Raw genomic sequence first — 140,468 nt, forward strand, 5'->3', positions numbered from 1 at the left:
AGACATTTAATCATCTCCTACAAATAAGTAGATCTAATTTCAACCAATTTAAAATTAATCTACCAACCAATCTCCGTTATCATGCTGTCTAATATAGCTAATATCTATAAATGATATGTTTTAAGGTGATATGGAACTGGCAGTACAATACAGCACCATAATAACATATTGCTGTAGGCTTTAGGCTGCCGATATGAAGGGGTAACCTGATAAGGGCACTTTATGAAGGGTCTTGTGTCCACTCCCACCTTCTCCCCTTGCAGATGGCTGGATGAGGGTCTTCAGGACTGGCATTGGGCTCTGGATGATGTGGAGGATGTTGATGATTTTATTGACAGTGCATTTGATTTCTGAGGAGCCCGTAGGCTTGTAATCAGGGTAAAGGCTCTCTAACAGTGTTTGTGTGTCGTGTGTGTGCTGTGGGTTTGCTTAGCATGCTGGTTGGCTTACATTGGAGTGGAGAACTACCTCTTTCAACCAGATCTTTCAATGAATGATCCAGGTCATTGCATTGCAAGGAAATTTAATAAAATATCTCTTTAAGTACTGACACTCTTTGCCAGACTGGTGAGTATTGTTGTCGGTTGATGATGAGTGTTGGCATCTATTTGCACAATTCTTTTCCATCCTTGTGAGCTATCTGAATTGTGTGGTATCTCTACACTGTTTTCTCAGTCTTTGTGTGTCTTGTGTTGTTGTGGTATTTACCGACCTGTTGTTAAAGATAAGGTGTCTCTGTCTCTGGGTGCCCCCTATAAATGGGTTTCACCAATATAGTTCTGTTCTGGAGACAGGCAAGACCATATACAACGGGAAAGATTGTACCTTAAGTTAGATTGCCTCAACGGTTCATCACTTTCAGTTAGAGCACTACAATGGTAAAATGTCCAAATCAAGTGAAGTATGGGATTGACTGGGAGACACAGGAGACATGCTTTGGAGAGATTAGCCTTTGGTCAGACTCAGAGCTGGAGAGCAGACACCGTGGCCTTTCCTTCCTTTCCTGACGTCACTGACCTTTTTCACCCCAGCCCACCTAGAGCGGATGCTCCCAAGATGGGGCAAGACATCTCTTTCAGTGGCCAGCCCAACAACTCATGACTGCCTTAGTTCATTTGCTTTGTTTTGTTTACAAGAAATACGTATCTACAACACAGTATTTTTATGTTAAAATGACAGTATGTTCCTTGTCCAATGTTTTGTATTGATTTATTTCACAATAAAACATGACTTTGACTTGTGGAAAAAAGTGCAATGACTTACGACTGAAGTTGGGTGCATGACCTATTGGGTGGTGTATGTATTAGAGCTTGCTCTGTAGTTCTGTCTACTTAGATGCTTAGATGTGTTTGGGTAGAAGTTGAATACTGTGTTGGGAACGGAAACTAACTCCATCTTTCTCTTGTCTTTTCTTCCTTCTCTCTGTTTTTTTTTCTCCCGCTGTAGTTAACCTCACTTGGGATTGTGGTGAAACTACATGGTGATTTTGGTGTTTCCTCTTTTTTCCACCATCATGAACGCTGAAAGATGTAGTGAGACAGAAAAAAATGCAAAACTGCTTTTTTTCTAACAAGCTGTTGTAGAGGGACCTCTTCTCCTCGCTGGGCATGCAGAGCTTTTTGCTTCCTCATTGAGCACCTGTTGGCCCGCAAGACGTCATTATTTTCGGGCTGCCATTTTCCAGCACGCACTCCCATTGCTTCAAAGTAGTTGAGCTGAGAAATGGTAGCTTGGATGCAAAGGGTTTGCTGAAGGCTGTGGCCCATCTGCTGGTGCAAAGAGTATACTGTATCTGTATCCCATGGATGAGAGCAGGACTTTCATGGAGCTTCTCCCAACCAACTTGCCAGTGATCGATCAGAGAGTTCCAAAGCACTTAAAACCTGGATTATGTCCTGGGGGAAATCACCAAAGGAACCCAAAGAGGGACCATAAGCATCAGGGACTAGGAAATGACCCCCATGACCAGTCACCAGGAGGCTCTGCTCAAGGAAGTGTGGTTCTCTTAAGAACATTATTGGTACCTAACACTACACCACCCCAGCACTACAGACACATGATGTGGATGCAAGGTCACCTCGTAGGTTTATTGTTGTTGTACTAAACACAGATTTTTTTTAAAAATGTCATTCAGGGCTTTGGTAGTTCACTATAGACACTAGTTATTGAAAGTAACACTCTTAAGTCTGGATTGCGGAGTGCCAGTATTGACCTCATGCTCACCCTTATAGTAATGCCTTAAATGTATGCATCACAGATCATTCCGGAAGGGCAATGTTTACGGCACCGTTTCAAACGCAGTCAGTGCACCACAGAGCATTTTCTGCTGCTGTATTCTTTTTGTTGAATGTATACCTTAGAGGATGGACATCTGTGTGTTGTATAAAAAAAAAAAGAAATATGGAAATGCTGTACGTTTCACAGTACGTGAAGAACTCCCATAGCGACTCATGTCGAGTCTTTGTTGGTTGAAAAATCCTCTGTGTAAGCTAGCATGTGTGCGATTTGATGCTGTGGGTTTAAGGAAGTAACGTGGCTTTGTATTCGGGGTAGTTCACTCCCATATATGAATGTGCTCTTATATTATTCTTAAGAGAGGGAAAGAGAGATCAAAAGTATGAAGTTTTTCAAAAGATATATATTTACATATTTTTTATTTTTTACAGGGAGAAGATATACAAATTGTTTGTATGTAACCCAAATTGCTTAAGAATATTTCACTGCAGATATGAGAGAAGGCTGATTTTGTTTTTTATGTTAGTCCAGGTCAGCTGATGGTGTGACTACCTTCCAGTTTGTTGGGAGTACTGTAGTGATGTGCTGTGAACTTTTCCCCTCAAGTCCCTATTGAGTTTGGATGAAGCATGATCTATATAAATATACACAGTATATTTTAAGATGGCATCATACAGAACACCTTGTATTATTTATACTGGCCTGTGCACTTTGTATTTTAAAGCGCTACGTCCAGATTGCATGTTTTATATTGCTACGTTGAACCGAACGATAACCTGTTTGACAATAAAACAAAACTGTCTTTAACTGTTGAGCTTTACAGATTTTGAAATAACAAAACATTTGTATTGTTCTTTTGTAAAGTCATGTGTTCTTGCTTTACACAGAGCCTATATAAGCGTCCTGTGGAGCAAAAGGAGAAACGACTATGGGACTGTAGATGCTTTTTATTGAGGTATTTATTGCAGGTGATCTACAATGTTCACTATGAAAAGACAAACTAATTAAATAGCAAAAGTATTCATTTAAAAAGTTATTTCAATCCCAACACTGTAGACATACCAGTTTGCTTAAGTACCTGAAAACCTGAAAGTTTCCCTGGACTGATACAAACCAGGGAAGAAAACTAAGAACACATTTTGTGTTTCACAGTTTGAGAAAGTATTTTATAAAACCTCAGGAATGTAATGGAAGTGTGTGCACATCTGACCTAATCAATATGACTTAGAGGAGCAAACAATAACTCTTTAAGTACTGCTACAAGACAGAGTTTGAGATTAAGGGAATGTTTTACAAAGGTTTGTGGTCATACATACAATATTTGATATGTAACCGTTTGTTAAATATAGTTCCAACTTTCTACAAATACTGTACGAAATTGTGAAAGATTATTCAACACATATTGTTGCATAGTTATTGCACTTAGAAAAAAAGTTTTGGTCAATCATTTAGACCCATTTAACCAATATATGAAATAGCATCATAATCGTCCAATAATACTTCAGAGCTGAAATTGTAATGTCATCAGTTTTCCAGAGTAAACTATTAGCTTAATCCAGGTTTAGAATGTAAACCAGAACAGCATCTGATTATTTTTCCAGTGTGTAAATTCCTGACCTTTTACTTTAGGTAAAGGGGGGTATTTGACATGACCTGAGCCGAGGCCTGGGGTTGAGAGTGAGGCAGTCCCTGCTGCCATGCACTGTAAACTCTCGACGCCTCAGTCTTGCTTCTTGGAGCCCTTGGGCCTGTAGTACAATACTGTCGCCAGGACCCAAATGTTCAGAAGTGTCATCACGATAAACCTGATGAGAACTTTTGACAGGAAGGCAGAGCTATGTAAGTTCCCAGGAATATGCAAGCAATCAAGAGAACCAAAAGAAGACACTCCAAACTAAAATAAACTAAAATGATTCACTTAAAGGATAAAGTCTGATACTATAAATGCTCAAATATGAACACTCACCCTGAGTATCTCCAGTTGTCACAAGCGTGGTGAAAATCCTTGCTGGAAGAGATGCAACAACAAACATGTAAACAGTCATTATACATCATGTTCACTCTGAATAGGATCACTAAAGGATCCCCTTAACCTCAGCCCATTATTAACAAAACCACAGGCAAGGAGTGTACATGCAAATACTCTAAGCATAGTGAACTGCATAAATATTTTAGTAAAAGTTAACGTCAAACTAAATAATTGCTATATAACACAGACTGGTGGCGTGTGTGTGAGAGAGGGAGAGAGAGAGGGCACTGAAGAGACCTCAGTATAGTCTTACCCATGCAGGTGTAGGTTGCCATGGCCCAGGTGAGGGTGCTGACCTGACCTGAGTCTTTGGACGCCCACAGACACTGGAGCTGAGCAAACTTGCTGCCAGCGCTGATAAAAGTGCACAGGCTCTGATGGTGAGAGGCCACAGACAGAGGACAAGCAGAGTACAGTTTGAGCCAGCAGAAAATAAAGGGTGAGCTACACCTCCGTAGTCATTGTGTAATAAATGGGGTAGTAAAACTTTGCGTGGTAAGAGGCCTCATACTGTATATAGATTGGGTCTGGTGCAGACCTAACAAACTATAACCTCCAGTAACATCTGGTTTGTCAAGCACAGTTTATGGGTTATAAACAGAGAAATGGAAATCTGAAAGGTTATGTGGAGGAACATTTTTCTTTGAGGTTGCTGAAGGTTGACGTTTCACGGTTACACCAAACAAATTCTAGACGAGGCTTTGTTGCAATTCAGTACAAAAAGCACAAAAAATGTGATGATACATTTCATCAACGCATAGCAGACAAACTGTATTCAAACAGATTTCTCTTCCAGAGTTTCCACTGTAAACTCAGACTTTAGCTGACAGTGAAATAAAATGTCCTTGAGAACAGCATGTACTCACCATAGCAAGATCAATAACCCACTTCTGCACAATGAGAAGGTGCCAGGTGCCCACAAACCTGTTCAACTCAAGTCAAGGGGCAGCACAGAACAAGAAAATCAAAACCTGGCATGCAGTTCATGTGTCTCTGCTTGGATTGTAAATGTAACCTGATACTTTTGTGATCAATGGGTATATTAAACTTAAAATCAATACTGTTTAAACAGTTATTTTATTCAACTTGTTGACTCATGAGTGATTTGCTCATAAAATGCATGCCCCCTGTGGTCTGGCCTTATCAACATACTGTATGGACCCTGAGGTAGACAACATTCGGAGCGCTGAGATACTATATCTCTTGTTGTAGAACATGAGAGGGGATCATTGCACAATGTGAGTGTAGGTCAAAGACGTCGCCGAGTAAGGATACACAAGTGCATATAGCAGTCCTTGCTTCAGGTTACCATTGTAATGGAGAATCAGCAGCAACAGCATCACATCTTAGGGAGAGAGAGAGAGAGAGAGAGAGAAGCGGAGATCTGATAGTTGTAATTGTGTGGCACTGCACACAGGACACACATGGCACTGTGACAGTGAGGTCATCATGCAGTCCAGCTTTGAACCAGGGTCCGGCTGAATCACACATACTTATGTGGTTCATCAGAATGACGAGCTAGATTTTGCATTAGTTAAAGTAGGCCTGGGGCAATATCTGATTAACTATACTCCGCTGATTAACTGTGTTTCTGGAAAAATGCTTAGTTAGACTATGCTTCGGGAACATGCATCAAATATTACTTGATGTTATGGTCCTGAACATGACCAAGGTTATGGTGGTGAACTCACCTTGGGCAATCAGAATGGGATACTCCAGGTAGGTAGGAGGTGGGTAATCATAGTACATTTGGTAGCGGACAAACACAATGAACCTTGAAAAACAATGAACAATGCCATGGTTAAGCAAAACAAGTCCAGTGAGCAAGCGTTGCTTAGATTTTGTTTGTGTTGGGAGGCGTGTTCATTCCAGTTTCACAACTGATAGCAGAGAAGATATACAATGACTAACAATTATTATGCAACAAACCACCCAAAAACATTATGTAGGCTACTAATATGACCATAGCAATCCGATTGAAAGGAGTTAAATGGAGCGTTGATTTTATAGTAGCATTGAGTTGCGGAAAACAACTCTCCCTTTCTGTATTTGGGCAGAGTAGCCTATACATTCTGCCCCAAATAAACACAGCAGGGCGATGCCAGAGTGTCTATTCAGTGAGAAGACAAACTGTGATACAACTGTCTCATGAGGGATGTACTGCTACAAGACAGACAATTATGACCTATCCTTATTCGTAATATGCCCTTTGTAAGGGCGTGGACCAATACATCCCCTCCAAATTCATCTGTATGAGTATGAAAGCACTGATTTGCACGAGACTTAGAAGTAGCCTATGTGTGTTGAAGATGATGGTTATAAACCCAATGGCAGCAACATTCGTAATGAATATCCAGATGCTACAGCCAACAACCTAACGTAAGCATATCACAGCAACTATGGTGCGTCTGCCATCTCGCTATAGGCTACCAGAAAGTTTATATAGTGAAATGTCTAGGGAAGACGCTTCGGGAATTTGAGTGTTTGTTTTGAATCGCTGACTAACGTTAATTCGACATAAATGACCGCCATTTCCATTCTAAATCAGGAAGATGCTTCTGCAACGCATCTGGAACACTCTGATGACAATGGAATCGAAATAATCACTGATCTTAAAATAATTGTTTTGAGATCAGTGAATGTAACATTCAGTTAGGCTTTAACATAGTAGCCTATTTCTGTTTTATTTTTTTGTAGCTATCTATTTCATCACAAAGCTACATTGTAGCCTATGGTCTTACCCGGTAAGTTCCAAGAGCAAACTGTTCAAGCTCACACCGGTGGTTGATTTCGCTCTCATCAGCACAAATATTTGTGGAAACTTGAGAACCATGCACAGGACTAGTGTGCTAAAGTTCGCGAAATGCAATAGCGTATCGTCCTCCATCGTGTGAGATGGTGATGCGTGGACCTCTTGGTAAACCCCGACTGAAATTTTGGCACTGATGAAAGACGATAACCGTCCAAATTTGGAGAACAGCGCACTTCCGCACACATCACCCACACTATTTCTGACCCTGCGTGGCATCCGTAGTTTCTTTTTTAAAATGTGCTTTTAATGTCAATGTGCTGCAGCAGCTTTGCAGTCACAAATCTGATGCCTGTTAGTAACTGAAGTGATAATGAATATTTAAATAATTATGTCTTAATTATTTAAGACATTAACAAAATCTATTAAATTAAAATAACGCAATGTAATCATAGTAGCGTATGCCCTATGCAATAACAAAACAGCCCAGTAAACGTTTCTGTAAAGCATACAATAACTTTATTTATAATTTACAGAGCATGAACAAAACAAAACATTGCTTTGGCATTATGCTGTTATCCATTTGGACAGTATGGAGCCTAGTAGGAGCCTACCAACAATCGCTAGGAGTAGCCGAATTTAAACAAATCAATGAAATGAAAAGACGTACATCAGTTACAGAAAAAAAATCAGTGAGTAAACATATAAAACGTTCAGCCTAGTCCTACATAAAATCTGTCATGCATGTGCTTTCAGTTTAAGCCACCTAACTTGCAGCCTGTGCACAAGGGAAGTGGCGCACACTGGCAATCGAGGATGCATAGCCTAATATCAATTCAGGGACTTCATCGATGAATTCATCATAATGTGCGAGTTAAAAGTTTCAGCAGGGCTGCATTTCTGGACCCTGCTTCGTTTTGCCATGAGTGCCGGTCAGTATTAGCAATTTGTCCATCCGAATGAGTTCCTTGCCGAGCTCCGTGCGCAAGCGACTCCCAAACATTTGGTTTGTGGTGTTGGGCAGACAATCCGAGTACACAGGCACATAGCTGGGGAGGGTAGACTGTGTCCTCGGGCGACCCTGCAAGCATGGGTGCACTTACTTAAGGCACTAACACTTTTTTGATGGCGGAACATTCATAACCAAAACATTTTGTTTGTTGTGTGAATAGGGACAAGCAGTATATTATATATTGACAACAGGGCAAAACAGAAATGATTGACATCTAACACCAGATAAATAATGCATATTTGGTCCAGTCAATTTGTTTTAAACATTGAACATAATGTAGGCCTATCTGGCACATATTAACTGCCTTACCAGCTGGTCAAAGTTCTTGAGAAAGCTCCAGTTCTTTTCCCTAAAGAGAGATATTTGGTTAGGCATTATATGAGTCATGTATTTGAAATGTTAGGCATAAAAAACAACGTCATTCAACTAGCTACTGCCCTACTGTTGTAGTCTATTTAAAATTCATGTTAATCTCATAATTTGGAAAGGATTATTGGATGAATGGGAGAGGGTTTTGTGTACAGTATCCACGGCTAACTGAAAGAATAGGCGACTTCATCCGTGTAAACGAAACTACCGAACTCTATAGTAAACTATACCATCCGGGGGGCATTCGGTCAAATGCAATCCACTCCTATCAAATATCGGTTGAACAACGGATCGTTTAACTGGCATCCGCGCTGAGGAGAAAACAAGGGCACTTATGTCTATTTTAAGCAGTTGTACAAGAGAGAGTGATATAAAAGTAACGAATAATCTCATTACCACTCTTTCACCCCCATCCTCTCCGCGCGCACATATTCTCGCCATATTTGATCCTGTTTGACCGGGTCTCGAGTGTCAGAGTCTTGTGCCGGTGTCTCAACGCCTCCGGTGTTTCGTGTCCTATCCGGTTGGTGTCTGTATATAGACACAGATGACTGTGATGTTAAAGCAACGCTGGGTCGCTCCACTAACCGGTATCCAGCTGAAGTTGCGCGCCTTAAGTTGCCTTTCCTATCCATCTTTAGAAAACGCTCACAAATGTTTTGATTTTGATAAATCCATTGGTACTTTCTCTAATAAAACTGTTGTAAACGCCTTTTAATTTGTGGTAAGCAAAACCCACGACGTGTTGGGCGACATTCCCACGGGCGGAAGGGTGGCACAATACCAATCAGTACACAAGCGCCTCTGGCGCTCCCGGGCGAGCCACACAGGGCTCCACTCACTTGTTTGTGGGCTTGGTCTCCCTTAGAAACAGCCGGGATATGCGGCGGTACCCACAGACCATTGTTGATTTACTGGAGGCGACACATCCGCTGGGCTCAAAGGACTTGTCTAGCTTTTGTTGAGAGAAAGTTTCTGGGGGAATATTGAATAGCATTCATGCACGAAAATAAGAATAAAAACTTGCTAGTTTAGCCTTTATCAATTTATTAGATCTGGATTTATTTCAAACACCTGCACTCTAAGTTTTGACATGTAGAAGACATACAATTAGCAAATTGGCTGAATACTGAATATTACATGTTATCTGCACTGATTCCATTTCTTCAGTTTACTCGAGTTTGACATTTGCATTACTAATCACTATAAATTCGTTTTTTCTTTGATTCACTAGATGGCAGTATGTACTAATATATCCGGATTGAGAACCATAAAGATGGACAAAAGCTTAGTGCATGTTTGTAAAAGTGATGAAATACAACCTGAATTATCTTATTGTCACAGCCTTTCACTTTGTGAAATCAGATGTGTCCTTCAAGTTAAGGTCTGTTGGCTATTTGCTCTTTGAATTCAGAGTCTATCAAGCAAAGGTACACACACACACACACAAACACACACAAACAAACACACACACACACAAACAAACACACACACAAACAATATATATGTTACATTGCAGTTATTCAGTAAAGTTGGTTGGTTGGCAGATGGCTGAGAGGAAGTCTGATTCATTCCTTAGGGACTGCATTACACAGAGAGACCCTACATGTATTCAGTAGCTTTCCCAGGGTGTCCTCTACTAAACTGTATTTGTCACCTAGATTGTCCCCTACCATTATGATGGTGCAGCTAAGGGCATGTCGTAGAGTGTGTTTATGAGAAATCGCCACAGCTGGTTTTATAGGTCAGTAATGTGCGCTTTAAGGTGAGGTGGAAATAAGGCATTAAACCATTTGTCTGCACTGGCAATTGTAAGAATGAGGATCAATGAACTGAAAAACCTATTAGAAGTAGAGATTGCCTGCACAGGTGTACCATATTGTATTTTCATTTGCTTTCTCCACATCAGAAAGACTACATCATATTTTAAGTTAACGATCTGACTGACTTATGGTCATGTAAACTGTATAAGGTGCCAAGATATGTGCTCCGTGAACAGAGAGAGTTCAGCTAGTCAATGAGTAGCAACTCATTTCACATGCATAAAGGAATTGGATCGAAGTATACAACGCATGAAGTTTCTCATGTAGGCTACATTACATCATGCAGGGTAGTGGATATGGGTAGTTTCACAGTCAGGGGTAGTGCTTGGCATTATGTGTACATGTATGTATGTATGTATGTTAAAATATGTGGTTATGTTATGATATTTTTTTTTTTTTTTCAGATTTCCGCTTCAACACACCTTTACCATTGCAAGTATACGTATCCAAGAATTGTCAATGGCCAGTTGGCATGAAACATTTTTTATCCTTCAAGGGATGTAGAGTTAACAACATAAATAATATTTCAAGGTTACATTTTTAGGACTTGTGAAACAAAGCTCTTACCCCAATTTCAAGCTACCCATATAGACAGACAGTGCATGTTTGGTAATAGCTCAAAGACATTGTTTACAGCTCTCCAAGGGGAGGGCTGTTGTTTGGGGTTGTGAAGCATCGCAAGTGCATGTGAGATGTTGACAGTTCAATCCTGTCTTGGAGTTCAGACCCATATTCTAGTCATCGCTGTGACATAAATAATGCAGTAGCTGTGTGTGTCTTAAGTCCTGGCCAAATGGCCTGTCACACAAGCATGGAGCTTATCTGTTCTATGGCCATCAGTGATTTAGTTGTTAGCTTTTGTTTGTATGTGGTATCTCATAACAACGTGAACGACTCCATCTGCAATGTGTCTGTGAGGAAGGATGAAAGAACTTGCAGAAACACACTGAGTCTATGGAGACCGTGTTGAGGGTTGAGACGCTGGAATATACAAAAACTGATTCAAAAATACAGTACTCAGCATGGGTAAGATACAGTTTCGACAGTTTTTGCGCTGCTGTTGACGGGAGACAGAAAATAGAAAACAGTCATGTAGAGAAAATAAAATAAGCTCATGCACAGTCAAAATTGTGCTAGAATGGAGACCAACATTGAATCAAAGCAATGACAAAGACATTCCAATTGTTTTGATTTGTCACCACAACTGACACAAACACATGTTTCATGTTTTTCTTATCAAGGTTTCAGCCTATAGCATAATACATATTCATATCTCTAAGTTAATTATTTTCTTGTAACCTCCTCAGATATGTCCCTGCTTCATTTCCAGTTTGGTCACACTATTTTCACTTCTATCATTTCCATTACATCTCTGCCTTTGCTGTTCTTGTCAATTTGGCATTACAATATTGACTGACTTCTCCATTCTTACTCATCTAGCAGCAATCCTCAAAGGAACTGTGGAGGAAGCTCTTTTCAGGAATCTGTATTCAGTCAATTAAGTACTCAACCAGTGAATGTAATCCCCTTTCATGACTATAAGACATTTTATACTACTTCACTCTTTTGCAAACATCATTATTTCAAGGTGACATATCAAGCATTGTATCCTTATCTCCCCCTCCTTCTATCTCACTCGCTTTCACTAGCACTTTGCATTCTTCTGTTCCTGCATCCTTTGATGGGGCCAATGCTTGCATTGATTTAAATGGACAGAAAATCCCCATGATACTTAGTGGTCTTTCAAACTACTTTGAATGTGGCTTACTCACAGAATTCCCATTAGCATTTTTCACTATAAAAGCATTTAGGTAGATGACCACCACCACCACCACCACCTCCCTGTGTGCAGACCTCCACTTTTCACCACTTTGGCGCCTACCGCCCACACTTAACCCTCCATCCACCTCACAAAGGGTGGAACTGATTTTCGTGTGGAAAGGGACAATGAGAAAGGGAGCAAAAAAGAGGCCAGGTTTAAGTATAAGTATAAACTCTTTTGATCCCGTTTCCTGCCAGTTTCTCTTCTCTTAGTAGTTATAAATGAGCATGTGGCTTTTGCAACTAACATCAGATGATGAAGATTTGATCAGTAAATAAATTAACTTAAACAGGTGCTAAATATTTTGAGACAGATGTATATCTTTAGTATGTCTATATATTATCATTATATATTTTCCAAATTTGTACCTTATGGAGGAACCAAGTGCAAGAGTGATGGAGCCAAACTGCTGTTAGCCAAACTGTTATTTGCTTCAGCATGTTTACTCTACTTTACCCCTTTTATAATGCACAATATAGTCATGTTTGTTCATTACAGGCATATTGCAGACATTACAGTAGGCCTATGGGGTACATAACAGTGAAAACCGAGCCAGCCGAGAAGAGCTCAGAGTATTCCCTCTTGTCCAGCTTCATAATGCAAACCAATAAAATTCAAACAATAATATTACAATAAAACCATGACCTCCCAGTAAGGGGAGCCGTCATACTGCTTGGGTTTGTTAACATTTGTTTAGACTCCTGAGCCCAGCTGCTGCACTTGGGTGGGTGTGTGCCGTGTACAGTATTTTTTATTTTAATTTTTTATTTGTGTGTGTGTGTGTGTGTGTGTAATGTGACGGGCAGCGAGATAGCCAGAGCATGATGAAACAAGGCAAGGTGATTAAAAGAGAGTGTGTACGAGGGCCTCTGTGTTTTTGGTGTGTGTGTTGTACTCCAGGAGGGCAGTAGTATAGTGTGTGTGCGCGTGCAAGCGGCGTGTTGACCCTTGGTGTGTGTGTTGTACTCCGGGAGGGCAGTAGTATAGTGTGTGTGCTCGCGGCGTGTTGACCCCCTCAGGCTTCAGGCTCACACCTCCAGTGGCCACATGTGGACCCATGTGCTCAGATCTTTTTTGACAGCTGTCAGCCACCTCTCTGGACATCTGCCTGACAAATACACAGCACTGACCCAAGAAAACAAACTACAGCTGCCTTCCATGGCTTTCATTCAGTCTCTAACTGTAAGTTTTGATACTGTAGATGTAATGAGCTCCATCATTAAGTCTCTTACCCCATTAGTCTCTTACCCCTACAGCAATAGTATGTTTCTCTGTTGTATTTCTGCTGATTTAATAGAATAACAGCACCATAAATACAATTAAAGATAGTCATTACAGTAAGTGCTTCCTTTAAAGAGCAGATCCATCACGGTGCAGCCAGAAATAAATGCTATTTCATACTATAGACCCTTTCAAGAGAGTTCCATTATTAGCATCATAGTTGGCCCCACAAGACTTCCTTTTTAACATTCCATATGTTATCTTAATGCAGGAAGTAGATTGGGGCCCAAATAGAATGTTCAAGCATTGTTTTTCCATAGACCCTTACAACAATAAACAAATAAACATATGGAATGTTAAAAAGGAAGTCTTGTGGGGCCAATTATGATGCTGATAATGGAACTCTCTTGAAAGGGTCTATAGAAAGCATATTATGAAGAATCAGTGTCCTTACCAACTGTAACTTTCACATGAGTGTGTATGTAGTTGACATTAGCATGTTAACTGGAATCCATTCATGTTTGGCTAAATTCCTGAGAACTGCTGAGAAGCCTCATTGATGCTGTGATTGTCTGTAATGGGAAGAGGATAGTAATTAAGAACCCTCTGAGGATTAATTAGTGTTCTGTGAGTTTGACAAAGGCGTGAAATAATCACTGCTTCTGCGGTTAAACCTGCATGACAAAGTGTCTATTTTAGGACAAGGTCAGAAGGCTGTTGATCAATGCGGACGTTCACGTGTGCAACGCTGACTGACCACAGAGAAACATGAAAAACAAGGTCTAAAAGTGGTGCATGGTGCAGTGAAATGGTCTCCTGTCGAGGAGCCCTCTCGTGTCATCCATCATTATAGGGTAATTACAGAGCCCTTATCTCTGTGTGATGGGCCGGATAACAGCACCGCTCCAGCAAGTGCACTTTGAATGTCAGCAGCTCTGGCTTTAAATAAGTCTTGTTGCAGGCTTTTTCTACCTAAAAGGAATGTCTGTGTAGCATGTTATCTGAAATGGCTGATGTGTTGGACACTGGGGCTTGTCTAGCACATACATGGACCCTGAACTACATCCCCCTACACAAACACACACAGACAGACACACACACACACACCGGTCCCTTACTTGGGAAGTCCATGTGGTCATTGAACTTCAAAAAGTTTGGAGATGAAGTGGAAGTTCCCTAAGGCTGTTCACATGTTCACTTTTGAACTTGCTTTTATGTTCATGCTTTTATGCTTTTATGAACTGATGCTTTTATGGTGAGTACTTCAGAGACTTGACGACATGTCATTTTAACATATTATCCAAATGTCAGGGGAGCGAGAGATATTAATTATGTGACTTTGGATGTCTGGAGTGGCAGCTTTAAATTGTTCACAGTTCTCTCAGCATGTCAGGCAAGCAGGAGGGAAAGAAATGACATTCCAACGTGACCGGCAGTGACCTCAAGAGAGCATTTATAGAACTTTTTATCTGTCTCCGTCTCTGTAAGCCGCATTGTCTTCCGCTGCGAACACACACAGTTAGCGGCTGCAGTGGCGACCGCAGTGCTTATGTAATCTGTATTATTTTTTTACCGCCAGCGACGGCAGAGGGATGATGATGATGGTAATTATCCCTTCCTTGCCAGGCGATGGTGGACCTGAGTTGCCAGCCTCCACCACTTCTGCAAGGAGCATGCACATCTCGGATGGGGCACCAGCTCTTGTGGGTTTCAGGTTATTCCGACGGACAGGTGCCCTGCTGTTTTGTCCTCCTCTCTGACTGGGCTCAGACATCTGTTCCTAAGGCCCTTTAAGTCAAAAGATTAGACTGTTATTCTCTGGGGATGGTATTCATCATGCGCTTATCCTCCCTGTGGAGTGGCATTGTTTCTGGCCTCCCGCTCCATCATATCTAGAAGAGACAGTTAATAGCTTGCATAATTGCATGCCCCTGTGTTTCCTATTTGCTTGTATGGGCCATTATTAGAGTTGATGGTGGGCCATTATTAGTTGATGGTGATTATACACTATTCTTTGACTGTGTGTGTGTGTGAGAGTGTGTGTGTGTGTGAGTGTGTTTGGAGGGGGTGGCTGCATGGTTAATGGATTGGATTTATTTGCATGTGATGGAGACAATGATGTCAGATGTCAAGCTTCTCATCCACTGACTTCTTGCTTGTCACCTCCACTGAATGTGCTTTCAATTTTTGTTTTTCACCATTGCTGCCTTAGCTGTCTTGAGGCGACAGGGGGCTTCAACATACTGGTTGGTAACTAGGCAACGAAGTACCAACCAAGCTCTAAAATTAGGAAAGTGATGACGTCAAATGAGCTCAAACAAAATCAGTGGAACATTGAAAAATCATATTATAACTATAAGAAGAAAAAGCGATGGAAAAGGAAATACAAAGGTTGTTTTTCCTTCAGGTCAGGTCTGGCAGAGAGCCCATAGTAACACTTCCATGTGCTGACATACCACAGGGAGACATGTAAACATGTAGAGGCCATTGTCATGGCTAACGTCAGACAGTCGTCTCTGTTTATCACAGACGCCATTCACAGACATTTATGGCCCTCTTTAAAGCTATTGGGTGTCACCAACAGCAAGGAGTGTTCCATAGTGTCTGTAGCACTACAAATTTTATAAAGTGGTAGTCATGACAAACATACATAAACATACCGCGCACTGTCTTTTGACATATACAAATGTATATTGTGGGTTTACAATGCTGTAAAGAACCTTTACAAAAAATGCAAAAAATAACAAAGCTGTGAGTAAAAAAAAAAACAATAGCAGTTGAAGCTGACAGGTTGAGATCACTGATGGAGCATAGAACTAACAGTCATGATTGTAATTCAATTTTATTAAACCAGTATGAACAACAGTTTTGTATAACATGACCAATGTGTTATATATATATAACATGACCAATGTGTTATATAACAACTACCTATTCTCAGAGTAAGATACCAGTTCAAATTAATTAATGCAAATATTCAACTCATTATCTCTGCACCTGTTTGAATTATTGTAAGCTGTCCATTCATTCAAGATGTGATATTCATAATTAATCTTTATTAAAATCTGTGAGTTGAATCTAGCAGATTAGTCATTAATTAAGTAACTCCAAAATGCCCTCCATTTAAATTAAAGCCCTCCAAAATGCTATCTCTATTTGGAATTATCATTGAGTAGAGTCACTGGACTGAATGGTCAGTGCCTCAAACAAAGCCTGGGCATCGTTTCAGTCCTTCTCAATTCATCGCCACTCCTTGTTCTGCATTGAAGTATATAACTTGTCCGTTAACAGTTTGGAGTTGGAGTTGTTTACTGTCCTTTGAAATAAACAAAGTTGTGCAAGCTGGCCAGCAGACTTTGTCCTTGACATGTGTCATGCTTGTGCCTTCGGGGCCAGAGGACTGGGTCTCACAAGACACTCTCTCTTTGGTTTTCTCTGCAGTTAATCCCTTTAGAGTTATCACGTCCTTGCCAGGCGCAACCTCGCTCCTGCACCAAGAACCTCAGCATGAGAGAATCCCTGTGTGTGTGTGTGTGTGTGTGTGTGTGTGTGTGTGTGTGTGTGTGTGTGTGTGTGTGTGTGTGTGTGTGTGTGTGTGTGTGTGTGTGTGTGTGTGTGTGTGTGTGTGTGTGTGTGTGTGTGTGTGTGTGTGTGTGTGTGTGTGTGTGTGTGTGTGTGTGTGTGTGTGTGTGTGTGTGTAGCGTAATCCAGGAATGAAATACACAGGAGGTGAGAACAGAGGCCTGCTTTTGATGCGCTGTGTACAGATCACACATCAGCCAGTCTTGGAGGACAACATCAGCCGTGTTCCTGTCAAGGCTCTCGGTTGCGATTCATGTAAAGAGATGCGTTGTGAAATATCGCTACAAGGGAGGTTCAAAGCCACAAAGACTATTCATGAGTTGCGGCTCTCTTTTTTGTCAAGATACAGACTCAATCACTCTTGGCTTTTTTTACACCCATAGCAGCCTCCTTTAAAAGATCTAGTTTAGATATCTCACTTTATCCACACATTTTCTCAGACTCAGTTTAGTCTGCTTCTATCATGTGATGTTTGTTGTTTTGTTTTTGTAAGCGAGCCTCTGATCTTATTCTATTCTATTCTATTCTATTCTCACTCTGCTATGGCAAATGTTACATTTCTTATGAATTTCTTAAGATATATTTTGAGAAAATATATTTTGACATTTAAAACAAGAGCATGATTTACTTCAAATGAACAGATGATGAGTGCACATTTAGTAAAATTAGCTTATATGTTTTAGTTAAATGAGTGCAGGTTTTAGTAAAACCTTCTCTCGATAAAAAAAAAAATCTGCAATGACCGCTCCCGGGCTCCATAAGTCCATGTCTGAGGATGTTTCACATATTAATACACAAATGTTAGAAAGGAATTTTTTTTAATTTGGTCTCCCAAAAATGCTTATATAGCCTATAGGCACCATTGTCTCTTCAGCTGTTAGGGTGTACAGTATAATCCTATTTGTTCAAAAGATAACTTTTATGTATGATGCAAGGCTTTGGCTTGAAAAGAGCTTTTTTCTGTGTTCCCCTCAGGCCTGTGTAGTCCCCCCCCCCCTCTCTCCAAAAGTAGGAGAATAATGGCACTAATCGGGCTGCAGACCAGACTAAATGGCGTTGTCCTAGCAACCTCAACCTCCAACTTTTACTGTGATGCCAAGAGGGTCCCTTTCCTTTACAGACAGTTTAAAGCTAGAATTAAGGAGACAAGGGTTTGGACATGCAACACATTTAGCTAGAGGGGTTGGTAGATTACAGTGTATAGAAATGTTACACAAAAGGTTATCAGAAATGATACACAAAAGGTTATCAGAGGACTCTGGGTTTAAAAAAATAGAGGCGCATAGTTTAAACTTCAGAAATGAAACCAAATACTGTATCGTTATGCTACGGATGACTGCTTTGTTAACTGTGTACTCTGAATAGATGTGAGTGCAACACTCTGTTGTTGACTGTGTTAGAAGAACAAAATGGAGACCAGACCAGATAAAAGTATGGGTAATGCAAGATCCTCAACACTGTAAACAGGTAAGCAGAACTCGGCTTTATCTCAAATATGTACATTAACTGTACGGTAAACTACAAAAACAAAAACTGTACGGTAAAGCAAATGGTCACACATTCAGCAAAAGTACAGAAAACAGGTGTCAAGTAAATGAGACAGTTTGAGCCTGTCTAAAACCAAGGAACTGATGGTAGACTTCAGAAGTGAGAAGCAGAGGTTCCATCACTATGGGAATTTAATTTAAGGGGTAGCAGCTATGTATACTTATAAGCCCCTGTATTTTAAGGAAAAACCTCATTCCTCCTTTGTTTAATTAAGGCATTAAGATCAATTTCCAAAAGATGATTTTATTCCTCTTTTTAGTCAACTTTAGCATGTGTATGTTCAGGGTGTGTATATGTATGAGTGCAACTGTATTTTTATTTACCCTTATTTTTTTATTTTATTATTTATTTTATTATTTTATTATTATTTATTGTTTTTTATTTCTTGCTTTTCTACTTTTTCTACCCCCCCCCCCCCCCTTCACTTTTTGTTTCTGTGCAAATAGACAAATAAATCTCTTGAGTCTTGAATCATTATTTTACTCAACATCATTTATTCTATACCTTTAGCTTATAATAGGAAATTAAATCTGTATAATGCAGTGTAACAAAATGCTTCATGTATATTGTATATGCCACCATTTCCAATTAGTAGGTTCTAGTTAGATGAGTTCTGCTGCAGCCTGAAACCTCTAGCCACAGTCAACCTTTTGGCCACCTTCACCTCCCATATGAGATGAAAAAGAGGGCATCCCTTTCTTTTCTGTTTAATTGTCCCTCCTGGGGAAATGGAAGATTTCCAACATCGAGTTTGCACAAACAAATCTGACCCTTAAAAAAGACAGTTCTGTTATGCCAGTTGTCCAATGTCCAATGTGGTTCAAAATTCTTTTAAAACAATGAATCACTGTTTTTAAAAGGATTCCCTGAGGGCCTCTTGAGTTTTCCTCTGGAGCTTTTCCAAAAGTAATGTTGGGGGGGGGGGGGGGGGGGCAACCAATCAAGAGTGAGCTGCAATTCAACTGACCCTGTGTATGCATTCTGGACCCTATGTACAGCATCTCTTATCATATGATATAGATGCAAAAGTTTTTTTTTTCAGCCCTACACATGTTCTGTGGTCAAATGACTGAGAGCTTTATTTGAGCTGTCTTTGACATTTGTCCAGATAGGATCATTTTTATCTCATTGACAGCTGAGAAAAATGATCTTTATACTCTCTGTGATATTGACCTGAGAATCTGTTCGAAGCAGAGCGCATCCAACAGCCAGGTCTTGATTGTGTCCTTGCCTTTGTGTGCCTGTGGAAGTCAATCGCCCATGGAGCCCACAGGAAATCCTTAATCACTTTCATGGGAGCTTTTCAATTGATTGCCTGCTGTGAGAACTTACTCATCTAGGGATGGAATCTATATCGATAAGACTGTACAGGGAAGGACCGATTATTCCATGACATTCGGTGTATGAAAATTTGTATTTTATCAAATCAACAACACATTTTCCTCAACAGATGTGAAATATCATTATTGCAAATAACCAAAACATTAATATGGCAGAGAAGACATTTTCTGACGGAATTGATGTATATTTTATGGTGGTCATAGAAGTCTGGATTTGTAGTCATTTTAATTATTTGATACTTTGAATTAAACAGTTACTGCGTTGAAACAAAAATAATTGTAGGCCCTATGTTATTTTTATGAACATTTTCATTTTAAATTATAGGAAGAAAATCTGACAGAGTTGACATCTGACGGTGTTGATGAATGTTTGGACTTTCCTCCATTCATAAAATTGAGGAGAATAATTGTGTTATTCTTTTCATTCATCACATGTCAAATAAAACAGATGTAAATTATTAAAATGCATAGCTATTGCTAGCCTAGAAATCTAGACGCACCCTAGCGGCAGCAAATTACATTTGCTTCCAGGGCTAGTCTAGCAACTCTCCGTTGGCTTGAGAGCTCGAAAAATTAAACTTCTATCAGGCCAATCAAATCGTGTATAGAGTCGTTAGGCGGGCTTAACATAATGATTGATGGCAGAGTTGCAATGGGTTGGCTTGAATTTCCTGCTACTTGAAAACAAAGAAGATGGATGTTGCTGTTGGCCAACAGTGTGACACGAGTTAAGCTTGTTTTAAGATGGCAAAAGTTTGAACTAGCCAACTAGCTCCGCTGGTGGGAAAACGCATGGGACTCAGCGCTGTCCTATTGCGTGCAGAGGGAATTTGAAAGACAACCAATTATCCCGCCCCTCGGACTGAGTACTGCGAACGGTGAATGCCCAGACCCTACATTTTAATGTGGGTCTGGCTCGTCAGGCTAAGCTGTTGCAATAGGTAGGCATGTTTTTCGATGTCTCAAGTATGACCTATGTATTTTAAGGTCACAAATGACGAGAAATTCATCTTATGCTCTGCTGTGGTTGACTGGAACAACTTGACAGGTTAATAGCACCATAGTTTACAGATTTGCCTCTTATTTGCACTCCATCTTTGTCTCTTTCTTCTCTGCTGTCCTTTGAGTTCTGCTTGGGGCCAGAGTAAAATATTAACATGGTCTTTATCCTAAGCTTGCAGACATGCAACAAAAGTAGACAAATGTCTTCAAGGAGAACAGATTCAATACATTTTTAATACCTCTGCCTTTCAGTCCCCCGCCAAATTCTTATGCCTCCAGGAAAATGTCATCTTTTTGAGCTTACGGCACGCTGCAAAGAAAGCGTCCCTACAGCAGCATTATTTATGACTATAGTGAGTGCACAATGCTTTCCATGACACCTTTGTCATGGTGCCCACTCCACTCCATTGTCGCCATCTGTCATAAGAGTTCCCTGTCTCTTTGTGTTACATCCACAGCAGATCCCTACTCTCTGTCAGGTGGCAGACACTGTATCACTAATCAGCTGTCATCCAGTTTGGTCGCACACCAAAATAAAAACCAGCATCCATGCCTGTGTTTGCTAACATATCCTGTCAATATGACAAGATCTGCAGCACAACATGTCAGATCCATAATGGTCAAAAACACACATAGACACTATGGCAATGTGATGCTCCAGGAGTTACATTTGTGCTGTTCCATGGACATGAAGCCCCCCCCCCCCCCACTCATATGCATGTACAATTGTGTTTTAACGAACAGAGGTCCATCAACTTACACTATGCAGGTTTAGGTATTCTTGGTGACTGTAGAGCTCCTTCTAGAGTCGCGATATATTTATATTTTACTCTGCTGTTGTACAGTAAATAGCAAACTTCTCATGACTTATCCCCCCTGTACACAATGCAAACGCTTTTGTTGTGGAGGTGAAGGATAAACAACAGGCGAAAACTATCTCCAAAAAGCTATATCTATACTGACTGAAGGTAATGTTTCACAATTATCGCGATCAAGTTGCATGGCTGGTTTTATAGCTGTATAGCTATGCTAGGTGAACAATTTGCCTATCACAAGTTCATTTACCATCAAATTGGCTTCGTAAAGGTGAAACACTTGCATTAACCTGAAACCACTCTGCTGCACCTGTTTCACCGTTTTGCTATATAGCATTTGTTAGACATGGATTGACATCTAGTGTTTGTATTGGAATGTGTCTGTCCTCCCACAATTGAATGACATCACAGGCTCAAGCTTTTCAATGACTGGTTGGGGTGCAAGATGTCCCTGGTACAACCAATGTAGGACCAAATGTAATACCAGCGACAACTGTTCAACAAGAAATCAGAGTGACAGCATCCAGATAGTGTATCATGAGGGCCTTTTGCTGCTACTCTATATCTCTGCCCTCCAATAGGCTATGAGGAAGTTATTAATAACTGAAGCAGTAGAGGTGAGGGCCTTTTGAGAAACCTGAGATTAATGAAAAGGTGGGGGGTGGGTGTGAATAATTTAAATCCTCTTCTTTATTCATGTATTACCAGCCTGGACTGCAGTCCCATATTAAGCCAGGGCTGCTAATGTCAAGCACATGTCAGTCATACCCATTGACCCCATCAAACTGATGTCATTTACCACATGACATGTATAGCCATGCTGAATTTCTATTGTGCTTTCTGCAAACAGAGTGGGCTGCTTCAATGTCAGAAGTTCCATTGCCACAGAACACATGTAACATGATCTGAAATATTTCTTCTGACTGTATGTTGCTTTAGACGAGAGTTCAGGCCACAGTTTCCTCATCATGGAGCACTGACAGAAATCTATGGGCTGCAGACACTTTGAGTTGAGTAAGCTTATACGAACTGCTTTGATGGCAATGGCCCTGGCCCAATGGCAATAGCCATTCAGCACCTTGCATATAGTCAGTCATTCAGTCACAAAAGTATGTAGGATTTGCATGTAGAAGTCAATGGTGATGGCAATGATGATTGTTGTTGGTGTGGATGTTGGTGTCCTTTGGTGTTGTCGTAGCTCTTCAGTTTTCATGCTGATGGTAGAGTATCTGGTAATAAATCTGTCAGACTCAGAGATGTGTGACCCTTCACGGTCCACGTCACAGAAAAGGTGTGCGCATGTCGGGATCAGAAAGCTTTCCATCCCATTGAATTGTGTGTGTGAATTGACTGAAACATCAAAGAAGCATCAAGAAAAATGCCTACTTGTACTACTTTTTTCATATATACACGCTGGGCTTGTCAACCAGATAGCCATATATGTTGGGCTAATGAATCTCTGGCCACTTGCTAAAGTCGTCTACCCATTCTGTTATCAGCTCAAGGTCAGGCGGACAATCGGCATTAGCTAAGACTAATTTATTAAGGTACGGTTCACGGCCCTTGAGTAACAATGACAGTGCATACCTTGACAGCTCAACATGCTGGTTTATTAGCTGCACCATTTTTCTGATCCCATGCTGCGCGCACCTAACCTAGGCTCTGGATGATTACAAACATTGAAGGGCCTATAGCCCAGAGGCAGCTCTGGTATAGAGGCACTGAGGGCACTTCCATTCAGTAAGCAACACTGGTGCTGATGATTCTTTACATGTTCATCCTCCACCTCTTCATAAGAATGTAATGAAAACTCTGATAATGTAGAGTAAAATAATTATTATAATTATACTATATTATACTATATAATTATAATAGTTATGTGTAATAAAGTGGAATGGCACAGGAAAAAAGTATTGAACACGCTAAGAAAAAGCAGTAAACCAAGGCAAGGAACGAGCTGGAATCTATAAGTAGGCCCTTTCACACTGCCAAAATCCCCATGATTTTATGTACTAGAATTGCAGTAGTTAGAGAGTAATTATACCTCCTATCTGTGCAAATTAATATAAGCTGGGTTAGTACATATTGATGGGCTATAAAAAGGTTTTTGTTACCAAGGTGTCACACAAGAAACATTTCATGATGGATAAAAGCAAAGAGCTCTCCCAAGACCTTTGCAACCTTATTGTTGCAAAACATATCAATGGAACTGGCTACAGATGTATTTCAAAACTTCAGAATCTTCCAGTAAGCAGCACTGGGGCCATAGACCTCTGAAGTTCGCCTACAAGTATGCAGAGCCTGACAGTAACGGAGTACATTTACTTGAGTACAGTACTTGAGTACAATTCTGAGGGATCTGTACTTTACTCGAGTATCATTTTTGGGGAGTACTCATGGCTTTACTCAAGGACATTTGAGAGGCAAATATTGTACTCTTTACTCCACTACATTTCTATCCATAACCGTGAGTACCCGTTACCTAAAAAAATAAGGAAAAAAGAAAAATCTCGGAAACCCTCAATTTGTTATTTCCCTCTCAAACGTGATTGAATTGTGCAGGCGCCACTGATTGGGACAGCCTATCAGCAATCACCTTCAGCTTTCCGCCAAAGTCAACTCTATGGTCAGATTTAGATAAGAGACAAAACCATGGACGAAACAATGGATGAAGACGCAGCAGGTCCATCCCGGGAATGTGTCAACCTGTGGCCCCACCTCGCTAGACTATTTTAATTTTCTGAACAAGTTAATGATAGTTTTCGCTTCAAGTGTTTTAATTACAAAATAGTATTTTGTATTTAAAACATGTATTTTAAATACATGTATTAGCAATACTGCCCATCCCTGGCAACATGGTAAAAAGATGAATAAGAAGATTACTTGATTTTACTTTCAATTCCTTTTACATTCTCCAAGGTATTAACATTAACATTTTTCATAACTCCATGTAGGACGATTCTGTACATAAATGTAAGCACTGTGGCAGTAGTAATGCAATATTTAGAAAATGTAGGCTACTCTTGTACTCTTGATACTCAAGTACTTTTAAAAACAAGTACTTCAGTACTTTTACTTAAGTAGACATCTGACTGTTGTACTTTTACTTGTACTTGAGTAAAATTTAGCAAAGGGTATCTGTACTTTTACTCAAGTAATGAAGCTGTGTACTCTGTCCGCCTCTGCAAGTATGTTCTACCAGTCTGTTGTTGCCAGCGTCCTCTTCTATGCAGTAGTATGTTGGGGAGGAAGCACAAGGAAGAAGGATGCGGGGCGAATTGACAGGCTGGTAAGGAAAGCTGGCTCTGTAGTGGGAGCTGAACTGGAGTGCATCACTTCACTATCTGACAAAAGGACCCTGAACAAACTGATCAACATCTTGGACAATGAGTGTCACCCACTCAGAGCCTGATCAGCTGGAGACTTCGCTCACTGCCTTGCACAACAGACAGACTGAGAAAGTCATTTGTCCCCAGGGCCATTGAACTGTTCAATGCTTCACTTAAGGGAAGAGGAGAGATAGACTTCTCTGCATAGTCTGTCTGCCTCTTCACCCCCTCCATGTTTGGATACTGTCTGTCCACTAGCGACTTTTACCACTGTCTTCTGCCTCACTGTTTGCGTGCTATATTAGCACATTAGCACATATGCAACCCCTCCCTCCATGCCAAAGCCGAACTGTGGCCACACTTATACCTTTTCTTAAAATAGTTAAATATATAGATATATAGACTTTACTTTACTTTATTTCTGCATTGTTGCACTGTTGGACTTACTCATTTGCACTATGACCATGACCACTATCACCATTGCACTATCACCATGACACTCATTCACACAGAGCACCTTACCTTACCTTACTATGCACAGAGAATCGCAGGCTCAGTCCCTGCAGTCATTGCAAGCGCCTCTGATTGATTAATCACCACTATGTGGATACTGTTTTTTAGAATTGATTTAGATTAAGTGTTAGTATAATTTGTATTTTAGTATATTTAGCATATTCTTTATCTTCTACTGTCCTTATTGCTTAGTTGTGGTTTTATATTATATACTTTAATTACTCTTTCTGCTGTTAAAGAATGTGTTTGTGTTGTCTGTATGCTGCTGAGACCCTGAATTTCCCCTGGGGATCAATAAAGTATCTATCTACAAAAAACCTGCCATCTTTGACATCCTATCTGGCGATTTTTCCTATGGGAAAATAACATGGGGATTTTGAATTATCGCATCTTTTAAACTCTCGCGGGGATGAAAAAGTCTGAAAATAAGTTATATTTTTTCTGGTCGTGATAATTTGTGAGCACGTTTTCCTTTAATTGAGCCCTCGAAAAAATAAAACTTGAGCACGTTTTCCTTTAATTGAGCCCTCGAATTAATAAAACGTGACCCCGTTGGCCTAATTTGAGCTCTAGAAATATGTATTTCGTGCTCACATTTAGTAATTCCCGACATTTTCTCACTGCTCGCTGTGCTGTGGTGGCAACTTCGTGTTACCTTGTATTGGACTAGGCCTACAGCTGTCTGCGACAGTTCATATTGGTAATGTGACGATAACCGCAGCTAATTAAAGCCTTTAGGTGGTCAGGATGGTTTATAGCGGAATACTCTTTGTAGCAGGGGCACCTGTGGTGTCAACCGCAAGCTATGGAGACCCATAATGGGGAAATTCTACTAGGCTACATAGGCTACTCGGGCTCTGTTGTAATGACCGGTTTCCACTACCTCTTGGATTGTTGACTAAAGCCTATGAGGTCTAAGGCAATCGAAGCACACACAGCGACAAGCTTCCAAACAATTACAACACGTAGACCTACTGCTGTTGGTACAAAGGCTACTGCGTATTAGTAGTAGCCTATACCCACCCAATACAAGGTTCCCTCTAGCGCCCGATGGGCCTCGCCATATAACCCACCCGCACACCGATATGATGCACACAACAAGGTAAGCTTTGATACGGACTATGAAACGGGAGACATAAACAGTGGCGTAAACGATGCTCAGCTTCTCACTCGCTATAGCTCACACCGTTCGCGATAAACACCACAGCTCTGCATAAACTTGGACCTCAACAAACACTCAAAACTTCGGAAAACATTCAGCTGGACGAAGATGGCAAGGGGCTTGTGCAAACACACACAATCATCTGCTCTCCCACCTCTCCACCTATAGCCTACCTAACAGGGCTATATCCAGGTGCACTGCAATCAATGAGATTCCCCTACCTCACTACAAGCGACACACCTCCCGATGTCATTCCTGGGGATACCCCTTGACACCACACTACATTTTTGTGCACACAATTTAATTTCTTCGAGCCCACGTTTTAATTATTCGTGGGTGCGTTTTAGTAGATCGAGATCTCGAATATACTATAATGTGCTCATGTTTAGGCTACATGTGTCAAGACAATATTGAGTGCACGTTTTACAAATTGTGGCCACGTTTAAGTTGATCGTGCACACAATGTTCTATAACCATGTTCACAAATTGTGCTCTCGTTTTAATAAATCGTGCCCTCGTTTAAGTAAATCGTGCCCTCGTTTTAGTAAATGGTGCACTCGTTTAATAAATTGTGCCTTCGTTTTACTATGCTTAAAACGAGAGCTCAATTTAGTAAAATGAGCGCACACTATAGTAAAACGAGAGCACAATATAATAAATTGTGCACACGATTTAGTAAACCGAGCGCACAATTTAGTAAAACGAGCGTACGATTTAGTAAAACGAGTGCACAGTTAAACGTGAGCACAATTTAGTAAAACGAGCGCACATTCTCTCAACATGCAAAACATTTTGCGATGACACCTCTAGGGCTCCGTAATAACTTGCAATGCAACTTGCAGACGTTTTCCTGAACACACTTTTGTCCTCTGCCTTAGAGTGGATATTGTGATCTCCAGTACGTGAAGGCGGCACACTTTGATTTTTGCTACCCCAGAGCTAACTTGCAATGCAACTTGCCATAGGTAGTTAGCTTCAATTAATAACCGGAGCTCCTTATATGGGCAAAGATGGCCGTTTTGGTTCTTTTATGTAGGCGAACTTCAGAGGTCTATTATCTGCAAGTGGAAAGAACATCACTGCATCAGAGATTATGACCAGGAAGTCAGAAGAGTAGCCCAAGAGCCGAGGACCACTTGGAGAAAGCTTTATAAAGACTTGGAGGCAGCAGGTACAATTGTTAGAGAGTAAATCATAGGCAATGCACTCCACCGCCATGGCCTCTGTGCACGCTTACCCCACATGACTCCATTACTAAAGAAAAACTGTCGAAGCTTGTTTAAAGTTTACTTCACACCATTTGGACAAGTCTATGAAATATTGAGAGAATGTAGTCTGGTCAGGCGAGAGCAAAATCAAACTTTTTGGATGTCATAATCACCATGTTTGGAGGAGAAATGGCACTGTACATCACCCAAAAAAAAACATACCAACAGTGAAGTTTGGAGGTGGAGGCATAATTTTATATGGGTGGGATTACCTGAGTTAATACTAATGTCTACTAATGGTGAAAATGTCATGGAAATAGCCTCACTGGAAGTATTCTTACTGAAAAAAAATGTTGACGCATTCAATACTCATTTCTAACGCTGTATAGGCAGTTGTTTGCCACCGAGCTTGAAGTTAGAAATTAGACTTCATTAATGGCATGACCGCTATCCCACAACCACAAAACAATGGTAGATTAATTCTCACTGTCATCTCTGCCAGGCAGATCTTTTAGGTAGTAGAAATGGTACATCAAATAAGAAAATCTATCAGAACAATATAATCTTGAACAATATAAAATATAAAAGTAGTGTGGCACGGTGGTGGTCTAAGGCCGCTCTGTCATCATAAACATGTTTGATATGGGTGTTCCCAAGTAACATTATTACTGTATCACTTCATCGTCTGTTGTGCATTCACCATAGTCTGACAAAATTACAAGTGCAAAACTTAAGGATGCTCTCAACAAGGCTGCAAATTACATGTCAGCTTTATTTTTCACAGTAATTCTTCATTAATATCAAAACTTGTATAATATCAAACTAATATATTCTCTTTAGATGATATTACATTTTGTGATGCGAAAGATTCAAAAAAATAAACACGACTGTAAATGTGAATCATGTTGAGCTTGGTGCTCCTGCTCCTCCTCACTGCTGAAACTCAATCTTAGATGTTTGATATTCTGTTGAGTCACCCACCCACCTGCCTATATCAGACCTCTCTCCCCCTCCGCTACTATCACCCCCCTCCCGTTTCCTGTTCTGTCCCTGATGCCAGTGGGCGATTGACTGCACTCCTTACCCGCCGCTCCGCTCACCGCTCCTGGGGAGCTCGATAAGGTCTTAATTACCCGTCTGGATCCCTTGCAGCAGATAAGGCCATGACCATTTGTTCCCTCTCAGGTAGGCGGGCCACCGGGGCCTGGGAAAAGGTTGCCTCTCCGAGAGGAGCGCACTCCGTAACGGGTTTAGGAAATTGCCTCCTGGGCCGGGATGCGGAGCGCTGTCCTTTGGAGGCTGATGTATTGCTGGGGGATGCGTGCCACAGAAGAGAGGTGCTATCTGCAGGATCCCATTAGAGACCATGTTTCCTGCTGGGCCTCTCCACAAAGACCCAGGCTGCTAGCATCCACTTTACCTCCACTCAAAAATGCCTGGGAAAGGTCAAAGTCACCCTCTCTTCTGAACTTCCTGAGTGAATGTTTCTTGATGCATCTACAGTGGTGGTGAGTTGGTGGTTTAAAAAATGAACGAGCTGTTTCACTGAACTGAAGTGTCATACTGGCAGCCTGAATACAGTCTTGTCCCTTACCTAACAGCCATTAACATCAGCCTTTTTCCATCTCATCATAAGCAAGGTGTTTCTAATGATGAAACATGAGCATTTGTTTTTCCATTTTAAAGAAACTTATCAATTCAAAATTACACTGGCTAATTAACTTGACTTCTTCAAAGTCAGATATTGAATATTCTCATTAAATGTGACAATGTAATCTGAAGGACAAATTTGAAAGGCTGGTGAATGCTGATTTGATAAGGGGACTCACATTGTTTCAGAATTCACTTCATAGTTGACTGTAAAGACAGAAACCACATTGCCTGCTGCCGCCTATTTTAGACCTGATGTATTATTGATGTCAAAGCTCTCTATAAATATAGGGTGGTACATAAAATGGCCCCCTCGACCACTCACCACCACAGAATCTTTTTCTGTGTTTTTTCTCCGCTGCTTTCAAAAGATTTGTCACTGTCATTTTCAGCTCAGCAGTACGCCGAAGACTGGTGTACCTGGAGTCTAGTGGGGAGAAGGAGTGAGAGACAAAAAACAGAAAGAAAGAAAGAGGGAAGTGGTGTGGAGGAGGGGAGGTCAATGAATGCTATAATTCAAGCTGAGCAGGACATGCGAGGTGGACGGACCCTATAAAAGGTCACAGCACAATGTCACAGTTAGCTGTCTGCACTCAGCTCTTGCGCTTTCCATTCAAACCTCACCGACGACTGCCTGTGGTTTTCAATATAGTTTCTGCCATCAATGGAACAAGAGCACAGCAGGCACAAACTCGTGAACTCACTTGTTTCCTGTGTGTGTGTGTGTGTGTCTCTGTGTCTGTCAGTCAGTCAGTCTGTCTGTCTATCTGTGTGTTGCGTGTGTGCATTAGCTTGTAGTTTGTGAGGAAATATATCTCTTGTTATACTAGCGGAGCGCAACTCAGCCACTCCACTATTTCGTCTGTGGCTTCACCGCGCTTGTGGGGTTGATGAGGTCAGCATCCAAGAGAGACCTCTGGAAGATTAAATTCTCGAAGCGACACATGCGGTAATGTCAGGTGAACTTTACCTAAGATTATGCATAATATCTCAAATATCCTGAGGTTCAGCAGCTACAGAAGAGGGTGGTAGAAACATAGCAGCAGCTGTCTGACTTATTTAGCTGCTCGGTGAATATCCAGGAAGATTTCTGAGAAGTGGCTCCTCTTCCACAGGCCCTTGTTGCGTTCCTCGTTCAAGTTCCCGTTGAATTGACTGACAGGTGAGGGAGTAATCTCATGCACATCAAAGTTGGTTTCTGCACCTGGAGATTTGTTTCTGCGACAGGAGCTGGAGTCTCCGAAGGTGCAATCCACCACTTGCTCTACCAAGGGACTCACCCTTAATTGGCACACTGTATGTTGCCTGACAGATCCACTTTGTGGTGGTGATGTCTGTCAGATGACAAGGTACCACTGGGAGTGGGGAACAGATTTGTTGTAGGCTGGAGAACTCCCACCAGGTCTATAAAACCCACCCGGTTTGTGTATGTTAAATATCTGACTGTGACATGATATATATCTGAGTGAGAAAAAAGAAAGAACTGAAGACAAAGTGACAGTAGGAGAAACCGAGGAAGGAAATGCATAACGATAAGTATAAATTATACTACTCTATACTCTATGGCATATCCTCTGTTTAATATATGGCCTAATTTCCATGAGTGGATACCCATCAACTCCTCATGGAAACATGATTGTATCACCCAGTAAGAAGGGAAGCTCATCAAATGCCTTTACTTGTTTAGCTCTTGTTCTCATGGTCCATGGCTACGGTCAGTGGGGTCTTGCCGCAGGAACTGTGAGTAACATGACTCCTCTCGCCTTAGTTGCCTACAAGAGAGGAGTCTCTGTGAAGATCATTGTGAGTCAGATTAATAATAATTACTATGGTGCCCTTAATTAATACCAGGCGCAGGTGACGGGCCGAGCAGCATGTTCACTGCTAGCCTCCCAGGCAGACGCTCCCCCCAACTGCTTCCCACCTCCTCTCTCCCCTCCAGCACTTATTTATTCATAGACACCCAATGAATTAATGAGATTATCGTATGGGCCCAGTCAGATGGCGATGGCACCATTCCCTGAGAGTGTCACTTCGCCATGGAACATGCTCTCTCTCTCTCTCTCTCTCTCTCTCTCTCTCTCTCTCTCTCTCTCTCTCTCTCTCTCTGTCTCTGTCACTCACTCACACACACACACACACTGTGCATCCATGCTACATTCTCCTAGAGCACTGAGGGCACAACTACCACATTAATCACAGCCATTGCAGAGTTTATGTTCACCTTAAATTGGGTTCCAAATCGACGGCTCTCACAGTGTTGTTTGTGAGCGAAAATGTGATTTAAGGAATTGGTCCCTCAAGCGCCTGAAGTCCCCGAAGCCCTTAACGAACTAAATCCTCCACTTTAAATCTCATCCCAACGACCTTGACGAGTGACCCGGCTCATCATCTCTCTTTCCCCTTCCACGCAACTGCCGCCGCCAACATCATGCCCAGATGACTCAAATCCATCCTCTCTAGCTCCTGGTTGCTGCGGTGATGCAGTGATGCCGAGATGCGTCTTCTTGGACCCCAGCTCCTGTCGCCTCATTTGTAATCTCGCCCTGTGATTCATCTGCAGGTATCATCTGCTTGTTGAAATCTCATTACGGCGTACACCACTCATGGATATGCATGACCCGTGTGCACATATACACACGCAGCAGTAGAATGTAGGGAGGCTAAATTGGGTTAAATGCTCATTTAGAATGTTATTAAACTCCATAAATCTCACAATGAGAAGGGCATCAACCTTGAGTATAGCATTGTGGAAGATATGTTGATGGAAGGCAGAATTAGTATATGGTGAATTATGAATAGCGCAAACCAAGAGCAGTTAGAGTGTAATCTTTGTGTGCTCAGGAGGCTGATGTGTTGCTGGCCTGATCATAATAATTAGTCAGACTTACAGGCTGGAGAACAATGCAGACGTTTATTAGACGGTGTGCAACTTTGTGAAGATGTGTGTGTGTGCAGTGTGCACTGTAATTTAACTCCTCTCCAACAGCAGTGTGCAGGAAAAAACTGTTCGCCTTGTAAAGTTCACGCAGAAACCTAGAGAAAATGATGTCCCTTAACGATATAGAATGTAGATGTTAGAAAATAAAAAATGCCTGCAGCAATAATGTGATATTGAGAGAATAGTGCAAATTCTCAATAGTCTTATGCATTATTCCTCATACATTTGCAGGTTTTTTTATGCTACAGATGGCATCAAGAAACAAGATACAGAGAATGCACATGGGTGTTATAACACATGAATTATCTTTTATTTTTCTTTTGTCATTTTGTTGGTCTCTGAAGTGTTTTATTTTTCTACATTAACTGCACATAGCACGTCTTGGTCCACTGTAAATTACATTGTCATTGCTCTTTCCACCTTATGATTTGAATAATGTTGTTGTTCTTCATGTGACTGTGTTTCTATTTGTTCTGTGCTACAGTCTGGTCCACAGTGCATCTGGGGAAACAATGTCATTTCAATACACCAGAGCATCACATTGCTCCTAAAATGACATAGTTAATTCTGCTCCAGTTTACACCATTATATAAAACCACAGGCTCTGAAGGGGAGGGAACATGCTGTTTAAATCCATAGCCAAGTATCCAGGCCTCCTCATTACACACTGTTCTACTCAGTGTGATCCATTTGGAAAAAGCTTGCGAAGTCATGTCATGTCACAGCCAATTTACTACTGAACAACCTCCAGGTCTCTCTTGTTCCCCCTATCGTTTGATTTATAGATGCTTAACGTGAGCCAGGGCTGAACGTGGAGTTCTTAATAGCGGAGTGATCGCTCGAAGATAAAGTTCATCACCCCATTAAGAGTCTTAGTGCTGTAGAACAGTGGCTTATTTCCACTCTCATTTTGTTTTTGGCTACGCTTAGAAATGTGCCTACTGTTGTGGTCTGATCCGCCTGTGTAAACCCGCCACCTGAGCCTCACGATGCTAATCACCTCCTCCCTCCCCTCCCCTCCCCTCTACAGTCATGGCACACAGCAGATAGGATGCAGATGAGGGTATTTCACAGCTGATGCGCACCCTTAGGAGACTGCAGTCTAGTATAACTTTGGTGATTTATGACAAATGCTGGGACTTCATGTCAAATGTCTTCATGACTTCATGTTATATGGAGAAAGTCATCATAGAAGAACTAGTAAATAACTCTCTGTGCTTTCCCACGCATCTTTCAGAGAGTTTCAATGCTACAGCAAATGTGAAAATAAATATATGATTATCATGTATTAAACATTTGTATGATTTCCCTCATATCATATTACATTTCAGAGATTATACTCACTCATTTGGGCAGAGACAGAAAATGTGCACACACGGAGCTGACTGGGTTGTCTCCAGAAGGAGACTTGGGGCTTGGGCCTCCTGTCTGTAACATAACACCTAACAAAATCTAACACACCTTGACCCTGTTTCATGTCTGTGTGTGTGTGTGTGTGTGTGTGTGTGTGTGTGTGTGTGTGTGTGTGTGTGTGTGTGTGTGTGTGTGTGTGTGTGTGTGTGTGTGTGTGTGTGTGTGTGTGTGTGTGTGTGTGTGTGTGTGTGTGTGTGTGTGTGTGTGTGTGTGTGTGTGTGTGTGTGTGTGTGTGTGTGTGTGTGTGTGTGTGTTAGTTTGAACCCAACAAAAGGTCAGCTTCTCTGGTTCCTCACAGTTGATGAAGCACCTCCTTGACTTAATTCTTGTGAGTGGGATCCAAACAAACAAAATATGTCATCATTCATAGGACCAGGACAATGGCACAAATGAAGGAGATAACAACCCTAGGGGAGGTGTTCTCTGAGGCACAGGTAAATAATGTCATGTGGCATCACATAGCCGGCAGTGATCCCTTTCCTCCCTGACTGATCTACATATCCTGACAATCACAATTAGAGAGGTGACCAGAGATTGCCTTTGACATACTGTATGTGCACAGAGTTAAATGTCACTCTCTCTCTCTATCGCTCTCTCTCCCTCTCTCTCTCTCTGTGATGTGTATGTCTAAGTAATTGTACATGATTTAAGGCCTTTTCATGGAGCAGATGATTACACGGCCCTGTGCCCGATCGTCCTGCACTGATTGCCTCCTTTGATCAAGATAAGCCCTTTGATCATGATCCCTTGGGCCTCAGTAATGCTGCCCACAGTGGTCAGAGGATGCTAAACCCCTGTACTACTACCGGGAGGCAACTGACTCCGACATGTCATTTCTCTGTACTACATCTACATGACAAATGACATGCCACTTTGGTTGCAAACACATACTGCACCTGTATAAGACATCATTTTCACACACCATTTCACACACATTTTGCCAAAAGACAATGCTGAGGCAGAGGAGGCATAAAAAATGAATCCATTTGAGATTAGCCCTTGGGGCGACAGCTATGAAAGAAGCAATAACCCCTTGACAAGATCATGACAAATCACTTACTAAAGACCAGAAATGAATTTGAGTCACTGGTATGTTTTGTGCACATTTCAACATTGTAATGCTTCAGATTATCATGTATTAGTTATGGATGTCTACCTTTTACTAAATCTGTTGCAAGATTATACATTTTCCATTATGTAGCATCTTCTATAGCATCTTGTAGCATCTTATATATATATATATGTGTGTGTGAGGACTCTGCCTTCAGTGTCAGTGAGTTACACCCACATGTTACTGAGCAGCTTTAAAGATAAAATGTTAGTGTATGTATGCCCTGTTAGGTAAACATCAATCGCGTCTCTCGCTCCAGCTCTCTCTGCACATAAAAGTGTAGGTCTTTAACATCCTCGGGGCACTGGAGCCTTGGACATGTTCATTTATATGAAATAGTAGGCTATTTTTGGGGGGGCTGTTCAGTCCACAAAACTGGCCAAGAAAAAATGCGCAGCAGACAGTAGTGACAACTGTCTCAGGCCTTTGGGGAGTGACATTAACCAAGCCACAACATTTCATATATTTTAAATGTTAAATGAGAAAAGTGCAAAAGACTCTGGTAGAGATACACACAAGTAATGAAAGAACCCCTGTGGCATGTGTGTTTCCTCAGTTTGTGATATTTCCTAGCTTTGTCACGCTTCAGTGAAATAATACATCTGCAAGTCATGAAGAAACTGTGGTGGACACTCAGAGCCAAATACGTATGCATATAAAAATGGACTCCTCTCTGATAAGAGCTTGCTTGTCCTGTTTTATTTATTTTCCTCGTTTTGCACTCAAACTTTTTCTTCAAACTTTTTAGAAGAATTGGTAAAAGGGTAACACAAACATGCACTGACAATAACAATGTCCTTTTACAGCATGTAGCACAGTGCACACAACACATGATGACCAGTACTCTGAAATGAGAGATGGGAGAACCATCATCTCCCCCACTATGTCAACTATATCACATATCAGGATGTAAACAGATTGTGACCGGTAAATGACTCATTCAGTTATCGTGGCATCACATAGATCTGTGATCACTTTTCTTCCAACTGATCTACATAACGTGACAAAAGTGAGGTGTGTGACCATGATCCATGGTTGTTATTGCCACTGTGTGTGCATGTTATTTTGTGTGTGTATGTGTGTGCGTGCGTGCATGCGTGTGTGAGTGCGTGTGTGCATTTGTGCACATGTGCATGCTAATTGGACATGATTTGAGGCCTTTTTTATGGAACAGATGGTGATTACTCAGCCCTGCTTCTACGATAAACTTAAGGCTGCCGCTGTCAAATATAAATTTAAATACAAACACAGGTATCTATTTAAAATGGGATGTTCTGTAATTGCATGTCAGAGACCTCACAGGCTCAGCCACCTCAGTTAACCTGGCCATGTGAAAACAATATTGATTTTACATCAAAGACAGGTAATCAATCTCAGCTATGACTCATCAAGTAGCCTTTTAACATCAAACTACCAACCTCCCCAAAGGCCAATTTCAAATGGATGCTTAAAAATGAATGTCAATAGCTGCTGCCCAGCTCAAAGAAACCCACTGTTGTGGGTCTTGAGAGACGGTCCTTTGACTTTTCTGCAGGAGAAGCATTAGGTGGGGCAGCGATTATAAATATTGCATCGTGGGTAAAAGAGCGTGGAGTGCCCGTGTCAGGAATCAGGAGATTACACACACACACACACACACACACACACACACAATGTGCTTCATCTGAGGAGGGTAAACAGATGCCAAGAATGCAGTGTGTGGAATACAGTGTGTGTTGCTCGTGCCTTGTTGATGGAGAGGTGGGTGACTTGTGAGCTGATGTGATCCTCCTTCTAAGAATGTTCTGGGTGTTGTGGTATCACACAGGGGAGGGCTCGAAGTTCAAGTGCTGCACAGACAAGATTCATCATCACATCTGACAGTTCAGATCCTTTGACAGACTAGGATGGAGACAGTGGAAATACTGTTGCACCTCACGTTTAACTAGACCATTTCTAAAACATATATGTTGGTATAACAAATAACATATACAAATTATTGATAATAATAACAAATCATAAATATATATAATCTGTAATACATTCTGGCCATTTACAAGATATTACAGGTTTAAAAACCTTCCAAAGAATTGTCCTCTTTTCGACTATATTCAAACAAGTCAGCAAACCTTATTGCCTTTGTTTCTTTTTTCATCTCACCTCTATAACCTTCCATAATTGTGTTTTTATTGCTGCACAACAGGGGTGAACATTATTAGTCCATTGGAAAGGAAACCAGCAATCAGATTGAGAGAGCAGGCTGAAGCGAGGTGAGCAGAAACTGAATAATGTATTTAGCTAGAGGCTGTTTCAGAGGAGACTCAGTGTTTAGTCACAAGTTTAAAGAGGTGAATATACACAGTATTGCATGTTCATACTGTGTGTATTTTCTACTTATAAACTGATATGACATTCAGGTATTGAAGTTCTATAGACAAACAACACACATTGTCACTTGTTTAAACTGACTCTGAAATTCAGAGTAAAAAATGATCTTCCAGTTCCAAACTTATTCTACCATTCCCAATCGAATTATTTGTGTGTCAGGAAATATAAAAAATTAAACATGCACAGATTTGCATTTGTTCTCACGGTCATAAATTGCATTTGTTCTAATGATTCAAATATATGAGATATGAGCTAGATCAGACTGCACTCACATCTGTCTGAACTCCAGTGTATCAATATTTTTTTTCCAGCCACAGAAATTTGCAAAGCGCCCAAAAACTTGTTGTGGTGCAATAGCAGTTTGAGTTACAGTGGTGGGTAGTATGTCATACGTTTGGTAACACAAAGAATACCCAGTCGACATCATTAAAGCTACAATTTTTTGCTTTTTATTATTGTACTTTTTTTTTAGGAATATCACATTCTGCTTTGAAGGGTAACAGATGCATTGCAATGCACTGGGACTTTGGTCAACTTTTCCTCAAAGCAAAGGTTGAACCATGGGAGCACATTATACTGAAGCGCCAAGAAAGTTCTCTGAAGATATTTGAACTTCAGCAAAAAAATCCCCCCTTACCCTTCAATATTTAATCTATGGATGGTTGTTTTTAAGAAAGCGGAGTTATGGTCTAGAAAAAAAACAAGAAAAATTCACACTGTCCTCATAGTGGAAATGTCTGCTTTCTAGCAGACCTTTTAAATGAGTGGCCCATGCCAGTAATTACTCTTCCCGGCCCCAGCATGTAGGCCACTGATACTCCACTCTGCTTTGGAGCTGCTGTTTGCTTTCCGTTAATTATAGTAAAGCATGTTTACACCCATGGGGGGGGGGAGGGGTTCCTCCCCCCATACATTTGTTTGTTTGTTTGTTTTTCACTCTGACTCACTTTTCCTCATCTCTCACATTAACTTTATTACCAGTGTTGCACTAAGTTGTGTTTTTGTGATGGTTGTTTTTTACAGTTTGCATGGCAATTACATTTAGAAGAGATAAAGAAGAATGACCCGAGGTCAGACAGCTTGACAGAATGGCTTAAACCATTCTTTATATGCAGGTCAGTCCAGCTAGGCTAAGATTATTACATGACTCGCACAGCTGTATCAAAAGGATAATAGTGTTCCAGCAAAATGACAGGAAAGTGAATAAGGATAAATAATTGGATGTTCACGAAAAATATGATGTCCCTCCAATTCACCATGTCCTCTCATCTGGAATCAAAGTTGTGTGGTACAAATAAACACATGTTGCATTTCAGTTTCCTACTTTCTTTTTGCTCTCTCCGTGTTGACACCTTCTGTTTGGGAATTGTCCCTCCCTTGTTGGTAAGCATGTAAATCTCAGAGCAGCGCCAAGCGTGACTCACGGTGTTCCGGAGCCTTCTGCTTGTGAACACAACCCACTGAGGGTCTGTCAGCCAGAGTGACAACTCAGTGAGAGAGCTGAAATCATTAGCCTGACGCTGCCATGGGAGACCTGCTAACAAGCCCTCATTAGGGCAGAGCTGACACACGCATAGAGATGGGAGGATGCAGTAGGGAATAAAGAGAGAGAGAGAATAGATGGATGGATGGAAGACTGACAAATGGACAGATGTAAGGGAGGGGAAAATGGTAGATTGGTAGAACAGCACATCTTCACATCTTTTTGTCTGACTTACACTCTGAGAATAATGCCATTCCGTTGCAGGACATCAAAGAGAACTCAATTTTAAACGCACAGCATGAATCACATTCTGTTGAGCCAGCAAATTACAACCAGGGTCCATTTGAAAGCCCTGGAGACGTTTAAAATGCTTGGGTGATTTAATTACTGGTGAGCATTTTGACCTCAAGGTCAAGGTTGCAGTGGTATGTATTTGATAAAAAATCTGCTGGATACTTTGAAGAAACACATCAAATACACTTAACTGTATATAATGACACTATTAAGGGGCAGCCGTGGCCTACTGGTTAGCGCTTCGGACTTGTAACCAGAGGGTTGCCGGTTCGAACCCCGACCAGTAGGCATGACTGAAGTGCCCTTGAGCAAGGCACCCAACCCCTCACTGCTCCCCGAGCGCCGCTGTAGCAGGCAGCTCAATGTTTCCCTGTTGATTCAGTGTAAACACTTCATATACATTTAGAGAAATTGTCTTGTTGAGGAAAACTATTACAGAAAGAGGTCATTTTAAAAGGGGCTCATGACCCTTTAACTTAAAGTGTCCAACATTAAATAGATAATTCTGTGATAGCTAGTCTGTAAGATTGTGAGTGCTCGATATTGCTGCTTATTTACAACACAGCTCAAGGCTATATCAGAAGTGTCACTCCCAAAGGGAGCAGGCGTACAGTGAGGATGTGTGAAGTCTCTGATCTGTAAGTAACTTCAGATGAAAGCGTTCACTAAATGTAACCGAGCAAAGCTTTTTGGCAGATCAAACCTGCAGATTAATATTCAAATGTAGCACTCAGATGGCCAATGGAAATAGGGGAATGAGTCACACTGAATTCTGGAATCGGCATCATGTAGTCATGTAACCCCAAATCTGGTCTAATTGTAGTGCATGGCAAGACCATGGCCGTGTTTGAGTAGTGTTCACTACATGGTTGTCTTGTTTGGGATGGAGGAAAGGGACTGTTTGTCTGACTTTCTGTGAGAAGCAATCAGGGTGGTAATAGGTGATGTGTATTTGTTTTGCCAAGATAGACAGACAACAGGAGAAGGGTCTGTAGTGTGACATGAACACATGAACACATGCACACATGTGCACACACATGCACATGAACACATGAACACACACACACACACACACACACACACACACACACACACACACACACATGCACACATGTGCACACACGCACACACACGCACACACATAATGCATATCTACATGCTGGGGACCTATCAACTATAAGCCCATTCAATCTGTACCATAATCAGAGTTAACACCCAGAAGTGTCATATTAACTCAGTCCTGACAGTGTAGTAGTTCATTCCAGTCCTGTGGAGCTGATTTTGTATTGGTATGGGAAGTACCTGACTGTTGTTGTATCTGCCTGTGGTGCAATGCATTGCCCCAGTGGTTGGCTGCTGTCGACAAGTACATGTGCTACTGGTGAAACCATCGCCGGTCATTCCTGCAGGGAGAGGTCATCGGGTGCCTGATAGGAGAGAGGAAATGAAGAGTGATGCCGAGCATGATGGAGTCCAGGACCCCCACTGAGGCATCCCCAACATGAGGGGACCGCTGTGTGTGTGTGGCCAGCATGATGCCTGAGTGTGTGTTTGAGTCTGTGTGTGAATCTGTCAGTATGTTTACATAAACAGTCAGCATTCATAAACACCGAAACAGTCCATATTAGCTTGATTAGCTTGCTATAGCGAACTTTGCTTCATCAGTGTAACTAGTTAAATTTAACATTACTTCTTAAAAATGTAAGCTACTGGGGGATGTTAATTCATATACAGTATATGAAATAAGGTGCAACTTATGAGTATGTAGCGTTGTGGTATAAATATGTAGTTAGCTTGCTAAAAAGGCTTAAGACTGAAGTGTCCAGAGGTACTAAGCGTGGGTACCACAGTCTTATTTGAGTTCAATAGAGCATAGGCATGCTTGAGTAACAGAAGCTATTTTCAACTTATCTATGTGTGTTAGTCTGTGTGTTAGAAAGAGCTTCGATTTCCTCCAATTTCAGCCGGACTAATGTGTTTACATGCATGTGTAAAAACTTTGGTTTGGGTCAAACTAACAATATTTTTTTTTTCGAATGATTTGTTTTTTAATCCCCCAGAAGGACTGACATGTAGGCTACCCCGCCGCTACAAGTCACACTGCTGTTGGGTCTTCAACCCTGTGCTCAACTCTTCCTGTGACAGAAGCACAAAGAATAATGCAGTGGAAGACTAATGATGAGCTAGAGGGGCATGGAGCAGAGGGGGACGTGTCCCTTCCACCCCATCGCCAGTGGCCAGGAGACAAGCCTGGATCAGAGCTGGACTGAATTCTGCAAATGAAGGCACTCGGCGAGCACACATTCACAACTCTGCCTGTCCTAATTCAAAGTGATGGATGCATCTTAGTGTGCACAACACCCAGTCATTCGCACTCACAAACATTCTCACACACACACACACACACACACACACACACACACACACACACACACACACACACACACACACACACACACACACACACACACACACACACACACACACACACACACACACACACACACACACACACACACACACACACACACTGCCCACTTACTGCAAGGAAAAGGGCTGGCATTGAAATGAAGGGGCTGTGTCTTTCAAGTGTGCGCCTCTGGGATTGGTTGTCCTGATGGCTGGAGGTGAGAGGGAGGATATGGGGCTCCAGAGAGGAGCGGAGCAGCCGCCCACGCACTGACTCCCGCCCGCCCCCCACCTGTTAGGTGGAGATAAGAGGCACCACCACACACGGCTCCCATCATGCTAACGAAAAACAATTGTCTCCCAGCCATAAACACTCGAATGGACACACAGCAGAACTCACAAATAAAGACACACACACACACACACATTTTACACACACATTTACACATATACGTAGGCTGCCGCATGCAACATGCAGGGCATGCTAATGAAGATTGTCCCACTGGTGGCTACTTACTGAGTCACACATATACAGAGAGAGTGTGAGAGAGAGAGGGGAATAAATGAGCGCACCCACCCACGCACATACACAGACACATACACACAAAGAGAGAGAGAGAGAGACACACACACACACACACACATGCATTCTGCATGCAAATTATGACTGAAGACTCTTGGCCCCTGTGCGAGCATCTAACATGAATCTTGAGAGACAATCTACAGATGCGTTCTGTCAGTCTGGCCTTTCCAGGATCAATGTTCATTATAGCCGGTCTCACCGCAGACCTGCACTGCCCTCCGTTAATCTCACTGATGGATGGACGTCCAGGTCTGTGTCAGCCGCAACCACACGGCCGCCGTTCTTTGAATGCGTCCGGTCAGCCTTTTGGTTCGGTGATGCACTCAGAGTCACGGTTTTCCTCCGAACAGACCTCAGAAAAAAAGGAAGCTCCTGCACAGTTGCAGTTAAAACTTTATATATTGCAACGTTTCTGTCAGATAACAATTTTTTTCTGACCAGACCTGACATTGACAGCCAGCACAAGGACTCGATTGATGTGTGTCAACCCCACCTACTGAGATTTGAACCAGTCTGATGGGTACAGTGTCCACGTCACCCAAGCTGAAGACATTCATTCACACTGACTGTAGTAGCAAATCATTCCTTGTCTTTTATTGCCGTGGGGGTCCAGGAGACCCAAGGCTTTATGACTGATGTCTCAGATTTACAGCACTGGAATTGTTGACCAAGAAACCACAACTACGTGTCACAGCCCATTTAAGTAAATTTAATTCCATTAATGCTTTGACTGAAGGACCAACAGAAGTGGTGCCGTTCCTCACCTTTAATTAACGACTGGTCCTAATTTACGCTTTATACTGATTAAATCTGTCACTGATGATAAATAACAGCCATGGAGGAGGGTGAAAAAAACTTTTTTTCAGACCAGGTCAGCATTCATGAGCAATGCAAGAACAAGTTCATGTGATTGGCTGGATGCAGAGGTAACGCCCCCCTGCAATGTGATGGCCATGACTGATTTTTGTCTATAGGAAAAGATTGCAGCCAATTGGTTTATCTTTGCCAATGTACAATCAAAGCAGAATACACTGTGACGTGAATTCTACTGATTTCTTTTTCCAGTCAGATCAGATTCATTCATTTCTCCAGCAGTGGCGGTGTAAGTCACAGAGAGTTGATTGTGGTTGGGGGGCATGCTCCCCTGGAATTTGGAAAAATGACTCCTTAAATGAGGACTTCTGGTGATTTTTGTCAAAAGAAATGGACAGATTGAGAGTTACAAATATGACAAAGCCTAACCATCAACAAATTCAAGGCATCTACTTTGAGAAAAGATGGCAATCACAAGCAGCAGGATTATTGCAGCACTTGAACTGGTCACAACAAAAACCTTAGTATCATTATAGACAAGATTATTCATGTTTTTATTTTGGGTTAATTTTCAGCTTTTTTCATTTTCAGTACATTATTGGTATACATTTATATTAAATAAAATAATTAAATGAAATGGCACAGCACATATAATTATTATTTATACTTTAATAGCATAAAAAATATCTAAATAAAAAAACAATGTTTTAAGTCATTTTGGTCCTCCATGGGTTTGGCAGATTCATAAGAAACAAAATAAAGTTGATATATTAGCCCTTTGAGGCCTAGGCTATTTTCAGTATGCAACATTTACTTTTAAGCTCTTAATCTTGGTCATTGTAATGACCATCTACACATGCTATATCTTCTTTTTTCAGGACAGTCTGGGCTACCTATAGCTGGGAAAGTATGATGTCATAATATTTGCATATCAAGAACAAGTCATTTAAGTCTTATGTCCCTGGGATATTCTCTGTTTCAGCCGTACTCAGTCCAGCAGTTGTCTTGTGTGGCGTGAGATAGTGGAATCAAAGTACAGAACAGCAGTGTGTGTGTGTGTGTGTTTGTCTGTGTGTGTGTGCGTGTGTGTGTCTTTGTGTGGGGGGAGGGGGGAGGGTTCACACGTTGCATAGAACGAGTAGCCACAGTGGACTTGAGGGGGTCGAAGGTACTTGAGGGGCGGGTGAGGTGGATCAGAGGAGAGCAAAGGATCGTGGGATCCCGCCTACTGCCATATCCCCGAGGTAGCCCTGTTGGTCAACATATCAATGCAGACTCAGGAATCTTCACAGAGCCAGAACACATATGCAATGTAGCAGCAAGTATATGGTGATGATATGTTATAGAGATATGTTCATATCACACTGCTTCTCTGTTCTCATGTCCTTAGACCGGCAACTACATTTTTTGATTAATTGCCCTGCCATTTTGGTCACGGTGTGTGTTTGTCCTTTAGTGTCAGACCCAAGGATGGATGGACGTCTTACCATGGGATGCCTTATCGATTACCTCAGCTCAGCACACATGTTAACAGAACTGCTTATGACTGGTCACGAACACTCAGTTTAACATGCTGATAAAGGAAGAGAGAGAAAAAGAGAGAGAGAGAGAGAGAGAAAGAAAGAGAGAGAGAGGTAGAGAGATGGATCACAGAGTAAGCTCATATTAGGTGCTTATTAGCTCATATTAGGTCTACCCAGCAAAATGGCGACCTTGAAGACTTCAATCTCTGCTCTGTTAACTCTCCTCAATATCAGCTGTGCCTGCCAATGGCACCCTCACTAGGTCACCGCCGAAATACAGGACTCTTTAGTCTTTTCACTCCTCATCTCTTCCCACTATCATGTCATCTACATACTAACTTCTTAATTGAGATCGGCGGTGATTTATCTGTGCTCCTCAGACAGAGCTAATAGCGGAGGCCTGGGATGCTGAAATACGCCCCCACTAAAGCACAGGCGAGCACAGCAGCAGGGAGCTATTTATTTATGCTGTTTGCACCAGCGGTCACACACACACACACACAATCCATACAGCCCATACTCACATGTGGCTAAATGATTGTGACTAGGATTACATACTGCTGCTACTGTCTGTGTGTGTGTGTGTGTGTGTGTGCACGCACATATGTGTGTGTGTGTGTGTGTGTGTAGGGCGTGTGCATATGTGTGACATGACACCCTGAAGGAATTGGGCTGTGCTAAAATGTTCTCTCAGAGTGAGGTGTGAAATTTGTGTGTGTGAATGTGTGTGTGTGTGTGTGCGTATGTGTGTGTGTGTGCTTCATGAACCGAATGGTGTGAAATATGTTGTAGCAAATGTCCATAGCTTGGATGGACGGTTCTGTTTGTGGACTTTTGCCATTTGTTTCTCTCCCAATTCCTCCCTCACATAAATGGGTCACCTTTGGTCCTCCCTGACCCCTCCTCTGCATCAACCATCATGGAAAAGTAAGAAGTGCTGTCTTTCATCAATATAATGTGTGAACTTTAGAGCTTCTGTCTTCTGTCAATTCCTTTGTGGCAGGCAAAGATCATTTAAGGTACCTGTTTGCCTTTGTTTCCCACAAGGCAGAGCTTTGTAAATGCTTTGTCTATAACCATTATTTGTCCGTAACCATTTTGACTGACAGGGATGGAAAAGGCATGCGTTATTTTATCAGACTGAATGGAAAATTACAATAAGTTATAGAACACCTGCTGCTGGCAACAAGTTTAGGTCTAGAGACCAGTCTTCAGGTTCAGATTTTGGATTTACGCTTAAACATAGAGCTATACACTTCCCTCCCTTGAGTATTAAAACAACCCAGTACATATTTTTTTCTGAGGGAATATATAAAAACATGGTGTTAATTAACTTATATGTCTTGGTGAATAATATATGAGATTTTACTCTAACATGTATGTAGGCTGTAAGTTATATTTTCAGCTGAGATGTGAGGTTGTTTAACATCATCATTCTCCTCTCTCCGCCTGCTCCACCCCTCTCTCCTTCTCGTTCTCGCTCTCTTTCTCTCTCTCTCTCCATTCCTCAGAAGGAAAGGTCAAGTTCGCCTTGACTTTTCAAACAGTCCGCTTTGGCTGAGTAATTGTGTGCACCCATAATTAGAGAACAGCGGCCCTAATTATTTCTGCTGTGGGAGAACTAATGAGAAGCAGGCAGCGAGTGTAGGCGACAGAACCCCCTCCGCAGATACCCCCCCCCCTTTCTCTTCTCTGAGACTGAAGCCGTGTTCCATCCCTTGCTGTTATTTTCTCAAAAAAGAGGAAGAAATCAAATGACTGTTTCAAAGGGAAAAAGTCTAACAATTCAGTGCTCTAATCAGAGAGACTAGGGAGAACTGAGTCTAAGTCTGATTGGCACCTTATAATAGACGCACTCTGCAAAGCGCCAGACAAGAACTAATTTCACTGTCTTGAACCCAACTAATCAGAGCCCAGTGTTGTTCAGTGTGGGACTGATTTGGTGGGCTGTGCTAACTACCGGTTAAGGGACAACTCATTTCAGCTGAAAGTGAGTCAGTAGAAGTTCGGTCCAGCTCTTGATGCAGGGAGCACAGCAGATGCTGTGTTTTTGAGTGGCATGACACCATATCATTACACTTAAGAAACACTTTTTCAGCCGTACTCACTTTTTCAGCCGCATACTCCACAGACCAAACATACTGAGGTAAGAGAGAGACAGACAGACAGACAGGCTGATAATGTCCATAATAACTGAGACTGTATGTAAAATGTGAGATGCTGGGTGAGAGAACAATGCTATACTCACAGAGGACCATTACTGCATTCATCAAATGAAAGATACACACACACTCCCAAACCTATCACACACTCATAAACTACAAAACCAAATCCAAAAAACACACACATAAAGTACAAAACCAAACACAAACACACACTCATGCACTACTAAACCAAACCCAAACACACACTCATAAACTACAAAACCAAACCCAAACACACACTCATAAACTACAAAACCAAACCCAAACACACACTCATAAAGTACAAAGCCAAACCCTACACACACTCATAAATTACAAAACCAAACCCAAACACACACTCATAAACTACAACACCAAACCCATAAAACAATTCCCAAAGCTGTAAACACGAAACAGAAACAGACTCATGCCCATACACTCACAATCACACTTACTTACCCACAAACTTACAATCACTCTCTCTCTCTCTCACACACACACACACACACACACACACACACACACACACACACACACAGAGCTAGAAAATTATGTCTATGACAGAATGTCATATTGCCCCCGCCCCCAGTAATTTTCTATAATGTTGGTCTTATGGCGCCCCTGCACACACACACACGCACACACACATACACACACGCACGCACACACACACACACACACACACACACACACACGCACACACACATACACGCCATAGAGAGGCATACAGTCAGGGGTGTCACAGTAGGGGTAATCAAGTTGACTAATCCGAGTCCTCAGCAAGGGGAGGCCTCCATTGGCATCCCAAAGCACAGCCTCCCTCCACACTGGCCTCCTCCTCCCAGAGACACGGAGCCCACAGACAGGGCCACACACACGCACACAATTTGGTGCTGTGCCCCTGCACACACACAAAGAGAGAGAGAGAGAGAGAGCTATGTGAACATGAGTGCGCACACACACACACACACACAAAGATAGAGAGAGTGAGAACTATGTGAACATTAGTGCATGCGCACACACACGCAAACACACGCGCACACACACACACACACACACACACACACACACACACAGAGAGAGAGAGAGAGAGAGAGAGCTATGTGGACTTGAGTGTGCACACACCAGATGGACTGAAATAATGTCGACAATAACAGCATTTCACTGCTCTGTAAGTCATTTAGCAGCTCTTAATTAGTGTACCAGAGCCCAGTGCTAATTGAAAGTTTCCCACATGGCCATGCGCCGTGCCCAGAGCGGCTCGGCTGTTCCCATGGTGATACAGGAGAAAGCGGAGATGACTGACAGCGGGGAACGCAGCCGTGCAGGATGAGAGGATGCAAAAGAAGAAAAAAGAAGAAAAAAAAACAACACGGAAAAAAAACTGCAGGCAAATGAAGGAGGAGAGCGAGCAGGCACCATCTCAAGCACATTTACTGAGCCGTGTCATCTTTGATATGTCGGGGCAGTCTGCTGGAGGATTAATGTGATTTACATGGGCCGGGTCCAGCTCCCTCACTCACAGAACACCAAAGCCAGACAACAGACACACACCAGTCCTTAACACAATTTACCAAAGCTGGAGGCATTCACAAAATGATGACAGATTAAATGATCACAGATGATTGAATAAAAATACTTTTTTCATTATAACAAGAGTGAGACAGAGAAGTAGACACACCTGACAAGACCAAACACCGAGTGTTACATTACATGAGTGTTACATTGGCCGTGTGTGTGTGTGTGTGTTTAATTGCTGTATTTGTTATATACACATCGTTTCCAGTTCATGTGTGCGCAGGTGCATAACTCAAGCCTCTCATCTGTGTGATAAGGGTCGGCATGAGTCAGGTCCAGGAAGCTCAGCTGTCACGACAGTGGCAGCACTCACGCAAGAGGAAATGCCACGTCCGGGGACATCTTGTGCGGTCACATAGATGTGACACCAGGTGAGCCATAGATGTGACACCAATTACCCAATCCACTAGAGCTCAATGAATATGTGATACCCCTGAAGAGATAATACTTTAAATCTGTGAGCTCTGATTGATTTTAGGATGTATTGTGAGCGAAATACATCTCAATATAAATAACAAGTCAATAAACAGCCCTCTAATTTATAAGGTACATTTGACCAAAGCTTTGATGATTTTGCATTTGTTACAAATTCCCTACACCATGAGCCTGCCTGAGACATCAACCTACCCATTAAATATCATACTCAATGCTAAAAAACTACTATTCACACAACTAAACAGGTGCCAGAGCGCACAGGCTCATCCAACAACTGAAGTGTACACTGTCTCCTTTTTACCCAATATGTTTTTGCTAATCCCTTTCACTTCCATTTGGATACAAATGGATATAAATGTGTGTGTGGTGTGTGTGTGCACGTGTGTGTGCATGTGGAAAAAAGGTAAAAGTAGAACTATGAACAGGTCTTTAAAAATGGAGATGGTGTGTAGTTCATGTAAATTATTTAGGGTGGCTGCAAGGCAGAGACAGCACACTCAGGGGATACTGACCAGTGCTGACCAATGGAGCTGGAGAATAGGCCATCATTCTATATGCACACAAACACATGTGCACACACACACACACAAATATGCACAAACGCACGCACACACAGGTGGGTGAGAAAAATCTATGTCTGCCAGCAAATCACCCGTTTTCATATTGGATATGGTACAAGAGGATATATGTCTATTAGATCTAACTATTATATTATATTATATATTACTACTGAAATACTATATACGATATATGGTCTTTTGGGTCCCCCACCGTCGACTTCAAAGCAGCGCTGCCTGGAAGGCACTAGAGTTAGGCAAGGGTTAGGGTTAGGTTCAGAGTTAGGGTTAGATATGGCAGCGCTGCCGATGGTGGGGGCCCAAAAGACCATCAAACATCTTATACTATAAATCTAACTATTATAACTTAACTATATATCTAACTATTATATCTAAAATCTCGATTTCATGCTAAAGGTCTAGGCCTCTTGACAAGTAATGGACTAGCTGCTGACAAAAAAACTCAGATAGATAAATAAATCATACAATTAAATCCCAAATGTCTAAACAATTTGGCAAACTTCAAGAGTGATGTTTTTGGGAGTAGAAGGCTGCTTATGATTTATTTTCTGAAACCTTATGCACCTATACAATATAATACATTTGCCTATATGACTGTCAAAATAGTGATCTTAAAAAAGGTGTAGCCAGACTACAACTGAAAATAGCATGAAGTGAGTGCTGCTTTTTACTGGGACTATTATGCATTATTTCTGGCTCTCTAAATAATTTTGGCACTGGAGCTGTGGGCGTGCGTGTCATTTTGGGGAAAATACAGTCACTTGCTGTTTATTGCCTCTGAAAAAAAACGAGATGCTTGGCATGCAGTTTATTTATCGTGCATGAATGAACTACAGTAAGCATGTCGCACTTATTAACAGACATCCACCAAAATATACAGTTATAATGTTCCATTTGTTTCTTTGGGACAAAAGCCACATAAATAAGCGCAGCAAATACGCATGTCTTCCTGGAGTTAACAGAATTTTTCAAGTCTGAGACGGTCAGTATGTTGCACAATGTTCCTTCACAGGTTCTTTCTGAGTCCTGTTTGTCCCTGTCAGCAATGGAATGTGGGTATCACTGCGTGATGCGCGTATGCTGCTTCCCCTGCTTCCCCATTCCTCTGCAGCAGCATCCGACGTCGGTGATTTACGCACTGCAACCTCAAGAGACTGAAGCTCCATGAGCTCAAGTTCGTGTTTGGCAGCGGTCTCTAGCACCTTCTGCTTATTGTAGTAGATGACGAAGTTGTTGATGATGGGGTGAATTGGCAACGCGATGGCGATTACCCCGCACAGGAAGCTGATGGCAGCGTTACACCTGCCCAATGTAGTTTTCGGATAGATGTCTCCATATCCAACGGTCGTCATGGTGATGATAGCCCACCAGAAAGACTGGGGAATGCTCTTGAACAGGGTTTCTGGGTGACTCTGTTCCATGGTGTATGCCAGAGCGGAAAACACAAAGATTCCTATCCCCATGTACATGAGCAACAGACCCAATTCTTTGAAGCTTCTTTTCAGCGCATAGGTGAGAGTTTGCAGCCCTGAAGAATGGCGCGCAAGCTTGAAGATTCGCGCAATGCGCATTATGCGCAGTGCCTGGACTGCCTGTTGCACGTTGGCCAGCTCCATCATTGCAGTGCCCAGGTATGTCAGGATCAACACTACATAGAAGGGCATTATGGCTAAAAAGTCAACTACATTCATAAAGGCGAGCGCAAAGCGCACTTTATTTGGCGATGAAATGAAGCGAAGCACATACTCCACCGTGAACCAGCCAATGCAGACCGTCTCAATGGCATCCACAGTCGGATGTTCAACGAGATTTCCCTCGACGTCCTCCACTTGAAGGTCTGGAATAGTCCCTAAACACATTACCACAGAGGATACAAGAATAAATAAAAAAGATACAATGGCGATTACGCGAGCGGGATATGAGGACTCGGGCTTTTCCATCAGTTTCCACAGGAACTTTTGGTAACGCTGAGAACGGCTCAGTGCTGGGTCCCCCTCAAGATCATCCAGGATAAGTTTAACTTTGTCGGCGATTTCAGCTAACTCTTCCTCTTTCTCGCTTAAACTGTACTTGCAGCATTCATCCAAGTAATTCAAGTCAATTTTCCAAAACTCCATCTCCTTTATAAAACAGATGGGACAAATGCCTCTTTTCATGTGGATCTCGTCAAAATAGTAGACCTCGATTATACATTTGAAAGAATCAGGGTCTCTGTCAAAGTAGAATTCCTTTTTACTGGGGTCGTAGTCATCGCAAAGGCCCGAAATCACATCAAAACTTTGAGTCGAGAGGTTCACCAACTCCGCCAACCGACTCTCCGGATAACGATTTAACAATTCCCCACATAACACCACCCTTACACCGCCGATGTTGACGGCAATTTCCGTGTCCTCGCTCGCTTCAGACGTTTTGCAGTTCGCATATCGCGGTTTAGGTAAAGTCCACATGGCGCTTTTCAGTCTCTTGACAGTCAAGAATGGTCACCAAAACGTTGAAGAGATGTTTTTGGTAGTTTCACCGGAGACTTATGAGCATAATAATAATAAAAAATAAACATAACAAAATGCCTTCAAAGAAAACGTCTAAGAAGAATAAGTGTTTTAAACAGACTCAGACAACAAAGTCAATGGAAGAGTACATTTAATCCTGATAAGGTGTAAGAGCGCGCGCTTCCGACGCCGCGCAACACCAGTTTATTATCCAGTAACAGGTCTCTCTCTCCTCCCCCCCTTACTCACCATATACTCGTCCCTCTTTCCCTCCTCCCGCCGCAGTTAAAGTAGTTGATTTATTCAGTCTGGCTCTATGCGCATAACCAAGGAATGCAGGATAGTCTATACATACAGGAAACAATTTAAATATAATCACCATTCCAAGGACAAACACGATTGTAAAGTTATATTTGAAAACTATTGTACTGGAAGAGTGCGATCTCGTGTAGGCCTATTGATGGCAAAAGTGTAGGCTATGTAGATGCTATGATTAGGAAACCATATTCACAGCGGCGAGATCAGGCAGCGTTACTGCTACTTCAACAGCATTTAAAAACAGTAGTGGACTTGTTATTGAGGGCAACACCACGCCTGTTCGCTCAAATTGCGCCATCCGCTGGCTCATCAGAAGCTATGCGGCAAAACTGAGTGCAATACATTAATGATTATTGAACATCCGATTTCGTTCGTATTTCTCGTCCTTTAAATATATATAAAAAATATCCTTAATTACCTTTCGCCAAAATAGTCACCTCCAGGGTACAAATACCTGAAATACTTTTGCGTTGAACTATTTTCTGATGGGGAAGGTTTTTACCAATGCTGCTCCCTGTGTACATTGTCCAGCACGTCCCCAGTCTAACCTTGCTCGGTGCACATCTGACTGAAAGCAGTGTGATTACAGTGTTCTTGAGCAGAACATATGTAGAGTGTCCATACCGGCCCTGTGCTAGAGTACAGGCCTAAGCACAGACATCTCCCCACTCCACTGGCTGCTACGTTGTGCTATACTTTAGATTTCATATTGATTGAAGATCAATAAAAGTTCTATTCTTCTATTCGACAAACCCACACACCATCAACATTCCTAGTAAAGAAAATCTCCTGTTTGTCTCTGTGTTCACTTCTCTTTAGATACATGTTTGAATCATACTGCTCATAGCCAGCTGTCTCATTAACTAATATCCTGGAGCGATTCAAACACTAATTAATTAGATGAGTGGTGAAGTGAATGACATATGCACATTAGGTGTTAAAACACTACCAGGATTGAAGAGGTCTACTTATTACAAAGGCAATGAAGTTCATGTTGTCATGTCATGCTGCACAGCCCATTAGGTCACACCAACTCAGTTGGGAATAAAATGCTTGGAGCGCATTTAGGAAAGCATTATTTAATTTTATAGTCATGGACACTTACTATGGACACAAAAGTCTTGTGGGTCAGAGTGCAAAGCACCCATATTTCTCAAAAACCAAAACATTTCAAAGACAGACCCCACATTCCAAAACAAACTTTCATCCGGTCTCTCCAATGATCTGGGTGGGCCTCCTGCCAAGCTCATTATAAATACAGACCATGATAAACCAGGGCAGTCCTCTTAGTGACACCTGTCAGAAGAGTCGCCCTGAGTGCTCATCGATCATCCAAACTGGAAGCAAGTGCATGGCGGAGGAGGCTGAACTTTGGTGGCAGGAGCCATATTTTAAAAAAAGAAACCGCAACAGGCCATAGTCCATCTCACCCCATGGAGCCAGGTCACATTTTAGCACTTCCACATTCACATCTCTCTCCCTTTAACACACACACACATGCACACCCAACCACATGTGCACGCACACACACAGGCACACACACAGACACGCACGCACGCACGCACGCACGCACGCACACGCACACACGCACACACACACACACACACACCACTTTGTACAGGAGCTTTCTCTCTAGCAGGACAGGGGTGAGTAGGCCCATGCTCTTGTGGTCGTGCCGTTTCTGAGGACCCATAGTCTGCATGGGGTTAAATAAATAGTCTGGGGGGGAGGGCACAGGCAGACAGACTTCGCCCCTCTAACCGGAACCTTTACTTCACCAGACCTATCTTCTTGGCCTCAGTTTCATAAATCAGCAGCCGCCACATTTTCACTATGAAGACCTCAGCTTCCTCATCCAGCACCTTTAAAGAGACCACAGACAGTAACAGTATTAATCAATGTTGTCATCATACACATGAAATACACATGATTTGTATTCATGTTTAAAAACTAATGGAACTGAATGAGTTAAGGACTCACCATGGCAACATCATCGAGTATAGTTTGTGGGGTGCTGTGCGCCATCACCTGTGAAGCAGGGCAACACATTACACATCCATAGGGCATGACACAGTACTCACAATGCCAGTCACTGGAAACAGGACTGAATAAGATTGACTAATTATTCATTAATAATTAACTAATAATAAATCACTAATTATTTTTGTCAGTCACTCTCATTCTAACCTTGGAGCACACAAAGTCAACCAGAGTGGCCTCCTCCTCGCCAATGTACTCGATGATCTTCTTGTTGATCCATGGCCTAATTCGCCGCTCCATTAGAGTCTGTGGGGGAAACACAACGCACTCAATCAGAAGCCAATTCCACTGCGCCAGCTTGTGCACATGTTAGCAGAGCGCTGTGGGCAGCCTCACCGAGTCTACTATGGACCAGTCCAGTGGGTAGGAGAAGAGCTCCGTCTTGGCCGTGGGGATCTTCTCGATCAGGCTCTTGATGTGCCGGCGCTTCTCTTCGCTGTTGGCGCCGCCCTTGGTCGCGCTCACGTCCAGGCCGTCCAGTCCCAGGTTGCCGCCGCGGTCGTCCTCGCCGTAGTCCAGCGGCACCAGCTTGCGCTTGCGGGGCGCCTCCGATTCCTCTTCCTCATCGAATCGGTTGAAGACGCTGTCCACTGTCGCAAGCTTCTTGCGCTTGACCACGTGTGGCTGACCAGGGCTGCCTGCGGCTCCTGATGAACAGACAAGAGGAAAGGGTCACAGGGTCACACTCCCCCCAGCATCGCTCACAGTGTTGTATCAGGCTCTCCACAACTCCATTTCTCAGCTTCTCAGCTGATAAGAATCTTTCTGGCAAAGCTTATCTGATGCCGACTTGTCGTCACACGACTAGTTTAAAGATTAAGAGTTCATAGCTGAACACCCAAGATAACGGCACTGAGCTTTCACATTTCACTGGCCAGAGGATGTGCGATTTTGCAATTACCACAGAGGATTTGTCTATTTTGTCCTTTTTCTAACTTGAGTTGGTTCCTAGAATAATTTTGTAAAGAATTAGTGATTTTTTTTTCATTAACTTTGCCTTTGAGACAATTCTCAAATGAATACAGCATTTATCGACCATGCAGTAAGCCTGCTGTCCCATGAGTGCTCCTCTCACCTAGCTTGAGGCTGAGGCCGATCTTTGGCCGGTGCTCCTCAGTAGGCTGGGCTTCCGGCGAGTTCTCATGGGGGATGATGATGCCGCAGGGCGACTCGTTGCCGGGTGTGAGGGGTGTGCCATTGCCACTGGCGGAGGAGATGGACGGCGCCGAGGTGATTGGCCGGAGCGTGGGCTTCAGACAGGGCTTGACCTCGGAAGCATCCTCCTCCTCCTCCTCCTCCTCCTCCTCCTCGCCGACGTCTTCCTCCTCGTCCGGCCCATCGTCTACATCCTCGTCATCTGCAGACCGGTGGTCAGAACGCGGAGGGGCAGCCCGCTCGCCTGCAGACCGGTGCTCGCGTTCACGCTCTCGTTCACGCTCGCGTTCTCGGTCCCTTTCCCGGTCGCGGTCCCTGTCGCGGTCTCGTTCTCGCTCGCGCTGCTCCCTGTGGCCGCGCTCCCTGGGCGCCTCCTCGGGCTCCTCGGGCTTCGGGGGAGGCTGCCGCCGCTGCTCTGCCTCACGCTCCATCTGCACACGGACCAGAGGCCTCAGTCAAACTAGAATCCAATGCTGCAAGATGCTGAAAAAATTATGCCACATTCCCGCCCTCTAATCATCAGAAACAGAGTATCTGCTATGTGCTGCCATAAGACAGTTGTTTTAACAATGGATATCTAAACACACAGGGTGGCTGTACCACATCCAATGAAAGTATTAGCCTGAAGCTACACTTGAACAGGCTTCGACTTCGGCAACGTATGATGGCTTGCAGGCAGAACACAACAATGGGCCAACTACTGTATGCCGAGAGTCAAGTGTTCATTCACTTTCTAACACCTCATCATTCCTACTGTTGATGCATTTAAGACAAGATTAATCTTATGTTTTGGTATCCAATAATAAGCTTTTAATAAAATAACACTATTGAATGTAAACCTACTCCATCCAAAATGTTCTCTTAAAGCATCTACCTAATTCACACAGCACATCTTAGGGTGTAAACTGCATTAGGAGAGTGCCTCCGTTGTACCCACCCTCTGGAGCTCAGCATCAGGGTCTGGATGTCCCTCAGCCAGCAACCTCTGCCGGATCTCCTCGTGCTCTTCCTTCTCTCGCTTACGGTCCCGCTCGTCCAGCTCCTGCTCCTTCTCGCGGTCCCTCGTGCGCTTCTGAAGAGCACTCCCCCTGGTGGACAAGTTAGGGAACAGGTCAACTTCATGTCATTTCCACTTTTCTTGACAACATTACGGTTCTATGCAGATCTTCTCCACTTACAGAACATCTTTAGATGCCAAAGCTGATAGGTAAGGAAGTCTCAAAAAGATTCTTTAACAAACTCATCATTAGTGTTTTTAATAAATCTTTGAATATTTGTTTGGCCAAATTCAAGTTTTTTTGATTATCAAACTGATCATCCTCTCTTGGTAACTGTATGTCAACTACACTGGGAAAAGTTGACAAAATAGACCCTTAAATCAATCTCTTCCTGTACAATTCCCATCATAGCTACATTGACTATAGACTGGAACATTGCTGTGGCCATAGGTCTTGGTTATTCACAAACAACTTAAGCTCAAAGCCCAATGAGTGGACCAACCTGTAGTATTTTGGGTCGTCCCGATCATCGTCGTAATCCTCCAAAAACTCCTTCAGCCGTTTGGCCTCTTTAGCCTGAGGGGTCACATGGATAAAATGGCACCCAGACACAAAAGGAAATAGGTATCTGTATCAAGACGTACCACAGTCTTGGTACTTGATCAAATACATACACGTATGTGTGATTTTTCTTACCATTTCTCGACGTCGCTCGTCTTCTCTTTCAGCATCTTTGCTGTAATCCCGCGCTTTTTTCCTCTCCCTGATCTCCCAGTTCTTCAGCCGCTGTAGGATCACAGGTCACACTGTTCATTTGGCATGTCTCCAAAGTGCACATCCAGTGAACACTCTGAACTCCCCAGTGGACTTATCTGTACAGATGTCCTATTCAACTCCAAGCTTTTTACCCTTCAGTGCTCCATTTATATATATATGCAGTTCACATGGACAAATAAGCATATACCAGTAACAATAATACTTCATGGTGAAACTACTTTCTTTCTACACCCATGAGCTGGCCTCCAATCATTTTCTTAGGCTGACTATTTTAGCCATAAACCCTGCTTTTGTCCTTGGGGTTGGGTAATAGAAAGTTGAAAGGGTATAAAAAGTACCTCTTGGTAGGCGGCCTCCTTCTCCCTGAGCTTCCTCTCAAGTTTCCGCCGTTCGTACGCCTCCTCCTCATCCTCCTCCCGGTCTCTCTTCTTCTCTTCCCGGTTACGCTCCCTTGAGAACAAACGGAAGACGGAGATGACATCAACGTTTCCATCACAAAGACGGACAGATGCTACACCCTCAGGGTAGTTCAAGGGCTGTCTACGCATCTGAAACCCTAAAGGCTTCCATCAGAAGTTTCTTCAGACTATGGATTCTACTGCACTTTGCCTCAAAGGGTTTTGCCAGGCCGAAACTGTCCGATCAAAGTTGTAGTTTTTTAGCCCTCGCAAACTGAAAACAACCTTGAGATTCTAAAAAAGTAAATACAACTTGAGAAACTATACAAGTTCTTCTATCTAGGGAAACAAACTTAAACTATTTCAGCGGGTAGACTGCACTTGTGTTGCTGAGAGCAACAAAAGGCAAAGCAGATGTTCGTGTTGTTAAGGGCCGGTCCAACAGGACTCACTTTTGCGTCTGTGCTGCAGCACTCACCTGGACCTGCTGCGGTCACGGCTCCGGTCGCGGCTCCTCTCCTCGCGCTCCCTCTCCCTCTCGCGCTCCCTCTCCTTGTTCCTCTCCCACTCCCTGTCGCGGTCTCGGTCTCGCTCGCGCTCCCGCTCGCGCTCCTTCTCCCGCTCCTTGAGTCGCTCGCGCTCGCGCTCCTTCTCGCGCTCGCGGTCCCTCCGCTCGCGCTCCCGCTCGCGCTCCTTGTCCCGCTCACGCCGCTCGCGCTCCAGCTCCAGCCGCTCCTTCTCCTTCTCCTCCTCCAGTTTCTGTCAGGGAGCCAGCAAAGAGTACAGGGGAACACGCACAGCAGTTTAGCCTGACGCGCCACAAGACGGCTGACCAGCTCTGGGAGCTCAGAGAACCAAACAAGAGGATACAATAATGTGTCACTGGGTTTTTTTTTATTTTTTTTTAAAGAAAATTAAACATTTTATTGAAAGTGGTTTACAGTCTCAATTACTTATTTACAGCCAACACGTTCACAGGCAGGCAAACACACACACACACACACTCTCTCTATTGAATGATGACAGATGCTCCCTGGGAGGCCATCTGCTCAGCTTCATAAGGTGGTGCAAACCACTGGAAGTACATGAAAACAAAGGGAGGAAGCTGCCACCAGTCACATGTATGTGTGAGCAACTCTCAAAGAATTAGGCTGCTATCTGCTACCCATCAAGCAAATACCTGGTTACACAATGGTATGCATGCAAATGGAAATTAACACCAGAATGCTACTACTGAGCCCCTGTGGGTCACTCCTATAATGGTATGCCATCTAATGCCCTTGTCTCTATGGCCTTTCCTTGAGAGTTTTATTTAACTGGGTAGCAGTTGTTTGTTTTTCCATGACTATATCTCTGCCATCTACAGAATCCAGCCTACCATACACAACAGCAATAGACACACAGATACTGGAAACCACTTTGCGTCCACACCAAAACATCCACATATATAAACTGGTTGGATGACAGATACAAACAAGTAAACACATTTCCTAAATAGAACTGGACAAATGGACAAAATGTTAACAATCTTTAAGTACCTAGAAGTAGAGGAAAGCAAAGAGAAGCGTTTCAGTCACTGGAGCAAGAAAACAGCTGCTTCTGCATGAAACTAGTGGTTTGGGACTTACAGACGGCGAACTACGGATTCAGCGCTTCACTGCATTTTACTGGCCTATATGCTAGGCCTAGAAGGAAGAGCAGGTCAAACCATTCACAAACCATTCGTCACACGCACGGCTGGGTACACAAAAGTGAACCCTACCACTAACCATCCAAGTCTATGGAAAAAGTGCACACATAGAAATGACCTAGATTAAGGGAGGAAGAGAACACTGGGCACACATTTTAACAGTCAGTGTGTAGGAGCACTTCATGTCCAGGTTATGTTTTGCTTTGTTTTGTTCTTAAAGATGGAAATACACATTTGAAAATCATATAAGAAGCAGTCTTACCCAGACAGAGTCTTCAGGTGGTTCGCCAGAATCCAGGACCAACATCAAACACAGAGAGAGAAACTCACCAGCCAAGCCAAAGAGCCCCCAACTCACGGGAACTTTTAGAAAAGACCTCATACATACACAAGGTTGACTCTCTACTCCCATGTTCCATAAATAAAGGTCCAAAACGACCAGAGGAGAGAGTTGAGGGGTCTTATGTCAGGGAGGTGAGAAGAAGGAAGCGGGGAAAAGCGGCAAAAAAAAAGGACAGAAAGACAAACACAGGGACAGAAAATGCCATAGGCCACTCTTACTCTAATACTGCAATCCCTCCGTATGGCCATGTTTGGACTTACCTCCTTAGTGAGACTTCAGGGGAGAACTAAAACACTGAATGCCAGTAATGTTGTTATAATAATGTTCATATTTCCTGTTGCACTGATTAAAGGCCCCATTTTTTTTTACAAATGCTTCATCATCTGTATTCTTAATATGGTATGACCATTCAGTTCTGCATGTTTAGTCTCTTGAACTTAAGATCATAAGCATTTTAACAGTAACATTTATCTTTCAAACTGTACACTATGACAATGGACTAGCAATATCTGGCTGTCGTAGAAGACTAATGAGATGTCGTATGATGACTGATCAGACTGCAAATGCAGCATCTCTCTGATTAATGGACCTTATTCTTCAACTTCCTTGAGCAAATGGGAACAGACTGCTCATTTTTAGCACTGCCACTGGGTAATGTATAAACCCCTCCATCACAGAGGGCCACAGATGCCAGGTCTTCACATAAACTAACACAGAATGGGACGAGCCATCAGGATAAAACAAGTCTGAGCCATCTACACTGCACTGATGAATCATTGTTCTAAGAAGCATGTGGACACTGAAAAGCTCAAAAAGAAAAAGGACAAAATAGAACAAACAGAGACGTAAATAAATAAGACAGAGAGGGGAGAGTGGAAAGTAAAGATAAATGACACAGGAGACGTACAGTGGTCTTACCGGTCAAGTCTTCAGAACACCAGCGTGCTGTGGGGGGGCGCCCCCTACTCTAGCACAGACTGCAGGCAAAATGGCCGCAGTGGTTATTTAGCTATCCCCACCAAATAGTTAGCAATTACTCAAAATGGGGGGAAATTATGTAAAAAAACACTTCATGAGGAAGGACCCGCAATGGTTCACTAAGCTCTTGGCCGATGACCAATACAGCCCCTACACGACCATGAATACTGAGTAATCAACACAACACTAGCGGGAGGGAAAATCCCAGTCAGAAGTACCACTGCCTTCCCGGGGCTTTGAGGCAGCTGCTGTTCATAAAGGAGGCCCGTAAGCCAGTTGCCCCATTAGCAGATCCTCCAGAAGGGGGCGCCCAAGACGTGTAAAGAAGAAAAAGAAGCTCATACTTACATCCTATCCACGCAACTTTTTCCAAAGCTCTGAGATTCATCTTGCTTTAGTCACCATATGATCTCTATCATAATGGTGGGGTTTAATGAATAGATTAGCTTTAAGGGAAGTTTACATAATATCCATGCACTTTTGTGTTTTGAATTGGTCCTACTCTACATTTTTCTCTTTACCCCCATACGGACATGACGTGAGATTTACGAGATGGTAATCTCAATCTACTTCAGAACTTTCAAAAGTATGGATGCATATAACCCAATAGAATGTTGTGTAAAGGTAATGAAGAGTGATTAATCTACTTCATCTCTTGTATTTCAAATCCAAAATTGTCACTACACTACTTCAAACAGTTGACTATTTCTGCACTGTTGTGATTAAGATTGTGATTATACTAATCAAGGCAACACACAATTGGGCAATCAATGTTCAAACAGCCCAAGGCCAAATATAAAAATACAAAGACATAACTGTTACCTTGTGAGTGTCTCTGAACTTGCTGATCTCTCTGGATATTAAGTCTCTTTTGTCCTCCTCCATTTCGATGGCATTGATATCCTCCTAGGACAGAAACAAAGTAAACAGACTGAAAAGGGCTAACATACTTCAGAGTGAAGAGTTTAAGACTTTAAAAGAATAGAGATTAGAAACAAACCCTGCCGTCGTCACAGGATCCATTCAATCACATCAACATATAACAATTACCAATACACTGCATTCAATAAGGAATATTACAATGTTAGCATACTACCATTTCAATTAAGTGAATACATAAAAGTTTGTACATAAAAACCGTCTCTGTGTTCCGTTACATCATAGCTAGTGCAAGATAGTCTTAACTAAATGAATGGCATGTGGTGGTACAGAGTGATAATGTTACCTCCTCTTTCTTCTCTTTCCGCTTCTTGCGGGGGTGTGAGTCCGAGTCCTGAGAGGGGGCATTGAGCTCACTGGAGTACTCACGAATTAGGCCTTCGATTGCCCCTTTCACGGTCTGGTCCCGGCGCTTTGTCTCTTCATCCAAACTCTCCTCTTCATCGTCCTCGTCTTTTGTACTATCCTCAGGCTTTGCTGCCTGTCAAGAGATCATGGAAATATGTGGAAAGACAAGGTTAAAGCCCGAGATCTGGACAAAAAGAACCCATGGGTAAATAAGCCTAGGGGGACAAAAATTATTAACTCTTTTCTAAGCGCAACTGGTTCCAAAAAGTACCTTAAACATCAAGCTGTAGTTTTGCCGTTGTTCCTCTTGCTAAACTAGTGAAGCAAGCAGCTTATACCATTGGAATCAACTATCAGGGAGTACACATACTGAGATGATATTTGTGATCATCTACGATTGGCAATGCATACAGTATCTGCATGTTACGAAAGCAGTTCTGCATAAAAAGAGTGCTATGATACTAAATGCAATGAACCGTGAGTGAGTTTGGATTAGTGTTACTAAATTGGGAACCATCTGAATTAAAATGGCATTGTAGAAAAGAAAAAATCACAGGAAAAAATACAATAGACAGATTACACACCCCATTGGCATTTCTTTTCTTGGCCTTCCACTCGTCCAGCTGGGCCTTGGTCTTGGCGTCGACCTTCACCAGCAGCTTCTTGTCCCCGATCTGCAGCTCGTGGAGCAGCCGCAGGGCCCGGAGGGTGGACTCAGGTTCCTTGTACTCACAGAACCCAAACGCTTGAGGGGAGAGGAGAAGGGAGAGCGGGTAAGAGAGTCAGTCATGTGCCCGGGACAGATGCCGTTTGTGCTTACTAACTAGTGTGATGGACACGCGATGGTGAGGGAACAAAATGTGAGGGAAAGTGGGCGGGCTTTGGACTAAGAGCAGGAACGAGGATAAGTGTGGTTTGAGAAGGCATTCAAAGACAAAAAAAACATCTGGGTTCTTTCTCTCGCTCTCCCTCTCAGGCCAAACCCTGTGCAAGCAGCATGCTCCACAAGTCCTACAGTACAGCCTCCCACCTTTCACATAGGCCTTCCCAGCATGCATCTTCTTGGATCACAGTAGCTCTGCTTGGTTGTAGGGACACCAGTGGGGTGGGGCCATTTGGAGGATGGTGAATTGTAATGATGGGGAGGGGTGGTAAGTATATCAGAAATGGTTTTACCTGTTTTGTTTTTACCTTGAAGTTTTCCAGAGGCTCCCTGGACTCTTTTCCAGCTGAGAACCAGGCCACACTTCTGTGATGACAAAACATATAAAAGTCCGGTCAATAAGTTCACCAAGCATAGTTGATGTGACATAAAGCGATTAATGAATATGCCAAGCCCTTGCAGCAGTCTTCACTCACCGATAGAAGCTGTCGGACAAGCATGTCTGAAGCTTTTTCTGAAATGTTTCCCACAAACACTGTGGTGGTTGGGCCACCAGTGGTGGCAGTAGTGTTGGTGTTGTTACTACTGTCCTCTGTCCCCTTGGCTTGTGTTGTGATGGCCTCCTTCCTTACCACTGTTGGCTTCTGTGTCACAGATACTGTGGAGGGGACCAGTACCTACAGCCACCCATCCAAAACACAAAAATTCATAGATTTTGTATTAGCTATCGGTGTCTACTAGACTTACATCTCTCAAGTGTGCACAACTGCATCACTAAGCCAAGTTTATGACAGACAGCAACATTGCACTGTGGCTTACCGTTGGTGCAGGCGTCATTATGCCCATGTGAACTGGAATCATTGGAGCTCCTTCAACATGGAACAACAAAAGGTCAAAGTGACTTCCGTTAAGGGCAACAAATGACAGATTGCCGAGCCATTTCGAACTTTCACACAACAATGATTTACTATAAAATTCAAACCCTCATTGTACTCATAGTCATTTATACTACAAAGCATTTTAAATTAATCAGAACTGTTACCCCAAATGTTTTCTTAACAAACACCTCAGATTATCAAAAGATGTTCCTTTACTTACCTGGAGGCACTGTGGGAGGATACCCTCCAAATTGTGGAGGGGGGATACCAGGAGGCAGCTGGGGAATCCGATTTAGGTGAGGGGGGTACGACATATCGGTGGAAAGGTACCTAATGTAACGTTAAACATTTCCGTTAGGACAAAATGGCACTGCAAATCGGCCTGTTAAAGTAATCAGCTACGTTAACAACCAAGCTATTAGCTATTGGTGTATTGACAAACGTTGTGTTTTTGGCTAGTTAACAAGCTGACAATGGAATTGACCTACAAAAGTATCTTGCATCAATTAGCTAATTTTAAGTTACTGATTATATATAAAATGCGGTTTATTGGCGTTTCCCAACTGTAACGTTAACGTTAACCTGGGAATCGAATAGCAGCTACTACAATTTTTACCAGGCCAACTGGGTATTGATGCTGCAAAGCTTAACAGCGTTGACTGAGTTAAACACAATGTTATCCGTCAACTCAAACCAGCATTACTTAACAATAACTGTTTAGCTTAATTTCGCTCAAAGGATTTCAACCAAGCTATCCATTACACAGTAGTAAGTTATGTTAGCTGTCAAATAAACAATACTCAGGTCGAACAACTTTGCTATCCAAAGTATGGTAGCACCACTAGCACTACATGAACTGCCCATTTTTTGGCCATAATTGTGTGTGTGCCACTGTCGCCAAGTGCACCGCCATTAGTCTAACGTTATGGTTCAGTCACGTTAACATAATACTAGCTAACGTTAACTCTTCGGCTACCAAACTGGCACCAACTATCCATATTAGCAAGGCTAGCTAGCAGGGAGCTAATGTTAGCTAATAGCAAGAAACAATTAAGCTTACCCTCGTTTCCCTTTATTTCAGGATTATTTCACCCAGAATCCCTTGATAACGTAGTAACATATACCTATTAATAACTAATAAGATGAAATACTAATAAGAAATCCCCAAAGAAACGTTAGGATATTATACGCCGGTCAATTAGCAGTATGCGCATGTATGAGGCACATAATAAGATGGACGAATGTGAGCTGACTTGCAGCAGTAGCAGCGTTCTAGCGCAAGGTACTCTGGGATAGAGACGAACAAAAAAGATAATGTGTGTAGTTTTACCACCAGGTGGCGACCGATTGCCACATAATCTTGACATAATCTGAGCCGTATATAGATGCGGTTCTGACCTGGTTTGAGCTGTTTGATATTATATTATCGCAAGCCTGGAGCACCACGCTACAGCCAAAAGTTGCTTGTTGTTTGGGCTGTTCAACGAACAGCATGCTGCTGTTCAATGTGACATTAGGCGTAATCAATGAACTGATTGAATTTCACTTAGGCTACAGATTTTTATTTATTAATTTACTTTTTATTAGGCTACTGTTCATTTGTTTTTTTCCTGTCGTGGCCATATGTCTGTGTACGGGTACGCTGGCGAATCACGTCGCTCCGTCCAGTCTGTGACTTAAAAACTATGTGACCCTTTGGATGTGAGAGGGTCTGAGACAGTCTTTCAAAAATCTTTTCCAAATATTTTCAAAGTCTTCTGATGTAACTGCAAGGATGGTCAGTGGTCACATAAACGTAAACGTGCAGTCAAAACGGGGCCTTGTCTACAATAATGTGATTTCTCAAAAAGACGCTCCCCCATATACCATCCAACTGTGGCCTAATTAGCCTATGCCATAAACCAATTAGGCCTACACATGATGATGCTCTATTGGAAAAACACAACCAGTTGATTTGATTATCAGTTTCATGATTTCATGCTTTCTCTCTCTCAGTCCACAGAAAGATGGGATCTAAACGTGTTACAGTGAAATATATACCCAACTGAGCATTTATTAGGTCACGTTGTGACCAGCAGAACGTGTGGCTGAGAAAAACACCAGAGGCATGATTGTAGGAAATGTCCTACTGTAAGCAACTGGAGACCTCTGCATGTGGCTTTTCACCCAGCACTCCCTTCGAACAAACCCTCGCAAACGGGCTTTTCATTGGTTCGAGTGAAGGTGTGTCACCAAACCTGACGCAACCCCCTCACCATAAATGGGCATAGACACCAGCATTTAAGTAGCCTAAACAGTCATATAACTCTAACAGTTTTTGTTTATAATGTTAAAATGAAGCCGTTAGTAAGCGCTTAGGTTACTACAATTTGAGGAAAAAATAGGTCTGTTAAAGATTCTTTAAATTATGTCCGCTTTTTCGGTTTGTTGCAGGGACAATTCCTTAGTCTATGACGCTCGTTCCTCATGAATATGAATGAGATAATGGTCCAAAAGACAAAACGCGCGAGCGTCACTTTCAGAATCAGCATCCATCTGAAAGCGAACAGCATCTCATTTCCCTTGTTCTCCCAAATCGTCGACTATCGTTGTAAGAGAACTTAAAGACTTTCTAAAACTCAACACAATGGCTTTAAGAGGATCTCTTTCTCGTCTTCTTAGAACACAACTTCACGCTTGTCAAAATAGCCGGGCGCATTCAGTCGCTATTTTGGGAGCTCCGTTTTCAAAAGGACAGGTAAGGAAATGCTAGATCTTTTGAAATGTTCAGAATACGAAATAAAACTCTTATGATATTTTATTCATTTTATTTGGTATCTCGTCATGTCGCCCACATAACGTAGCCTACTTTCATGTTTCAGAAAAGAAGAGGAGTCGAGCACGGACCAAAAGCCATCCGGGATGCCGGTCTAGTTGAGAGACTGTCAAATCTAGGTAAACCTTAGCCTACTATGCTGATAAAGCCTACATTTAACATGCAGCCTAAATGTACCCAATATCTCAACTCCTAGTTGCCATTTTCTGGACGAGGACATCCTCTCGGAAGTAGGCAATCTGGCTCTTACATCATGATCTGGCAAATCAGTAGCCTGAGGGTCTAAAACAATTAGGCATTGTTCAATTTCAGTGTTGTGGCGATTACGACAGATTAACAGTTCAGAGGGATTATGATGCTTCAGGTGACTGTTTAAAATTGGGGGGAATTCGGCAATTTTTGCGACCACATGGACTGCGAGAAGGGGTTTGGTCGTGCGTCATGTTCTCCGCTGCAACCTCCCGCCCACTGACGCAAACGGGTTTTGTCCTATGGTTTTATCATGTCTTTCGGCATAGTCATGTGGAGTTACCACCCACAACTAAATGTTGCCCTGTAAAAACCAGAGGATCATAAAATGGATGGCGAGATAGGCTACTCTTATGTAATCCATAAACCGATTCCTCGCTGTGATAGTCGTTCTGGCAATTATATGGCCTTGAAAACTAGAACAGGCAAAAATATCATACCAATCTTATTCATTGTACACTTGAGTGTTTTGTTCAATGTAAGGTGATTTGCATTGTGAACATCTTAAGGGGCACAGTTCACTCGCATAGTTTTTTTTTTTTGTCCAAGGTTGTTCCTCGGGAATGTGCAAGTCATTTCGATATATATAGCTCTTTCCGAGTGGTAGTCAGCTGCGAAACAGATAAACATTGCGTCGCCACGTCTGATTAGTTGCGCAAGGCCTGTAGCGCGTAATATGATATTAGAGCTATCTTAGGAGCGACGTTTTTCAGTGGTCGGATGTGGACGACTGGCATACATTTGGCACATCGTCAGGCGCTGAACATGCTTATTCAGCGTGAGAAATGAACAGGATGATGGGCACTGGTTTCATCCTTGCGAGTTAGAGGATAATATTGAGCACGGTAGCCTACCGTTCCCAAGACTCAAAACGGAAAAAGAAAACAAAGCATCAGGCTTGTCTTCGTGGCAATACTTGAGCAAAACTCTCACCACAAGTCCGAACAACTTAGTGTCCAACAAGCCAGTGATAGGCCTACTGGAGAATGATGATCAGACTGTGGTTTTGGTTTAAAAATAACTGACAGTCTGGGATCTCAATATGAATCTGATACATGGCACAAGTCCCAAGCCAGAGCTTCAGCGTCTTCTTGCAATGCAGCCTAATCATTTTGATGTCTAAAACAGCAATGTTCCGGTCTATTTTTGTCCATGCGACTATGGATGGTTAAAAGATGCATCATTAGTTTTCTTATGCACTGGCCAAGTAATACAACACCTCCCTAGAACCAATCGTCTTCAGATGGTGCCCCTTCCCTCTCCTTCCCACAATAACTTGTTTACTACATGCTTGCCTACCACTCCCTCTTCCTTAATGTATTGATACATAACAGACTATGCAGTGCAACCTATGCAGTTTCCAGAAGATTCCTGTGTGTTTACATGGAATATGGGATGGGATGGTCAGACCCAATGGAAACCTGATCAGGGACTCATGGGAAAATAGGACACATGGAAAATGTCTAGTCAGAGTACTAACACAACACCCCCCTCCCCCCCTTCTCCAAACGTTGGCGAACATATTAAGTGACACCCCTCTTCCCAACATTAGTCCTGTCAATCACAGATTTTGCCTTGCATTAGGTGGAGAGTGCAGTGATGATGTTTGGAGGGTTTAATCGATAATAACAAAGTTATACACCTAATTCATTTCTTCAGATTACCCCGTCCATGACTTTGGAGACCTGAATTTCCAGCATTTGGAAAATGACGAGCCATACATGCATGTGCCTTTCCCACGCACCGTGGGCCGGGCCAACAAGCTTCTGGCAGGCGCTGTGAGCCACGCTATCGAGGCAGGACACACCAGCGTCATGCTCGGGGGAGACCACAGGTAACACACGAATTCGGTTTCTTTTTGTCAAAGAGCATCCTTCAGAAAGTAAAATTAGAAATGTGAATTTAAGAGCTCCTCTTTTCCCCACAGCCTTGCTATTGGCTCTGTGCAAGGCCATGCTCAACAGTGCCCCGATCTGTGTCTGATCTGGGTGGATGCCCATGCTGACATCAACACGCCCATGACCTCCCCTTCTGGTAACCTTCACGGCCAGTCGGTGGCCTTCATGCTGAAGGAACTCCGAGACAAGGTAATTTGAGCACTTACCTTTAGCCCTCAGGTGCTTCTATGTTCCCTTGTTACATAACTCTCAGTACCCTCTGTCAAGCAGAGCAGGGAGGCCTGAGGCGTGTTCTGGCATAGTTCTTAGAATATCTCTTTGTTCGAAATGTCGTAAAAAAAGATAACATAATTTGCTCTCTAACCTGACACAACAGCCCCATTTGTCCTCACAGATGCCTGATATCCCAGGATTTTCTTGGATGAAGCCTTTCCTCGCCTCCAGGGATTTGGTCTACATTGGCCTGAGAGATGTGGACCCAGGTGAACAGTAAGTACAACATTCACACCGGCTGAGAAAGGCCATCTAATCTAACTGATTTGTGTTTTTGTAAAGTGAGCACATTCAGATAATGTCCTTGTGTTTTTTTTTCCATTATCCAGCATTATCCTGAAGAACCTAGGAATCCAGTACTTTTCCATGAGAGACATTGATAGAATGGGCATTCAGAGAGTTATGGAGGTCACTCTTGATCATCTTTTGGCCAGGTAAGAGAAAAGTAGATACTTTTAAAATGGCTCACATTAAGTTATTAAACGCATTACCTAAGGAACAAAGTACAATGTACCCTAACAGATACCCTGCTCTAATGGAGCCGTGAATACATGCAGGAGAAGTAATACAGAGTACAACTGCTTGCCTTTAAACCTTGCCTCGTAATTCAGGATGTTGCTTGTTCTTGCACAGGAAACAAAGACCGATACACCTGAGCTTTGATATTGATGCCTTCGACCCTTCCCTGGCCCCGGCCACTGGGACCCCAGTCAACGGAGGACTGACTTACAGAGAGGGCATTTATATCACAGAGGAAATCCACAACACAGGTAAACTCTAGGGAGATACACACTCAATTATTTACCGTATGAACACCAAGTAGAGACACAATATGGAGGTGGTATGTTGTGACAATGAAGGGCTCTTTTCTGATGTAGGGCTGTTGTCTGCTATGGACCTGGTGGAGGTGAACCCTACTCTGGGCGCAACCAGCGAGGCGGTGGAGTCCACAGCCAGCCTAGCGGTGGACGTAATCGCGGCATCACTAGGACAGACGCGTGAAGGCTCACATGGAGTCTACCAGGAGGAGCCTGCGTCAAAGGAAGACACCGAGCAACTGCGGCTGTAGAGCCACTAATGCTTGAGTTATGGACTGTCACATCTCATGATTCTGCATTCCAAATGCCCTCCAAGTGTCTCGCTTTGAGACCAGATCACAAGTGTGGCTGGTAGAAGTATGCTGTTGGACACTCTGCTCACTCAAGGTGTTGAATTCAAAAGTGGTCCATCGTCTTGAATTCATACATAGACCAGAACAAATGATTGCCTGAATACGGGTTCTTACAGTTAAGGTCCAGTGAGTGGGTGAATGTGTGCGAGTGTGTATGTTAGTAAGTAAGCCATCAGGACTGCTGTTTGTAGCTTCGTTTACAGGTTTAATTAGTTGAATATGGACAAAGTACATAATTTACGTGTGGGAAATGAAAGTTTGAAAATTAAATGACAGCTTCAGAATTTATTTCATTGGCTATTTCAGGATTTAGCAAGACCTTGGCTACTGATCCACATTGGCTGGGCCAGTGGCACCTTTGCAATAATGACAAGTGTTTGCACTTTAGGACCAAGTGCAGTTTTTAATGAGTTATTTTATATAGTTGTACATTATAGTGTGTGAAAATTCTCATGAGTGACTTTTTGCTATGTATAGTTTTAATTTGTATAGCCTTGTAGATATATTTTTATTCTGTTTTGTCATGATGTACCAATCAAAGAAAATAACTTAATTTTTCCGGAGACAAATCACTATCAGAAATTGAAACGTGAAAAGGTATGGCAACAACTGTGCTTTGAAATGACATACCACGTCTGTTTACACATTTCATGGTAGACCTGCTTTTACTTGTCTTTCTAAATAATTCAGAACTCAATAAAATACTAAGTGAACTACAGACTCCTTGATGACTTGATAATTCATTTAGTTAGTATTCCCTGCCAATTATAAGACATCCTGTGATAAGATGTCCCACAGATGCTGTTGTAAACACACTGTATCGGTCTACTACCAAGATAAATAGACAGCTAGCAGAGCACAGGTCAGTGTGTCAGAGTCTACACACACAGCTCATGAGAATTTGTGTCATAGTAACAGGTGCTCCGGGCTGTACAGACATCCTCTAGATTCCAAAATACACTTAAAAAAAATCAGAAATCTCTTATTGCCAGATATGCAAACAAGTCTGGCATTACAGGTGGTCTACTAAACAAAAACACACCATGGGAAAACTCCCATCATGTGTACCACACCTGATATTCAGTGCTTTATATAATACTAAGAATAAGACTGAACAGTAAAACTCTTAACCTCTTAAAAATCACATTAATCAATACATTATATTTTGTAAGTTACATTAATATATTCATTATTGGAAGATTAATTTCAGTCTCTATTAGTATGTACAGTTGCCCTGTGTGTCATGGACACACCCACACAAAAACAAGGCGGGCACGAGTGGGAGTGGGGCCAGCAGCACTGACATGGGAAGTGAACTCACATTTCATGGCTCAGAAGTCTTCTCTGGGTCTCTTTCGACCCAAGTCCACAGGCTCATCACTGCTGTGCTCCTTTTTCCCGTGGCTCAGTTCTCCAGGGCGGCCAGGATGGTAAAGCCAGTACATCCAGTACAGAAACGGCCGCAGTCTATAATCACTGACGAGACTTGATCCATCTGGCTCAGAAACATAGCCTTTCACTGAATGTAATTACACACCATCCAAGCACAGCATCTACTCCTCCTCTTACTGCTTTACAAAAGCAGCTCCCTGAGGGAGAGCAAGAGCTCGTAGGGGAGGAAAATGGAGTCCCTTGCTATCAGTATATCATCAAGGTAGAGTAAGAGAAGTGGAGAGGAGAGGAGAATGTGACAAGAGATAGTGGGGTGCTTCTGGCCTCTTGGCTGTACATTTTTTGGACAACTAGGTGACCTATTTACGGAAGAACTTCAGGTACACTACAGCTCCGAGAACGCCGAGCTCCATCACGATAATGACTGACAGAAGCAGTTTGTTAGTCACAAGCCTGTAAAAAAACAAAAACAAAGAGAGACCAATGGAGGCCACTGTTTTTGTATGGACTGAATGGAATTCCAAACAGTGTTGTACATTGGTTAAAAGACATGGGTGTGTGTTTCCCCTCTGAGGTGTTACGCAATAACATACACGTGATCTACTTTACTCCTTGGTAGCGAAAACACATTCACCAGGAAGAACTGATAACGCATATCAACAGCCCAAACACATCAACACCACCTGCCTAGACTGGCAGACTAGACCTGGGAAGGCTGCCAAAAATGTACTCACCGTCGGGACATAGAGCGGAGGATTTTTCTACTTCTGCTTAAGTTCTCTCCAGTATGAACCAGCTGTAAAAAGAAAACCAAAACTACATGTCTTGTTTGGTGATTAGGTCTCTTTCACACCTAGTTACAAACTATTCTTTCCATTTTCTCACCACACAAAGCATTGCAAATCCCTCTCTTTCCCTTTCTCAAAAAATCTCACCCGGTCACGAGTGCGGTCCAGTTGATCTCTCTGCTCGCCCAGCTCCTCAATGATGTCATTGCCAACCTGGTCCGTTTCTGCAGCAATCCGCTGGCTGCGCTCGATGCTGGCTGTGGCATTGTTGAGTGATGCTGTGCCCTGGATGAGCAGGGCCCGCTGTGATTGTACATGAGTCTGGACAGGAGAGAGAGAGAGAGAGAGAGAGAGAGAGAAAATTGGTTGAAAGCAAAGGATACAGCGTTGATTACTGCAATGGGCTTTTCACAGGCCTTCCTAAACAGGCTATCAAACAGCTTCAGGTGATACAAAATGCAGCAGCTAGGATTCTCACAAAAACTAAAATAACTGACCACATTACTCCAATTCTTAAGTCCCTGCACGATAACAATAACTATAACCATAAAAGCGTCCACACTGAACAACAATAAACAAAGTCTCTCCTCATGTTAATGAATGTAACTGCTGAAATTTGATGGGTTCTGATTGGCTATTAGCTTTTTATCGTTCTCAAATCGCTCTGAAAGTGATCCCCAACGATATCGTTCTTCATGCCGTTATCGTTATAGTTTATGTGTGAACGTCGTCATTCATATTAACGAGAACGATACTTGTTTATAGTTATTGTTATCGTTCTTGGTGTGAATGACCCTTTAGTCACAGAATTGACTTTAAAGCACTGCTTGTTTAAAGCACTGCTTGTTTATAAATCAGTAAATGGCGCAGGACCTAAATACCTATCAGACATGCTTCTACAGTAGACACCTTCTCGACCTCTCAGATCTCAGGAGAAAAACCTGTTAGTAAAATCTGCTGTTAAAACTAAACATGGTGAAGCGGCTTTTAGCTGCTATGCGGTTCAGCTCTGGAACCAAGACATCAAAAAGGCCCTTACTGTAGCCAGTTTTAAATCTAGACTTAAGACCAAATTGTTCACAGGTGCATTCTATTAACTGCACTGAGTTACAAATTCTGAATCTGCCTTTAAATTATTCCACCTTATGTCTTTTATTTTGTCTTCTATGCTTTTATTTGCTATTACTGTTTGCTTTTGTTTATGTAAAGCACATTGAATGACCTCCATGTATGAAATGCGCTATATAAATAAACTTCACTTGACTTGAAAATAAAATAACATCAGTACTTTACAACTGTAACAGTGGGCAGAATATACTGTACAAAGTCTCAAAAATCTTGTTAGGGACACCCTAGCAACCATCCTAATTACCCTAGCAACACCCTAGCAACCATCTTAATTACCCTAGCAACAACCTAGCAACCAGCATAGCAACCGCTTCATTAATGCGTTTCGGCCTATTGGGTGTTACATTAATGCAGATAACTTTTGATCTGTGTGCCTGACTTTCAAAAATGAGGTACTGTTGCAATTCTTTTGGCGAACTGCACCTGATCAAGCCCACTCTTGCAGTTCCTCGGAGATGCAATTCTAATCTTTATCTTCATCTTTATTTGGCAGATATTTTCATCCAAAGCGACTTACAGATGTCAATCAATTCCAGGGCTAGGCTCCCTGGAGCAACTCAGGTGAAGTGCCTTGCTGAAGGTCACAACAGTGGCAGCTAGGAACGACCCTATTGCATGCAAACTCTGCTCCTTAGCCACTACACTACCACGGTCCAGTTGATGAATGGCAAGATGGCATACAGATTTCAGTACTTACACTATGGTCATTCTGAGAGGCATAGATGCCCTGCCTGTTCTCCCCTGGGCGACCAGCCAGGCCTGACCCCTGGTCTGAGCTCCGGACGTCCCGCTGTAGTTTGCCCAGGTCCCGCCTATACAGCCGGATCTTGGTGCTCATCGGGTTTCGGAAGGAGGGTGGAGCTCCGATGAGCTCCCGGTCCATACTTTGCAGCTGGGAATTTTAAAGCATCAGGAATATTAATTAACATGATGCAATGGTTTGAGCCTGCACAGAAACACACCTGGTGTGAGACAGCAAGTCTGTCTGGTGACAGGGCTCCCCCTGCTGTCTGAGACTAGATGACTGACTTCAATACTCGGGAATTGAAGACAGTTAGGGCAGGCATTCTCCAATCTCCATGAACTTCTAATACAGGCTGCATATGAAACTCTGTACTGTGAATCTGTAAGCGCTGTTGCACAGCAATGTGTAAGGTAAATGTACTCACAACTTCTTCTGCTTCCCCAATTCTCTCATCGAAGACCCGCACCAAACGTTTCCTTTCCTCTACAAAAATCAGGAAGTTTGTCCATTACACAGCAGTTTCACATTTTACATTTGATTACGAGATTGCATTAATTTTTTATCTAAAATAGAGGGCCAATGTAACTGTATAATTTTATTACGATGTCTTATCAAATCGCTGTTTAGAATCGGCATATACAGTAAGGCAGTGCCTAATCTAAATCTTAATTTCTAGAACAGTAGACGATTTTCATCTAGATATAGATACCGGTAATTAATATTATACAATGTTACTAAGTGAGGGGGATCATTTAAGGCAGTGGTCCCCAAACTATGGCCGGCGGGTCGGATACGGCCCGCCACCTCATTTTGGGTGGCCGTGGTATATAGCATTTGCCCCGCATGGGAGTACAACATCGTCAAACTATAACCTCCGTAATTTCCCCGATTCATTCTCTATGGCGAGTCTTAACAGTACGCGTGTAATAATACTCTTTTTGTCCACTGGTGGTTGTTTTGGCGCTGTTTCGCGTTTGCCATCGAAAACGGAATGAAATGTAGGCCTACCTGCAAACAATGTAATAGGCCTATGCGGACTGCATCAGTGCTCAAAGTATTCTAAAAGTTTATCAATTAATTGGTAATAACTAACTAACTTCTATTCAAGTCATATTTCTGGGACTTTCTGGGATATTTTTTCTATTCACTCATTCAAATGTTCATACAAATTCACAAAGTTCTCAGGTGAGTGAAAGTGGTCATTTCAGATGGTTTGGGGACCACTAATTTAAGGTAGCCGTTGGGAAATTGTTAACACCATTGAGAATGTCTACACCAATCCTATCATATCGCAAAATGTTGGCCCATCAGTGCACCAATGCACATGCTGTGCTTTGATCTAAATGAATTAACGTATGCTAGCAAGTTAGTGTTTGAGAAATACAATAACTATAAGATCACTTCAGTCTTGTTGAATCTCAGTGTTTGTTTTGTAACACCAAATACAGATAAATGGCTCACTCCAGCTTCTTTCCATCAAACGAAAATAACGTTAGCTAGCACTATGCTATTTGGATAACGTCAAGTTTATTTACCTCCGTGACATCGAAAGATCCGCTGGGGCATCAGCTCGAGTTCGTCATACAGAGATTTGTAAATCTCATGTAACTTTTCTAATTCTTCTGATGACATGTTGGTAGTGTATAGACCACAACAACTTTATGATTTGAGGCATAAGACAGAAACAAACACAAGCACTGCCGCGATAATAAAATCCTCGGGACGGCGAAAATTCACTTCCGCGTGATTTTATGCGACCTACTTATTGCCTGCTCTGCGTGTAACATTTTATTGGGTCAATATGTATCTTAGTTGAAATCAATCGCATTTATAAACCAACCACAGACTAAATCCCCATTTTATAGTACTATCTGTGATCGTACTGAACAAACCAGCTGAATTATAATGCCGATCAATTCAGGCATTGCATCAGCCTCCTCTGTTGAGGTACATTGTGGTCAATGTAGTAGCCCACCACCACTGCCACTACCAGATAAATATTAGTGTCTTTTACTGTCTATGGTTAATAGGGGCTACCAAATATCTGATTTTTCTCTCCCTGCCACTATACGCTACCTTTGCAATAACTGACTGTTCTCGCCAGGCTTGTCATGGCTCATTCTTTTATTTTACAGCAAAATAATTAACTTTGATAGATCCTCGCACCATATCAAGGCGTTTATTCTGGTAATGTTGTGTGATGTCATGGTTTATTGTTGATTGCCACTTTATGATATGTAACAAATATCTTAATATTGTCAATGCAGTGTACATAAAATACATCTTGGTGTTCTGCCAAAGTCGACAGGCTAGTCAACGAACTACAATCCCAAGATTCCATTCTGGACATAGCATCTCTGAGAGAAGGTGCAGCATCACATATTTCAGATCAGTGGAAGCTCACTGAGAAAGCTAGCTGCGGTAGAGCAGTTGCAAAGCAGTCAAGATTTTTGTCATCATGATGCTCGTATTAATTTGCACAGTCCTTGGGGTGATCGGACTGCTTTTGATCCTGCTGTCACCGCATATTAGGTAAGCACTGAGTGAAATGGGTTGCCTTATTTCTTGTACCCTGTATGTGCAAAAATGCAATAATGATAGTCGGATGCACTGTACTAAATAGTGTATACAGGCTGCTGCCTGCTGTTTGTAGAAGAGCGAGGCCAGGATGTGTTTCCTCATATTTACTATCTTTATTGGTCAGGCACATAAGTCTGAGTTTGGACATAGGCTAGTGACAGCCAGCTGAACGTTGAAATCAGTAGCTTACATTGATATTCATATGCATATGTAAATGGTCACAGGAGATTTGACCAGGATAGTAACCGCCTCTGCCCTGCATAGTGCGCTTCGGAGAATCAGCCAATGCGGTCTGATCATGGGCGGAGTTACAATGTAACCATAATGTAATCGCTCATCATTGGTTGCATACGCTTCAGGTTACCTCTGTTTGAGTCGTGTGACTTGACGTCTCAAAAAGTATTGATAAATGAATCGATAAGCTTGAGTAGAGTAGGCTAGTAATTGTGTTCCCATAACCTGCATTAATGCGACTTAATGTGAACATTGGGAACAATCTGTTTGAATTGTTGACATATCAAGTTTAATTATTTTCATGACTTTTTAAGTTGTCTGCAGCTGACGGGTTGTGGTTGCCCTGCTGTTCATTCAAATATTAACCATTCACATGTGCTGAAAAAGACACCTTACATACAATTAAGCTGTATGTGAACATTAAGCCATATCCCACTATAACCTGCCTGTATTACCTCAGGCTTGAAGCTTTTTAATTGGTATTCTGGTGCAGGAAATATGCAGCTGGCGGGGTGTGTCGTTCCCAAGCCCGACTGGATGGAAAGACTGTTCTAATTACCGGTGCAAATACAGGGATTGGGAAGGAGACGGCAATAGATCTTGCAAGCCGCGGTAAGCCCTCAATTTATTTTCTTTTGGAATTGTGCCGATTCACAGAATTGTGTTTGAAAGTGTACTGCTATAAAGTTCTAAACAACCCTTTTAGGGTTTGTTGTTCCCTGGCTCAGGAGTGTTTTGAACTACTTCAGAATAGTATTGGTTTTTAAGTTGGAACCATCACCACATCCTCAAGTTATGTTGGGCTGCTTTACTGTATCTTTCACTTTGTTCTGCTGGCAGGAGCCCGGGTGATCTTAGCTTGCCGAGATGTGGAGAAAGGCGAGACTGCAGCAACAGAGATCCGCACAAGAGTTGGTGGGGCCAAGGTGGAGGTTCGGGAGCTTGACCTGGCAGACATCAGTTCCATACGAGCATTTGCTCAGAAGTTCCTCAAAGGTAATGCCAGTCTGGCTCTCACAAATACCACTGCAAACTCCAAACAAAATAAATGAAAGAGGGAAAGGTTAACCATTTTTTCTCTTTCTTTTTCATTGTTCAGAGGTCAACCATTTGCACATCCTTATTAACAATGCAGGCGTGATGATGTGCCCTTACATGAAAACTGCAGATGGCTTTGAGATGCAACTTGGAGTCAACCACCTTGGTGAGTCAGTGCGAGGAAAGGGAATGTATCGGTCTACTGCAGGGGAAAGCTGGTCAGCATTGGTCTTGAGACCAGCAACTGGAATGGAGTTCTTTTTGATGGGTGTTAATGATGGGTAAACTGAAGTTTAACTTGTCAACTACTATTTTCTCAAGTACAAGGTAAATCTCAACTCCACTGATTGTTTTTTATAGGTCATTGTCTGCTGACATATCTCCTGATTGGTCTTCTGAAGAGGAGTGCACCATCACGCATTGTGGTCGTCTCCTCACTGGCACATTACTTTGGCTGGATTCGCTTTCACGACCTAATGAGTCAAGGCAGCTACAACAGTGGACTGGCCTACTGTCAGAGCAAGCTGGCAAACATACTGTTCACCCGAGAGCTGGCAGAGAGGCTAAAAGGTACTGCTGGGTCTGATGGGATAGGACTTTAACACTGTAAAAAATGAAATGCAATGAGCACCAGTGTTCATCAGGTGTTCATCATATCATTAGGAACAAATCTTAAGTGTTTCATACCTGATGATCCATCAATGTGAATCACTTATTTCAGGCTCCAACGTGACCGTGAACTCTGTGCACCCAGGATCAGTACGCTCAGAGTTGCTCCGCCACTCTACGGTCATGTCTCTGATGTTCACATTCTTTGGCATGTTCCTGAAGACACCAAAGGAAGGAGCACAGACCTCCATCTACTGCGCCGTGGCTGAGGAGCTGGAGTCCATCTCTGGAAAGCACTTCAGGTACACCCATAAAACTACACAAACAAGGTTAGTGGTATGTTGAGTCTCTGGTCAGAGATGCATTTAAAATCAGCAAATAGAGGCAAAAGTTTGTGGAGATTGCCTTGTTGCTAGCCATTTTCTAGTTAAGTTAGTTAGTTTAAAGCAAACAATTATTTTTTTTTTACATTAAAAAAACATGTAAAAACATCCATCAGGGACATTTGCCTGCTTGGATGCACGCAGTTCAACCTCCTCTGCTTATAACTATACCTTTACTCAAATTCCACGTCCTGTACTGACTCTGCTCTTCCACAGTGAGTGCACCCCAGCCATGGTGGCTCCTCAGGGGAGGAGTGAAGAGACAAAGCGCAAACTATGGGACATCAGCTGTGAGCTGCTGGGGATCGAGTGGGACTGATCACTCTCTCTCTGCCCTCCTTCCCGTCTCCCAACCTGCCATTTTGAATTCCCTCCCCTCAAATGTGCCAATTTCTGCCAATTTTATTCATTCCATCAACGTACCTTCAGTCTCCCACAGAAAAGTGCCGTGGCTGAACCTCTATAAAACTACCTGTGAGGGTTTCAGTGTTATGAACTGAGTTTTAAGGTTAATCATTTAAATTGGTCCTCTCTCATGGATTTATGACCTATCTTAAGATGAGTTTTTCCTCCACATTTTGCCCTATTCACTTGAATGTTTTTACATTTACTTTGGTCATATCCATTTCAGCATTCACCACATGTAAAGCTGCCTAGGATTTTACTGATGTCTTTTATACAGATATGTGAACATGACTTTTACTACCTTTACATTATTGTTCAGAGATGAATATTTAAATATATATTTACAAAACCACTGTTGAACTGTGACTGCCACTTGAAGTGAAATTGTTTGTGACAGCTGAGATGAAGGTATCCACTTCCTACACACATCTATCAAAAAATTGCAATCAAAAAAGTCATACCAGCAAGATTTCAATAACTTCACAATTTATTTACTTTCTTGGCTTTTGTCCATTCAGTTAGACTGACATTGTTGGCTTTTCTATAAGCAGAACTTATTCAGAGTCTGGCAAACTAGCAACTGGATACCAAATGGCTTGGGAGCAAACACCAATTAGAAAAGTCCTGGCATGTAACCTGGATTTAAAGGGGGCGTTGTTCTTAAACAGTTCTAAATTCTTTTTACCATTGAATTAGATGTTACCGACACTAATCTATAGATTTCTTTTAGATTATAGATGAACTTATCTATAGATTTCCTTAAATCAACCCATTACTCTGAAACATAATTTAAACACACAAACTGGTTTCTGTTGCATCCTGCTGCATCAGCTGTAAGGGTCGTTAAGTAGAGCGTTAACACAAGTGGGTGGCAAAGCTTGGGCTCTTTCCTACTAGAATGTTTAAAGAAAAAAATGCCACCGGAAATATGTTAAAGTAACAAGATTAGAACTGATATCCTTGAGCATGTGGGAACTAGTGTATCTGTACTGTAGACCGTAGGGAAAGGAAACTGATTCATGTGTTCTGGGAGGAGTACACTAGTGACTCATTGGGGCATGCACATACATGTGAAGGAATTCTTCTAAATAACCTATTTTATACGGACACACAGGACTCAGTTGCATGGCAACTACAAAATACAAAGGCAAAACGTATGGCTATGATCATGACAGTATCTTTACCTCATTAATGATTCAGATTGAAACAAAAAGAGTGCCATGTTTGACAGGTCATCAGTAAAACATCTATCAGTCTTGCTATCTCGACAACTATGTAGTAGACCATGTTACAGCCGTCATACACATGTCAGATTATGTAAACAGGGCATTGAAGAGACATCTTTGACATTGGTTTTTAAAAAAGACATAGCAAAAACAAGTCCCTTTTCCAGAGCTATCTTCCCATGGGATTATGAAAGGCAAAGTAGGAGTACAACTAGTGCTAAGCACTGGCTACACATTGATGCCATTGTATTCACATGGTCTTGGGTAAGAGATATAAACAAAGGGTTAACCTTGAAGCTTTAAAGCACAGTGCAACGGACAAAATGTGTACTCATTCAGATCCATACAAACACACAAAACTCACATATACATAAATATATGTAAATAGATATGTAAATAATGACAGTGCACAAGGGTCAGAGATAGTTGATTACTAAAACGGTCAGCCTTGCAGGAAAGATAAGTGTGTCTAAACCAATACTGTACATAAATAGGCCATGAGTTATTAATTTAATCACTTAATTAATTAATGAGGCCATGTTGGTATTAATTTATTCATAATAACCCATTTGTTGTTCTGTAATACTTCAAATACTTCTTTCTGTTCACTGCAGAAGTCCCTTTTCAAATCCAGTTTCCTCAGTTTTTTCCAAAGTTACATCACATGTCCTCTAGGCTGTGGCTAATGCCCTTAAGTGACACATAAGGCTTTCGGCTTCCCTTTGAAAGGGCAGAGAACACTGACCATGCAGTTAAGCCAACCACACGCTGCAAATATACTCAAACTCATTGCCACACTATCTGACAAAACAAGACATACCACAAATCTCCTGCATCATGACAAGACTTTGTATGTTTGGGATGAAGGTCTGTGCTTTGTCATGACTAGGTCTGTGCAACCATGTCATGACTATTGCCATTTTAGTCACCTAATAGATTTTGACTTACTGTAACATTGGCAAAGTGTCAGAAAATAAATTGTAACCTCCTGCAATGCAACACATTTTCCTCACATGGGAGGAAAAAAAAGTGTTTGAAGAATCCCTTTCTGGTGAGGTAGTTAGTAGAAGTGAACCAAAACAGAAGGACAGAACGGTGTTATGAGAACTTCGTGGGCTTACTTGAGTCTCTGGTTTTTCAATTCTAGCGTTCATCGCTCCCCCTCCAAGCAAACCGAGACACTTAGTGCGGAGACTCAAGCCCAGGAAAGAGAGCATGGCACTGCGGTGAAGGTCCTCGTGTGAGGATGTCAACCAGCACACAGTCCTGCACTCAACCAGTCCCCTGGGGGTGCGTTCGGTGCGGACTAGGCTGGGGAGAGGCAGTGGGGTGCTGGCTACCTGGCGCTGGTCCGGCCCTGGCGCTGCTTGGTGGGCCGGTCCTGGTGCTCGGCCAGCCACTGGCGGCAGATGTTCTCCATGACCGAGTCCCCGGAGCTCTCGGCCGCCTGAAGGACCTCCTGCACCAGGGGCCCCGCCCGGCCCGGCTCCAGCTTCACCGCCAGCAGATAGGCAGCACGCAGCTTACTGCACTGCAGGTAGGCCTTAATCTGAGAAAGAGAGAGAGAGAGAGAGAGAGAGAAAGAAAGAAAGAGAGAGAGAGAGAGAGATAAGAATTCAGTAATGAAATGGAGAAGATAAGAGGCATCTTATTTTGGAAAATTTGGAAAAAGCAGCAAGAGAAACTTGTTGGACTCTCACCTTGTTTTCTGTGCTTTTACACTCAAGAATCAGAGCCTCAAGTTCTTTGGCCTAAGACGACAAAACAAAACACATGAATGTATTCAGTTAGCACACTCAGCTCCCACTGCCTCCCACGTCTGCATAGAGGCGGTCGGGACTCACGTCAGCAGGGGCTTTGTCCGCCAGGGAGATGCAGCTGAGCACGATGGCATCGCAGTCGTTCTTGGTGGCTGCGCCCGACTCGCCCACACACTTCAGCAGCTGCCGCACGGCAACATACTGCCGCTGGCGCACCAGGCGCTGACCGGCGCGCGTGTACACGGCCAAAGCCTCCAGCTGGAAGTCCTGAACAAGCAGGTGAGAACAGGGACGGGAGAAGGCACATGTGACTGTCCAGAACTATTCCTTCATATTCATTGGGGTTTCAAGGCTTTTAACTTGCAATGGCTAGGACGGCCAACTGTGGAGATGAAACATGCAGTGTTTACCTGGATGACTCTGTATGCAATGCCAAATCCCTCTTCAATATTCTTTCCACCAAGCATCACCTGCAGAACAGATTATTCACCAGCACGAATTGAGCAGTCATTTTTGGCCATTTGACAACAACAGTGATTAGCTCGGAAAACATTTGAAGAAAGCAGAAAATCCCTGACTGTGGCTCACCTTACAGGCCACATCGATCTTCATGGGCCCTCCCCCGAACAGAGTTGGCGGCACGCTAGCTTTGGGGAGGGGAGTCCCAGAGGACTTGGAGGGGGAGGAGGTCTCACAGCGGTGCAGGAAGCGAGTGACCTCCAGCTGGAGCTCAATGGTGTTCATGTGCCTGAGGATAGAGGAGGAGGAGGAAGAGGGCCGTAGTATTAAATGTACGAGTAACTTGCATGGATTTCTTTCAGAAGAGCTATCCAGCCTTGGTGTGTGTAACAGTAGCCATGCAGAAATGAAATAAATACAAGTGTGAAGGATAATCACAGTATAATGTGTCATTAATATACTATACCATTGTTAGACCAATGTACTAGAAATGATAAAGAACAAAAAGTCTAAAATGGCACGTTATACCAGCCTCTATATCTCCATTGACCATTTCCAGTCACCTGTGTCTTTAACACCCTCCCTCACCTGGACACGTCGCTGGAGGACATCTTCTTGCGGAAGCTGCTGGCGACGGACTTCTTGCGGCTGGTGCCGCGGCTCTGCTGCTCCTGTAGGTAGGTCCTCAGGTGCTCCTTGGCCCGGACCAGCCAGCGCTGCTGCTCGCCCAGCTGCAGGTAGGACTGGGCGCCGTGCGTGAAGAAGCGGATGCAGGTCATGGCAGCACGCACATGGTCCTGGAACGGCCAGAGAATTCCACAATTAGCTTTTTAAAAATATATACCGGTACAGCTATTGTTTTTTTTATTCTAAACAATAGCTATTGTTTTTTTTCCACAGTAATTTCCTGTGTATAAGCCGTATTATGTATAAACCGCAGGACAGTATTTTATGCAAGTTAAAAAACCTAAACCATATTAATACCATATTAACTGCCCCTGTGCATAATTAATTTGCAAAAACAATGTATAAACCACGGCTAATACCAGTTGGGAAATTATGGTAATCTCCATCAACACAACCCTTACTGGTATTAACAGTCTTATGCCCTGGTTCAAAGTGAAACCCAACCTACAGCAGAACTTCTGAAGTACACAGCTCTGGGTCCCAATATGATCGATAGTGAAAGAAAACAAACAGTATCAGTCAGCAGCATAGCTCTCAAGGGGATCAAAACCCCAAATGTCCATGGCAACACGGACACAGCTCTTACTGCACTGCTCTCTGAGTACACTATTGGTGTGTCCACTCCAGCATGTTGTGTGAGCTGACCGTCATGAACTGCTGGAGCTGGTAGAGTGTGTGGAAGTGGCTGCGGCGCTGCAGGTGCTGGCAGGCGGCGATGAGGTAGCGGCTGCAGCCCTCCAGGGTGGGGTCAACGGCCTCCAGCTGGCCCTGCAGCACCCCCAGCCGGCCACGCTCCAGACTGGGCGTCAGCACCGCCTCCAGGAACACCTCATCCTGACACTCCTGACCACACAGCAGGACCGAGGGAGGGAGAGACACATTTGTATCAACAAATCTCTATGTAGCACCAGATGCACTGGGTTTTATTCCCCACACATAACAGTGGGGATTTCTAACAGAATGCTCAATAAAGTAACAAAATATATAAATATAATAACACTTATAACACTTGTAACATTTGTGGCATACGGTCATTTGTTGCTAAAAGTGTGTGACATTGCTGCAGTCTAGCTAGTCTAAAAAGCACATCAGTAACATTGTTCGTCCTACAGACTCATAGCAGATGGTCCACAAAGCAGTGTTTGCCCACCTACACACTACATGACTCTGCTCTCCATTATGGTTGATTACTGAAATCATTACCTAACCTATGTCAACTCAATTCAATTCTTTATTGCCATGTCAACACAGCTGATTGGAATTTGTCTTGGTGCCAAAAAAAAGCAATACATACACAGAAACATACAGTACATAAAAGACAATCACATGGACAATCATTCAAACCAGTAAAACGCTGTAAGACCTTGTGCTATTTTAACTTCCCATAAAGAGTGTGAAGTGTGTCAAAGTCAAGGTGAAGTTTAGGGTCGGGTCGGGTCGGGTCGGGTCGGGTCAAGTCAAGTCAAGTCTATTTATATAGTGCATTACATACACAGGGGTCATTCAACGTGCTTTACAGAAACAAAAGCAAAGAGCAATAAAAGCAGGAAAAGGAAACAAAGAAAAGAAACAGTGCAACTGCAGCCATAACTTCTGTTCATTTCTAAAGATGTATTTATCCTACTTAATTGTGTAATCTAGGTGATCTAGGTGGCTGAGCAGCTGGGCTGACCTCACCTTACTGATCAGGTACGTGAGGGCCTCCTTCATGCCATCGTGGCGCATGTAGAAGCTGACCAAGGCCAGGTGTGTGCCGTAGGTCTGCAGGTAGTGCAGACTCTCCTGGTAGTTGCGGCAGTTGTGGATGCGGCCCTCCAGGCGCTCCAGGGGGTTGGGCTCAGCCAGGGCCTCCTCCAGCTCCCGCAGGGACGCCAGGATGTCCTCCTCAGAGTGCTGAGGCTGCAGCACACATTACACACACAGGTGAACACACACACACATACATACAACTCTGCTCACTCATACACACAGACACACAAACACACAAACACACAAACACACAAACACACACAGACACAACTATGCTCACTTATTCCTTCACTCGTACACACACAGACACAGAACATGAGTACAAGCCCACCCACACTAACTCATAACACACACGTACGCACAAACACACTCACATACTGAACAGGAGCACTAACACAGTGACATATTGGCATAAATCCACAAACATCACTAATCCTGCTTTATGCTGTGAGATGACGACATGCAAGACTATAGCTACACAGTAGCCGTTGACCTACTAGACTGAGCAGTGGGCCTCCAGCCTGAGTAACAGCATACAGTGGGGAATTGCATAATACCTTTGCCTGATTAAATCTGCTGTGATCCGCTTCACACCTCCGATTCTGATTCCCGCCCCCTACCCTGCATCTTTCAGCTGAAGTTACATAAGGTGGCATTCAGGGAGAGTGCTACCCAGTTTATCGTGGCTGAGCTATGAATAGTCTGGGGAGCCAAGCGCTTCCATCTGAAAGGTGTCTGGCAGACAGGGACAGATTTAGAGCACCAGACAAAGGCCCCCTGCAAAGAGACATTTTGTTCCGGGAGCAGCCCAAGGCAGAGGCTTCGGGTTGCCCTTTAACAAGACCGATGCGAACAGCACTGCCGCTGTTCGTCGAAGAGACGCGCTGCTAGGAGACGTAGGGGCCTGCTAATGAATCAGACCATTTCACGCTCTCTTTTTTTTTTCAACCTCAGAGACGGTTCTCTGAAGCTTCGCCACCTCCCACACACACAGACGCAGACACAGAAGGGAAGGAGCATTCATCCTCTGTGCGCTTGGACGGACTGAGGCAGTAGCCAGTATGTCCAGCATCATAGTGTGTCCCACACAAACAAGAGAAGCAACACAAAGCAGGCCAGCTCACAATGTAACCTTCAAATAATCTCACCAAAGATTATAAAAACAACATGGCATTTACTGTGTTTCTTTATGACAAAAATAAAGTGAGAAGTGAGAATATTCGAGGAAATAATTCAATTCATGCAAATCTACCTTTTTTGTTTCATAACCTCACTATAAAAAAAGAAACCTGGACCACAGGGAGAGAAGGGAGATGGGCTGCTGCTGCTGTTACCATGGGGACGGAGGTTGGGCGGATGTTGGCCTCGAGGTGCTGCAGGATCTCCTGGAGGATCCGCGGGCCCTGGGTGTGCTGGCCACGGTCCACCGGCGGCTTCAGGCAGCGGGCAAACTTCTCGCGCGCCCCGCTCAAGAAGCCCGCCTTCAGGCACGCCATGCCCCACGCATGCCACACGCCCGCCGGGTCCAGCCCACTCTTGGTGGACACCTGTCAGGGAACTTGCATTAGTGACATGCTGTTAAGCTTTACAATGCAAAGAAATCATATTATGTCTTATTTATATATCATATATTTAATAATGTTATTATTAATAAATATGTTAATTTTTAATAGCACATGCATTCTGACTATGCAGCAAAAACATACTTTTCATGTATAATACTAATGAGTAACTGGGTTAATGAGTAAAGGACACACAGTCCTTTGAGTGATGTACAGGCATTCAGACTCCTGGTACTTCCATCACCATGTCTGCCCTGTCTGACCCCTACCACTCCTCTGTCTGCCTCACCTCCACGGCCAGCTGGTAATATTCGGACTCCAGCAGCTGGTTCCGTAGCCGGGACACAGCAGCCGCCTCCAGGATGTCATCCAGAGAGGGGATGTCCTTGTAGTTGGCCTTCACCAAGATGGTCAGCACGTCCACTTTACTGATATAGCTGTGTGAGTAGGCAAGGATAAAAACACAAAAGCAGTGTGATTTTCAGATCATCTTTAGATCCTGCTCATCTCCAACTCCACTCTCTAAATGTACGTGTTTGCAAATGTAATATCCTCTACTGCTGCCCATTCATTTGACAAATGATCAGTTTAATATTTATTATATTATAGCTACACATTTTCCCAAATGTAACACCATAGCGGTCTTTGTAAAATGACAGCAGTCGTTTCCTGATGACCTGCCTGCCCGGAGTGTGAGTGTATGAGTGTGTGTGTGTGCATCTTCCTGTCTGTGTCCGTGTGTGAGGATACCAACCTGTCACAGAGGGCCAGGTCCTGAGTCTGGCCCGTCTTGACGAACATGACCTTGGCGCTGAAGACCAGCTGGCGCATGACATCGGTGATGAGCCGGGCGTCCACCTCGAGGTTGGTGAGCGTGCGTGAGAGCGAGCGGCAGTGGCCTATCAGCTGGTGCCCACAGGCGGCTGGGTCGCTGTGCAGCGAGAGGATGGACACACAGAGGGATGCGCTCGGAGCCTGGAGGGACACAGGAAGGGACAGAGGACGGGACAGAGGACGATGAGTTGGGAGAGGAACACCCGATAGCACCACCCAAAGGCAGGGACATAACACATGACAAGAACATAAAGGCACCCTGGTTCTCTTGGAGTAAACGACACAGAGAACAACGGATACTGTACCTGCTCGTAGTAGAACTCGCTCAGTAGTTTCTTGTTGTCTGCAGGGTTGATGCTGAGCCTGAAACGCCTCTCGGGGACCTCAGGGAGATGCACAGCCCCCTCTAATGCACCCTGGGCTGCAGCAGGACTACTGGCTACTGCACACAGACAGCCAGTCAGTTAACATCACGCATATGCAGAGATGCCCCCTTTTTCATACTTTCAAACAATTGCTCCCTGTACACACATCAATGGCACAGTAACCTGCAAACTGAAGTTAACAGTTGAAAATGATCTACTTAAAGCAACACCAAAGAGTTTTTTGTAAATAAAATGTTTCCATAATCGTTTCAGTGGTTCATCAACTCGTAACAGGGTGAACGGCAATTCTGCATTCGCTTCGCGGCCCTCTATCGGCTATAACCGCACTATGTAAGTTTGCCAGATCGGGTAGCAGATCTGTAGTTCGATGGAATGAGACGTAAGAAACTACAAATTTGACTTGCATCTGATGTCGCAAATACATCATACTTTTATAAGTCATGGTGTTTTTCATGGCAATAACAAGGTACTGTAAATAACAAAGCACAAGTTATAAGACCAAATGATTACTTACATTCTGCCTGCTCCAGTTCATCGTCTAAACTGTAAATAAAGTCATAAAGACAACAATCAACAAGATACATCTTAATGTCAGGGTATATCTGTTGTTCCTCACAGTTATATTCACTTAGTTTAGTGCAGTAAAGCTGCCTTACTCAGGGTGAAAGAAGCTGTAACACTGATCGCACACTCGCACTTCCTCCTCCTCATCACAGCCCTCTACTGCCATCCGGTGGCTGGAGCAGGAATGGCATACCAGCCTCCCACACCTGCGGCAGTGGTGGCGCCTGTTGAACTAGAGAGTGGGAGAAGCCAAAGGGCTCATTAACCGCAACAAAACACCAGCATCAGCCTACACTGCCCTTCTATACTTATGACAGAAGACATCACCGAAATAACCACAGTTCAACACCTTCCTTCAGCCTCCTATAGATCATCCCACAAGCTGTGGTGGAAGTAGAAGCGATACTCTCAGATGCTATAATTATAGTGTGAGTGCAGTCGTGGGATGAGCTCCTCTCTGCTGCGTCAGCCCCACTCACCATGGTGAAGCGCTCGCGCTGGCAGACCATGCAGACGGGCTGCTGGTGGTCGGGGATCCAGTCCTTGCGGACGGGGGGCTTGGTTGGCGGGGTGAAGGGGTTGGCGGGGGTCGGCATCTTCCTGCTGCTGGATCTGCGCTCCCCGCCGCCGCCGCTGGAGGGGGTGTGCATGGGTGTGCTGCCTGAGAGGGGGACCGCAACAGTGAAGTGACCAACAAGGTCATCAAGACAGGCAACTCACTTGACCAAGCCATCAACATAGCCCAACACAATTGCATTTACAGACAGTCCTTGCATGTATTGCGGCATTGACAGAACAGCAATTACATAGAAAACTGCAGTACTGACAGAACAGCAGTTGAAAAGCAGCAAAACTGAGAATTGCCGCACAGCACAGAATATAGTGGCAAAGTAGAGGACCGCTGGGTTGTGGTAATGTGTTCAAAATGCAGAAAACAGGGGTCAACTACGGTTTCAACTGACCAGCAGAGGGAGGTGGGGTTACACTGGGAGAGGAATGAAAGGTCTCTAGGGCGGGGCACTGCAGATAGGCATCCTGTAGACTGATGATGGAGTCTGTAGAGAATGAGAAGAGATGTTTAGCATTGGCACTCATCTCCACTGGTTTATGAATCTCCACAAAAAGCGCTCACAGACCTACAGACCACTGATGGCCAATCAAGCTCCTAAGGAGGCACAGGACCACCGCAGAACTGCAAATGTGATTACGTTTGTTTGCCTCAACACACAACTGTCTTAAATCTTTCCCGATTTGATTAAATCTGACAGTCTTGTGGGTTTGAAGAGAAACGTATTTGGCAATGTTCATGTATTCTGAGGCTATACTTCCATTTGGAGTGGGTGGAGGAGGAGGAGGAGGACGACGACGACCCACCTGCGCGTGACCTTTCCCTGGGGGCACAGGAGAATTCCAGAGCTTTCTGGCTGTAGTTGGACAGCAGTGTGTCGATGTCCTCGTTGCTGAAGCCAGCCTCCTGGCCCAGCAGAAGATTCCGAAGGGTGTGTACGGCCACGTCGGCCCACTCCACCTTCAGGTTCATCAGCAGCTGCTCCAGCATGAGCAGAGGGGACGAGAGCAGCGGGAAGTAGTCCTGCCGTGACGCCTCCGGCAACGTCAGCAGCACCTGAGAGAGAGAGAGAGAGTAAAAGCGTGGGCGGGGGGGGGGGGGGGGGGGGGGTTTGAGAAATTGATCGACAAAACAACGACAACAGCACAGAAGAAGACAAATGTGTCTGAACAAATGTTGATGTGTGTCCTCAATACAGGAGCCCATATAAAACTAAACTCAATTCCAGTCTCAATCAAACCCACCCCCATCTTTTCATTTGAAAGCAAGAATTCAGGTGAAGTAATGCACATGCACAATGCACAAGGCTGAAGTGTGTATGAAGGTAATGCAGTCAGCTGTGGTGAAGAGGCTAAGTGTGTATGAAGGTAATGCAGTCAGCTGTGGTGAAGATGCTAAGTGTGTATGAAGGTAAAGCAGTCAGCTGTGGTGAAGATGCTAAGTGTGTATGAAGGTAAAGCAGTCAGCTGTGGTGAAGAGGCTAAGTGTGTATGAAGGTAATGCAGTCAGCTGTGGTGAAGATGCTAAGTGTGTATGAAGGTAATGCAGTCAGCTGTGGTGAAGAGGCTAAGTGTGTATGAAGGTAATGCAGTCAGCTGTGGTGAAGATGCTAAGTGTGTATGAAGGTAAAGCAGTCAGCTGTGGTGAAGATGTGCAGAGCAGGAGGGAGGGTCAGACCTTGGAGCCCAGGTGGAGAGCGTGGATGTGCCTACGGCGGGCGGGAGACACGCGGCTCTCAAAGTGCACAGTGAGGTAGTCGGCCAGGAAGTGACAGGCAGCCAATGTGGGCTGGCGGTCCAGAGCACGCTCACACACCTCCAGGCCCTGAGACGGGTCGGACAAGCACTCCAGCAGCTGAGGAGCAGAGTTAGGACAGGACAGGGGGTCAGCTCACAAACAGCTCATTACCAAAACCACAGAAGGAAGAAAGGTCTTTCAGAGGTCACATTACATTTTGAGCAGAACTTCACCAAATACAGACAAAACATACAAAGTTGAGTGTTCCAACAAATGCTAAAACCAAAGCTATGCATTCAATTAGGCCTGAGGACTAGCTGAGAACAGCTAGACTTGTGCTTGGGAAACCCACAATACATTCGCTTTCAATTTGTATAATTTGCGACCCCAATTAGGAAGCCACTTCCTCTTCTTGCTAAACTGATAAAACATCAATGTCCAAAAGATACTTTACAATTGTACATACACTGCAAATTAACTCTCTATGTTGGCTTTCAAAAGCTTGTCAGTCACAGCCCTAAAAGGAGCTACCACACTTTATCAGCATATGACACACATAGGGTATTAAGGTTTATGAAAAATAAATTAATAAAAAAATAAATAAAAAAAAATATTTGACAGCTCATTGACGCACCTGGCAGGCCTCGTCGGTCAGTCCCTTCTCCAACAGGTGGAGCAGGTGTTGGGTCTGCAGCTGGAGTCGGGACTGCTCTGACACTGGATAGAGCTGCACCCACTGAGCACACAGCTCAAACTCCTGAACACAAACACAAAGTGTCTACTAAGTGCTAAGTACATTTCTTCTCCAAGTACACCATATAATAATTAATTTCACGAGTTCTTTTACTTGGAGAATGAGAACAGTATACTGTCAAAAAATTACTTTAGGAGGCAATGCTGTACTTGGTCACTGCTACTGATGATATAAGTGTTGATTATAGAATGTGTACTTGTGTGTGTGTGTGTGTGTGTGTGTTGACACTCACCCTGGTCTCCAGCAGCAGAGTCATCACAGCCTCCGAATCCTTCTGCGACTCTTCTCTCAGCTCCTGCCAGGTCTCCCATGGCAACGGGGGCTGTAAGCCCAGCATCTAAAGTACACATAGCAATGAGGAAGGAGTCGTGTCTTGGATTAATGCTAACTCTGATCTAAACAACCGGATCTAAAGGACAGACATACTTTGCCTCATTCAAAGCCACAAACAGTGAAAAGGGTTTGTGGATAGAATTCTATAAAAAATTAAAGACTGAAGGAGCTCCACATTTTATAAATCCTTAACCACATGGTACATTTGTATATTCACTATTTACAGTACAGTATTTACCTATTTATAACAAGACAGAATAGGAGTGCTTACAGTATGGTACATGTCCATCTCCTGCTTTTTTTGCTGCAGTTGTTCTTGCAACGAAGTGTCCATGTTGGATTTACTGAGGCAGTATTCTAGCAGCTCCCGACAGGCACCCAAGGGCCACTGGTCTAGCACCTGCAGAGCCACCCGAGCCTGCAGGTTGGTGTCCCGCACCCGAAACAAATGCTCCCAGCCCCGCTCACCAGCTAATAGTGAAAAAAAGTGTTAAGAGTTGGAATCAAGGGTAAAAGTACAGCAGAAAAATCATGTTGTTTTTGCTCATTTAATTTCATTTACCAATCAATTATGATTTTAGTCATTGTATCCATCATAACAGAAATATAAAAAAAATCTCATATCACATATAACAACCCACATCAAGGAGACCATGTTCTGATGTTCTGGGATTCTGTGGAGAGATCTGGCGCTTGGCTCTCCTGCTCACTCACCTTCCTGTGCAGCACAGGCCAGCAGCTGGTCCCTGAGCGCCCCCTGCTGGTCGCCTCCCTGCCCGTAGAGCTCCAGGAGGGTAAGGGCTCGCTCCAGCTCCCCTCCGCTCAGCGCCTGCTGGAAGGCCTCCGCCACCAGAGCCTGGGCTGCTGCGCTCTGGGGCCCCGAGAGGACCAGTGCTACCAGCGGCATCCCACAGAGCTCAGCCCCGAGACCCTCTCGATTTCCCTCAGCCTCCAGGCCTGGTGGAGGGGCCCCCAGTACCGGCTCGGCCATGGTGTGCAGGTAGGCTCTGAGGACAGGGAAGTCCTGCAGCAGCGCCTGGGTCTCACGGGAGATCTGCTCGGCGTCCAGCGGGGCCTCCTTGCGCCCGCCGGAGCGGAAGTAGGAGGGCAGGCCGGACCAACCGGAGGACGGGCGCACCACACCACTGCGCGTGGCACTGAGGCACGCCAGAATGGCCAGCAGGGGCGAGCGTGACTTCAGGAAGGCCAGAGCGGACGGCGTGAGCAAGAAGGACGAAGAGGGTGAGGAGGAGGACGATGACAACGACAATGACGAGGCGGAGGAGGAGGAGTTGAAAGAGTTGGAAGGAGAGGTGGAGAGGAGGTTGCCGGAGGAGGTGCGGGTGTCTTCAGTGGAGCACTCGGAGGACTCCTGGGAGTGGAGCTCAGCGCCGAGCGAAGGGGGCAGGTCCAGGACGAGGTTGTGCTTGCGGGCGTGTTCCTGGAGCAGTGCTGCGATTCGTGCTGAGCTGAAAGTCCCCCCCTCGTCACTCCCATTCCGCCTGCGGGTGTCCCAGAGGAGGAGCGGCTCGCAACAGTGCTGCACCATCACTTGCTCAACACTCAGACCCAAGCCCTCCTGCTGCAGCAGAGACGACAATCTACACATGCAGAAGACAAGCAGCTCTACATTAAAACTCCTCTAATGAAATGTCAGCAACCAAATCCATGTTTTATTTGATGTAAATGACGCGCTAAGGGGACAGAAGTCCAACATGAAACTCTGTATCGGTATGAATGTGTGTGTATGTGTGTGTGTGTCCATACAGTGTGTGTGTGTGTCCATACAGTATACGCGTGTGTGTGTGTGTGTGTGTGTGTAAGGGGTTGCTTGAGTGTATACCTTTCTGCAGAAACCTGGCGCTCAAACAGCAGGTACGAGAGCAGCTGTGATGGGGACTGCTGAAGCACCAGCAATGGGTTCCCCAGCTTCACCTCTGCAGTCTGGTCTGCTGGAAATGCACAGAACAAGTCAGCTTCACAAGTTTGCAATTTCCACCTCTACATAGCCAAACACAACAGCTGATACAGTACATAAAAACATGCAAACTCCTTTTCTGGCATCTCAACAATGCTATAGTCACCCTTTTTGCAGTTTTGTTCCAGCATGTATTGATAGACCTGGTGTGCATGTCCGAGCTTACCTTCTGATCCCATGCTCCGTACCAGGACCGAGGCCAGCGTGTTGACATAGTCCAGGAAGGTGCGCACGTAGTCAGGGCGGCTGGTGGCGCCGTCGGGCTCAAAGGGGCAGAGCTGGTCCAGCACCCGTAGCAGCTGCTTCATGGCCGAGCGCACAGGGTGGGCATCGAGCTCCGCCTGCTTCAGGCTGGCCTGCTCCACCAGTGCCGTCAGCAGAGTAGCACAAGACTGACCCTCAGCTGAAAGGGAGCCCCAGAAGGAGGGAGGTCAGATTCAAGGCTTAGACAACAGCAACAGAATGCACATGCAGAAGGAGAGGGTGTTCCTCTGTCCACACCTTGTGGGCTGATTTCAAAATCAGTCTGGTATATGCTGCAATGTGAATAAGGGGTCCAAGGCCAAGTTTAACTGACTTCCATACTGTACTAATCTTCAGAATGTTCCATAGTAACAAGAATATGTAACAGAGTAACAGAGTATTGGATTAATCAATATAAAGCAAGAAAGTAGCAGACCTCTGGCAAGTGAAAGAGGCATGATTCTCACTCCATAGATGCACCCTCTTTGTAAGTCTAACATTTGAAATGTCTATGTCATAAGATTGCAGATCGACCTATCAAGCAGGTTAGGTGGGGTCAAGCTCTGGGTGAAGGAATTGGTCTGAAAGTTCCCCAACTTGGTGTTTGCTAGGATACAGAGGTAAGCTGCGGGTAGTCTCTGACCTGTGGCGTCGGCAGCAGCGCTGAGGACCTGGGCGATCTGCTCGAGCCGCTGGCCCAGGCTCAGGCGACTGGAGATGGCCTCCTCCGTCAGGGTCGGGTGGCAGGAGAGCAGAACCTCCTGGGCACTGCAGCCAAATGGGCTCCCCAGAGTGGCCTCCTCCCCAGCGCCCTCTACAGGTTGGAGGAGGGGGGGGGTAAGAGAGAGAGAGAGAGAGAGAGAAAAAGGTAGAGGTCTTTATTCTCTTGCTGGATTCACAGATCAGATCTCTCACTTAAACAGCTTCAGTCTAATCTCTGCAGCTTCTCTGTCTATGTGTCTGATTTGATAACCAATACAGCACTACCGATCTGCCGGATGCTCACCTCCTTTAGCAGGGCCTTTCCCAGTGGCCGTGCGGTTCAGGATCTTACTCATCTGCTGCAGCACTGCAGGGAAGCCTCTAATCCCATCAGCATGAGGCACTTTGGGGTCTAACCTTAGTCCTGCAGGAACATAGGATATGGACATGAAGAAATGTTCAAATTACATATTTTCATGATGAGGAGTAAGCACTTTTATCTACATTTAGCTAAATTAAACTTCTAGGTTAGGAGTCCCATAAATATCCTTATTACAAGGCTCTTCAGAGTGCTGCAGAAAGTTCCATTCACATAAATGGGCCTTCCCAACGTTCAGGCCTATGTTAAATCTATATAATCACCGGCAAAGTATATAATCACCGCTGTCAATGGCAACGGGTTGATTAACGTCTTTCATATCCCTCCACAAGACGTCCGTTCGCTTATTGCAATGGAATTTCATTGAAAGAGAAAGTAAGCTAGTAAGACGTTGCCACACAACACCTGAAACTGTCAAGTTCTATCTGTGTGGCAAACTATTTGTTTTGTCAGCGGAAGACACGAAACGGTAGCAAAATCATTTTTAAAGACCCATTGTGTTAGGTTTCTTTTCTCGTTTTGGCAAGTAGCCGTGTAATAAGCGGGATAATGTATTGTCCGCTTCAGGTCGAAGCAAAACCCCTCCGCTGCGCGTCAGGGTTCTGTTTTCTGATAATTACCAGCGGACAATACATTATCCCTTACTTAAACATACACCTTCCAGCTTCAACAGTACTGTATGAGAGGCACGTCTTTACCTCTTGCCTCTAGGCTGGCGTTGAGCCGGCGCTCAGCCGTCTCCAGTAGTTGCCGCGAGCTCTTCCACAGTTGGCTGTGGCACACGGCCAGGTCGAAGGCCGCCATGGCGGGCGGGCTCAGCTCCTCCAGCAGCCGGCGGACGGGCGAGGAGGGGTCCGGAGAGCCCGTGGGGCCACGCAACTGGGAGAGCCAGTAGTCCTCCTCCAGAGCAGGGATAGGCCGCTGAGGAGAACTGGTGAGCCGCTCGGCCACATCAGAGATAGAGTAGAAAGCCATACCTGTAGAGAGGAGGGAGGGAGGGAGGGAGAGAAGACAGAGTAACGAGAGTGAAAGATTACATAATAGACATTCTTGATATCCAAATCATGTTGCTTAGTTTTTTCTCTCCAAGTGCCAACAGTAAACATGACGGAATTCAACAGTGAATACAGAATGGGACAGTGTACTACGTGTGTTACGGATGCTAAGTACCAGCAGCAGCAGCGCTCCCAATGGCCTGCAGGGTGGACCGTCCACTGCTCCCCAGCCGGCTCCTCCCCTGGGCGGCCACCACAGTGGCCACGGCCCCCAGCCCCTCAGAGGAGGAGGAGGAGGAGGAGAGAGACTGGCTCTCGATCTTCTGCTCCACCTGGGCCAGCTCCTGCAGCACCTCCCGGTAGCGTTCCATGAACACCAGCTCCCCGGCACAGCTGGACGACTCCAGGTTAAACATCAGCATCACCTGCAGTGGCAGACACACATGGAAGAGGGTGCATGCATCAGATCTGTAGCTAGTTAAAAAGAGAATGTCAGCTTTGGTACACCCAATGTATTTTCAGGCATGCATTTTTAATTTTCGCCTGCAGGTATCAAGTCATTACCAAAGTAATCACTCTGTATGTACACAGATCAGTAGTTTCCACAGGCTCATAATCTCACTCTTACTATTCCACATGACTCTTTAAAAACACACACTCACACAGATACTTCACAGCCCCCTCAACTAACCTCGGTCCCATTTGAATCACTACAGCCTGGTCTCCCCTAGTGCACTTCACCTGACTCCACTCATCTCTTCCCCAAGCCACTCCAAACCACTTCACAATCCCCCACCCCCACACCCTCACCCATCCTTCTCAGAGTTCCCTTCCAATGTTTGCTTCCTGCTTTGTCGCCAGACTGGTTTTGTCAGAAGAAGCAATCTAAGCCAGGATCTAACACTGTATCCTAACTGCATGCGATGTGAGCAAGCAACATTTTGAGCAGAACTTTTAACTCCTCTTACCTGATGTGCTTCTGTGAAGTTGCCCCTGCGGATGCAGGACACCAGCAAGGACTCAGGGGGGGCCAGCATGGCAGGCACTAGCCAGCTATAGGGACAAGCATCTTGCTCTGAACGACCAGAGACCGCCCCTCCTCCTCCATCTAAAATTCATAACCACATTAACCTTGTACTGTTATCACTGTAATGACCTACAATGAGTTAATGCTTTTTGTTCAATATATTTAATATCATTATATTTAATATAAAAATATTCTCATTAAAGTAATTCAGATGAATTGCTGTTGAAAAGATAAGTGATATGTTCAACTCTGTAACCATTTTGATAAAAAGGAAGCATTAGATCCCACAGAGACTGTAGGAAGAAGTTTCAAGGCATTTCTGGGTAAGGAGGTGGTATTCGCTCATCTACAACAGCTCATGCATTGTGACGGGTGCATCAGACTGGCGACCCTCTCAGAACACAGAGTCTGATAGATGTTGACCGGTGGGAAATGAGGCGTGAGCTTGGCTGCTCACCAGAGGTGCTGGTGCTGAAGTCTCCATTCTGCTTGTCGGTGGGGAGGTGGTGTCGCTCGGGGCGATGGCGCCCCGGCCTCCGTCGCCTCCTGCTGGTGGAGGAGTTGCTGCTGCCGCGTCTCATGGACAGAGCGGGACTGGCCTGGGGAGAGGACATCTGCAGCAAGTCTAAGCATAGAACAGAACAGAACAGCACATCTTCAAGAATCTTTCGCAAATCTTGTCAAAGTTGTTTGGTGTAAGGTGGCCATAAGGTGCTTTCACACTGCCCCAGCAAACGCTCTTTATTTTCAAAATCCCACAATCCACCACATCCACCACATCTCCCTCTCTCACGGCTCTCTGATGAACAGACACAAGCCCCCCGCAGCAGCATCTCTGTCCCCGGGCCTCACCTCCGTCTCCACTGCTCTGGTTCTTGGTGACCACCTGCAGCCGCCACTGGGCCTCGGCCGTGCGCTTGGACAGCCTCTGCAGGCGCACCTCGAACGTCTCGGCCGTCACCGAGCAGCCCAAGCTCTCGGCGGCGATGGCGGCCTGCTCATCCTGGGCCGGCGCGGGGGAGTTCAGGCCCTCCAGCCCCTCCCTGATTAGCCGCAAGAAGCCCTCCATGGTACGCACGTCTGCCAGGAAGCCCCTGCAGCCCCGAGTCAGGTGGCCCAGGTCCAGGTGAGCATGGCTGGGCTCGCCAACACCCCGCTGGGCACCCCCCTTGGCTCTCTCCTGTGGGCAGTCTGGGGCACCAGCATCTGGCTTCTCTCGGCTCTCCGTGCTCTCGCCGGTGACTTTGATTGTCGCGTTCCCGGGTTCTGCATCTCCGGGAGTCGGGCCAGAGTGTTTCTGTTCCGTGACAGAGGCCAGGTCAGTGCTGGAGAGGAACAGTAGTGAAAAGATGTTCTCCAGGAGTTCCAGACGGAACAGGGCAGGAACCGCCTCCAGGTACAGCTGGCATTCTGACAGGTGCTGTTGAAAGAGCTTCTGGGCATCTGGAGGACGAGAGGGGAAAATGTCAGTACACATCACAACGATCACACATCTTTTACTGCCATTCCAAAATCTGCAGGAGCAGGAGTGAAATTCAGTACTCAGTGACAACTCAGAGACACACATGTGTATCTATTTTCATTTGTTAAACCTTATTTTCTACATATTTTCTGCTTTATATACATTGTACAGGTGTTAATTTCACCTCTTTCATTACTGTGTACTACCAAAAAAGACATGCAGGCAAAGTACTATAGATTGTCCTTCAATCTTCTCTTTAAGAAGACGGTACCTTCTGAATTGGACGTCTCGCTTTCCTCTGGACACCCAGGGCTCTTGTGCTGTCGTGCTGTTAGCCCACACTCCTTGCAGTCAGTGTGTGTGTGAGCGTTCACACAGATGGCATAGAGCGCGTACTTCATGGCGCAGAAGCCCTGGAAGAGAGTGATGTTGCGCTGGAGAGCAAGGCTGCGGGCATCCCCCAGATCAGAGAACTCTGTCATGGAAGACCAGAGAGAGTCAGGATTGATCAACATGGAAAGAGAGAGCCAGAAAGAAAGAAAGAAAGAAAGAAAGAAAGAAAGATGGATTCTCAGTTGATGAAAGAGGAATATAACAATATGTTTAGAGGAAGCAGAAACAAGTTTGAGAGGGCAGTGCTGTTGTGTTGTTCTTGCACCTGTCTGGCCGGAGGGGCAGAGGCTCTGCAGCAGGTCCAGCACCTGGCGCTCGTCGTACTGGGCCAGCGGGGTGAGGGAGTGCAGCAGGTACAGCGCAGAATGCTGCCCAAGCATCAGCAGCTGGGCCTGGAGGGCCTCCTCACTCATACCCCTACACACACACACACACGCACGGACACACACACACACGCGCACGCACGAACACACACGCACAAACACACACGCACACATATATACCCCCAGCACACAGGAACACAACGTTACAGATCTGAGTGAAAACATTTTGCAATAACCTAAAGATTCAATTTGTGTCTTTAACATACCATGCTCAACATGTGCTTCTCTGTTAAAACTTTCAATCAGACTGAAACTTGTGACTTTAAATTGGACATCAAACATAAACCTGACCCAAGCCTCTAATAAACGGAACTCTATTAGGACTGGGCAACAGCCACAGAGAGAGTGAGTGGGCGAGGGCTAACGTTAGCTTGGCCGTACTCACGGGTTGTTTTTGGCACACCACTCCAGCACCCCGAGCTGAGAGGCCAGGCTGTCAGCAAACTGGCTCAGGACCGCGTCACTGACCGAGGGCTGAGGAAGAGTTAACATCCATATTAGAGCCTAATCCACTCATTCACAACAGTATGGAACTCAGTCTCCAAAGGGGCCGCAGCCACTAAAGAGTCAGATATGGCTATGAGCATGGCATGCTGCATAGGATCGTTGTGAGAATGAATGGAGCTCAGGGCAATTAGCCCGACCACCCCTGGAGTGATCATGTGAGCAAATGTTAGCTTTGCCAAAAGTCTGAGTTACCACGGGAGAAAAAGCCCTCCACTGATTTGATGAAGTGGGGTGGTGCATTTTGGCACAATGCTGGCTCTGTTAACATGGTGACTATGGTTTGAGGGTTGCTCTCTCAACCATTAGCACTGAAGTATCTGCTCAACAATGAACTGTTTGCACAGCCTGATGTTTTACTGTACATAAGCAAGGTCATAAGGCTTTCAGCTTCCTGAAACAGATGGCTTCAAACTGCATGTGACACAAATCTCTGAGAAAAATGTTATTGTGTTTGGCAAACAAGAAAAAAAGGGGGTTGGGGGGCAACTCCATTAATGGCTATGGATTTAGAATGGGATGTCACTGAAGTTGCTGTGGGTAATGGCAGGCGTCCCAATGTTTTTGTCTATACAGTGTTTTGTATAGAATATTTGTGTAAGTGCTGTAAATATCGGTGGTCATGTGAGAGTATCTGAGGTGCGGTGCCGCATGTCTGACCTGCTGGTGGTGGAGGACCTGTAGCAGGGTGCGGGCAGAGGCCACGTTGGGACAGTGAGGCCAGCCCAGCAGCAGCAGCAGCCGCGCCAGAGGCTGGAACTCGCCTCGCAACATCTCCTCCAGACGCCCAAACTCCTGCCTCTTCACCAGGTCCAGGCCCGTCACCTGGTGCAGGAGAGGGGGAAGTACAGCAGAGACAACAGAGGATGATGGAGAACTTAACACAAGGAAGTTACACAACAGATTACTTTTGATTAAAAACTATTTAGGTCAATGATAAGCCATTAGCTGCTTGTGTTAATAGCTACATACAGCATCTATCTGGTGTGACTGGCAAAGATTAAAATGAGTCTGACAGTCAGTTTGGTGACACAACCGGAAAGAAATGGTTACGTAACACAACAGTGTGACTACATGAGAGATGCTATCAACGGTAATCACATTTTGATTTCCACACAATCTCAGAGGGGGATATTGACTCTTAGCTTACCAGCACTTGTTCGAGGAAGTGCTTGCCACTGCTAAGACATTCAAAATAGATGGCCTTCCAGGCAGTGGGTCTCTCACCATGACAACATAACCCCAGCATTAACTTCTCAGCTTCGGGTAATTCCTCTGTTTGGAGGTGGGGGGGTGGGGGTTAGGTTGGGGGGGGGGGGGCACAACACACCTATTGTCACAAACATGAACAGTCAGAGCATGTAGCAGTCATAATAACCGCATGCAGAATTGTGAGGAAGCAGCTGGGCAACAATTACTGCACTGCATTTCTCACTTCCTGAACTGTCAAATAAGCCTGGCACAGAAGCCCAAGTCACAGAAATGATCAAAAGGTATTTTCCATCATGCAAAACAGCATGGAGGTGGAAAACTAGACTAAAACTATGCCTTGGCAGAATGTGAACATTCAAATCATGCTGTGTAAGAACATGTGATTGCATGGCTTAAAATGGAAGGCATCTGAAGTGTGAAACATATGAGTATTCAGCATGCTCTCATGCGCTGTGTGTTTATTTATATATATATATATATATATATATATATGATGGTAATTTTGTGTGTGTGTGTGTGTTTATATATATGTGTGTATGTGTGTGTGTGTGTGTGTGTGTGTATCTTCAAATGTCTCACCCTCAGTGTGTGGGGCCTCTCTCAGTATCTGCTCCCTGAGTAGCCTCAGACTAGCGGCGCTGTAGAGCGTCACCAGTGTGTGGTCCTTGGGCCTCAGCAGTGAGCTCAGCACACGGCCCTCGTTAAGTGGCCCCTCCTTGGCCCTCCACAGCGCCTCCCAGAGGCCCTCCAGCTCGGCCTTGGGCCTCTCCGCACTCCAGGGCATCAAGGCCAGGACCGAGGCCACCTCCTCTGCCCAGGGCTCTGTGGGGGGCTCCTGGAGCTTCTCCAGAAGGTGCTGGATGAAGACGTCCTGTAGTGAGTAGTCCCACAGGCTGCCACTGGCCTCGCTGGAGCCCCGGAGGAGGAAGGTGACTAGGGCCTCAGCTAGCCGGGGTTTCCCCTGCTTCAGCAGGTCCCGCACGCACGCCTGGACCCCAGTGCTGGGAACCAACATCTTCCTGTCTGCTCGCGAGTCCCAAAAAGCCTGCTGGAACTCCTAAAGCGGGGAGACAGGGGGTGAGAAATTGTGGAACTTTGTATGATTGTACCTCATCACATTGTTGACTGACAGATGTCCAGATATCCTGAATAAATTTTCATTTAGTGCCTGCTTGCTCCACTGAAATGCAATTTCTGCAAGCTCTCAAAACAAGGTTACACAAATACTCGTAAGGGAAATTGTATTTGTAATATGACTGTATCAGTCACCCAGGGCCCTAATTCAAACGCTGGGCAAAGGGCCAAGTCAGTCTATGAACTCTATGAGTGTATGAACTAACGGCATCATGTGGCATGAGACAGCATTTATCTGACCCAGCGATGTTTGTGCTTAGGATGTTTATCATGGTATTTGTATAGCTATTAAGCAAACATTGGTTAGACTTTGCCCAGCATTTAAATGAGGGCCACCAGTCTTCCACAGAGCACCAGTGCACCAGAGAGTGGTGCTTCTGACCTTGAGCACCTCCTCTGGGACATCATCTCCCAGTTCTTCCAGCACCAGCATGAACTCCAGCTCCGTCCTGACAGCGTCTGGGACCTGCGCCAATACAGACACAAAGCATCATGTGACACCATGGCCAAACCACAAGAGCTGAATGACAACAAGCAGTTCCGCTATAAGCATTCCTGCTGCAGATACATTTTTACTTCCCCCATTCCTGACCAGTGATTTTTACCCCATGTTGTGTCGAAACAATAGCAATGCCATACTGTATAGGCACACCATTATGATACAATATCTACTTGTTAGATCATCTTATCTCATAACAGCATAATAGTAATACACTGCATATATATATATATATATATATATATATATATATAAATATATGCCCATCTCTTCTTTCTTTCTTTCTTTCCTTCTTCCTTCCTCCCTTTCTCCATCCATCAAAGAGAACAAATACAAAAGGCCGCTTATAGTTTAGGCGTTCTAGTCATGCAGCTCATAATAGTATTATATGGTGATCAGATATAGAGATTCTTATTGCGACGCATGAAACTGTCTTTAAAGGGCAGACTTATCACCGCAGAATTAAATCCTTCAGCTGCATGGTTTTCAGGACCAATATGAGAAAAGATTTCAAATACATGATTTTAGAAGATGATAAAGTAAGCAATATGCTTATTGAGATCATGCATTGAGTCCAACATATCCCACATGCTCTCAAGGACTGAAAGGATTTCACTGTTTGCTCCCTGTCAAAAGGCATGCGACTCACTTTCCACTGCTAAAACATCATAATGCATTTATGCAACATTACGCAAAAAAAGTTGCCAGCTTCAATTACTACTAGTTGCTACTAATTGCTCATTTAATTAGCAGCCAACCAGCATTTCATCCACACTGAAGAGGATCAGTCACTCACACACTCTCTCACACACACACACACACACACACACACACACACACACACACACACACACACACACACACACACACACACACACACACACACACACACACACACACACACACACACACACACACACACACACACACACACACACACACACACACACACACACACACACACTAATATAATGCACTGAATAGGTTAAGTTGATGATGGGAAAGTAGGTCAGAGAGGTATTCATTCAAGTCATAAGAATCTGGATGTATGCTGGTGGACGACGTGATCAGAGCACATTCCAAATTCTTGGCCCCTCATTACTGGTCACAGTTACTGTGACATTATTAGTTTACCACATGCATAGATAGGGTAAGTTAGCAGAGCTGTAACCTACCTTCTCTTTAGTCCAATCCTCCAGAACCAGCATCCAGAACCAGGCCAGCTTATGAGGGCTCCCCATCTTTCCCCACCTATAGCACATACACAAACCACCAGTACTCAGTACTCATAGAGCCTCAAACTCATATCATCAATTTATCAACACTTCTAAAAACTTTGGTCAAAAGCAGTCTCTAATTTAACTTGCAAACTGGTCCAAAAGGTGTCCAATTACTGATATTATTGTATGCATATAATTTACAATACCTGCATGTGAATAAGCAAATGACCATTTAATAGAACCCACCAACATCCTTCTCGTGCTTAGATTGAGGTAAATGAAAAAGTATCGATGGTATTTTACTAACACGTGCCATGGCCTTCCTCATACAGTATATCAAGATAAGGATTACTAAAAATGGGTTATTGAGGTACTCACGCCAGTGGGTAGGGGTGGTTGACCATGGCCCAGATGATGTCCCGCAGCTCCTGGGCCACCCCGCCGGGGGCCTGTCCCAGCTGAGGCACGCAGGCGGCCGCCAGCTCCCACTCGCCATGCTTGAGGCAGCGCTTGAAGAAGCCAAACAGCTCCTCCAGAGAGTTCTCCTCCTCACGGCCGAACGGGAACATGCTTCCCTCGCCCCTCTCCTCAAGCGGAGCAACAGAGGAAAGAGCCCCACACTACAGCACCAAGAGGGGAACTCCACAGGCTCTCCTCATCCGGAGAGGGAGGGTGATCATTCATTGGTAGTAACTTATGGAGGAGGATAACAGTTGGTTCTTATTAGATCGTGAGATTAAAATCAGTAGTGATAAGGTATGAAGTTGCACAAGACGTGAAGTGTCTTCAGCACATGAAACTGATGACATAAAACATCAAACTAGACACAATAGTAAGTCATCTGAATGAAATAACAGAGGAACTGTTAACAATAATTTGGTCACCATATAGCATTTTGGCAGACTGGTCTGACTTCTTTATCAGAAATAACTGGTTCTTTGAGTGTTAAAATATGTAAACAAATCGAAAAAAAAACTTTCAATTGGATGATGTAGCCAACAGGGTTCACAGCGCATATGTCCTAGGCTATACGAACATGGAACTGATGTCAAAGTAGGCTACAAGAAAAGTTCACCTGTCACCAAAACAAACGTCCACTTATGCACTTGACCATGTTGCCCATCGCGCTTTAGGCTACAGGGTGTGATATTCAGCTACTGTAATCTACCGGTATGGTCAGTCATTGATTCGTGGAAAGTTTGTCAAGAGCCCGGGTGCTTCTATCAATAATAGTTACAACGTTCAATAGCCTACAGTAAAATGTATGCTATTGGGTAGCCTTCTCCGGTCCCTAAAATACAGTGAAGAACAACATGGACATCATGTTCTGTTAAGGGGAGATAGGAGATAGGTGAATGACATCTTGCCTAAAATGACAAAACACGTCCATCCAACCCACAGCTTAGCTACGAATAACTTTGCATACCGTTAGTAATATCTTAAAGCATCGAAAGTAAAGAAACGAGAACTCACTGTCCTTAATCGAAGGTGTTTAGCCAATTTCACGAAGTTTCGGTCAACGCCTGAAATGATTCCTGTAACGTATCGCTTGTTATGTCTTCACTGTAGCCATGCACAAGCCTGGTCATGTGACTAAATCAGCTGATGTAGGAGTGGTTCAAAGGTCGTCTGCGCTCAATTGAGAGGGAGCAGAGTCTACCGCTCATAATTCCATTTTCACGTGAGAATAATAATTTCTTGCCATTTCAAGTCAGCGGACACACAAAGTCTTAGCAGATGTGCAGTATGAACAAGCACACGTTTGACTAAATTGTCCCAAATGCACTTTTGTGCACTTGAAATTGCAGCAAGTTGTTGTGTGTTTTTGCGTTCAATACCCAATCACTTGATTGATTGTGATCGCTTGATTGATCTTTTTAGCGCAAACATAACAGCTGTGCAATTCGCTGAATTTGACAAAAAGTTGAAAGCATTATTTTATATTAATTATTTATTTTTATAAATTATATTTAACAATGTGTGTAACCTATATGTGTCCGTGTCTGGGTGACAGATGTCATTTTAAAAGGCTGAGAACACGCTGGAGAACAATTTTGCAATTATGTAAGCAAGCACATAATTTAATCTTAAAATTCTATATAGTACCCCTCCAGAATTATTGGCTAAAAACACGTCTAAAAATAATATTTTGGTGATTTATTGTCATGGACGGATTATGAACTTTTGGGCCCCTGGGCCCAGATGTATTAAGGGCCCCCCACTAATTGTCGCACCTCCCCCCAGAATTGTTTTTATTTGTTTGATGTCATTTCCTGTATTCTGGTGCATTGGGGATGGCCAATACTTTAATTCAATCAGATTCATAGCCTACATCCTGATTTGTTGATATTGAGGCAATGATTCCATGCAAAGGCTTGGGCTTCAGGGCCCCCTGACCCCTTGGGCCCGGGCCCGGTAGGCCCGTGCAGTAATCCATCCCTGTTTATTGTATTCTCACAATGAATAGCAATGAGGGAAAATCCTTGAAGGGAAGCGCATTTATTCTGAGAAAAAGAAAAAAATCTCATAAAGAAATAACAATTTTTTTTTTTACAAAACCATAGAAAAATCTTATGTACAAAACATAACAGAAGCATTTCCCTATCTAATTTCAACTTATTTAAATTAATCAGAGTGTCTGTGAACTTTCAGAAGTAGTTCATGACTTTCCTTTTCACTAAGGTATGGAAATAAATGGTAAGATAGGGAAACATCCATAACAACTGTTGGAGAGTTACAGAAAAAGGTATCATCCTTGGGTCACTAATTTATTATATTATACAATATTTATAGGGCATGCCAGGTAAAAGCTTGTCCAGTCATTTAATTAAGATTCAAGATTGTCTTTATTACATCTCATGGCCTTTCTGATGCATCTCCTGTTGTATAAGTCCTGGATGGAGGGCAGATTACATCCACAGATGCCTTGTGCTGTACGCGCAACTCTTTGTAGTGCTTTTAGTTTGGTTGCAGTGCAGCTTCCAAACCATGTTGCAGTGCAGCTTCCAAACCATGCATCGATGCCTCCATCATCAGGATGCTCTTTGTAGTGCCTCTGTAAAAGGCCTTCAGGATCTTGGATCGCATACCAAACTTCCTTAGTCGTCTGAGGTGGAAGAGACGCTGTTGGGATTTTTTTACAATCTATGATCATCCCAGGTAACTTGGAGTTTTTGACCCTTTCCACAGCATTGCCGTTGATGGTAATGTTTAATAGGCTAATAACAATTAATGGGCCACCTATCCTTCATGCATAACTCAATTTTAAAAGCTTTAAAAGAAAAATGCTGACTCATGCCCTCATGTTGACTTCTTTCAGTTTAAGGCGTTTTACATTCACCTGGTTATGACTTAGCTATCTTGGCCTGACACAAATAAATCTTCAACTTAATGTGTCCATGAGAGTGTTCTAAACCAAGTGTGGTCCGGGGACCACTGGTGGCATGCAAGCTATCCCAAGTGGTCTGTGAGCAGACGTGGTAAAATATAATATAGATGAGTTGTTTGCAATATTGAAGCAACTTCTATGTAAATCCAAACAGTTTTGCAACATGCTTATGTAAGCTATGCCAGGTCCGTGAGGTTTTTTTTTATTGGTTAAGTGGTCCTTGGTCTGAAAAAGTTTGAGAAACACTGTTCTAAACCACACCACAGGACATCATTATTAAATGGGATGGGGGGGGGGGGGGTGGGCTTAAGGAATATGTGACTTTAAGTCTACTCTGAAACAAAAGTTAAATGTGTATAATTGCTTTCCTAGTTTTGAGTGACATGGATCACACCATGCCATGGATTATAAACCAAATATGAACATTTAGTTTACAATTAATTAGTATTTTAACAATACATTTGTTCAAGTTGTGGCTCAGACTAGACCTCTATCCATAACTTCTAAAACTTCTAAACCTCCAACAATGGCCGACTCTGTCTTTTCTTCCGTCTGCAGTGCTTCCACACAAAATAATGACATCTTTTGTCCTGTTCCTACTTGGAGGTCATTACTTGGGGACTCCCATGGAACCTAGTATAATGCTGCAGCTGGCACAAGACTCATTTTTGCCGACATGTGGATGCCCATATGGACTAATGATGGTGGGGCCCAGGTGGACCAGGCCCTCATGGTGAGAATGAATGAACCATGATGGGCTATTTCTGCATGAATCAGGTAGGTCATAGATTTGGCACCATGTGGATGTGTGTAGGATGCACTAGCTACAATTATTTTAGACTTCAACCTATGAAAGATGAAGAATTATTTTATGTATGTATGGGTGTGTGTGTGATGTCTTATTCATATATTAATGTTAAACGCATAGTGCTGTGAGTTTATGTGGGAACGTGTGCTTTTATCATATTTGTTCATGTGCTGTGAATGGTAATATACTGTATGCATACGCCTTTTCTTGGCTAGACAAGACTTGGAAAAACAAGACCTCATCTTAGTCCAAGAGAAAAAACTGAATGGAGTGATTGTATATGTTTTTGTATGTGGGACTTTTTTGGAGATGAAAATCAAGACTATCTCGTGGTTAATGTTTGTGTCTAGGCCTATATAATAATCTTGTGTTGCACAATAGGGTGTTGTTTGAATTTCTCCATATGTCTAATTAAAAAGTACAGTATTTTGTTTTCTCTAACTGTTTGCCCACTTGACACTGGCCTAACCACACAAGGAAATGTCCACTCCCAAATTTCCAAACACTGCTTGAGGATAGTTTTTAAGACACCTGGAATCTTCAAGAGTGCAACACAAAACAAAAAAAGTCGAAGTGCATGAAAATCTCAATTTGCAGTAGTCAGAGTTCATGTCTTGTCTGGCACAGACTGAGATCAAGGAAGAAGGAAGTCTGAGATCACACAGCAATATTAGCATTTCTGGCTGCAGATGCCAGCACACTACACAAAGTGAACAAACTCGGTAAGGAGAAAAGAGGAACACCTGCACTCACCCGCAAAATGGCAGTGGGTCATATTTCTTTTGTTTGTTTGTTTGTTTGTTTTAGCTCTGATACTGTGGAGACAAAGACCTAGTATGTGAGTGGTGAAAGTAGGCTAATAGCTATAGGCTATTTGGGATATCATCCCAATGGGGATGAAAATTGTCTCCTTTGTTGATCGTTTTTCACAAAGATGCAATTGAGCTCAATATAACATGTTTTTTTTTTTTTACAATTTTCTCATATTTCTTGATTTCATCTCAATAAAAGTTGATTCATATTTCTTGTGAGACAAATAAAATATATTTTTGAGACCAGCAATTTTCCTCTGGGATTGTGTACCAATGCCTTTTACACGTTTGATGAAGTATGTGTTTGTGTGTCCCTTCAGCAACACAGTGCATGCGCTGACCTGCGAATCCCACGCTGCGTTGGGCTGTCCCTCTCAGTTGTGCAGTCCACTTTAATAGCAAGTGCAATATACAGTATCTGTGGTGAAACCTAAAACCCACCGTGAATATCCACGTAAAATGGTGCTGCCTTGTGCGCACTGCTGCATTTGATCTGTGCAATGATAGCCTATTTCATATTTAATTATCCGTGCCATATCTGTAGTTGGACCATAAAGAAAAGATGATGATGCTAGGCTCATAGGATGCTGTAGGCTACCTGTGGTGCCACCAGAGGAGCCCGTCTCTATGGGAACACAGAAGCATGAAAGAGGCGAGGCGGGGTTTCGCCGCATCAGCCTAGGCTGTGCTCTGTGTGCATGTTCTTTGACAGGCTTTGTCATCGCTGAATTCTACGGGTTAAGTCGACAGCCAAATATTAAGAGGGGGAGATGGCCGAGGATATAAAAATTCTGAATGTAAGTAGCTATTTATGGAACGCTTTGGTTATGTTGTCATTTTACAATAGGCTTAGCCTTTTTTTTTAAAAATATTGAACAATCAATGGATTTGAATGATGTAGCCTACACCTAGGGTGTTTTTTGTTTATTATTGACGGTCTTCTTTATTAATCAGTAGGCTACTCAATATTGAGCCAAATTAGTGTTTTAGCCTACCTCGGGGACTCATTTAAGTTTATGGAAGCAGAGCTATTGATTTAATGTCACGTTCACCCATAAATTGTTAGGCTATAGCCGTTAAAACTATGGGTTGTAAAATGTGATACCGGGTGTGGACCGTTTCTCTTTCTTCTTAGGAGGAAGAGTATGTTGGAGATATCAAAGGAGGACTGAGACCGACTATGAGGCTGACGGTGATGGGCATTGTTCATAAAAATGCCAAGAGGTAGGGCCTGTGCCAATCTGGCACCTCTGGATGATGAAGTGTACATGATATCAGGATGAGCTGTGGAGACCTGATAGAGATTACATTTGGCTCGTATTTGGGTTTCTCAAAGAGGTTGTCAGATGAGAGTATGAATTTCTGCACGGCAGTGAACAGCTGAAAGTCTGCAGGCAGATTAGACACAATGTAGGGTTTGTAGCCTACTGTGCGGCACAGTGTCTAAGATCAACAGGAAATACTGTGAACGTTGTGTCAATGTCCCTTTGACTCCTATGGTGGAACAATTCCGAAAATTTGTAGGCAACCAAATTTGGTTAAAGGGAATGATGCGTGTTCATCCTTATTTTCATATTTGGATTTGAACTTTTGACATTTATTGCACAAATCAACGTCCAGTCCCGTGGTCAAATTATAGCATAGGCCTAGCACAACACACTCATCCAGAATGGAGGAATGTATATTCCATTTAAGGCTTGGGAATTACTTGAGATACCATCGTTTCCCACCACTTCAGAGTCTGTCTCCAAGGAAAGTCACTAAATGTTTGCACAGTGCAGTGGCAATGGAATCTTTATTAGCTGTTTTGTTTTGTAAACAGCCAGAAAAGGGATACACAAATAGAACAAATAAAACACAACATGGCGAGACTGAAGATAATAATCACTTTGAACATGTCTTTAGCGCTCACTTAGGAAAAAACATTTGGAAATGCGCAAAAACATTTCTTTTTTTAAAGTGACGTTCAATATAAATCCTGTAGAGGTCGCTGTCATACGCCAGACAAAGCAAAAAATGTGCAATCCTTGCACATCATGAAATCTTAGATATGGTGTTTGACAGCTTCACTGCTGCTATCTGACCTTTGCTGATCCCTGTAGAATGGTGGTGTCTGTGGCCTGTCAATCCGAGGAGGACAAAGAGGGAGATGTTGGCCTCCAGGTGACCATCAGCTTCGGGGAGAAGGCTGTGCTGAGGAATGCCCGGCTGGAAGGCAAATGGGGTTCCTCTGAGTATGCCCTCTCTTACTTCCCCTTCACAGCAGGAGAGCCGTTCAAGGTACACAGTGGTCAGATTGATCTCAGTGATAGATACATTTGTAAGTGCATGGTGCAAGAATTGATTTACTGCTGTATTGTTTGGAGAGAGTATCTGTGCCTTTCATATTGTTTGACTGAATGTCTTTCTTTCATAATTCAGTTTCTTTCATAAGGCAGTTAAGTGATCTTGATTCAATAATTCAGTTTAATCCCCCATTCCCCTCTGTAAATGTAAATCAGGTTTCTCGGCCAAGTATACTTGTGCATTTAAGGAATTTGGTCTCTGCATTTATCCCCTCCTCTTCTTGTCCGCTTCTATTCAGATGGAGATCTTGTGTGAGCACCAGCAGTTCCGCATCCTGGTGGACGGTCAGCCCCTGTGTGGATTCACCCACCGTCTGAAGCACCTAGCGTCCCTCAATTCTTTGCGGATCATGGGAGACTTGCAGCTCACTAAAGTGGCTTGAAGAAAATGCCCCGAGAGATAGTGCAGCTTGGATACCTGCAGTCCTTGGCCCCAATATTGTGTGAGATGAAATGAGATGAATAGCAGCCCCATAGTTGTTTTTGGTTTCCATGGCACCCGTGATATTATACATGAGCAAAGTGCCTTCATATGATACTGTACTTTGGTCTGACTAATGTACACAGATGGTAGGCTGAGATGTAGTCATTGAGAATGTGAAATAGATTCCCTAGGGTGAATCTTTAAACAGTAGCTAGCACAAGATTTTGTTTTAGATGGTGAAGAGTGCTTTGTCTGATGTAATGTTTCTGAACATATATATATACCTATGATGCACAGAAATGTTTTTCTTTTCATGTCATTTAATGACAATACTTGTTTACCATAGAAAATAATACTTTAAATAATACCTCTCCCAATAATAGATAAAATAAATTCCAGCACATTAATGAATTCAATTGAATGTACAGCATTTGCCTTATCATTTGACCAACCAAATGGCAAGTCTGACACGATGACAAGAATGATGCTTTGATAGTGAGTAGAAAATAGCCTGCAAAGTTTTTTTTTTTAACTCAAGATTGTAAGATCCGAAGTGCTGAATGTGTCAGGCATTATTGGTGCTATAATCCATATTCTGCTGCAGCAAGTCATATGTAAAATGTAATCACTGAATGTTATTTCTTGTATTGGCTCATTCATTTTGTACGTACAGAGCTGAGTGGAATGACATTGTAATCATACTGAAATGAGCAAATATATCTCAAACTTTTTTCCAAATCTGTGGTAGTTGCTGTGTGTTCTATTCATATGTCCGTAGGTGTACCGTGTACAGGTCAATCATAATGATGTTGGCTATAAGTCCACATAGTGATGTTTGATATCATGGATGGCATCTATCTATCTATCTATCTATCTATCTATCTATCTATCTATCTGTCTATCTATCTGTCTATCTATCTGTCTGTCTGTCTGTCTGTCTGTCTTCGTGCGATGTTTTGTGGTTTTCGAAGTGTGAAACAGGTATTAATTATACTCACCGAGTATAACGTATAGATGCATTAGTATGACAGTGTAATTAGCCGTAAGATGTATCTTTGTTCTTATGAAGAGGCCACAGATACCAGTGGACCAAGTTTTTCCATTGAAGAAAACAATTAATTTACGAATAGTTGAGTAGTATCTACATAAAAGTCAGTTTTAGACAGTAGCTTAGGTGCCATGATATTGCTTGTAACATTCATTGAATGCAGTCATTGTCACTGTAAAATGTACAGTATAAAGAAGTTCAACAGATTAAATCATATCGTCCTCCAACAGCAGAAATGATAATGGACATCTACTCTAAAAGTATCTGTGGGTACTTTGTGCTGTCCGACACTAGAGTTCATTTTCTACAGTGTCATTTTCATGTCAGCTGCTTGATTGCCTCTATCCAGTCCATCTCCTCCTGCTTGGTTGGGGCCTGGATGTAGTAGTCTTTGTTTGATTGAGTGATGATCTTAAAGAGGTTGCCTTGGACCTTCCCCTTCACACCTGGAGAAAAAAGACAAACAGTCAGAGGCTCTTATTACATGTGCTGAACTGCTTTTGTGAAACACATACAGTTGTTCATGACTCAAAGTACTTCACAATTCACAATTCTCAGAAGCACAAACACACACACACACACACACACACCAGCGGCACACCTGTTGGGTGGGACTGTGATGCTTATGACTCACCTGAGGGCACACCGCTGTCGTTCAGAGCAGAGACCAGGCAGCCCCGCAGACAGAAGCCGCCCACAGGGTTGAGGTCATCCTGTATAGTGAGGTCACAGCCAGGAAATGAACATAAGTCAGAACAAAACCACTAACAAGTGTGGGTGCTAAAAAAATGACACCCACTAAGTCTTTCTTAGAAGAGTACTCATTTTCTGGTAACCAATACACAGTGATCTGTTGTTTCACCACTATAGGTTTTAGGGATTTAATACCACACTATACACACCCAACGGGGAATAACCTTCCCCACCACCTTTTAAGGCGATGATAAAAGAGACCTATTGTGATGATTAAAGATATAAGAGTGTGAAATAAGTGCTCACCTTGGTCGGGTCATAGTAGTGTAAGTATCCTGGATCTGCCCTCAGCACAAACAGCCGCACTTTCCAGTTCTTCCTCTTGTGTCCCTGAGCAACAGATATCAACCAATCAGTAAGGTCCAACATCTGAGAAATCAGCCACTGACAAGCAACAGCCCCATGTCAGCCATCAAATACTGCTACCACACCAGTGCTTACCTGTTTCAGTAGGAAACCTCTCTTCTTCACTTTGCCACTGAGCTCCAGGGTTGACAGAGATGTTTCTGCTTTCACGCTGCCCCTCTTCTTGAAGTTTTCAGACTGGTAAGAGAAGATACAAGGTATTTATAAATAATAACAAAGTGACATAACACAAAACCTCTTACATTCATTTTTACAAAAACAAGATTGGGTTTATTTCTAAGCTGGAAGAAAAAGCTGAAAGGCTTTTCAGCCAAAAGGGATCTATAAAATGCTCATCTGCTGCTTGTTCTACTACTTGTGTATTATGCATGCTGTAAATGTTCCCTATTTACCAGATGGAAACCATAAAAACAATGGATGGATGTAACAAAGAAAGATTACAAATGACTATGTTGGTATTTCTTGGCAGAGTGGGTTTGGGACACCAGACACCACTTCTAAGCCTCCTGGAGGTGCCTAATTCACCGGAGCGATAAAGGAAAGTGCCTGCTTGATAACCCCAGTGAAATGCTCTCAAAGGCTGTTCTGTTAGTGATGTTTTCTTGCCCACAGAGTTTGCTTTGTTGGTCATTTTGTTTGTGATGGCAAATAAGTTTGGTTGTTGATGGGCCGCTGTGTGGAATCCCCAACCTATAGCATGAGGAATTAAACAGCTCTCCTGTGTGTATCTGAAATGACCCCACTCTCTGCACTACTGGGTATACAATAATTGGAAAGGGAAGAGAGGAGCCCTGGAGACACTCACAAAGCTGTAGAGGGCTGTGGAGTCGTCCAGAAACTGCTCGCCAAGGGCCACATTGCGCAGGGCCTCCACACTGCACACCCCAATGGGCCTGACGTAGCCCTCCTCCAGCAGTGCCGAAGCCAGCGTCACCGACTCCACCCGCGTCAGAGCCATCTGCATGAACACCAGCCAGTCCACCACTGCAGAACCTGCAGGAAAACACACACGCGCACACACACACACACACACAGGAAATACATGGTCACATACACCTCGTTACACCTACACCACATTGACTTGTGTTACATAAATAGCCCTGTTGCTGTTATCAACTGGTTGCATCAACAGGATGTCGGTATAGCTAAAGAGGCCACCTCCGTGTACAGAACATATGGCTGAAGATGGCCAGCAGCCACCAGCAAATGGGCTGAGAAACCCAGTTGAACTGACACTCAGTCAGGGTTGTTTGAGGAAGTCTTTACTCATTCTGTTTTTGAGGCGTATTTTGAAGTGTATCTGTTGTCATCTCTCTATTTACATGTGAGTATGGAGGTCCACAACCAATACTAAGAAGAATTTCATATTTAATATATTTTCTTGTCTATAGCTAAAATCACATGGACATGTTTAACTCTCATCTCAAAATGTTATTTGTTTTGTGACCGAGTTCTAACCGAGTTAAAAAAACTCACAGGCCTTGCACTTTGATGCCCTTGGGCCTGAGAGTGAAAGCAGACTCACCAGTGAAGCAGTTGCTGAATGAACTGCCATGTTCTACGTGACTGGTCATTTTGATTCCACTGTGCACATCATACATAGCGTCCACCACCTCACTAAAGACACATGTGGAGGGTATGACGTATCCATTACACACGTTATTTATACTTAAACACACATAGACAGTTATATGGACAGACACACACACATGCATATAAAACACTCTTCTGTTAATGTAGTGCTTTACTCAGAAAAACAAATAATAATCGTACCAAAATCAGCAACAGCCCATCAGACCTGAAAGTAATAATGCAGGGCTTACCTGAGGTTGACGTTATGGAGTTTGAGAGAGCTGGACCCTTTGCGTTGTGCCTGGACTGGGGTCTCAGAGCCTGGAGACTGACCATCAGCACAGCGGAGCTTCTCCACCGCTGCACCGATGCAGGCAGCCCAGTCGTCACGCTTCTCCCGCGAGCAGGCCTCCAGGAAGTACTCATCCGACGTGTGTGTCTGGAGCCTCAGAACCAGCTAAAGTGTGTGTGCACAACACATGCAGAGAGAGACAAACCCACACAAGCATACACACAGATAGAAGAGAGGAGAACTGGTCACAACACTATACATGATGGACATACACTTGCAAACTACTGACCATTTACAGTAGGTAAGGTCTAAGGTCAGGATGACTTCATTTTACCATAAATTATGAAGGTGTGAATGGGTATGTTTGTCTCTTTTCGGTATCAGTTCATGCATGCCCCACACATCCCCACACATTTCCTCTGATGTAATCTGACATAATTGGCACTTTATGGGGAACATTAACCTCCTCAGGCACTGACTGGTCTGAAGTAAGCCTTTAAACTCCCAGGAGAACTTGTTTCAACAATAACGCAAATACACACTAGGTAACAATCTGTGGTTCTCTGTGCCTCTCTTGGCATCTATAGACCTAACCCACATACCTGTCTTTTTCTACTGCTGAGGCTTGCTGTTGTGTATTATAGTAAAGGGATTTGGGGTACTTACCGGCCTGTTTTCCTGCTCTAAGAATGGACAGGTAATCACACATCCAGCCAGAGGAATCGTTCCACGCTTAGAGGAATCTTTTTTACCACCCTCGTATTTGTAATACATTAGCTTATCTGGCAGTAGTACAAACCAGCGAGCTTTCCAGTTTAAAACCAGGTGACCCTGTGACAAAGATGAACAGGTCTAGAGTCAACACAAGATCCATTTGCTACCACACATGAGTTCATCCACATACATCCACATACTAAAGAACAGGTAAGAAGAGAAGATCCTGACCCGCTTCACTAAAAATCCCTCCTTCAGGACCGAGCCATTCTGCTGTGTATCCATTGCCTGTGAGATGTGTACTGACTTGACACGGGCACTGCTGCTGTTATGAGGTGTGTTCAAATTCCCCAGAAAGTCCGTCACCAGTGCCTCCACGCCCAGCCGACTTCATGACCTCAGGGCCCAGCTGACTCAGATCCAGGGAGAGATAGCAGACAGAAAGTCCCAAGGTGTGTCTTTATCACCTTTGTGTTGTAAAATATTAAAACTGTTACATTTGTTTAGAACACTTCCATTGCTTAGAATAATGTCCATTATCAGTATACGATACATAGATGATATATATATATATATATATATATATGTATGTATATTATACATATGGATACACTGTTTTAGTTCATGATTATGAAGAGTGTGTGAATGTGTGTCTGAATGAAATAACTGTTCTATTTACATCCTGTCCCTACAGCGGAGTGAAGTTATTTTCTTCACCTTTAAGGTGTGGCTCTGTTCACCCTTCAGGCTGTGTTTAGTTTTGCTAACTAATTAGTTATGTATTGCCATTCTTTAATAATACAGTTACATAATGAAACCCTTGATGCAATGTGTTCACCATTGAAATATTCTGATTGTGTATCGTATCCTGGGAATCTGTTATTTGTCCTTTTGAATTCCTCTGGAAATGCCATACAACAGGAACCCACAGTGCCGGCTTGATCTGTCACAACAAGCCTCCAGTCAGAGCAGCCATCCCTTCACACTGCATGAAAGCATAAGTGTAGGATTCTCTTCCCTGAAAACAGATGTTTATGTTTATATTTAAAAATAACTGTACCATGCAGTATATGTGGTAAACAATCAGGCAAAATGTAAATCAGACAAAACAAAAATGTCTGTTTACGCTACGCTCTGATGACTGGCAGAGGTGACTTCATGCTGTCTAGGATGAGTAACATTTGTGTGAGGCATCATTCACAGAAGTGTAGTGACGACACAAGAGGTAGACCACAGTGTTTACATAACACATTTCTTTCTTAGGTACAACATATTGGAAGTAAAGTAGACTCTACAGATATCCAATGACGTGTATTGGAATCATATTTTTTGAAAGAACAAATATATTTTAGCCAGAACATATCTGAAGATCTACAGTAGTTCAGTAGTAACAGTCCTTCTTACAGAGTTAGCACCTCTGTGGTTTATTAATCCCTCAGGATTAATAAATTGTATTAATAAATGTATTAAATGAGATACTTAATGAAGTATCTCTCTGTCTATCTATCCATCAACCTTAGTGGACAAGGTGAAACTTCCCTCTTTAAACACTGGATGGCGATATTGCCTAAGTGCATTCTGCACCATGTCAGTTGAACAAGGCTTGCATTCACCTCCTTTTTTATGTATGGTATGTATGTAGGAGCATTCAGACATAAAGCGTGGAATGCATGTTGGGATGTTGGATTATATTAAAGTTTTATGGACCAATACCATTTCCCATCCTAATGATGTCAAAATAAATAGGGATTCCCTCAAGTGCTGCACTTTTTTTGGAAGTCCAGACTGAAACATTTCAGGGTGGAGATATTATAGTTTACTATCTAACATGTATACCCACCTGTGCCTGTGCTTGTGTGTATCATGAAATTCTTTGTGTGCATTGGTGTCTTGGGGTCTGTGTTTGCACACCTGTGTACGCTTATGCACACAACAGCTTTTGGACATGTTTGTGCCTCCATTTTAATTGAATTCTTCCCTCCACGACAACTCTGTTTTCCATTCAGTGGAGCATGTTAAAAAAATCCATATCCTGGAGATGGGAGAGGCCGCCCAGGAACTCCCCCTCGCCTAGACCTCGTGGCCGCTGATCCCCTTCAGATGAAGGGCCCGCCGCCACTGGGGCTGACAGCTGGAGCCAATGGGAGCCAGGGAGGCCTCTACCTACTCTCTGTGAGCAGAGCAATAGGTCAGCGGTGTCAGGGAGAAACAACTAAGCCGTCATGGGAAAGCCCTGTGGAAGGCCATAATGGTCTCCCAGTGCTTTTAGTTTTCTATGCTAATCATAGAAAATATGTCCGCAGGTCGGATTCGAACCTGGGTCCCCGTGGGCACTTGGACCCGTATGAGAACTGTAGCCCCTCTTCATGTTTTTTTAATTCGTTAATTAGTTATTTGCTGTAAGCCTGGCATAGATAAACACACACACACACACAGTCCCCACACCCCATTTCTCCCCAAACACATACTCAGCTGTGAGATGAAGGAGGCACGCTATATCTTGAGACTGTGCCTACGTGTCCAATAAGGAGTGCCCTATGTGCGTCTTACAGGACTAACCATTAACCCTGATCAAACAAGTGTTACGTAAATGATGCTGCCAAGTGAGAAAAGACCAGGATGTGGAAGGAAGAACTCATAACATTGCTCATAAGGAGAAAACTGTTGCCATGGTGATCTTACACACATTGGCATGCTGACACACACACAAACACACACGAACAAACACACAACTACACTATGTAAATCCTGCTATTCCTGAGGACTGAATATTAATTTCAGTAGGCGGACAATATTAGTTAATCACAGTTTAGATTGTTCAAGACTGGCTGTACGTCCCATATCAACTCCCACCTCCTGTGTGCTAAACTGCTGTGAATAAATGCCTTCATGTGTACACACTGTACACTCGTTCCGCCAGGGCTAGGTTGAGTATTCTTTGGCCTGAAATCACAAAGGCCATTGTGATTCTTCAAAAAAGGTTTTGCAAGGCAGCTATTGTTAAAACAGGATGGAGAGGCAATTGGACAACCCCATTAACCCACAGTGGCTATGCACCAGGAATCCCTCACCACCTCAGAAAAGGTACACAAAAGTAATGATGGAATAACAGAGTGGTTAAGAAAGGTCTGTCACTAAAAGTGTTTCTTTATTGTACCGTGACAATGAACATTTGATATGGGGTAAAATAAATATGACACAAAAAAAATTGCGAAAATTGTGTCCGCACAGTTCATGAAAGTAGGCCAAAACAAATGTGAATCTGATGGTGGGTGTTTGTGTAGGAGAGAGCACCCTTTCCTAGTGTACATTTTCCACAGGAAATGATGCAGTCCCGAAACACCTTATGTCATGTTTTGTTCTATATTCGAACACAACTAATGCCTATATTCAGTTCCATTGAGCCAGCACTAATCCACTTTATCCAAATCATATATACACACAGTGTGTATGTGCATCAACCAAGCCTCCTAATACAAAAATAGAAAACACAAGAGAAACTGTATAACAAAAAGGTGCTGTAAAGTGATTCATTTAAATCATATCAAGCTTTTTATGGAGGAAATAAAAGCAAAATAAAATATTACAGTATTAAATACTCCATGCTTAATAAAAAACAGCAGCAATGCCAGCAACATCTCTCAACACGAATGTAGTGTAATCTGCTTTGTTGTAAGCGTCCAAAGCCTGCATGCAAGCTGGAGCCCTGCTGCCCTAGACTGCAGTCTAAGAGTTTCCATCAATACATCAAACCTGACACAAACACACTGACCAAATGTAAAGTAACACAGCAGGCATCTGTGGACCAGCATGCATGTAATAAAAAGTCCATAATACATAATGCCTATGGAAAGTACCACAGTGCAAGCCATTCATAGAATGTCTACAATTTTGTTATTAAACTACATATGAAGCATTAGTCACTAGACTATTGCAAATGCTAGCTGGGCTACTACTGTAGTACACAGATGGTCAACAGTGGTCCTGTAAGGCTAAATGATTCAATACCTTTAATCTCCTCTCTAAGGTATTGACCCTTTATGATGACCACATTACGTTAGCTCTACACATCGATCAAAGGAACCTTCATTGCTTCATTGCTAACAAAATCTGTAGTAGTTGATTAACACAACGGTATTAGGGGATGACTAAAGCTACCAATATGTTCCATTCAATATACAGTCTCAAGGATATAAAATACTTGATGTTACAAACATGAAAATGTTACAAAAATAAATGCTACCATTTATAGAGTGGAAATGTCACCATGCCACTAAAGCACAGTCATATTTGCATGTCTAATGAACTGAGGCCCACTGTAGTAGTTTGTTGTAGATATGCCCATGGCAGTTCAGGGCACTGTGAGAGTGTGCCAGTCAGATACCACCTTCTCAGGGTGGGCGATGGTGTCCCTCCACTGCTCCACTGCTACAGGAGAAGGGCTGCCAAATCCCAGATGCACCTGTGGAGAGTCAAGGTATTTAGCACTCTCTCGTAACAAGAGCCGCATTTTCTTTTTTATCCAAAACATGCAAAGTTTATTTGCTGAGACTACCTTCAGGGTCTACATAGTGTATTTAAGAGTTCCACCGAGAGCCTTTCAGAACTTTTTCCTTGAAGAAAAGGTATATAAGTAACAGCTATCCAGTAAGTAACTATGGATTTTTGAGGGGGGTTTTATTCAAAATGTTGCCCTTTTTGACATCATGAAGGAAAAGAAGATTGGAATGGCTCATTCTTGTCTCACTGAATCACGTTTCCAGACCTAGGCAGCCCATAAACAATGACTGGGTTTTGTTATTTCAGTATTCAGTTTGCATTAGTATCGATAGTTACCTTCGATACAAGCAAAATCTTCATCATATGTGACCTTTAACATAGCATGCTACAGAAAGGTGGGTACTGTCACAGCAGATGCTTACATAAATATGACTATTGATCACTACGCGTGCTAGTTGCTCATACCTCTCCTAGAAAGTGTCTGCGCCTGACCGATGTGCGGCTGTAGAGTTTTGAGCAGATATGAAAGGAGGAGTTCTGCACGGCTAGAGGGAAGTGAAGGGTCTCCCCCCACTGCACCTGTCCCCCAGACATCTTCAGTGCCCGCGTCTTCCTCTTGGTCACCAGGAGGTCCGGTGAGTGCATCTCTGCCTTGACAAAGAAACCTGGTCCCAGAACCAGACAAAAACAACAGCTTCATTATGGATGCACATGCTTGACAAAGTATCAACAAATAGCTCCATTATCATAATAGCATTGTGTGTGTGTGTGTGTGTGTGTATATTATGATGGAATTATTATAATGATGCTATCATTAAGGCAGTGACAGATGCCTTGTAAACATGAGGCAAACTTCCCCTCACATGCAAGCAGTCTGACTCGTGATTGTGTTGTGCAATTCCAGGACGGGACTCACTCTGGGTGAGGGGAGAGGAGGAAGAGGGCAGATTCTGGGCGCACAGCACCTGCAGCTGCATGCGGCCGTTGACCGGCTGGAAGCAGGCGGCCAGATGCAGCTCGGCGTGACACGTCTGAGAAGAGAGACAATAAAGATGGAGGGTCACACTCAGGGACATGAACGGTCAAAATAGCCTACTATGGACAGCACTACACAAAATGCATGGCTAGTGCTGGTAGTAAACTCCACAGGGTCCACAGGATGTGGTTCCAGGAAGTTGTCCATTAGAATTCAAAACACTTTTCAATCTGAGAGAGCTGTTAAGCTGCCAGAAACGAGACTCTTGACACATCCTTGATAAACAGTTGAGATAAACTTAATGCACTCACAAGTATATTATTTCCTCCAATAGTCTGGTTTCAAATAGACCCACTAATCAAATATACAGACTAATAATGAATGCAAACCCAAAGTCAGTGGTTGCGGAGCAAACTCAGACTAATGGACTTCCAGTGACGCTGTGTGTTTATGCCACCATAAGCGGAGGTAGGGGCAGGTGAGACAGACAAAGCCTCCTGAGGATAACAGGGTGATCATTCACCCTCCAATTTCAGAGCGGCTGTTAGAGACTGCTACCTATTACACCGCAATTTTGACTCAAGACTCTTGATGATCAACCAAATCTCTCGCTAAATGAATAGTCTGACCTACTTTTGGTTTTCCACCATTTGGGGGCGTGTGTAATGTGTAAAGTTGAGGAGAGGGGGTGTATTTGTCACTATTTATCCTATTTATCCACTATTTATCCTCCATTTTCTTTTTAGCTGTATGAGGTCAACACAGATGTTGTAGTGTTGGAGCTTCCTTGTGGGAAAATACCACAGTAAATGGCACCTGGTGTGAGCAATATTAATGCAACCTGTTCCAAGACAAACAGGAGGTTTATGAGGACTTTTTTAAAGCATAATGTGCCCATAAATCAAATAACCTTCCTGCAAGTTGCTTATCACAGAATGGGTAATTCTGTCGTAGTAGTCCCATAAGGAAATAAGATGTACTGTATCAGAAATGAAGTGCTGCAATATAAAATATTGATTTTATATGCAGGGTATTTATAAACCATAATACACATATATCACTTAAAAATATTTGATATACAGTACAATGCACACATTGCAATATATGGGTTGTTATTGCATTGTAACTAGTACCCTTTACTAGTCATCTATATTGACACACCAGAACTCACATCACACTCTCAGCATTTCACAGTACATCAGTCAAGTACATATCAGGAAGGAAGGAAAGATAACATTTTCCAACCTCCACCACATGCTGGAAAACCAAATGCCTTCACAGGAAGTGAATCAGGCTAAACTGATGTTGAATTAGCATGTTAATGGCCAAACCAAGGGCATGAGTGACCCTTCCCTTTGCTGCAGACATTCACCCTAATGTATACTGTTACTAAGCAGCTAAAGCCCACCAGTAGAGCTCATTGACCTAGCCACCAGCGGGGAGGGAAAGCAGGAGAGTGTGACATTACTCTGACTGAACCGCGCTAATGTCCCGATGCACCTCTAACTGCCATGTGCTCATGTGTGAGTCCCATTATCCAAGAGGGGCCCTTTGGGGAAATCATATCACCATTTTGGGTTTTAGATTAGAGCAATTTTAAACTGAAAGAATTCTAACTGTAGAAAGCTGTAGAAAGCGGAGAAAGCTTTTAGACTACATGGGCAAAACTCAGCCAGCCACTCAGTTGAGGCTGAGTTGTGCAGTAATGGTCGGTGTGTCTCGGCGGTGCTTTCTCCGTGACCTGAATCACTCAGTCCAATAGATCTGATTTCAAATACCACAGACTCACCCGGGACTTGGAGGGAGGCCTGAGCTCCAGCCAGTGCTGGGTCTCCTCTGGGCTCAGCTGCCTCAGAGAGAGGACGCACTCCGCCAGGGTACGCTTGCGTGGCGTGTGCATCTGCAGACGCAACACCAGCGCAGAGCTACGCAGCTGCTGCAGTGGCAGGGCAAAGACAAAGGTCTCCATAAACAAAGCATCCTGGGAAGAGAGGAGGAGAAGGCAAAAGATATAATCAAAACAACTACAGACCTTTATAACCATCATTGACCATCCACTTGGACCAGTAACACACAGAATGTGCCAAGAGGCTACCTCTAAAGGAAACAACAAAACATGGCAGAATGTACCACAGTATCCATATTAAAAACAGCAAAAGTGAAAGCAGACCCAATCTTCCTTTGATTCGCTGCTTTAGTAGGTTAGTAGTAGCAGCACAATGCAGTCTTAAAATAAGTTACATAAACAGCGATATTCGACTTGTGTCTTTACACATGTGCTTATCTTGACATTCAGTCAGATTGCAGTTTCATATATTTGCATTTGAATGTGCGTAGTTAATGGTACAGGATAATTATAAGACTAATCAAATATGAGTGACAAAGGCAAGGAGTGCCCAACACACTTTGAGCAGTACACTTTAAGCTACTAAAAAGTTAATTATATATAAAATAAATTATACAGGAATATGTTGTTATTATCTTCTGCCTAAAATGAGTATTTGATGTTCTTTCCCACTAGCTCAATGGTTATTCCTGAGAAAAGCACACCTGTAGCACCTACTATATTTGGGACAAAACAGATCAAGCCTGATTTATGATTAACAACATGCGTCTGGGGGTTAGATGATTTCCCACTTACCGGACCTCCTTCTTTAAGGGTGCTCTTAAACTGCACTGGCTTGTCCATGGTGATGACACCCTTAATCCCAACCCTGTGCTCAGAGCTCTCCACTGGGATGTCCTTACACTGACAACATACACAAAAAAGGCATAGCAAAATGACACCACAAAGAACCATGCAATTGTAGTAAGCAGAGCAAATAACAACAAATTATCTGAAGCTATAGCAAACCTCCCAAAGATCAGAATATAATTTCTGGGAATGTCAGTTTTGTAAGCAGGAACTCTTATATTTCTGTAGGCCTACTGTAGTGATTACACTGAAAGTGCATTGTACCAGAAACCTCTCTCACACAAAGGCTGTCTGATAAAACTACACAAGAAGAGAAAACTATAATACATTTATCAGAATAGTTTGTTTGAGGGGATGTTATTAGTGGTTTTGGAGGCAGGAACTCTGTACATATTTCTGTACAGTAGTAATTATACTGAAAGTGCACTGTACCAGAAACCTCTCACAACAGAATGCCTGTCTGATAAGACTACACAAGAAAAGAAAACTACAACACAGAGTCTCTAGGAGGAGAGGGCAGGACACAGAGAACACAACTGATCAGAGATGTCATGCAGGTCCAAGACCCAGATTCCTGGAGACAGAGGCTCCATTGAGGGCGTGAGGGAGAGGGACACAAAGGAGCGTTTCACTGGGCAACACAGCCACTCGAGCTGGACTGTAATCCTACCTGGACCAGGGTGATCCACACCTGCTCCAGGGCCTCTTTGTAGCTCAGCTTGACACACAGCTTGCCCAGTTCCTTCTCATCTCCAGATAAGGTGATGGACTCTGCAGAAAAATGTATAGCAACATCAGTAGGATAACATGTATGGGGTGTTGTATATGTCTGCAAGAGTGCAAGCATGTGTGTGTGTGAGTGCTCCTGCATGTGTGTGTGTGTGTGAGTGTGCCTATTCCTGCATTGCATGTATTCAAGTATGGAAACCAGAAATTCACACAAGGGCTATATTTAATTATAGACGAGATGTGTTTAGACTTTTAGGAATAGCAAATGAAACCAACGTATCTATAATGTAGGTGCGGCTCTGCAGAGAATAAACTGTGAATTTATGCGCAATCTGTCACCATTTATCTACACTGATGCCACTGTATGACTTGGGAAAAGCATCCTCTGTAAATTTCTGAATGCGGCGCATGCTTTCTCTGAGTGTGTGTGTGTGTGTGTGTGTGTGTGTGTGTGTGTGTGTGTGTGTGTGTGTGTGTGTGTGTGTGTGCATGAAAGCACCACATGTTTCTGCACTAATTAAATGAATAAACAAACTAATAAATGAATAATGACAACCAAAAAACAAATGATCCTAGTAGAAATGTGTGGGAATTTTGTGGCCTTTGTAGCTATGTGGCGTCTGGAGTGAATATGTTGTTTGTGGGTATTGGACATGAGTGGGTTACCTAGGCTGCGGCTGCTTCCAAAGGAATCTCTCACAGAGGATGCACTGCTCGGGACACTGGACACTGAGTCATATCTCTGCCAACGGAAAACACATTTAGTTTGGACATTTACACACAGCAAAGTGTTTCAAGAGGAAAAACACACAGGAAATCCAGCCCTAGATGCAGTGAATCGCAGAGAAAGACGGTATAATAGTTGAGCCACATAAGGAGCCAACTATGTTGTGGCCTTTCCGGAGGCCATTAAGGTGTTTTCATCACACTGACGTATGTCTTTGAATGGGATATTGTTTGTGTTATCATGCATGTGGGAGAGGCAGCCAATACCGTGCCTATCAAATATTACCCATAATTAATGGCGAATTGGTGACGAGCTAACTCAATAATCTTTACATAACAGCACACAAAGGGACCTCACCTGGAGACGCCCAAACACTCACTTTGTACAAACTCTTTACTTAACATCTCACTGATTTAGAACTGCTTCATCGAACATGTTGCTGCCTCTAAAAATACAGGTGTGCAATTATCTAATGGGGAAAGCGTGACCATATCCTGTAAACACACTCATTTTCTGACACGGCTTTTAAGAAACGGAAGGAGGAAATGTTGAACTAACCACAGATTAAGTGTCAGTGTTTTCCAGTCAGCGTTGTGTCAGTATGTGTTCAATGGGTCAGCAGAAACATGACGGAGAACTCACCTGAATATAACTGTGTGGGTGATTAGGACTGGACAGGTCAAACATGGAGCTGCTCAACCTCTTTCTCAGGTCTCGGGCTGGAAGACAGACAAAACAGTGAGGCTTTGGCCTCAAAAACATGATCCTAGAAATGGAAAACATTTCAATGTTCTTTATCCTGTTCCAACCTATGCATAAAGGGATTTTATGGAGAATAATTCCTGTGCCGCAAATTATTCTCTTTTTACTTTTATTTTTCAAATTATTCTCTTTTACTTTTATTTTTCAAATTATTCTCTTTTTTCATTTTCACTATTGGCAGTTTGGTACTATGGTCCATGCAGTAGTGGGTCTGAATGCCTGCCCCTGGGGAATGTGACTTACATGGATATGTGGTCAAGAAAAAAAGCAAAAAAAAAAGCAGAATGGTTGAAGTATGAGGTCAAAATGGTTAAGTGATTAAATAACAATAGCAAATATTCCTGGAATGCCTCTTTGTCATGGTGGGATAGCCGAGTGTGGTCATGCCTTTGCCCATGTGTTTGTCCTGGAATCTGTGCACCCCAATATCTTTTGTCAAAATGCAAAAACAAGTATGAAGAGAAATTAAAATCTATTGGTGAAATTGTTCACTGGGAAGAATGCAATTATTATTCTTGCCTACAATGAGTAGTGAACAGTGGACCAAACACAATATGAAAACAAATATTCTCTAGTTTGATTTTACGATATAGCAATAACATATCTTTCCACTTCCAACCATTACAGATATCTAATCTAAATACTGAGTGGAAACTACCAAAGCCACTTAAATCCTCTCATCTGTTTAGATCCTAAGTATGATAGAGGTTTTGTGGTAAAGAGCCTAATTAGCAGCGTGGAGATTATACTTTCTATTTTCACTGTAAAAAAAAACTGACCAAGACAAGTTCAGCAGGTCAGTAGTCTGGATGCAGTCTTGAGGAGACTGGTGCTGTTACCTGAGGTTGGACTACTGCCTTTAGTTTCAAAGGCAGGCCGACAGACAGGGCCAGGTGAGTTGTGATCAACCATGTGGCCAGAGTGATTTGTTGGGTCGAGGTCGTAGGCTGTGTTACTCTTCCCCAAGAGCTCAGCTTTCCTCTCCACATAAGCACTCCTGGCTGAGCCTGACGTGAACAGAGGGATACCACAGCATGGGTATTTTTGCTACACTTTGTATTCCCTTGGCATCAGACACCCATGCATTCAGAGTGAAAATGAAATCAATGTATTCAAATTAGAGAAACAACAGATAGACTCCAGAAGCTTATGGACAGCTGACAGGCTATAGGCAAAAAATACAACGAATTGTTGTAGTAGAGAGAACAATACGTACTCAGTTGTCCCGTCTGATAACTGGCATAGCGGGTGCTTTGGGGTTGGATGTACGATGGCTTGAAAGTGGGCAGCACAAAGGGCACCTCTTTACCATCCGGTGGAAGTTTTGACATGAGATAGTCCTCGGATACCCCAATGCCTTTCTTAACATCTTCCCGAACAACTACTGGGCTTGGGTTCACAACTTTGGAATTAAATAAATGTATTAGGCTACATGAAACATAGCAGGCTAACAGAAATCAGAAGCGTAAAACTTTTGTTTTTCAACAGCGCACAAACCTTGAGGTTCAGCTTCCTTCTCTTTGGGTCGGAAGAAGTTGCAACAATTTTTTATGCATTCCGTTGCCATGATAGATAAATGCAGTGTCTAGAGTGAAAAAGTTTCAACAATATCTTAGCCTATTATTAAACCCAATATGATGATGATAAAGTAATCAATGTACATACCGATTAATTGATTCTTTAATTTATTTTCCAACTGCTATTATTTATAGCCTATTGAAACTCCATTGCCAATACAATAAGGACATAGAATGAAATATGAGCCGTAGCATAAATACCTGCCCTGCCGCCTCCGCCGCAGTTAACAGTGAAAGCAGGTGGAATTCAGAGCCACCTTTGAAGAGTCCATTACATTGAATAACTTTTGACTGCGAGCACTGGGTCACTGCGCCCGCCGATTTACTACTGGCTGCCGAGGCACTTTTGTCAACATAAACGTCATATGCCCAAATGAGGGCGTGTTTATGGTCCCTCAGGAAATATAGACTCCCCACTTAAATGTTTTAGAATATAGCCTAGAATACACAGAACATAGTGTATTTCTATGTTTTAAGATAAATTATTACAAGATCGTGCAATTCGCTCAAATCTTATAAAATGTAAGCTACTCACAAAGGGAAAACACCAGAGTTCTGAGTTGGTAATCAGTAATAACACAAAAACATTATTCAGGTCAAGTTCATCTTTATTACACTGACCAGGCTCTCTGGGGGGACATAATAAAAAAAACAGATCAAAATAAAAAACATATCCACAACACAATAAAAAAGATTTGGAAGGGAAATTTTCAATAATTATTACAATCAGAATCATGTAAAAATATGGCCTGTCAACAAAGATAATACTGACTTAATTTCACACCCATAATGTTTAACTAAAAGGCCACTGCCAAGCACAGGCAAACTGTCATGTGATAAAAAAGCTTTCACAGTTCATTCACCAAAAAGGTAAAGGGAAATAGATATTGAGGCAAACCCAGGTGAATAACAACAAGATAAAAAGGTAATTTCTTCTTTCATCTTTGGCAACAGTTAGACATTTGGCTTAATGTAAAAAAAAAAAGCAATTTGAGGTGTGGGGTAACAGACACAAACAAACTTACGTTACTTATACATAAATATCCTTCAGCTTGGAAGATGAAGTGCTCTTGAGCAGGCAGCCTTGTAATACAGTGTCCAGTTGTTGGGAGACTGGAGGGTCCCCAGCACTCATACTGACATACTCACTCATACATTCACACATAGAACATAATGATAGTTGGGAAAAAAATGTAGATTAGTATATCTAATGGACAAACTGAGCTGCCTGATGCCTTGTCCTGGCAGAGTTACGGACTTAAGTTGAGGGAACTAGGTTGAGTTGTGAGTGTTAGGGAATAGAACTGGGAGGTCAGACACACACAGCAAAGGCCTTTAGAAAGGGTGCTCTGAGACATATATTGTGAGCCGGATGATCGAGCTCCCTCGGAAGTTGATCACGTTGTTGACCGTGACCATCTCCAGTTCCAAGACGACTTCTCTGGGCCCCCGGATGGGTCGAGACAGCACCAAGGTGGCACTGACATTGCTGGTTTGCTGTGTCAGAAGAAATAAAGCAAGGTTTCAGAGGCTGGTCACTATTGGCCAGCACAAGTGAACGTGCACTATCATCAAGTGCCCTAAAGTATTTCTCTTAGCGCTCAAGGTGCAAAACACTCAGATTTACACTACCAGTTGTCTTTGTGAGCATGATCTCCTCACACGCACCGAGAAGCATACTGTAAGAGCAAAAACCATACTGTACTGTTGTTGACGTGCTGCAAGTAGGTGATTGGCATGGGACAGTGGCGCAGGACAATACACCAGTAGCACAAGAATGAAGGCGAGTGGCGTGCGCCAGCAACAACAGTACAGTAGAGTTTTTGCTCCTACTGAACACACTTGGGTCGCAAGCACTGCACACACGGCTAAATCTGAGGGCCAGTTTGCTCTCTTGACGTTTTACTTGCCTAAATGAATGATTGAGGCCTTGGCAGGGACTAAAGTGTGTCAAATATTTGTTTGAAGTGATTTGTTTGAAGACGACATTAATCTCCTAGAAGCGCTCGGAGCCATTTTGTTTTTTCTCTTATTTTGTGTCAAATCTCAGCACAACTTTGTTAGACATGCCCCTTTGTGTGGAGATCTCACTGATCCTTCTCAAACACTAAACATGCTGACAACTCCACCTTCTGGCCAAAACATCAAGTACACATGATTGTGCCCGACATAGAACGGCGCCTAATCATTCACAGAAAAAGTCGGAAGACGGAAAAAGTCAACAGTAGGCGACATGATAGATTTAGGAGGAAATTGTTAGTGCCATTAAATTTGAAAAACGCCCTTGGCCAAAGTAAACACCCTTCATAATCAACTGATCTCCTTTTATACTTCAACTCCTTGATACAAAGTGTTTTTTTTCACACCAGAATTTTCTTGAGCATGAAATGTCATGTGAACTCACCCGCATGTAAAACTCTCGGCCCTCGTTGCCCGACTTGATCTGGAAGATGTAGAAGGCCCCAGGGTAGCGCGTGGTGGCCTGCATCTGGAAGATGTCAGCGGGCACACTGCGACCTGAGGACAGGTCCATGTGCCGGTGCAGGACAGTAAAGGGCTTATTCCTGCACGCTGGGTTCTCAGCTGAGCACATACACTGACTAAGAGAGAGAAAGAGATAGAGGAAGAGATATTAAGTTTTGAACACACTGTGTGACTGATGGAGTTATTACATATCATAAACATGGTATGGTGAAAGTAAGCAGTGACAGCGACTGACTGTGACAAAAAGACTCACTTTTAGAATAAACTGTAAAAAGTTTGCTAAGAGGCTCCTGAAAGATTATTTGAAAAACGTATTGATTAAAGCAGTTGCTAGTCCTGAAGATGTATTTTGACCTGAGTGGGAAATGAACCCAAAGTCCCACAGAAACAATACCATACATTACCATAAATGTGAACGAAAGAATGTGTATATTTGTCAGACATCTATCCATATTTCCCCTTAAAATGCTGTTCATATTTACAGTGAGAAAGAGCAACACTATGAAGGCACAGAGAAAAAAACTCACTTGTCACCAAATTCAATGTAAGGCGGGTCACATTGTAAAGGGTCCAGACATGTATACCCTCCCTGGAAATTGAAACACACTTGTGCTGTTGTACAGGTGTTGTTACCAGTGTCACATTCATTGACGTCTTCAAAATCAAGCACACAACAATAAAGGTCGGATTAATCATCATCATCAACAACAACATCAACAAGAGCAACACCACCAACAATAACAACTTCAGCAACAAGACCCTTATCAAAAGCATTGCAGAGAGATATTTGCAGTTTAAAGCATTTACACTAAGCTGCAAGCTATTCAGATGTCTTGAATGAAAGATGATAAGAAATGTGGCAACATCTGAAAAATGTCTTTCCAGAAAGTAAGGGAAACATTTCACTGCTGACAGAATTAAATAGTATGACCTTATTTGGTATTCTCTATGAGACTATATTTTCCTCAAACAATAAAAAGAAGCTGCATTCTACTTCCATAGTCATGCATATTAGATGCTTTTTTTCACCTAGACTCACTCAAAAGCAAGACTGTAGACAAATGGGTAGTTTCACAATCAGGATAAGCTATAGGACATCAGTCGAACAACAAAAAAAATGTTTAATGGCAACTGGTCATTGACCAATTGTTAGATATGTAAACTTCAGATATGTTCCAATGTGTTGGAGTGGACTGAAAGACATGTATTGTTTTTGGTATATGCATAAGGTTAATAACACAGAGATATCTAACATACTATTTTGAGGTCCACTCACATGTATGCAGAACATACATGAGTGTGAAACTATCCAAATAGGAAAATGAGGACAACAAAGAACTATGAGATGAGGTGGTATGATCGTTTGGTCATGGTCATTACCTTCACAGCTTCTGCCATCTTCAAACACATAATATCCCGGTGGGCAGATACAGGAGAAAGAGCCGGGGGTGTTCACACACGTGTGCTGGCACAGGAAGTCTGAGAAGCTGCACTCATCCAGGTCTGCAGGGTATATATAATCATGATTGCACCCGTCAGAAGCCATTCATTACATATATTCATATTTACATTCAGTTGCCTCAGCACTAAAAATGGAAAGTTGTTTTCAAAGTTTCGTTGAAGTGGTGACTAAGAGTGGAGTTATGACTGGAGTGAATAACTACAATTCAGCACCCATACATTTCGTTTAGCCTTATTCTTTTTCTTTCTTTCGTCTATTTTTGGACAATCTACATGCCCAAAGGGTTGCCTCATCGTGTAATGTACGTATTGCTGATAAAAAGAGCACTGGGCAATGTCTCTCCTAGTTCTCATGCCGCTCTTAAATACACTGACATATTAACCCAAAAATGCAGCTCACTCACTTGGATCATAGCTTCAGTAAACATTAAAAGTGCTCTCTGTCTGCCTTCCATGGAAACATGCTGAGATATCAAGTTGTTCATGGTGTTCACTGTTATATGGTGTCACTGCAGAATGGATTAAAGGCTAACCCACCGTTGCAAGAGGTGCCATCAGAGCCGAGCTCAAAGCCCTCATCACAGTTACACATGTAGGAGCCATAGGTGTTGAAGCAGGCGTGGGAGCACGGCTCGTCTGCACATTCATCAATATCTGTGGAGGGAGCATGGTATAGATAGGGGGATTAGATTAACACAGGCCACCATCACCTAAATACCTGCATCTGTATGTGTTATGATACATTCACTAGATATCATGTTGCTATTCTTTATAACACCATAAAGGTAAAGCCATCAATATCATTACATATTCTATTACATACATATCTGTATGGTTAAGACGGACTTCACATGGGTTTCTTCATACACACACATCATTTTTCAAAGAGGTCAAAGAGTCTCAAAATGTGTGTGTGCTGGAATGTATGTATGCATGTGTGTGTGTGTGTGTGTGTGTGTGTGTGTGTGTGTGTGTGTTCTGTTCCCTCACCTGAGCACGTCCTGCTGTCTGGGTTGATCAGGAAGCCGGGGTTGCAGGAGCAGGAGTATGACCCAGGCACATTGGCACACAGCTGCTGGCAGTAACCATAGCGACACTCGTCGATATCTAGACACCAGTGAGATAGGTGGAGGTGCAGGTGGGGGGGGGGGGGGGGGTTGAACACACATGCATCTGATGGCAACAACAAACACAGCTTGGTCTGACAAACTTATACCGGCTGTGTGGGAATTCCCCCTGGACCAGGCAACACTCTTACCTTGACACTGTCCACTGACCAGCCAGTAGCCCTCTGTGCAGGAGCAGGTGTAACCTCCATCCGTGTTGAAGCACACTTGGGTGGGGTTGCACTGGTGAGTGTTTGCCTCACACTCATCAATGTCTGTCAATTTGGAAGGAGGAGGAGGTGGAAGTCAGCAAGTAAACTACATCTCAGCAATGTTCTTGCCAAGTGTCCAAAGATCTCTGAATGCCTTGTACATAATGCCAGCAGTAATGACTACAGCAATGATAACATCAGTAATAAGCATTAAGAACAGCAGTCATAAGATGGTATTGTCCAGTGCCACTTCTATTAGTTGGGAAAACTTCAAGATTAAGCTACCAAGCAGATTAAGCAATGACAGTAATGACAGTTGTGCTGAGATTTGACTTCCATACAGAGACGTATCAAGCTTTTTAAAAAAGGAGGAGAGACGGGGAGGCGGGGGGGGGGGGGGGGTCTGGGATAGGGAAGTGAAATAGTCCCAGCCAAATTACACATGAGTGATTTAATGTTTTATGTTCCAAACCTAATTGCCTGCATGTGAGGAAACATAGTGCATCCTGTCAGATGACAATCACACAGCCAAAAGACATTACTGTGCACAGACTTAGTATTCTGATGTGTATGTGTGTGTGTGTGTGTATGTTCCACCCCCCCTCCTCTGTATTACAACATAATTTGTACATTACCTTATGTGGCTATCAACACAACTCAAATTCCAACCAACCGTTCATGGTTCTCAGACAATGAAGTCACACATATAACAAGAATGGGGGGTGGGGTTGGGGGGTGGGGGGCAGTGGTAAAGGAACAGGGGGTGGGAGTGAAACATCCAGATAATTACTTTTTGTTTAAACAAGCAGCTGTGATGCTGACGGATGCTGGAGACCCATGTGAGTGCCAGGATGGAGCGAGGCAGGGTGGAGATCTCGGTGGGAGCGGAGCGAGGGCAAAGGGCGAGAGGGGAAGCCGAGCCAACAGTAACACAGTATGGCACCTGTTAGCACTTAGCGGCGGAGGAGCGCACCGTACGGCAGCTTGACCATCTGGCCTCCATGTGTACTGCACCTCGACCCCCCCGAGCCAAAGTGCACAGCTCTTTCTGGGAGCGTTTCAGTTCAGCTCCTTATATAGGCTGACTAATGACAAACAAACCAGCAGGACCTGCTGATATGCCGGACAGCTTTAAATAAAGAGATACAGAGCTTGTGGAGAGGTGGGAGGAGGAGAGAGACAGATGGACAGGGACAAGAAAGGGATAGAGACACTGAAATAGAGAGAAAGACAGAGATGGAGGGAGAGAGTAAGTGGCGTGAGGCTGCGCTTAAGTGAGATGCGAGAAAGATGGAAAGACAATAAATCAGAATCAAGAGAGGGAAGGGCTGCACTTTCAAGGAAGCACTTTCAGCGAAAAAAGTTAAGATAGCACTAAATGACCTAAATACAAATTCCTTCCTTACACTCGGAGTGAAAAGAAAACACTGTGTGAAAATATTCCCAAAGATAAGGATCACAACTGCTGAGTAGTTATGCCAATGTAACAACTGCAGGAATACGACCCTCAGGAACACATGCATTGAGCAATGGAACTGGGGCAATGTGGCGGTAAAGATAATGCACGAGAATGATTGCATGCTTGTGTACACAATGCCAGGAGATCTCTGTCAAAACAGCCGCTGCTTATGAAGGGAAATACATAATACCTGCCACCAAGCTAAGTGCCAGCCATTATGAAGTTACATGACCTGACTTGTTCCATTCACCACCGTGCAAACTACTGACATCATGTTGGCGAGGGGGGAAAGACATTAGGCGTGTTTAATTTAAGCATGTATAAACTATTAAGAATACACAGCACGCATATTGTATATTCTAGCCAAAGCAAAGGCAGAAAAATATAACAGCATCAGTGTATTTACGCGTTCATGTGAAGGACCCTGTTCAATCCCTGGCCAGCAGTTTTGTTACTCTGGATTACATGCAAGGGGCCAGTAAATAAGAGAGGCTGGTTTCATAAACACACTGACACCTGGATGGAGCCAAAGGAAATATGCTGGCAACACACTTTGGTTGAGTTTGCACATGAGGCATGAAGAGTTGTATCACTCGCCACAATTAAAAACAAGCTGAGTCACCCACTCGTAAACCTGTCTAGACTGGCCATAACTGAATGCTCCTCCACAAATACAGCAATACTGCCATCAAATGAAACATAGGCCAGGCCACTGCTCCAGCAGTTGAGGTCAGATTTGAAGGTCAGGGTTCGCTGGCCTTTGGAAATGCCTGACCATCTGAAACAAAGAGGCATCTGTGCAAGGCATGTGTATGGAATGGGAAGAGGTCAGTCTCAAAGCTCTCTGCCCAATTGTGGCATCACTCGTCGGGGCCCTTTGGGTAAGTGTGCACCTTCCGTGAGGACTGGGGTCTCAAGCAACGTCCCTCTCCTGCCCTCCCACCCTGTAATAGCTTGGCAGCCAGTGAGCCCACAGTTGGCAGCACATGACCTCATTGCTAGCTGTGGCCACCAGAGATGCTGAAATACTGTAGCGCCTCGATTTTTAAGATTCTTGTGGTTTACCCAAACAAGATTTTGGACCACAAAGACATAATTATTTGAGTCAAAACTACGAGTCCTCTATTGGAGTAACAAATTACATCAGTTTTCCACTTATTACCAAGCTATGCCTGATCTGACATAAATTGAGATAATTATACCCTAATAGGCATAATGTATGTTCAGTTTAAGGATATGTCCCTTTTGGGCAACTCATTTCTAAGCAAAGTGTAACAGGCCTGAAAAAGACATTATGTCAGTCTGTGTTTACTCTGGAAACCCCATTCCTCCAACTCTAATCAATCTGAAGTTCATAGATGAAAATGGGTTTAGTTGGACTTGCTATTTACGCTTCAGTTTCCTTTTTTTGTCCTCACTAGAGTTTGTGCACTTAAAGAGGCAAAGCACCATCAGTGTCATGGCCAAACAATGAAACGATGACTACAAAAACTATAGATATCCACCGAGAGTAAGTAGTACTCCTCCATTGAGCCTCTGGCTATTTGTTTTGGCATTTCAGCAACCACATCTACATCTTGGCGCATGCAGCAGAGAGCAGTCGCGCCCCTTCAGTACTCAAGCAGCCCCTCTGGCCCACTGCCCCACAACCACCACAGGTATGACGAAATTACAGAGTTGCATTTTGATGTGTCTGTGCACAGTCTGTGACCAAAAATGGCCCTCCAAATCCCTGGGATGCCGGGGAGTAGCCAAAGCCCAGCTTCAATATGATCTTGTTTATCTAGAGACGGGAATACAAGATAAGGATCAATCCCTCAGACAAACAAGAGTTCTGGGCAGAGCCACTGAAGGAGATTCCACGAGTGATGCCAGAGCTCTTGGTCGGTCCAAGGAACCACATGGGGCATACATCTCACAAATGCAGAACCATCTGAAAACAAAACCTCCTCTCTCTGACTCCAGAGAGAACAAGTGGGACAGACCTGCCATAGGCACTTCTGCCTTTTATCTGCTGTTGGTGGGGTGGCGTGATCTTTGCCATATTGCTATGGGAGAGGAAATGAAAGAGGTGGGGTGGCTGAACTCACCGACACAGGTGCCATCCCCTCCAAGCGAGTAGCCAAGGATGCAGGGTGCTGTGCGGCTCACTATGGGGTAGCTCGGAGCCACAGGCCCCGGAGGCGGTGGGGCGAACTGGGGATCGCTGAAGCCCACCGACGTGTCAGGGTAAGCGGGGGCCTCCGGGTAAGCAGGGCCCTCAGGGTAGGCGGGGTCCCCAGGCCTGCCATAGGACTGAGTATACAAGGTCCGCGGGAGGCACAAGTAACCACCGTTCTGATTGACGCAACGCATATCCAGCCGACAGGCATCTGGCACCGTCCGGCACTCATCAACATCTGTGCACAATGAAGGATGAGAAACGAAATCCATGAAATCCATTTGTGGATGAAATGAGAACCACACAGGAATTAGGAAACCTACCAATGCATTGCCTGTTCCGCCGGTCATATGTGAAGCCTTCAGTGCAAGTCTGAAGAGATAGAAGGGTCAAGCATACTCAAGGATACAAGAAATATCATCATCACAGAATTCATGTACTGTAGAAATCCTGTAGCACTGTATATTATTAATTCAAAAGCAAAACATTACCTGACATTTTAAAACATCTTTAAGAATGAGCTTTTCATTGGCTTGGACACTATGTCGTGTTGAAACTGTACAATTGAACGTACCTGAGCTTTTCCAGAGTGAATGCAACATAATGCAAATGCAAGAACTGTCAGCATTCTGCAAGACAATGAGATTGATAGTATTGTTGAATGAGACTTCATCCCATTCATTTTCCTTTCGCAGACGATGCACAAGTCAGACTTGAATACATGGAAAACGTACTTGCTTATGGAACTCTACAATCAGCTAAATCTTCTACAGATATTTGGCTTATTGAGCCTACGAACAGATCGTTTCGAATTATCGGTGCCTTACCTCTCATATGGCGGGGAACTTGAGCCACGTATTGCAAATAACATGTTTTTATGAGTCCTTGGGATCCCCCTTGAAAGCACGTTTAAAGCGGCCCACGAAGTCCGTCCTGTAAAAGAGTGCAGAACTCCGCACTACCTCTACAGATGTGCAGGATCAATGCGTAAATGTGGCGTCCTCGCCTCCCCCAGTCAGCGTGTTAACGCGAAAACCAACACCTGGCTTTGGTTAGGCGCTCTTCCGTCGACCTAAAGCAACAGTGCATTGACCAAGTAAAGGGGGAGTGTCTTACAATACGAAGTGTTCCGTTTCTAGACACTCCGTAGCCTACTCTCTACAGATTGTTTAGCAATGCAAATAAACGGGGCCCCAGAGTATTTTCACAACAGCTGGATTCCATCAAAAGTTAGACAACCCCCTTTGAAGGAAGTGCGCGCCAAAGTCTGCCACAGCAGTCGCCGACACAAAGTTGACCACGGCGGGCGTTGTGAAAAGACGCGCAGTGAAAGGTCTGTTTCCATCTGGTAATGTCATTAAAATGATTTCCGCAGAGTAGTGTCCGAAATTAGGGCTTTTTCCATGAAATCTCGGCCACCTGCTCTAGGAGTCTAGTCTACTACTAGAGAGTCTTCGAGGACAAACACTCGCTGAAATACTGACCACACTCAGCGTTGGGGTCACTGCCCTACATTCTGCATTTTTTTTCTGTGCGTACATCCCAAAGACATTTGGAAACTTATCTCAGTGCTACCACTGAAAGACCGTGGTGTCTTTGAACTGCTATTATTTTGTCACTGCTTTTAAATAGTGGATTTGTTTTGGCCTAGATCACCACATTAATCAAAACGTTTGTTTTGAAACTGATGTCTATGTTTAGTGCACATCACCAAACTGAGATAGAGATGGCCTATTTTTATTTTCTGTGTAATCATTTCAGTATACTGAGATACTCTCCCTATGCACAAAAACTCTTTGGGAACCTGAGAAGAATACAAAGGGTCAAATGAAACTCATTGGTCTCTGTGTCCTCATGGGCATAAAAAAGAAGGACCAACTGATTGAAAGTTCAGGCATTAGCATTTGATGGATATTATTGAAAGTTCATTCATTCATTAAATAATTAAACTTCAAAAGTATATTTCTATTTTAACGTTTGTACTTAGTGGATAAAAAGGCTGTGGATAAAACGTGCAAAACAAGAACACAGATGTGAAAATGATGTACAACAGTATTTATGGAAGAGATGTTTTTATTTTGCCAGAATAAACATTTTTAACTGATCAGCTTTTCATCATATCTGTCTGAGAACTTCTCAATCTTGGTGAAACCTCATCAATTAAATAAGGCTACTATGCAGACAACTTGAGCGAAAACTTCTCACCCCAAACTATAAATTATATTGCCCAAATCATGAATATAGTACAAATAATTTCAACCATAAAGGCATTGTGGAGTCTGTGTTTTGTAACAATATTCCCTTACAGAAGCTCAGAGTTTTAGGGAGGCAGTAGAACAGCTATACAGCTTTCCAACTCCCAATATCATGTTGCCAATACACAGAAAAATGTCCAGCGAAGTTCTTCTTTATTATTATTTATTAAACAAAGAAGTCTAACCTTCATCCTGTAAACATATTTAGTCGTCTTGTGCAGCTAGCAGACTTTGTAAAAGTACATGTTTTAATCTTCACAAACCCAAAGGTTCATTTAATTAGATGAAAAAGTATGATTTGCGCACTTTCCACAGTGCGGGAGAATGAAAAATATCCATCATTTACAGGTTTAACAACATATTTATATCAGGTTGCAAATACATAAGAGAGGCCGACCAGCCCCAGCCACAATACCTTAGCCCTCTAGGATGGCTATTGTTACTGTAACACTTTGTCATATCTGCCCAGAGAAAAGGGAAGAAAATAAAGGACAGAAATAAATCTTTATGGTTTTTACTGAAGCAGTCAGCCATGTAAATCTTTATGTGGTTTTGCCAGAAAACATCAGGGGGATCCCACACCAGATAAATTGCACGATTAAAATAACCAAATAATGAAAAAATCCTCTTGATTATGCCCTGCAGTGTTTGGATGCTTCTCAAGCCCAGACGTTTTTTTAAAACACTGGAAAGCGCAGTCTCAAACCACTGGAAAGCGCAGTCTCAAACCACTGGAAAGCGCATTCTTAAACCACTAGAAAGCGCAGTCTCAAAACCAGATACCAACTGGTTTGGCACCTACTGCAAAAAAGTCTAACTGTTGCCTTCCAACAAAAAGGAAGAGAGCAGTCTGGATGAACCACAAATAGGACCAGCCCCGAGGGCTGTGATGTCTGCATCTGTAGATTAGTGCTATAACCACTTGTCCTGGCATTGCTATCCACGCTGCACAGGCTGCATAGTGTCTTGAGGGTTGTGATTGGCTAAAGTGCTTTAACGGGCACAGTCAGGCACCACTCATTGCTTGAGT

At 43.4% G+C, this 140,468-nt stretch overlaps 14 protein-coding genes across 19 annotated transcripts in view; 4 read left to right on the plus strand and 10 right to left on the minus strand.

The window, feature by feature from the left end:
• rock2a (rho-associated, coiled-coil containing protein kinase 2a) overlaps positions 1 to 220 on the plus strand; it is a 37,584-nt gene extending 37,364 nt beyond the window's left edge. The window contains exon 31 of the mRNA XM_076299606.1: positions 1 to 220. This exon is cut by the window's left edge and continues 562 nt beyond it. The gene's annotated coding sequence lies outside the window, so the exon portion shown is untranslated.
• Positions 221 to 3,176: 2,956 nt separating this feature from the next.
• slc66a3 (solute carrier family 66 member 3) lies at positions 3,177 to 7,261 on the minus strand. The gene is made up of 7 exons (XM_076299605.1): positions 7,006 to 7,261; positions 5,956 to 6,038; positions 5,540 to 5,609; positions 5,131 to 5,188; positions 4,518 to 4,638; positions 4,202 to 4,243; positions 3,177 to 4,050 (listed from the first exon to the last, which is right to left on the minus strand). The coding sequence occupies exons 1-7, from the start codon at positions 7,149 to 7,151 to the stop codon at positions 3,956 to 3,958; spliced, it is 615 nt and encodes a 204-aa protein (XP_076155720.1). The 5' UTR covers positions 7,152 to 7,261; the 3' UTR covers positions 3,177 to 3,955.
• Positions 7,262 to 7,536: 275 nt separating this feature from the next.
• cimip5 (ciliary microtubule inner protein 5) lies at positions 7,537 to 9,149 on the minus strand. The gene is made up of 3 exons (XM_076300022.1): positions 8,791 to 9,149; positions 8,335 to 8,374; positions 7,537 to 8,094 (listed from the first exon to the last, which is right to left on the minus strand). The coding sequence occupies exons 1-3, from the start codon at positions 9,027 to 9,029 to the stop codon at positions 7,897 to 7,899; spliced, it is 477 nt and encodes a 158-aa protein (XP_076156137.1). The 5' UTR covers positions 9,030 to 9,149; the 3' UTR covers positions 7,537 to 7,896.
• Positions 9,150 to 50,103: 40,954 nt separating this feature from the next.
• Positions 50,104 to 51,567, minus strand: kcnf1b (potassium voltage-gated channel, subfamily F, member 1b). Its single transcript, XM_076299812.1, has one exon. It carries the CDS (start codon positions 51,565 to 51,567, stop codon positions 50,104 to 50,106), a length of 1,464 nt encoding a protein of 487 aa, XP_076155927.1.
• A 1,423-nt stretch (positions 51,568 to 52,990) lies between these two features.
• Positions 52,991 to 64,598, minus strand: rbm25a (RNA binding motif protein 25a). Of its 2 annotated transcripts, none has more exons than XM_076299611.1 (18): positions 64,415 to 64,598; positions 63,575 to 63,684; positions 63,296 to 63,345; positions 62,953 to 63,153; positions 62,785 to 62,842; positions 62,178 to 62,338; positions 61,532 to 61,726; positions 61,129 to 61,212; positions 57,774 to 58,054; positions 57,236 to 57,347; positions 56,817 to 56,906; positions 56,623 to 56,696; positions 56,060 to 56,210; positions 55,043 to 55,553; positions 54,304 to 54,614; positions 54,115 to 54,213; positions 53,908 to 53,955; positions 52,991 to 53,789 (listed from the first exon to the last, which is right to left on the minus strand). In XM_076299611.1, exons 2-18 carry the CDS (start codon positions 63,666 to 63,668, stop codon positions 53,697 to 53,699), a joined length of 2,613 nt encoding a protein of 870 aa, XP_076155726.1. In that variant the 5' UTR covers positions 63,669 to 63,684; positions 64,415 to 64,598; the 3' UTR covers positions 52,991 to 53,696. The 2 variants fall into 2 exon arrangements, with proteins under 2 accessions (XP_076155726.1, XP_076155725.1); XM_076299610.1 differs by having other exon boundaries at positions 62,770 to 62,842.
• A 1,273-nt stretch (positions 64,599 to 65,871) lies between these two features.
• Positions 65,872 to 70,478, plus strand: arg2 (arginase 2). The gene is made up of 8 exons (XM_076299612.1): positions 65,872 to 66,091; positions 66,216 to 66,288; positions 68,078 to 68,252; positions 68,346 to 68,505; positions 68,711 to 68,805; positions 68,919 to 69,023; positions 69,223 to 69,359; positions 69,468 to 70,478. The coding sequence occupies exons 1-8, from the start codon at positions 65,981 to 65,983 to the stop codon at positions 69,656 to 69,658; spliced, it is 1,047 nt and encodes a 348-aa protein (XP_076155727.1). The 5' UTR covers positions 65,872 to 65,980; the 3' UTR covers positions 69,659 to 70,478.
• Positions 69,953 to 75,562, minus strand: vti1b (vesicle transport through interaction with t-SNAREs 1B). The gene is made up of 6 exons (XM_076299615.1): positions 75,349 to 75,562; positions 74,238 to 74,296; positions 73,766 to 73,960; positions 72,088 to 72,261; positions 71,887 to 71,948; positions 69,953 to 71,605 (listed from the first exon to the last, which is right to left on the minus strand). The coding sequence occupies exons 1-6, from the start codon at positions 75,443 to 75,445 to the stop codon at positions 71,512 to 71,514; spliced, it is 681 nt and encodes a 226-aa protein (XP_076155730.1). The 5' UTR covers positions 75,446 to 75,562; the 3' UTR covers positions 69,953 to 71,511.
• A 591-nt stretch (positions 75,563 to 76,153) lies between these two features.
• On the plus strand, positions 76,154 to 79,407 carry rdh12 (retinol dehydrogenase 12). 2 transcript variants are annotated; one of them, XM_076299613.1, is made up of 7 exons: positions 76,154 to 76,345; positions 77,121 to 77,239; positions 77,468 to 77,623; positions 77,727 to 77,831; positions 78,026 to 78,235; positions 78,387 to 78,603; positions 78,874 to 79,407. In XM_076299613.1, the coding sequence occupies exons 1-7, from the start codon at positions 76,272 to 76,274 to the stop codon at positions 78,974 to 78,976; spliced, it is 984 nt and encodes a 327-aa protein (XP_076155728.1). In that variant the 5' UTR covers positions 76,154 to 76,271; the 3' UTR covers positions 78,977 to 79,407. The 2 variants fall into 2 exon arrangements, with proteins under 2 accessions (XP_076155728.1, XP_076155729.1); XM_076299614.1 differs by having other exon boundaries at positions 76,158 to 76,345; positions 78,387 to 78,576.
• Positions 79,408 to 79,537: 130 nt separating this feature from the next.
• zfyve26 (zinc finger, FYVE domain containing 26) lies at positions 79,538 to 105,369 on the minus strand. Of its 3 annotated transcripts, none has more exons than XM_076299608.1 (41): positions 105,286 to 105,369; positions 104,191 to 104,505; positions 103,768 to 103,843; positions 102,476 to 102,559; positions 101,539 to 102,016; positions 100,898 to 101,022; positions 100,408 to 100,572; positions 99,629 to 99,717; positions 99,126 to 99,277; positions 98,739 to 98,942; positions 97,858 to 98,448; positions 97,463 to 97,630; positions 96,947 to 97,086; positions 96,154 to 96,403; positions 95,682 to 95,960; positions 94,909 to 95,028; positions 94,546 to 94,716; positions 93,826 to 94,062; positions 93,525 to 93,630; positions 92,396 to 93,282; positions 91,953 to 92,152; positions 91,581 to 91,685; positions 91,229 to 91,351; positions 90,535 to 90,711; positions 89,664 to 89,913; positions 89,252 to 89,344; positions 88,769 to 88,950; positions 88,382 to 88,521; positions 88,240 to 88,268; positions 87,645 to 87,781; positions 87,260 to 87,480; positions 86,795 to 86,942; positions 86,278 to 86,490; positions 84,872 to 85,093; positions 83,840 to 84,037; positions 83,096 to 83,304; positions 82,637 to 82,796; positions 82,459 to 82,518; positions 82,133 to 82,315; positions 81,989 to 82,039; positions 79,538 to 81,837 (listed from the first exon to the last, which is right to left on the minus strand). In XM_076299608.1, the coding sequence occupies exons 2-41, from the start codon at positions 104,379 to 104,381 to the stop codon at positions 81,625 to 81,627; spliced, it is 7,827 nt and encodes a 2,608-aa protein (XP_076155723.1). In that variant the 5' UTR covers positions 104,382 to 104,505; positions 105,286 to 105,369; the 3' UTR covers positions 79,538 to 81,624. The 3 variants fall into 3 exon arrangements, with proteins under 3 accessions (XP_076155723.1, XP_076155724.1, XP_076155722.1); XM_076299609.1 differs by having other exon boundaries at positions 87,645 to 87,778; positions 93,525 to 93,633; XM_076299607.1 differs by having other exon boundaries at positions 93,525 to 93,633.
• Positions 105,370 to 109,514: 4,145 nt separating this feature from the next.
• Positions 109,515 to 112,327, plus strand: LOC143139062 (galectin-related protein B). The gene is made up of 4 exons (XM_076299617.1): positions 109,515 to 109,617; positions 109,956 to 110,044; positions 110,923 to 111,100; positions 111,405 to 112,327. Exons 1-4 carry the CDS (start codon positions 109,591 to 109,593, stop codon positions 111,546 to 111,548), a joined length of 438 nt encoding a protein of 145 aa, XP_076155732.1. The 5' UTR covers positions 109,515 to 109,590; the 3' UTR covers positions 111,549 to 112,327.
• On the minus strand, positions 112,205 to 116,635 carry plek2 (pleckstrin 2). Its single transcript, XM_076299616.1, has 9 exons — positions 116,566 to 116,635; positions 116,287 to 116,451; positions 115,580 to 115,785; positions 115,282 to 115,373; positions 114,562 to 114,749; positions 113,832 to 113,933; positions 113,637 to 113,720; positions 113,272 to 113,350; positions 112,205 to 113,083 (listed from the first exon to the last, which is right to left on the minus strand). The coding sequence occupies exons 1-9, from the start codon at positions 116,617 to 116,619 to the stop codon at positions 112,956 to 112,958; spliced, it is 1,098 nt and encodes a 365-aa protein (XP_076155731.1). The 5' UTR covers positions 116,620 to 116,635; the 3' UTR covers positions 112,205 to 112,955.
• A 2,828-nt stretch (positions 116,636 to 119,463) lies between these two features.
• On the minus strand, positions 119,464 to 128,586 carry tc2n (tandem C2 domains, nuclear). Of its 2 annotated transcripts, XM_076299619.1 has the most exons (12): positions 128,502 to 128,586; positions 128,221 to 128,308; positions 127,940 to 128,125; positions 127,563 to 127,730; positions 126,604 to 126,680; positions 125,901 to 125,976; positions 125,176 to 125,276; positions 124,452 to 124,559; positions 123,600 to 123,791; positions 121,751 to 121,865; positions 121,300 to 121,499; positions 119,464 to 120,796 (listed from the first exon to the last, which is right to left on the minus strand). In XM_076299619.1, the coding sequence occupies exons 2-12, from the start codon at positions 128,288 to 128,290 to the stop codon at positions 120,686 to 120,688; spliced, it is 1,404 nt and encodes a 467-aa protein (XP_076155734.1). In that variant the 5' UTR covers positions 128,291 to 128,308; positions 128,502 to 128,586; the 3' UTR covers positions 119,464 to 120,685. The 2 variants fall into 2 exon arrangements, with proteins under 2 accessions (XP_076155734.1, XP_076155733.1); XM_076299618.1 differs by lacking the exon at positions 128,502 to 128,586 and having other exon boundaries at positions 128,221 to 128,434.
• A 301-nt stretch (positions 128,587 to 128,887) lies between these two features.
• Positions 128,888 to 138,545, minus strand: fbln5 (fibulin 5). The gene is made up of 11 exons (XM_076299621.1): positions 138,011 to 138,545; positions 137,758 to 137,812; positions 137,507 to 137,555; positions 137,113 to 137,421; positions 133,504 to 133,626; positions 133,236 to 133,352; positions 132,783 to 132,899; positions 132,165 to 132,287; positions 131,312 to 131,438; positions 130,705 to 130,900; positions 128,888 to 129,797 (listed from the first exon to the last, which is right to left on the minus strand). The coding sequence occupies exons 1-11, from the start codon at positions 138,052 to 138,054 to the stop codon at positions 129,636 to 129,638; spliced, it is 1,422 nt and encodes a 473-aa protein (XP_076155736.1). The 5' UTR covers positions 138,055 to 138,545; the 3' UTR covers positions 128,888 to 129,635.
• A 693-nt stretch (positions 138,546 to 139,238) lies between these two features.
• trip11 (thyroid hormone receptor interactor 11) overlaps positions 139,239 to 140,468 on the minus strand; it is a 19,815-nt gene continuing 18,585 nt past the window's right edge. The window contains exon 21 of the mRNA XM_076299620.1: positions 139,239 to 140,468. This exon is cut by the window's right edge and continues 208 nt beyond it. Within this exon, the coding sequence (XP_076155735.1) occupies positions 140,456 to 140,468 (13 nt within the window). The 3' untranslated portion in view covers positions 139,239 to 140,455.

This window comes from Alosa pseudoharengus, unplaced genomic scaffold (assembly GCF_046254945.1).
Source record: "Alosa pseudoharengus isolate Yale_2024_CS ecotype anadromous, Long Island Sound unplaced genomic scaffold, YU_APseudo_1.1 YU_APseudo_1.1_scf_22, whole genome shotgun sequence".
NCBI classification, from domain to species: domain Eukaryota; kingdom Metazoa; phylum Chordata; class Actinopteri; order Clupeiformes; family Clupeidae; genus Alosa; species Alosa pseudoharengus.

Coding starts and splice junctions, on each gene's coding strand:
- vti1b (XM_076299615.1), bottom strand. CDS start 75,445: ATGTCATCAGAAGAATTAGAAAAGTTACATGAGATTTACAAATCTCTG. Junction 71,949..72,087: donor TGGACCGCACTCGTGACCGG/GTGAGATTTTTT, acceptor TTCTTTTTACAG/CTGGTTCATACTGGAGAGAA. Junction 71,606..71,886: donor CTCCGCTCTATGTCCCGACG/GTGAGTACATTT, acceptor GTTTTTTTACAG/GCTTGTGACTAACAAACTGC.
- zfyve26 (XM_076299607.1), bottom strand. CDS start 104,381: ATGTTCCCGTTCGGCCGTGAGGAGGAGAACTCTCTGGAGGAGCTGTTT. Junction 94,717..94,908: donor GAAAGGCCCTGCTAAAGGAG/GTGAGCATCCGG, acceptor TCCAACCTGTAG/AGGGCGCTGGGGAGGAGGCC. Junction 82,519..82,636: donor AGATCGATGTGGCCTGTAAG/GTGAGCCACAGT, acceptor TCTGTTCTGCAG/GTGATGCTTGGTGGAAAGAA.
- plek2 (XM_076299616.1), bottom strand. CDS start 116,619: ATGGATACACAGCAGAATGGCTCGGTCCTGAAGGAGGGATTTTTAGTG. Junction 115,374..115,579: donor CTCCATAACGTCAACCTCAG/GTAAGCCCTGCA, acceptor ATGTGTCTTTAG/TGAGGTGGTGGACGCTATGT. Junction 114,750..115,281: donor ATTCAGCAACTGCTTCACTG/GTGAGTCTGCTT, acceptor GTTTTCCTGCAG/GTTCTGCAGTGGTGGACTGG.
- rbm25a (XM_076299610.1), bottom strand. CDS start 63,668: ATGTCGTACCCCCCTCACCTAAATCGGATTCCCCAGCTGCCTCCTGGT. Junction 63,154..63,295: donor TAATGACGCCTGCACCAACG/GTAAGCCACAGT, acceptor GGGTGGCTGTAG/GTACTGGTCCCCTCCACAGT. Junction 53,790..53,907: donor TACTCGATGATGTTGCCATG/GTGAGTCCTTAA, acceptor GTCTCTTTAAAG/GTGCTGGATGAGGAAGCTGA.
- LOC143139062 (XM_076299617.1), top strand. CDS start 109,591: ATGGCCGAGGATATAAAAATTCTGAAT. Junction 109,618..109,955: donor AGGATATAAAAATTCTGAAT/GTAAGTAGCTAT, acceptor CTTTCTTCTTAG/GAGGAAGAGTATGTTGGAGA. Junction 110,045..110,922: donor GTTCATAAAAATGCCAAGAG/GTAGGGCCTGTG, acceptor TGATCCCTGTAG/AATGGTGGTGTCTGTGGCCT.
- arg2 (XM_076299612.1), top strand. CDS start 65,981: ATGGCTTTAAGAGGATCTCTTTCTCGTCTTCTTAGAACACAACTTCAC. Junction 68,253..68,345: donor ATGCTCGGGGGAGACCACAG/GTAACACACGAA, acceptor TTTTCCCCACAG/CCTTGCTATTGGCTCTGTGC. Junction 68,506..68,710: donor TGAAGGAACTCCGAGACAAG/GTAATTTGAGCA, acceptor TTGTCCTCACAG/ATGCCTGATATCCCAGGATT.
- tc2n (XM_076299619.1), bottom strand. CDS start 128,290: ATGGCAACGGAATGCATAAAAAATTGTTGCAACTTCTTCCGACCCAAA. Junction 125,977..126,603: donor ACCCACACAGTTATATTCAG/GTGAGTTCTCCG, acceptor TTCCGTTGGCAG/AGATATGACTCAGTGTCCAG. Junction 121,866..123,599: donor GGCCTCCCTCCAAGTCCCGG/GTGAGTCTGTGG, acceptor CTCTCTTCTCAG/ACGTGTCACGCCGAGCTGCA.
- kcnf1b (XM_076299812.1), bottom strand. CDS start 51,567: ATGTGGACTTTACCTAAACCGCGATATGCGAACTGCAAAACGTCTGAA.
- slc66a3 (XM_076299605.1), bottom strand. CDS start 7,151: ATGGAGGACGATACGCTATTGCATTTCGCGAACTTTAGCACACTAGTC. Junction 6,039..7,005: donor TTGCTCTTGGAACTTACCGG/GTAAGACCATAG, acceptor TTGTTTTTCAAG/GTTCATTGTGTTTGTCCGCT. Junction 5,189..5,539: donor GGACTGCTATATGCACTTGT/GTATCCTTACTC, acceptor TGAGTTGAACAG/GTTTGTGGGCACCTGGCACC.
- rdh12 (XM_076299613.1), top strand. CDS start 76,272: ATGATGCTCGTATTAATTTGCACAGTCCTTGGGGTGATCGGACTGCTT. Junction 77,240..77,467: donor AATAGATCTTGCAAGCCGCG/GTAAGCCCTCAA, acceptor TTCTGCTGGCAG/GAGCCCGGGTGATCTTAGCT. Junction 77,624..77,726: donor TGCTCAGAAGTTCCTCAAAG/GTAATGCCAGTC, acceptor TTCATTGTTCAG/AGGTCAACCATTTGCACATC.
- fbln5 (XM_076299621.1), bottom strand. CDS start 138,054: ATGTTATTTGCAATACGTGGCTCAAGTTCCCCGCCATATGAGAG. Junction 132,288..132,782: donor TGATGGCACCTCTTGCAACG/GTGGGTTAGCCT, acceptor TATACCCTGCAG/ACCTGGATGAGTGCAGCTTC. Junction 130,901..131,311: donor TACATTGAATTTGGTGACAA/GTGAGTTTTTTT, acceptor TCTCTCTCTTAG/TCAGTGTATGTGCTCAGCTG.
- cimip5 (XM_076300022.1), bottom strand. CDS start 9,029: ATGGATAGGAAAGGCAACTTAAGGCGCGCAACTTCAGCTGGATACCGG. Junction 8,375..8,790: donor AGGATGGGGGTGAAAGAGTG/GTAATGAGATTA, acceptor ATCTCTCTTTAG/GGAAAAGAACTGGAGCTTTC. Junction 8,095..8,334: donor TCAAGAACTTTGACCAGCTG/GTAAGGCAGTTA, acceptor CCATGCTTGCAG/GGTCGCCCGAGGACACAGTC.